The sequence below is a fragment of the Nannobrachium achirus genome (genome assembly GCF_963921795.1).
Source record: "Nannobrachium achirus genome assembly, chromosome: 5".
NCBI lineage: Eukaryota > Metazoa > Chordata > Actinopteri > Myctophiformes > Myctophidae > Nannobrachium > Nannobrachium achirus.
Genome location: NC_137814.1, coordinates 46,996,574 through 47,140,752, shown reverse-complemented (window position 1 = coordinate 47,140,752; position 144,179 = coordinate 46,996,574). Strand labels below are relative to the sequence as shown.

Below are 144,179 nucleotides of genomic sequence, written 5' to 3'. Positions count from 1 at the left end.
CGTCTGCGCTTGCAAGGGGGGGTCCCCTGAAATTTCAGGGGGACCCCGCCAGAGTCCAGTGTCACTTTCGCGGCGGCTTCCCACAGGCTTTGTGGGAGCTGGCCGGTATCCCGTGCCTGGGAGGGTGGCGGGATTGAGAGCGGGCCTGAGCCCCCGCTGCAGTGCGAGGGGGTCCCGCGGAGGAAGAAGAGGGGGTCCTAGGGGGATTGTTCTGTTTCCCCTGCTTGGAGGAAGAGCGCCCCCTGTCAGCCTGACCAGGGGCCTTGCTCCGTCCCTGTCTCTTTTCCTTTCTGGGTACCTGGGGGTCCGTCGTGGCTCCCAGGAGCTCCAGAGTGATCTTCTTATCCGCCACCTCCTGGCGGAGAAGCTCCAGTCCACCGCCCATGAGGAAGGTAGGGTGGCCGGGGAGGTCTTGCAGGATCTTCCCGGTCTCCTCTCCAGAACTGCCAGGACACTGTACCTTGTCTAGCCACCTGGCACGTTCCGCCTGGATGCAATAATCCATGCCATGTCCAAGCCACTCGATCGCGTGGACATTCAAGTCCATCAGCATGCGCAGCGACTTGTCCATTTCCTCCACCAACACGTCAGGCACCTCCCGCATCTCGCTGAGGAGGCGCCTGGTGGAGGAAAGCAGCAGCTGGGTGGCGTTCATCGTCCTGGCTGCCAGCGCGGACGATCTGTAAGAGTTCCTCACCCTTGAAGACTGCTTGTCGTCAAAGGGGATGGCAAACCCAGGAGGCTTCTTACCCACGGCCAGATTGAGGGGAGGCCGGCCTCCAGGACCGGTCCGCTCATGGTTGGGCTTGAGGCTCCCTACCAGGGACTGGGCCATCAGCTTGTCCATGGGAGGGCACAAGGGGATTCCCGCCTTCTCTGAGTCGCGGTAATCGACCAGGAAGGGGAGCTTGGGGGGGTCCTTGTGTGTAGTCCAGGTTGAATGCAGGGCCTCTGCAAAGCCTGGGACTAGTGGTAGCTTTTCCATCCGACGCGGGGGAGAGGACTCCAAATCCTGGCCCAGGAGAGGAATCCTAGCCCGTGGTCCGAGTGGCGCATCTCCGAGTGGCAGCTCCAGGCCACAACGGATGGCGGCGCGTTCCAGCACCGAGAGCTCGTCCATGGGGATGGAGTCTGGGTCTTGCGCCGCTGCCCCTCTCGCCCCAGCCGGCATGGAAGGGGGGAGAGAGGCAGAAGGGGCTTGGGAGGACGCGGCGGAGATGGAAGCCTCGGCATGAGGAACCACCCTGGCCGCGCCTCCGCCCTGTCCGGAGGGGAAAGAGGACTCGTCCTCCTCCGAGTACTCACCCTCCGTGTCCAACTCCTCCATGTCGTAGTCCTCTAGCTCCGGTTCGTCTCCGTCGCTAGCATGCCAGGAGACGGGGCTAGGTGGCCGCATAGCCCGTAGCTGGGGGACGGAGAAGGAGAGAGGAATGTCCCCGACGACTAGAGGGTGGAATTCCTTGGGGGGGACGATCCACGTTGTAGCTGGCGGAGAAACAACGTGGGCGGTCTTGCATGTTCTCTTCTTGGGCACGGCACCAGTCGAGCCCGTCGGAGAAACAGCAGTGGAAACAGGGGCCGCAGACCCGCTAGCAACGGGGCTACCAAAGCTAGCAGAGGGCGAGGCCGCTGGAGGCCTAACCACGTGGCGAGAAGCAGCGCTGTGGCGTACAGCGCTGTCCGGCACACGAGGAGAGGTGTCTGGGAGGGTTCCGGCGGAGACCGTGGTGTGAAGGCCGTAGCCTGCGGCAGCGATCTCGCATCGTGCCTCGAGGGCTGGAACATCGTACTGGAGGCATTCAGCACAGTTCACCCCCGTGGCCGGGGCCGGAGGGGACAGAGAGGCCAAGGCGTGTCCTACCCCCATGCAGACAATGCAGAACGGATGTGTATCTTCATTGGCGATGAGGCCTTTGCAGCTGGGAAGGCCGCACTTCTTCGGTACCCTAGCTAGCAGGCTGCTAACTGTAGGTCGACGAGCTGCCATCGTGAGCTAACCGAAGCTAAGCGAAGCTAAGCTAAGGCAGGGAGACACGTGGCAGAACGTACAGAGAAGAAGTAAAGACTCAAAGCGAAAGTGAAGAAAAGAGACCGAACTGTTAGGAAGAATAGAATTAGAACGTACAGGAGAATAATCTCTAAAGGCCAGTGGCCGACTTTCCTAGTCAACGCTTAGGCTAAACTTTAAAGAAAATTATACTTATATGGCTGAGTTCGCGACACTAGTTGCAGGTAAGCAGAGGTGCGGAAGAGGAAGTTATGATAGCCCGCAGGGCTTATATACACTCGGGGGCGGTGCCCTCGTTTGTGATTGACAGCCCTACCGACAAATGATATTTCTCGTACGGGAGCTTATGAGTTTTACTCTGTTGCAGCGCCAGATGGCGCTGATATCCCAATGGGGGACCTTGTCTGGAGGTATGACAATAAACCTTGTATCTCCAAGTTTCAAATGTGTACGTCTTTTCCCAAAGTAAAGCCCTGCTTCATCGTACAAGGCCGTCGCACAAAAGTAGTGAAAACAGCAGATCTACAAGCACACATAGATCGGCTGTTTTCACTAGTTTAAATCCTTTTCTAAAATGATAAACACAAAACGAACGGTTTTGGACATACAGTACAAGGTTTTCACCCGACAACAACGATATGGAAATAGATATGGACAAAATCTAAATCCTGCAACATCGATATTGTGATAATACTATTGTGATAATATTATTTTGATTTTTTTTAATCTATTTTCAAACAGATTTGAAAGGGTAAAATAGGGCATGAGTGTGTAGAATCTTACTGTATACCATATCACAATATTATTATGATATCCAAAATCCCAGACTGCCTAGTCCTTTAGTACTGTATTGAGGTTGCATTGCAATTGCCTTTACCCTCACTCTCCTCTGGAGCATTTCACTGCAGTGCAGAATGTATTTCAATATCGTGGGATATTGTTATCATATTTCAGACCATGCACAAACATTTGCCCCAGCGCTGAGGGCAAGAACCATTGCTCCTTCAAATTATCTCTCGATGGTTTTACGATAGTGATGGTGCCTGGAACACTAAGAACTAAATTATGATGTGTCATATTTATTTCCCTGTTGGCTTGCTGCATGTCTTTGTGTGTGTGTGTGTGTGTGTGTGTGTGTGTGTGTGTGTGTGTGTGTGTGTGTGTGTGTGTGTGTGTGTGTGTGTGTGTGTGTGTGTGTGTGTGTGTGTGCGCGCATGCGTGTCACTATCCACTGCAATCACCCGTAGCTAGGGCAAATAGGAAAGATAAAACCAATGAAGATGACTTATAGTACCTTTGGGTAAAAAGCAGAACTCATCATATACAGTACAATATATTATTTTTGTGTTTATTATATATTTATTGCTCTTCTGCCTTGCCTTAACAGACATGGTATGGTATGGTTTATTAGTTAGTCCCCGAGGGGACTAAGTGCAGTATGTAGCCATGTCATTTTGACAAAATATGCATACATTTGATACAAAAGTGTTGGAATTCTTATAAATGTGCAAAGGCTTTGGAGGGAAATATGTAAGAGCAAATAGTAATTGTGAATGTGTGTCTCACACAAGTAGCAGAAATAGCTTGTAGATTTGCTATTTCTGCTACAGTATGTTTGGAAAAGGGGAGAATGTTAAAGTGTCTTGTCTTGGCTAAATAAGTTCTACATTGGATCCATTGGAACACAGCAGTTCTCTCTTCCATTTCCTGAAAAGTATTAACTTCTTTTGAACATACACGGTTTCCATCCAACAGCAACCATATGATTAAAAACCCATTTAGAACGGGTACACATTATTGTGTATCATTATTTTATGCTTTAACTATTGAAAAATAGCAGATCTACAAGCTCACAGCGCGGCACCTAGTGCCGCGCTGCAAGCTTGTAGATCTGCTATTTTTGAAAAATTGTGAATATTTGAATTTTGACCCGATTCTATAAGTGTCTTTTGAATCCTTCTAAGGTTTTTTGAAAAACCTATGTTTCTATGTCAGCAGTCTGGCTAGTCATCGTCAAAGAAAAGGTCCTTTTCACTTAACTGGAGCTCAGTTAGTCTGTTCTTGAGAGACTAGTACTATGTCAGTGGTTCTCAAACCTTTTCATGTGAAGGACCTCCAAAAGGATCATGTATTTGGCCACGGACCGTCGGACCCCATCTCAAAATATTTAGTACCAGGGACCACCCTGAAGCAACGTTTGAGTTACAAACGTTCGCTTTGAAAATACATATATTCAAATATTTGCACAAATTTTCACAAAATAGCAGATCTCCAAGCTCGTGAGCTTGGAGATCTGCTATTTTTTACAGGTTAAAGCATTCAATAATTCTAGGCCTAAATGGGTTAAAGGCACTCTCTTTGAAATAAAGAAATAAAATCATTTGACTCTGGCTCTAGGTGGATGGAAGGAGAACTCATGCCCCCGTCTCCCCGGCTGGAGGTCTACAGATCAAGGAGCGTTCTTCACGCATCTACCTGACCACAGACTTTGGCCTGTCCGTAGAGTTTGATGGAAACAGCAGAGCAGGTAAAGACAAAGTTTAGATCAGCGAGGGGGGTTCCAGGGTCAATATGAACAATATGCAATATCAATGACATGATGATGGTATGTCGTACACACAGAGATCATTCTCCCACACACATATAAGAGGAAGGTGGGAGGCCTGTGTGGGAACTTTGACGGCAAAAAGAAGAACGACTGGATGAAACCAGACGGCAGCCAGGCCAGGAGTGTTAGTGAGTTTGGACAGAGCTGGAGAGTGACAGAGGACTCGGTGAACATCAGATGGAGGTATGGATCCAATGAAAGACTCAGGTTCATAAAACCATATTCACATATTAAAGCTGCAATCCATAAAATAAATTGTGAATAAAATATTTAAAGTTTAAACCAATCATGGTGCCTACAGTAGGTGCCTGGACCACTACCCTGTGGCCCAGGCCTAGATGGGTTATTTTTGCATGTCATCAGTGTATGTAAGTGGTTAATCAGCCTAATCGATTTTGTAAGTCGATTATAAAAATCTACTCAAATCTTTTCATGTTGATTCGTTGATGTATTAAAGGGATCCCTGGCTAATACGACAAATATGCCTTAATACATTATAATTGTCCTCAATAAATACAATGTAAAATTAAAAACACCTTCATTATTTTATTTCTTCTAGAAATAGCAAATCTTTCACTCAATAGGGGAATTCCATAGGGATAAATTCCATATCCCTATGGAATTTATGGCATGCATGTGCAAATAAAAACAAACGTAATACTTCCAATGGTTAATATGAGCATCAAATCAATATTTCAAATGTGTTGTGTTTTGGGTTTTTTCACATGCATGCCATAAAAATTACACATGACATTTATGACATCATCAACTTGCGACAGGCATTTCCCCTATTGAGTGAAAGATTATCTATTTCTAGAAGAAATAAAATGTGTTTTTAATTTTACATTGTAGTTATAGAGGACAATTATAATGTATTAAGGCATATTTGTCGTATTAGCCAGGGATCCTTTTAAGAAAATAAATCAAATGATCAAGAAATGTGATAGCAGCTTTAACTTGTCTGATCACACAATGACAGGATGACATGCATTTTTTATTCATGTAATGTGTGCTTGCTTCCGTAACCAAACACTAAGCCAGATCGACAGTAGACATTGCTTATTGTTTCACAGCCGAAGGCATGTGTCTACCTTGACAATGAAAATCTTCTTTTCAAGCTATATATAGAATATCAAACTGATGTGGGTGTTCTTTTTCCTTAGACGGTCATCTCCTCTGCGCACCTACGCTTGAGACCGGGTTACCAAAGACGACAAAGCACATATTTAGATTTCTTCCACTTTCTGTATTCGCAAAACACAATACACAATGGTAACAGCAAATAAAAGACAACGCTTTCCTACTATGACTTGCATAGTGAAAGCACATCCTACTGTATCTACTTGATGTCATCTCAAATATTTGATGTTCAAGGTTCATTTAAAAGCCAATAAGTTACATCATTTAATCTTCTACTGTAAATCCTCTTGTTTATTTCTGTAAATACTTCATCGTGCAGTATGAGAAATAATGAACAACATGTAGCACTTAAGTAAAACAATGTACTGTACTACCGTATGTGTCACCATACCAAATGTTTACTATTTATTCTGAGCTTATATTCTCTCATGAACACTGAATGTTTGAAAATGAACAATGTATTTTGTCAAATCTGCACCTCACTGAATGTATATGTATCTTTAATATCCGTGGAATGACATAAAGAAGAATAAATATCACTGTGCAGCCAGTCTGAGTGTCTGTGATGAATGGTCTAATAGAGTCCTTGGGGACTTTCAAATACAGTATTGTTTGTCTCTGAGGCTATGTGTGAGTTGTCATCAGGGACGTGCTGGCCATTGGGAAAAGCGGGACAACTCCCGAACGGCCGGTTCATTAAAAATAAAATGTCGGCCTTCGTTCCGTTTTGGGGACAGGGCAGTCAACAAAGTAAATCTTCACTGTCGGGCAGAAACCTTGTATCTCCAAGTTTCACATTTGTAATTTTTTTCGCAAAGCAAAGCCCTGCTTCACCATACAAGGCCGTCGCACAAAAGTAGTGAAAACGGCTGTTTTCACTAGTTTAAATCATTTTTAAAATGATAAATACAAAACAAACGGTTTTGGACATACAAGGTTTCCACCCGACAACAACGAAATATAACTCCTGTAATTGGCCCACTGGCTTGTCATGATCTGAAATGGCAAATCTTTGAGTAGCAGCAGCGCTATAGAGAGAGATCTCTCTCTATAGCACGCAATGAGGGCCTCTACAACTCTTTTTCCCGGGCTGAATCAGGGGCCCAGCACGTCCCTGGTTGTCATTGTGCTTTCTGTCTCTGTGGAGGAGACATCAGTGGCCTGTCTAGCCACCGTTGTCTTCATGGAAGGGATAGAAAACAGGTATGACAGCAGTTCAGGAACACGATGTTACGCAAAGTACATTTCCATCCCCGGCAGACAATAGTATTAGTCATTCTGTGTGTGTGTGTGTGTGTGTGTGTGTGTGTGTGTGTGTGTGTGTGTGTGTGTGTGTGTGTGTGTGTGTGTGTGTGTGTGTGTGGCCCATATAAGGGCTGTAAAGCGGGCCCGTGTTCAGGTGTCAGACTGAAACATGGGTGGATTTATAGTGCACCACGTTCTCATAATGATTTTGCTGTCGTATAACGGTGAGTGAAGTATTGTTTCGTTCATTTATTATTAATATGACAATGGTTATCTGTGTGTGTGTGTGTGTGTGTGTGTGTGTGTGTGTGTGTGTGTGTGTGTGTGTGTGTGTGTGTGTGTGTGTGTGTGTGTATATATATATATATATAGTGATATAGTGCATTATCTTTTCACATTCTTTAGAGGGTGTAAGCCTCTATTCAATCATAGTTTTAGAAGCAACATTTTTGAGTAAATCTTCACACAAGGATGTTGTTGGCATTCAGTGAACCTGATGACCATTCAAGTGTCAGGCTAATTGTTTTTGTTCTACCCGTCTGACAGGCTTCTGTCTAACGCTGATACTTTATACTACAACAAGATCACAACGCATGCCGATGTGAGCTTGTAGATCAGTTATTTTTTGGAGCGCAAGACTGGTATATGACAAAGTATAGATAGAGCATTAGGCTGTCGTTTTTCCCTTGCATTTACACGAGGCATCCATTATAATTGACACCGTCTCTTCTTCATTGTGCAGTGAAATTGGCCAATAAATGCCCGGAAGTATCAATATGAGATCTTCCATTTTCTCAATTAAACAAAGACATGCTGTGCAACAACTCTGACAGCATAGTGGATAGTCACTTCTTATTTAGCCTACGCAAACCCAATATGGTACAATCCAGAGTTTCAGTCTTATTTTCAGTTTCAGTACTTCATATTTTCAATTCATGGAAACGACAAGATATTTCTCATCAGGAACAGATATTTAGACTATCTATTGATGTTTTGCAATACTGAAAATATTTAGCCCCGCTATATCCCTGCTCCTCCGCTTAAAGTTCACCCAAGAAAATGACATTTTCTATCAATTACACACCTGTGAAGCTTTGAATTCGTGGAGATTTCTTTGTTTTTGTTCCATTCCTGAGCCAATGACTCAATATGACGGGTGGCTGCTCAGTAGGAGACTCCGGACTCAATTGAGTCTCCTCTGCCGATGTGACAAAAACAAAGAAATCTCCATGTAGTCAAGGCTTAATGGGATATGTAATTGATAAAAAAATAAAAAATGTTCTCCTCCGAGCACAGGTCTCCGCCAGGTCAGGTAGGTTCAGAATTGTTCAGCAATGTCTGGAATTCACCAATCAGGATGGAATCGGACAGATCGGTCTTGATCACTTGACTATAGAGATTGGGCTAAAAACGGCCAACAAAACTATGGTTTAGTGATGAGTCATCAATTTTCACAGTCTTTTGGGGTCCGTTTTTAGCCCAAGGAATGTTTTTCATGCAAAACAAATGCAATGGATTCAGAATAATTAAAAACCCCTAGTTTGACCCCTCACATCCCACTTAAAGCAGATTTCTTTGGGAGACATTTTTTCCTTTATAGTATAGTGTATAGTAAGTGAATGAGACTGAACATTACCCTAGCTGTCAAACATTTTGCCCAACATTTTTAAAAATACACCCCGGCCAAATTTGTTTAATAACCCTCCTAGATGACAAATCCATTGAGAAATGGACCTTCGCTCTCGTGGTCACGGAAGTATCGGATTCGCCCCAACTAATATTTATACACTGCATCTTTTGATTATGTAAATGGATAGGGTTCATAAAACCTTGGTTTCATGTGTGTCAGTCGGAGGATGGGGGTTGTATACCCCAATTTGTACTGTACTGTATTTGTACTATGAACGTCTGTAGTGGGCCTTTTATTGTGAAGCAGATTGGGGTTAGTATGACATGTGCGATTCACGTAAACAATCATGTTGTTGTCATGTGTGGTTGGGTACATCTGAAGTCATGTGGGAACCACACAGTCCACAGTTCAAAATAAGCTCATGTCATCTCCTGGGTTTCATCCGGTCCTCTAGCCGACGCGACGACTGACTCCGGTTTGGCAGACACTACCGTCAGCCAGACCGCCTCGTCTGCCTCGGTTCCTCCTCCCTCCTCCCCCGGCTCGGCCACAGACGCACCGCCAGAGACCTCACAAGACGTGTCAACTCCCACTACTTCACATCCAGACGCTTCGGAATCTACCTCTCCAAACACAACCACCCCGAGTAATGCCCCCTCCGCCTCCCATCTGCTGAACACAACAACATCTGCGTCCACTTCATCCACTTCCTCGCAGATCACCTCAGGACCTTCAAACATTACAACTGCTCCCGCCTCCCGACGACCTTTCCCCTTCAACATCTCCCTGGACGTCAACAGCTTTGCCAGGCAGCCGCCAAATTCCTCCCTGTTTCCTCCTACAGGAGGTGTTAGCATTGACACACCTCCTCCTCCTCCTGTGATACCTCCACAGGGTAAGGCCAGAGTATTCAAAACAGCAGATCTACAAGCTGATGTGTTATTTTGGGTGCACGACACCGGTGCACAACAAAGTATGTCAGGGCTTTATGTCTCTCAGAATGTTGAAAAGACTCAAATTTAACATTTATCATTGGTTCAGAATCAGATCACTTAAATTGATATGCTGCATGCAGACATATGTATTTGTGTTTAGCCTACGTGTCATATCTTCCAAAATATATAAAAAGAATAAAATCAGAAACTATATTGATAACCATATACTGTAAACATAAATGGGAAGAAAATATCTATTTTTAGAGAGAAAAAAATGTATTTAAAGCATTATTTAAAACAATTTGTATTTTCACGGTGCAATTATCTTCAAATAGACCTACTTTTCTGACCATTCTGGTAAGGAGCAAAAATAAACAAAGTGTGCGTGCATGTGTGTGTGTGTGTGTGTGTGTGTGTGTGTGTGTGTGCGCGCGCGCGCGCGTGTGCATGTGTATTACAGGTTGTGCAGGCCCTCCTGTGCTGTGCTGTTCTGGTTCAGACACTAGCTGTAGAAGAGGTTGTTTTTGTGATTCGTCCTGCAAGAAATTCAATGACTGTTGCGATGACTACGAGGCCACGTGCGCATGTATGTGAAGAATGATAAACGTATACATACACGAGTCATTGTACAAACAAAGCGTAACCTACATGTTAAAATATTTAGAGGATTAAACATAATAAAGTCTTAGTAATAATAGTCAGAGTCTTACTCATAGTAATAATCAAAATGGAAATAATTCATATTACTACTACATGGTCTATTATATTTATTATGTAAAGCTTCAACCACATTGTGTAAAAAGCTCAATCTGATGAACTCTGAACAATAATAAAACTTTTCAATTGTGATCCTCAACATCAGGTACATAAAATAACAGCAATGATTATAACAAAAGACATCACAAATAAAACCCTAAAACCTGTGTAATAATAGCCTACTCATATTATCATACTAGTAAGACGCCACAGGGCGACAAACGACCTAGGTCGTGCCATGTGATGTATATCGGACCAGTTACCCATATAGGGAGACCCCTGGCTGGTACCCATATGGAGATCCATGTATTGTATATGAAGATATGCTGTGCGAGCCCAAACGTGCTTACTCAGTTATTCGTTATATGAAAGTCCTATGACGTCTATGACATCTGACATCATACATAAATCCCTTTTATGTCCATACATGGAGAGATCCCTGTCTGTGAGGTCAGATGTAGAATTTTCATTCAGTCATTGCTAATTCATACCATTCTGATGAGTCTGAGTCACAGGGATGTGGCACAGATATGAGGATTCTGTTAGTGTGGTATGTGGCCGATGTGGGATTCTGTTAGTGACATCACAGTGATGTCAGAACGTGATGTCAGTGGCAAACCCATAGACTAAACTGCGACCTACGGTCACAATAGATATAGGCTAAGGCTATTAGTAATCTGTTATTAATATAATGTGCTACCCCAGTCATATATGATACATCCCTTCATTGAAAGTGTTATTGTGTGCTCTGTTGTGCAAACATCTCTTTCCTGTCTTCAACAGCACCTTCCACAGCTGACATGGCACAAGCAGCTGAACCACCAGTAGGTGGCAGCACAGCCTCACAATCCACAACTGCAGCCTCAGGTGAATAATCACATGGCTACTTATAATGCAAGATGTATTAGTGTGGTTGCCCTAACAGAGCAACCAGACTAATATTACTTGTCCGACTTTCTTCTTCCATACATCCATCTCCCATTGACTTAAATAGGGAAAATTCAAATGGTAAGACGAAATTAATTTGCAAGTGTGACCCCCGTCATGGCAACCACACTTGCAATTGCCTCTTGGGATTATGTTTCTTTCTCTTTTTTTTTTCTTTTTTTAAGGAAAAGTTAATTGTGAAGACTTTCCCGAAGCGCTTACATTTTAAAGAAATTCACTAGTTTTTAATCATTCCTTTCTCAGACTCTTTCTCAGCTGATTCCCTTCATTTTTATTGGACTTTATTACTTGTAAACGAACCGCAAAGAAAATTCACAATTTTACTCTCCGCAGAATAGGCAAATGTTGCATGATTCACTTGTATTTTCTAGTATCTGCACATTTTAAAGCCTCATAAATGGGTGCCCGCTGACCTAGCGGTCCAGGTGCATACCACATTGGCTCTGGTGCCTGACAGCATGTCACGGGTCCGATTCCCGACCTTTGCTGCATGTCTCTCCCCGTTTCCTGTCAGTCTACTGTCCTATCAATAAAGGCATAAAAGCCCCCCAAAGAATTATCTTTAAAGCCTCATAAATATGAAAATCAAACTCTGTAAATAGGTTGTTCGACATTAATTACCTACTGCATTTTATTTTTTTATTTTCCTTTTTTTCCTGACTATATCTACTGCATAGTACTGTGTTCTATCAGTCTGTCGTTCAGTGATACTTCAATGGTTTCCTGTAGAAATAAGCCAAGTGGTTTTCTAGGATCTCCTTTTAGTAGACCTTGTACCAGTGAACTGTGCCGTCATGAAACTGTACCTTTTCCTATATTTCCCTTCTAATAAAGAGTGACTGTGATGTCATGATATTGACCGTGATATCCCTGTGACAGGGATGTCAGGGCATGTTAAGCCGGCATCATAGTCGCCTGGGCGGTGGAAGGCTTTACACCGCGGTGTAGTCTTTTCGATTCTTTTTGAGTCATGAAACTACAACGTTACATCATTCCTCGCGGTGGAGAGCTTTACACCGTGAGTCCCAACACATCTCTCTGTTTTTACTATCAGACAGACAGGCTCTACACCCCGTTCACTGATTGGCCGATCTAGACCAGTCAGTCACGGTGTACAGGACTCCACCGTGAGTGACTATGATGTCCTGCACTTATTTTCTGATTTGAGGTGGAAAGCTTTCCACCTCAAATTTGCGGTGGATAGCTCTCCACCGTACACTCTGATACGGGCTTTACCGTGTCTGTGTCAGCATCATGGTCAGTAACCTGGTGTTAGTATCATGGTCAGTGTCTGTAGGATGGTGCATTCAGTCTCATGCCATAGTTCTTGTATAGCTTTCTATGACAACAAGGTCACTCTGGCCTGCGCTCTCAGACACAGTGGTAAACATGTTGGCTGACATAGGTAATTAATTTAAAGGGCCACTTCACCTCTGAGACAACCCTATCTTATTGTATTGTTGTTTGGGACACGATCAACACAATCCTGAGTTATTTTTTGTGTTCAATCTGCTTTTTGAGATATTTTAGTATTTCAGCATGTACTAGTGATGCATTTTGCATCATATGATGCAAAACGCATCACTGATGATGCAAAATGCATCACTGGTACATGCTGAATATCTAAAAACACAGATTGAACACAAAAAATAACTCAGGGTTGTGTTGATCGTGTCCCAAACAAGAATAAAATAAGATAGGGTTGTCCCAGAGGTGAAGTGGGCCTTTAATACTAGTCCTGTGCCCTGGGGTGCACACTGCACAGTAGCCTATCTGAGGGATTGAATGTAGTCAGATTTGGCAATCAATCTATGAATTGACTAATCATTATTTCCATACATTTTCAGAATACAAAATATGTATTTTCATCTCAAACACATTTCTCAGACTAGTATTTTGTTCTTGGCAATCTCTCCTGATGGCCATGGCTGTCAAGCATAGACTGTAGCATATACATTCCTTCATTCAAAGTGTTTGAATCATGTGATCAGTTCAAACATCTCTCTCAAGTTTCATGTCTTCAACAGCCACACAATCCAGTACAAGCACCCAACACAACACAACCAGCTGCACTCACAACAAACAGCAGTGCTTCATCTTCGCCAGTAGATGACAACACAGCCTCACAATCATAGATAATTAGATATGTAGCTATGCTCACAATCCACAGCCACAGGTGAGCAATCACAAGGCTTCTTTAGGTGTCGTGTCTTGTGTAGTAGTAGTAGCTATAGCCTACTTACCCAATACTTAATTCCTGATACTTGGGAGTCTGTCAGATATTGTCCTCTAGTTTAATATCCATTTGAGTTTGGGCAGAAAACGTGTATTTAGTAAAAGAGCTCCAGCTCTTAGTTGTCCACGAGCTCCACTCCACAAGGATAACATCTCTGTCGGCGACAGGGCCCGGAAATGATTGTTGTTGGACTGAACAAATGGAAACTTCCTTTGGGGAGCACGTATGGGGCACAACAACAGAGTTGCGATTGGGGTCAGGTAATTAATCACACCTGAGACGGTGTGAGACCTAAATTATAAAATAACCCCCCGAAATGTTTAAAAATAGTGTGCTCTGTTATGAAAACCTTTCATACCACAGCAGCAGCAGCAGCCAACACAACACAACCCGCTGAACTCACCAAAGTAAACACTTCATCTTCACCAGCAGATGGCAGCATAGTCTCACAATCCACTCTCTCCACAACAACAGCAGGTGAGCAATCACATTTACTCAAAAGTCAAGAATTATAATTTTTTCTCTAACTCTATTTCAACAAATGGTTGATTATAGCCGGTTTAAGAATGTAGGCCTACTGACTAAGTGGTGTGCAGAATAACTGGTGCGTGGTGCCAAATCTACTGTGTCAAATTTGTACTTTCAATAGTGTTTAGAGTGTTTCTTTCTATATTTCATAACTTGACATAGCCATATCTGTCACAACCATGGTAGGCCTAAAACTGAGTAGTATCATTTCTTGCCCAGAAACGTTTAATAATCATGTGTTTAAAACTCGTGCTTACCTTGATTTATTTTCTTTCTTTCTTATTTTTTATTTTTTTTTGTCTTCTTTTTTTTTATTGATTGAATACTTTTTATTAGTCAGAAATGAAATAGGCTAGCATGTGGTACAGTAAGGCATTAAAGCAAAAAAAAAAAAGTCCTGGGGACAACATGGCATGCAAAGTTTACACAAAAATACATATCATCAACAAATGCAAACACTTACTGAGGTTAGGGTTAAGACCTGTCCATACTAGTATCTCCGAAATGTTCGGTGAGTTGGACTTTCCGACGTGCACATTTCCGAACTCTAATTCGGTCTAATGCTTTTCAGAAGTTGCGAGGGACATCATTTTATGGTCGGTTAGATGGACCGAAATCTTCGGTTTCGGTCAAAGTATGGACAGGCCTTTAGGGTTTGGGTTAGTGGTTAACATTCACACGGTTAGCATTCATCAGCGTTGGCAGGTTAACATTTCACCAGGTTAACATTCATCCGCGTCGAACAAATGGAACGTCGAACAAATGTTACGTTGCAATTGACCGATCGCTATGCCCCTCCTAAAGCCGTGCTTGCCCAATGCCACGTTTAGCGACAGGTTACTAAGGCGGGTGCCTTGGCAAGCTGCCATGGCGGCGTGCAGCAATAGCACCCAGCTGCAGACTAACCTGCCACAAACAAACGCACGTCCAGGAAGAAAACAATAGCCTATACTAAAGTCAGATTAACATACAGTACACAAGTTTTACCAGTTATATTTTCTCATGAAGTGCTCCTAAATTATTCCCGTGGGTTTGTGTAGGTCAGTGCAATCCGTTCTGTTTTTGTTTCAGTGTTTGTGACACGGAAGCGAGTGGGTGGGACGTTCGCGAACGAATCGAGTCTGTTGAACGACTCTTTAAAATGAACGATATGATTCGGTTCACAGTAGGGAGCCGTTCCTTTCTAATGAACAGTGGTGGGAAAAGTACTACATGTCTTTACTTAGGTAAACATATCAATACTGCAATCAAGTTTGGAATGTTATTAATGTACTAGAGTAAAAGTAAAATAGTATTGGTTTCAAAATGTACTTAAAGTACCAATATTAGAACGTACTCATTATGCAGAATGTCCTGTTTCACAGGTTTTCCAATGAGTAAAATGTAGAAAAATCATTTGCAAATAGCCGATCTACAAGCTCACAATGCATCGCAACGTGACACATTGTGAGCTTGTAGATCACCTATTTTCAAATGCCAGAAATGTATCCAATGGCCAAAATGTATAGGCCTATATGGGTGGAAGTGATTTACAATCATAATCAAAATCTACAAAGTAACCAGTAACTAAAATGAGCCAGTCTTTTGAACGGCTCTTTGAAAGGAACGGATCTCAGAGATCCGGTTCACTTCAAAGAACCATAAATCCCATCTCTATCTAGCAGCCAGACACCGATGCGCGCCGCCATGGCAGCTTGCCAAGTCTGCTGCGTTAGTAACCTGTTGCTAACTTGGCATTGGACAAGGACGGCTTTAGGAGGGGCATAGCGATCGGTCAATTAGGGATGTCCCGATACCACTTTTTTGCTGACCGAGTACGAGTACAAGTACTTCATTGTGAGTACTCGCCGATACCGAGTACCGATACGAGTACAATTAATAATACAAAACAATGTGTTGTCATCCTCACAAATCTTAAAATTAGGGATGTTCCTAGCGACTAATTTCACTGACATGTACACGACAATTTTGAAACCTATTGGGATAACCGAAAATTAATTGATGAATTTATTTATTGACATTAACAAGCTGAAAATAGCCAAAATCTAGCACATTTCAATCTATTAGGCTAGACCTCATTTGAAAAAGATATCAAGAGTATATGAAAGCCTTTTAATAATGTTTATACTATTGGAATCTGCTCCAAAATAATTGATTACATCACCAGTGAAAGACGTAGTCTAAAACTAGGTCACCAATTAAGCGCACCGCAGCGCAGCTGGACTGACAGGACTCCTCTCGTTAAGCGACCTCTCTCATCTCGCTCATCTCTCATCACTGTTAGGCCTACTTTAAACCATTATTTATGGCATTCGCAGCCAACTTATGACTGAGACTACTTTCTCCATGTTCTCAAAATCTCACCTCAAAATGGATTATTCTTCAGATGAGCGGATCACACTGATGCAACAGGCTCGAGCCGAGCTGCCGAGGTAATGAGTGAGTGATTCACATCCAGTCGCCTTTTTTGGATTTGATTTCTCCATCAAAGGCAAAGCACTCAGACAAACTTTGCATCGTAGCAAGTTTTAAGATTAATGAATGATGAATGATGCTGCTAAATCACTCAATGTAGGCCTACTCATGTTGAAGCTGCAGAAAGACAGACAGCCTGCTGCCGCTGAATGCCAGCATTCACTCCGTTCAGCGTGCACCAAGGGTGTCGCACCAAATTCTGGGCCCTGGGTACAAGGATTCACTGCTGGCCCCCCATGAATGTTCTTCATGGGGTATTTAAAAAATAGCAGATCTGCAAGCTTGCAGTGCGGCACTGAGCTTGCATATCTGCTATTTTTCAATAGCAAAAGTAATAATTAAGGCCCTGGCTTTCACCTTGAGCCCCAGTAACCCAGTCCCACTTTTCTCCCCCTTGTGACGCCCCTGTTCGGTATCGGCCGCTGCCGTCAGAAGTATCGGGCGAGTACGAGTACAGCAAAATAGGGTTGTATCGGCGCGAGTACCGATACCGCGAGTACCGATACCGCATCCCTAGTTGCAATATCGACACGCTTCTAAATTTGGGTGGTACCAGATCATGGTTGGTCTCTTTGGTGTTGTGGGTGTCAGTGTGTCACTCACTTTGGAGAAGTAGTTAGAGAGAGTAGTATGAGGGTATTGAGGGCGCTGTTGACTATCTTAAGTAGCTGTCCCATTGATATTTGCTTAACCCTGTCTTCCACCCTGAGCCATCCCAAACTAGCAAAGTGTGATGGTATTTGGTGGGTCATGGGCTTAAGGTAGTTTGTTTGTTTTAGGAGGTCTGAAGCTCAGTTTTTAGTGACATAGCCAACTTTATGCTGACTTATTAGTGTGCTAGCAACTACAACCGCAGCGGGATGTACACCTTGTTCCAAATTAAAGCATTCGGCAGAACCTTCCTTTCTGCTGCTACAAACTCCTCAATGAGAACATTCCTTTCTGCTGCTACAAACTCCTCAATGAATGAGAACATTCCTTTCTACTTCTATCATACATGAGTAGTAACTGTGAGTACCAGTAAGACTCCCTAATCGTGAGATAAGCGACCATCAGGTCGCATACACGAAACTTTAGAAGGCAATGGTAGCCAATCAGGAGGGAATATGGGAAATGGGACAGATCCATGTTGATGACATGACTTTAGAGATGGGGAAATCTTGCTTTTTCGAACGCACATCATTTCGACAACGGAGCGTCGGCAGGTATCGCTACTCACCCCACGGAGGTTAGAGTTAGGTTTGGTTGTCGAAAAGATGACATGTAGAAATAACCTAACGGTCGCAATTACTACGAACTCCTCAATGAGAACATTCCTTTCTACTACTTATATCATGAATACTACGAACTCCTCAATGAGATCAAGTACTGTATGACTTGCATTTGTATATCATCATCATCATTTGCAGCAACAGGTGTTGAATCTAATTTGTCATGATATGTCATGCCATGTCTGCATCACCAGAAATGTCATCACCAAATTAGATTCAGCTGTTACCAGAGCTGCCAACCCTCACGCAATGAGTGTGAGACTTACGCAAATGAACATCTTCTCACGCTCTCACGCCACACATCGTATTTCTCACACCGTCATCACCAGCCATAACAAAGTGGAAAACTGCGTCAACTCAAGTGTCACTGAGACATCCACTTCGGCCGCGATTTGAGCAATTAAAGGGCTTACTGTATCTGATTCTGAAGTAATGATTAGATGCGTCGCTGTGTGTGCGTGAGCGCCTGGTGTGAGGAACGCTGCGTGCGCGTTCCCTGCGCACATCATTCTCTACAGTAAGATCGACAGGCGACAGGAGGATATAGGCTACTACAACATTAATTCAACACGTCCAAAATGCTCATTGCTTAGCAGGCAGTTTAAATGAGGATGGACTTTTGGATGGATGCGTGTGCAAAAAGAACAGATCTTCAAGCAAAAGACGTGTTACTTGCAGCTCAATGTAAACATTTATCCATAGTTTTCTCATCCTATAGCCTGATAAAAGTATCAAACTCCCTGTAAAATGCAACAGAATAACATCTACTCTTTTAAAATGTTTCTGGGGGGTTTCTGCCTCAAAATTACATATTCATTGAGGGTTAGATTTGTAGAATTAAATAACACCCACCGAGTGCAACATACTGTACCTGGTTGGTGTAATAGTGACTCCAAGGGTCGATAAAATTATAATAATAACAAAAATGATTGTCGGTTAACAGTGCAAAATGTCATGCTTGTATGACCATTTTAACTTTTCTTTAAAAAATCTGCCATTTCCCGACTATCAGTTTGTTGTTGGAAAGCCAAGAGCAGATTTTGTCGAGTTCAGCTAAATCCTTCCTGCAGTTGCATTTAGTCCTCGTCCGAAACCAGGGGTGCAGAGTCATCAGCGAACAAACACAAATGATAGTTACAGTTACAGTAATGGCCTTAGCTTCCTTGGGGACAGGGTTCCATTGACTTCAACCACTTGTGCTCTTCCCTCAACATAGCATTCCATCCAGTTTACAGATGTGCATGTGCTATCAAAACTATAGCAGAATAGCCGGTAGTCTGCTATATTGCCCAGCCTGGTATACTAAATCTTATCACACAGCAGAAGACAAAACAACATGTAGAATATACATGTCAGTTTATATTTGATACTAAACTTTATACTGGTGCGACCGTCAGGTCACATGGGACAGATCCATGTTGATGACATGAGAACAATGAGAACATTCCTTTCTACAACTTCTATCATACATGAGTACTAGTGATGCGCGGGCCGGCCCGCGCCCGCGGTCCTCCACGGTCAGCCCGCAGGCCGGGTTGAGCTGGGCCAAGAAATGTACACTTTATTGGCGGGGCGGGTTGAGGCGGTCTCGTTCAAATACTATAGGTCTATAATGCGCACCAAGTGTCCTTCCCTATGCTCGTCAGCCAAACTGGACTGTGTCATGTAATTCTAATTAAGTCCATTACTTCCTGTAAGTAGACTTGAAAATAAAACCAGTTGCCTAATCATATTACGGGAGTATACCTATCTTATTTTGAAATCCTCACCGCTTGAGAGGAACGAGGAAGTGCTTTGATTGATTGATTGATTGATTGAAGACTTTATTAGAAGTTTGCATAGGAAAAGGTAGTTTCATGACGGTACAGTTCACTGGTACAAGGTCTACTAAAAGGAGATCCTAGAAAAGACTAAGCTTATTTCCACAGGAAACCATTTAAGTATCTCATATAACATTGAATGACAGACGAATAGAACACAGTACTATGCAGTAGATATGTAAATAAAATAAAATGAAAGAACAAAAAAAGAAGAAAGTCTAAACAAACAGTAAGTATATACAAAGAAGGGGCAGGGGAGGGTAGGGCTGGGTTGGGTTTTGGGTTGGGTTTTTTTTTTTACCAGTTGCGAACGGCTGCTGCCTGTAAGTGGTTCTGCTTGTTAGTTATTGGCTACTTGCCACAGCCTATCTGCAGCTCAATGTAAACAGAACTCACAACTCACGTGTGGACCAGTGTGGATTGTACAAGCTTTTGACTAAACTAAAGTTCATATTATGATATGAAAACAATGCTCCTTTGACTTAAACAACGTACGCCCTTTGAACGTTTGATAAACTTTGCACCTCAGCAGCAGATTAGGTAACTAGCTAGTTAATTACCTTCTGCTGGTTGGATGCTGTCGTGCTGCGGTGAGAGCATAGATTGTAGAAAATAATATTTTCTCAACATATTAGGTTGAGAGGCGTAGAGCTGTTGCTTTGGTGTCTCGGCACGGTGCGCCAGTAGGCTTGTGACTCGATCCTCATCTCTCTGTGATACAGTAGTTGCGTTCCGTGTGTATAGTCATACAGGAGTGTTATCAATTAAAGTAAGCATGCACGTTGTCACTCGTCATGCCGTCATGTAGCCAATTAACGGTTCATTGCTTTTAAATGTTCGAACGATATTTTTGTATGGCTCTGTTGCACTGCACTGTTAGGCTATGTGCTCTAAATCAGTGCTGACAGTTTCTACTCCGTTCTGTTTTTGCACAGTTGAAATTGGCTGCCTTAAAAATCCACATTCAAAGACGTATTTGACATGTATTTAATGGCGGCGGGCCGGGCTGAGCTGGGCTGTGAAAATTGATGCGTTGTTGCGGGGCGGGCTGGGCTGGGTTAACTTAGATAATTAAAATTGCGGGGGCCCGCGGTCCATAAAAAACCCTAACCCGTGCATCACTAATGAGTACTACGAACTCCTCAATGAGATCAAGTAGGCCTACTGTATGACTTGCATATCATCATTTACAGCAACAGGTGTTGAATCTAATTTGTCTGCATCACCATAAATGTCATCATCAACAGCTGTTACTGCAATCTGATGCAATGTGCATGAATGGGGATTCATCTGCTGAGGTCCTTCCCCCAAGGGAAATGCACAGCTTAAATAGGCCTAGTAGTCAGGGAATTTTAGCAGAATACCTGTCAAAGCTGGGAATACATTTGTTACCAAACGATTTCTTCACCAATGTGTTCGTAAAGGTGTCTAGTAACATATCTAACAAAGATTGAAATTCAACATCCCTAGGAGAATCTTTGACAGCTAAGGTAATTCTGGGTCTCATTCACTTACTATACAATAAGGGGAAAAGTTACTCCCAAAAATATGCTTCAAGTGGGATGTTAGGGGTCTAACTAGGTGTTTTTAATTATTCTGAATCCATTGCAAGCATTTGTTTTACACAAAAAAAACATTAATTGGGACAAAAACAGCCCCAAAGAACGATGGTTAAGGGTCGATTCACACTAATAAGGAGCCTAACTAATTTCGGTTCGGCAATGTCCAGAGTCCAGACCCAAATATGGGTTTCCCCTCCCGGTTCGGGGGGGTGTCAACCGACTAAACTCGGCTCCAGGGTGCTGCCGAAATGTTGTGACCTCCCGACTTAATTTCGGTACTCAGCGGTGTCTTCTCATTCATTCAGCCCGGCTCCAAGTTCATATGCTCGGCTGTGAAGCCAAGGAAACAGCGGTCGTTTGGGAGGGAGACACGCCGACTTCCAATGGCCGTGTATTGAGCGTCGCAGAGCGGATACATTGTCAGCTGGTTCTCGCTCTGGCTGGAGACGAGAGTGTGGGAGGCGCGCGCGCGACACACACACACACACACACACACACACACACACACACACACACACACACACACACACACACACACACAGCTTTGCTGCGTGTATCGCTAGTCGCCGACTGTTTTAAAGAGAAAAGAAGAGCTTAAACACAACTTTACTAGTGTTCCGTGTTGTTGGTTTTCCACGACGAATTGTGACTGTGTGATGGCGGCACGTCTATAATGTGAGCTTGTAGATTAAATGTTTTTGACAGAGCTCGAGCGTTTGTGAGTGTGAGTGAGAGAGAGAGAAGAGACCCCGTAACTGGTGCTGCTGCCTGCTGGAGCTGCTACTCACTGGACCTCCAGTCATTCAGCTTGCATCGCGAGGGCCAGTCAGATATGTATCCGCCCTGCAACGCTCATTCTTAGGCCACACACGTTGTCATGCCATGGACCTCCAATATTTACAAGCGACTTCGGCACTAGCCGTTAATAAAGTATGATTGGACTCCCCCCGAACTTAAATAATTTCGGGTCGGGGAGCCCTCCCGAACCGAAATTAGTTAGGCTCCTTATTACAGTCTGAATCGACCCTTAGAGATGAGTCATCACTTTTCACAGTTGTATGGGGTCCATTTCTGGCCCAAGGAATGTTTTTTGTGCAAAACAAATGCTTGCAATGGATTCAGAATAAAAACACCTAGTTAGACCCCTCACATGCTATGTAAAGCAGACTTTTGGGAGTCAATTCTTTCCCTTATAGTATAGTGTAAAGTAAGTGAATGAGACCCAGAAGCTGTCAAAGATTCTCCTAGGGATGTTGAATTTCAATCTTTGTTATGTTAGTAGACATCCTTACAAACACATTGTTGAAGAAATCGTTTGGTAAAAAGTTTATTCACAGGGTTTTATTAAAATTCCCTGACTATAGGTAATGAGTGGAGGCATGCACCTGGGTGGACAAATGTTTTTTTTTTTTTTTTTTGCCAGTGCCAGAGCCACAATGCCATGTCTGAAGAACACGATTGTATGCACTTATTGGGAGAATTAAACCTGCAATCAAAACTTAAAGTTGCTTTATTCGGCTGGGACTAATTAATTACAGAAAATGTACATGATTTAAAAAAATTAAATAAACATTTTTAATCGTGCTTAGTTTTTGCACCATAGACACTTTCTCACTGGACACATTTCTGCCGTACTGATCGTACTGGTGCACCAACCAACAGACAACAAGCCGCCAATAAAACCGCTTATTTGCTCGGCCTAGACATTTTGATTTAAAAAACTCAATCGTATACCAAAATGTGTTTTAATTGAAATAGAATTGCTTGGTCAAATATTGATATGCAAGTCCCAGCCCTGATATCATGTTCCTCATTCAGACCGTTTAGAGCTAGAGTCTGCAAAGTGGGTATCCAAAACAGTCTTAAAACCATGTTGTTACTGTAATATCTCCCCCTCTGCGTGGAGTCTGTATCAGTTCAATGCCTGTGCATCTGAGCGTAGAGACAAATTGTGTCCAACTTTACAGAAATGTACAGCCACAGGACTAGTGATAACATTGTTGTTGCGAATGGTACTGCGATACTCAGCAATGCGTGTTTTTAAAGATTAGTTTTTTTTGGTGCTTTTACGCCTTCATCGACAGGAAGGGGTAGAGATGGGGAGCGACACGCAGCAAAGGTCGTCCGGATGGCATCTATGCCCAATTTGCCCATCTGGCAATGCCTTAGTGGTATGCACCTGGGCCAGTAGGCCAGCGGGCGCCCCAGCAATGCCTGTTTTTAATGGCCTTGGAAGTCTTCCCAATATATGACATTTCAACACGTAATATATCACATTAGCTGAAGAGACATGCTGTCTTAATGCCTCTGATATTGTATTTCTTCCATGCATGAGGGGGGGTTAAGCGTTGTCAACACTTGTTGGCACCGGTGTCAGGGGTAGATACTTAGAAAATGTGAGGGTGCTGGGGGAGGTAAGCCTGTGCTGATCAGCACATACCAAGTAAACTACATGTATCTTTGGGAGCAGCAACTTGGTGTGCATACTCTTTTCTCCTAAATGCAATGATTACACAAACAGGAAAGCCTTTTGAAGTTCAAAAAAGTTACAAAATAGCCTACAAATATCAGACAACTTAATGTTTAACCGATTTAGAGCATTTTTGGGTTCTATTGACTTTAACCGCTTGTGCTCTTCCGTCAAGATAGGATTGCATGCAATTTACAGAGGTGCATGTGCTAATGGTCTCGGAAGTCTTCCCAACATATGAGAGACAACATGGAGATTTCAACACACATATCACATTAGCCGTATAGCATGTGTTAATTCCTCTGATATCGTATTTCTTCCCTGTAGGCCTACTGTATGTGGGAAGTTAAACGTCAACGCTGTATGCACCGTCTACAGGGGTATTTACCATAATAGTACTGAGAAAATGTGAGGGTGCTGGGGGAGGTACAGTAGGTTCTTCTTAACCAGGTCTGCCCTTACCAGCACATACCGTAAACTCTATCTTTGGGAGCAGCAATTTGGTGTGCTGACTTCTTTTCTCTTATATATGCAATGACAACACAAACAGGAAAAGCATTTTGAAGTTCCAAATAAAAAGGATAAAATAGCCTACAAATATCAGACAACTCACTGTTTAATTGCATAGCACTGACAACAGAATCCACTGCTGCACAAAAGAGATGATAGAAGATGAGACTGGCCAGATGTAAAAGTCAAGTTTCTGAGCAGTGGAGTAAAGTAGCTAGGTACATTTACTTAAGTACTCTACTTAGGTACAATTTTGAGGTATTTGTACTTTACTTGAGTGTTTCCAATTTCCAATACTTTTACTTCTACTCCACTACATCTTGGAACCAAATATTGTACTTTTACTCCACTTCATTTATTTGAAAACTTTAGTTACTAGTTACTTTGCAGATATTATAATATTATAAAACGTACACAAACCACTTTAGCTCTAATTTATGCCGTGGCTATTTGAAAATATCCAATTTGCTAGATTGCTAGATCTGCTATTTTCAAACATTTTGTACTTTTATTTTTGGTACTTTAAGTGCATTTTGATGCCAACACTTTCATAGGCCTACATTTAGAATTCCAGTCTTTTACTTGTAAGGGTGCCCCACACACCAAAATACCCATGAGAGTGGACTCCGCATTCCGCCAATGCATTTCAGTGAGAAAGTAGCGGCTTCATGCCAGTAAAAAAAAGGCCCCACCCCATGAATATTGTTTTAATCCGAGCCACCCCTACATTATAATTTTCACTCCCAGCACCTTATATTTATAGCATATCGTCGTTATAGGGTGGAAACCTTGTATGTCCAAAACCGTTCGTTTTGTATTTATCATCTATAAAATGTACTAAACGTTTGTACTAAAAAGTTTTGTGCGACAGAGTTGTCTGCCTGACAGTGACGATATTTTAGAGATTATGTTGCGAAAAAACGTTGAGAGAATAGCCATTTTGGTTAGAACTGACTGAAAATGATACTAAATAAATTCCAAATATTATCAAATGATGTCACGGCACCCCTGGACTGCCGTCGCGGCACCCCAGGGTGCCCCGTCACCCACTTTAAAAAAAACCCTGCCCTAGTGTCCCTATTCTGGCCATTCCATAATGGGTAAACGTTTGGCGAAAGATCTGCAGTTCACAACGCAGTTCATCTATGCTTGTAGATTAAATGTTATTAAATGAATAAACAATGTTATTCATATGAAAATGCTAGTTTGACACATAACCTCAGAAATCCTCTATTGGTGCAGGGTAGCAAATCTTAGACAAACTGTCTATAGTTATTTAATTCAATATACTGTAAGCTTAAAACAGCATAAGTACCAGTAAGACTCCCTCGGGATCGGGGAGTTAAGCGACCGTCACGTCGCATACACAAACTTAGAAGGCAGTCGTAGCCAATCAGGAGGGAATATGGGAAATAGGACAGATCCATGTTGATGACATGACTTTAGAGATACTGCTTATCGCTTTGATTTTAGGCCAAAATCTGTAGGAGCAGTGTCCAAAAATGTGTTTGAAAAAAGTGGCCTGATGGTGGCGCTAAATGGGACAGATCCATGTTGATGACATGACTGTAGACATACTGTGTACCGCTTTGCGTGATTTTTGGGCAAAATCTGTAGGACCATTGTCCAAAAATGTGTTTTGCAAAAATCGCCCTGATGGTGGCGCTAAATGGTACAGATCCATGTTGATGACATGACTAGACATAATGTGTACCGCTTTGTGGCACTAGAAGAGGGCCATGTGAGAAATGAGAAATGGCAGCCAAGGAGTGTGTTATGCAAAGTTTGGCATTTATAGGGGCAACGGTGAAAGAGATATGAGTAGGGCAAAAGTGTGATGTGACGGACAGACTGACAGATAGACTGACAGACTGACTGACTGACTGACTGACTGACTGACTGACTGACTGACTGACTGACAGCCGGTGGAAGCTTCAAACAGCATAAGTAACAGTTTGTAAAAGTCAAAAGTGAAACCAACACTTACAGTCATACCTATATGATACATTACCCAGTTTGTAAAAGTCAAACCACTGACACTGACAGTCATACCTAAACCTATATGATACATCACCATTCATTGGAATCATGTGCTCTGTTGTGCAAATATCTCTATACTGTCTTCAACAGCACCTTCCACCGGCACCAACACAGCACCACCAGCTGAACTCACCACAATAAACAGCGGTACTTCATCTTCACCAGTAGATGGCAGCACAGCCTCACCATCCACACTCTCCACTGCTACAGGTGAGTAATCACAATTACTCAAAATTCAACACAATTAGATTTCTGTTACTATAGCCCATTTTCCACTGCAAGTTGGAACCAGAACTTTCAGGAACCTGAACCTATTTTTTTAGGTCCTGCTCCTGAGGTAGAACTAAACTTTAGTTCTGGGAACCTATGAGCGGGGCCAGCAGCGCTGCTGCTCTTTTTTTGGGACCTTCCCGGTTAGTTCTGGTTATATGGAAACGTAAGCAGAACGTTTTCCCGGAACTTCACGGGTTCTTGAAAGTTCTTGGTTCTGGAAAGTTCTGGGTCGGCCCTACAGTGGAAATGGGGCTTTAGGTTTCAGTAAATGGTACAATGGCCATTATAAGAACAAACTGCCCTTGAGTTGGTGCCCAAAACTACTAGCCAAGCATTCTGTGTGAGATCTATATTTTCAACACCTATTTATTTCTGAATGCTTCTTTAAACATTTCACACTTACATTATCACTTACTGCACACCTTTTCGAATGCCGCTGTCATTCATTCTTAATGTGTTAGATAGGCCTATGTCCGGTCCTGTCATCACAACCATGGTGAGACATACAACCCTCATTTGTCACCCAGAAACGTCATGATGTCACTAAGGTTTCGCTCAAGCTAAAATCAGTGTGCTAATCCACCCTGGTACTATAGTTACAGGCTAATAGTTATTCTCATCACACACAGGGGTTAAAGTTCTCAGTCCTGGGGACTGATTTCAGTCTTGAGGATTCCATAGGGGCCGTTTCTGAGATCAGTGCAGATCTGCAAAAATATATATATAAATAAGGGGGAGGTGTAGCGATGGCTGTGGTGAATGACAGTCGTCAAAACGCTTGTTAAGTGATCTCCAAACTAAAAAGCAGTTATAATTTCAAGATATGAGTATTTGAATTGTCCAGACTAGCAATAGAATACAACAGAACTTCAGAAGATACTTCTATAAAATGAAGCATGGATTGGCACACACATTCAGTGAAGGCAGTTCAGAACTTCAGGGAGACACCCCAAGTATTGGTGTGCCATGTTTCTAAAATCACATATTGGGACATGGTCTGAAAATACATTTCAGTCTTGGGATTTGTTTTGGCTTTAACCCATGCACACAACAATCTCAAGTTGTGTAAGTTGTGTCTATATATAACTTTCCTTGTTAGTAGCCTACTTTGTACTTTCCTAGTACCGAGTGCCATTCTTTAAGATATGTATATATAACTTTCCTTTTTAGTAGCCTACTTTGTACTTTCCTAGTACTGAGTGCCATTCTTTAAGATATGTATATATAACTTTCCTTGTTAGTAGCCTACTTTGTACTTTCCTAGTACCGAGTGCCATTCTTTAAGATATGTATATATAACTTTCCTTGTTAGTAGCCTACTTTGTACTTTCCTAGTACCGAGTGCCATTCTTTAAGCTCATACTGGTAGTTAATTATTCTTATCACATGGCTGTAGTGCAGACACAATGGCACCAGTGTCCCACTCACTCCACAGTATGTGACGATATGACTGCAATGACAACCCAAACAGGAAAGCCTTTGAAATTCCACTTTAGAGTCTTGAACAAATTCAAAGTTCAAAGTAAAAGAAAATGCATAAAATAAAAATCATCAGACAACTCAAAGTTTCATTGCATTCTTAAAGCTGCGTCAACAGAATCGACGACCGTACAAGATATCGTTCAATCCCCGCTTGAAGATGAGACCATACCCAATGCTTCTGAGCCTATATCAGACTCTGAGATCAGCCTGAGTTCCCCTAAAGGTATGGAAGAACATGACCCCAAACTTGAATCAGTCTCCTTTTGTTTTTAAATAATAATCCTTTATTCGTGATGTTTTCAGGAGCCCAAACTGCCATATTCCATTTAAGAGTTTTTCTCACTTCCTATGAAGAGCCAAGTACAGACGAGATTTCAGATGCCTTGCATATAGTAAGTACAATTTCCATCAGGGATTATGTTTTTTTTATTGCGACCGCAGTTCGCAGTTAACTATGAAAACCGGCACATCTTGTTGTGACCGCAGGTCGCAAGTATACTATGAAAACCGGCACATCTCTTTCACGCTTGACACTGTGGTTCTATGGGTTTGTCTGTGGTTCTATGGGTTTGTCGTTCTGACATCATGCTCTGATGTCACTGTGATGTCAGAGGAACTACTCTTAACAGAATGGGTTTGCCGCTCTGACATCACCCTCTGGCTTGATGTCCCTTTTATGCCCATATATGGAGATCGCTGATGTCATCACGAGTCACACTTGCAAATTAATTACGTCCTTGTCCGTTTTATGCCCATATATGGAGATCCCTGTCCTGATGTCATCAATATTAAGTGCATATCTGGGAATGCCCATATTTGGTAATGCCCATATATGTTCTGACATCACATTGTTGCCTATCATGCTTGTTGCCTCCATATATGGGTAACCGGTCCGATATACATCACTGGCCAGATGGCCAAGAATTGGCGTGACAAGGTCGCATGTCGCCCTGAGGCGTCTTACTAGTCCGTATCTCTGTCACGCCTGACACTGTGGTTCCCCTGACACATCACTGTGACATCACAGGTGATTTCACAGGTGACATCACCGTGACACATCCATATATGGGTATTCCCCGGAATCCCTTTTATGCCCATATATGGAGATCCCTGATGTCATCGATATACAGTACATCACTGGATCTCCATGTATGGGCATGAAAGGGATTGTATGTTGTGATGTCATGGGAACCACTCTAACAGAATCCCTGCTATGCCCATATATGGAGATCCCTGATGTCATCAATATTAAGCCCATATCTAACAGGACTTCATATGGGAATGCTCATATATGGAGGAAGACATCCCATATCTGTGTGGCTGGTTCAGACAGGGATCTCCATGTATGGGCATAAAAGGGATTGTATGTATGATGTCAGATGTGCTAGACGTCATAGGATTTTCACATAACGAATAACTGAGTAAGCATGTTTGGGGTCTCACAGCATATCTCCATATATGGGTACCAGGGGTCTCCATATATGGGTAACTGGTCTGATATACATCACTGGCCAGATGGCCAAGACATGGCTTGCGCCCTCAGGCGTCTTACTAGTTATAGACACAAGTAGATGTTAGTTAAAACAGACAGCAGTGCCATTCATTTTTTGTGGACACTATTGATATATTTGGCAAAATTTAACAAACAAATAGATTGCTAATAATCAATCTGCATGGAGGCAGCATGTTTTTATTGTACATTTTCATTTTCATTTTAACTTGTTCAAAGAAAATCTTTCTGTTTTCAGTTTATAGCCCAGATCCAAGCCAGACTGCAAGAAGAGGACTGTGACGCTTGCATCCTGAACATCAGAAGCATCACAGCCGTATGAGACAGCCGATGCGTGCATATGGGCCCTTAAGCTCGCATCGTATTGTTCATTTGAATACTCAAGAATCAAAGACACCAGAGAGGGACAGCACAGCTTTGGTGAAATTGGCATTGAATCCTTAAAGCTGCAATCATGTCTTACCGGGATTCGAACCCTGGTCTCCCACATGGGAGACCACATCACCGCTCTGCCGAGGGGAGATATTACGCTGCAGGCACTATGACAACCAGTAGGTGTCCTAAACAATACAATGGTCTGTCTGAACTTTATCAGTGGGAGAGTATAGGGAGAACAAAGCCAACTTAACCACTGCAGATGTGCTAGGTATTCTATTTAAATCTGCTTAAAGGGGAACTGTCACCTAAAGGGGTACTGTCACTTTAAAAAGTCATCTTAAAATATGAGTTAATATTTTTATGATGTCATTGTGGGAATGCGCAATTATAAGCCAATCAAATTAATTTGACTGTACTTAGACTACTTACTGCACTGGTCAGCTGTTGTTGGGGGAGCGAGGGGCAGATTACACTGTGACATGAGTTTCAGACTGTTTCAGACCATTTTCAGAGAGACCACGTGACCTACTGTATCATACTATTATAATTTCGGGGGGGGGGGGGGGGGGGGCAGCGGGCCTTAAAAATAAAATAACAATACAAATGTATTCATTGGAAGAAGTTCCGCATTGCACCAAAAAAGTGCCTGCACTTGTTTGTGTGAAACTGTTCTCGCCAAACCCAGCCACAGCGGGATATGCAGTCACCCAAAATAATGTATTTACAATGCAATAGTGCGAGGACAAGCTTTAAAAAAAAATCTTCACGTTCACGTGTTACAGGTTTTTTAAAGCCTAGAGAATGTGTAGCAATCACTTTATAAACAACTGTGATCATTGCGCTATGGCCTAATTGTCTAGGTTCAAGCTTTAAGCTTATGAAATTGAACCTTTTCTATGTTTTGGGGATTCTTTGATGTCCCTCCTATTAAAAAAGATTTACATTTTAACTAGTTAAAATTGTAAACTATTTCTTAAACTGTGTACTCGAACACCAATTTGCAGTCTAACAGTGATGTAACTGTTGGGCTTGTAATAATCCCACCCACCTGGGAGAGAACATTTTCACACCATGCTTTCACACAGCACATTAAAACCAGGAAGTACTTTTGCCATGAATTTTTCTTTTTTATTGTTTATCTCATAGTTACACCAGCATTGGCGTAACCCAACCAGCACCATTTTCAATGCAGTTTGTTTATGCTTTAATGATAAAACTAAGAAAGATTGCAGCAAACCAGAAGTTGCGGTAGTCGCCCGACGCCGGCAAAAGAACGCCGTATTTTCAATGAAGGCACAATGAAGCCAGGCACACATTGTGGGAAAAGCTTTGCCATTTTTGGGTAAAGCTTAGGGATGGGACGATATGAAAATGTCATATCATGATTAGTGTGACAAAAGAAATCGCAATTTACGATATTATCACGATAATCAAAATCCATTATCCTGGGGCGGAACATTTGCCAAAAAATAGCAGATCTACAAGCTCACAACGCTTTGCGACATGTTGTGAGCTTGTAGACCGGCTATTTTTTGGCAAAGGCATTTGATAGAGTGAATAAAATACTGTATCAAGTACGTATATTATAAGTAGTGTACCTTTTACCATTATAGAGGGTTTAAGTGGTACCGGATATGCAGCTCGGCAAATAAAGGCGAATTGACCCCAGTGCATGACAGAGGACGATATCACGATAAATACAATCTCCAGTGTTCGTGAGTGTTTTTTATCACGATAAACGAAAATATCGCTTATTGTCGTCCCATGTCGTCCCATTGCTAGTAAAGCTATCCCACAGTGTGGGGGAAAGCAAAACGAATAAAGGTGCCTTCATTGAAAATTCCCAAAGCAGAGCGCGCAGCAACAGAAAAGGTCTCAGAACATACAGTGAGAGAAAATCTGAGAGAATGTGTATTTATTTCTAGCTAAAGTTTTTAGAACACATTAAAAATACAATATATTTTTTGTAAAGCAGCACAAAATGTCCATTTTAAGAACAGTCTGGCAGCCGACAAACAGAGAATAGGCCTATAGGTGTTGTTTGCTCAGTTTTGCTGCCCCACACGTGGTGACCCCCGGACCTTCAAAGCGGGAGGATGACACGAAAATGTGATTAGGAGGAAAGAAGAGGAAACAGATTGAAGCGCCCGAGGGAGCAGCGCCAAGCGGATAGATCAAATTAGACCAGTGGGCCTGCCGTCATCTCTGACACACCTTTAACCCTGAAAATTACACTTTTTTTTTATCCACACAAAAATCTCAAACTACAACTTTATATTTTCTCACATCTGTGGACATACTTAGGATACATACATTTGAATCCTGCAAAGTAACAGTTTAGGACATATGAGGTTTCCATCCGACAGAGGAAGACACATTCTCTGTGCTGCTACAAAGCCCATTACCCTGGTTTTGTCGCGATGTGTCACACGGCAAAAATCGTCACAAATCTGCAAGTAAGCAGCATATTTGCGAGATTGGTGAACCATTGTCTGACAGAAGGTGAATTAAACGCTCCTTTTCTCCCAGCTTTCTGTTGTGTGTGTGGTGCAAATTATCAGCGTGTGTTTGCTTTAAACCCATCTACCCCGTTTCCAACTGAAGATAATTCTACGGCCCGATAAAGACCTGGGTTCACTTTTCGCCACAGTTTTGTAAACTCGGATCATATGGGGTCACAGAGAGGTTGAATCAAACCAGCCCTGTAGCCATGCATGCACAGAGCCAGGGGCGTCACAAGGGGTAGGAAAGTGGGACTGAGTTACCGGGGCCCAAGGTGGAGGGGCCCTAATAACTTTATCTATTGAAAAATAGCAGATATACAAGCTCACAGCGCGGCACCGAGTGCCGCGCTGCGAGCTTGTAGATCTGCTATTTTTGAAAAATTGTGAAAATGTGTGAAAATCTTTGAATATTTATGTATTTTTTAAGCGAACATTTCTAACTCAAATTTTGCTTCTGGGGGTCCCTGGAACTAAATATTTTGAGATCGGGGCCCGTGGCCAAATACACATCATCTTGGGGGTCCTCGACATATAGGTTTCTTGCACACATTTTCACGATTTTTCAAAAATAGCAGATCTACAAGCTCACAGCGCGGCACTCGGTGCCGCGCTGTGAGCTTGTATATCTGCTATTTTTCAATAGTTAACATTCATGGGGGGCCCACAGTGAATCCTTGTACCCGGGGCCCAGAATTTGGTGTGACGCCCGTGCACAGAGCCTCCAAAGATCAATTACAATGTAATGGCAAAGGAATGCCACTTACTCCTCGGCTCTTGAGTGGATATTGCATGGAACTTTAGCTCTAATTGCAAACAATCTGTGAGTGACAAGTCATTTTAAAAACGCAATTTTCAAAGGCAAAAAACTCAAGAACATTTTCGGAATTCTCAAAAGTAATTTTGACATTTTGTTAGAATGTTGATCAATGATGATTACGGTCAAGTTTGTTTTGTACAAACGGCAATCGAATAGGCCTAAGCACAATATGCACATTTATTTAGTTTATCTATACATCTTTAAAATCATATTATGTAAGCATTCAAATAAATGGATTTATACACAATAATGACTATATTCCTACTCCAAATCTTAAGTTGATTTATATCATTTTGAATACCATGGCAGATGAACAGATGCATGACCCCTCCCCCTCCCACACACACACACACAGACACACACATACATTAAACACACATGCACAGGCTGTGCTGTCCACACCATCAATCTGCCGAAGTATCGTTGATGTTCCCTGTGGTGTGTGCAATGTTGAAGGCCCCAGTGTTATTGATCCTGATTGGGCCTCACAGGAGGAGATTCCGGCCTGCAGATGACCCACACTTCTCCATGTTTCCACCCTCTCTCAGATCATCAGAGGCAGCCCTCGCCTCTCCTCGTGCCTGTCTGCTTGCGTGGGGTTTCTGATTGTCAGATTGAAGGGGGGGAAGTTGTGGGGGTGGGGATGGTCTTGGTAAAGGTTTTGCAAAATCACTAGCAGGTCTACGATGAGTGGTATGCATGGACGTTTTCCTGGCTTGGTGACTGTCAAAACATCCCCCAGTACTCAATCCCCCTCCCTGCCTCCCGTTCAGCCAGCCAGGGGCTCAGAGAATGCAGTCGTCTTCAAAGTCAAACCTCACCACGGGGCCTGCGTTGAATTTCTCTTCTGACTGTGTGTTCATGATCTCCTCAGAGAGCTTTCTGACGTTATCCCGACTTATGAAGCTCTTGAAGAGCAAAATGGACAGGAAGGAGTAGAAGAACATCACAACGAGGATGTAGAAGTAGGCGTTGTCGTAGCTACTCTTGGGTTTGGCTATGTTGGACTCCGGGCTGATCGTGGTGGAAGGAGGGCTCAGCGGGTCGCTGGATGCAGTGGTGCTGTTCTGGTGTCCACTGAGCTTGGCATTCATGTCATCCAGAACAATCTGCTGGCATCGGGAGAGCAGGGCAAGGAGAAGGGTCCGGTTCAGGTGGTTCATTCCAAACCGGAGCTGGACGTAGGTCGAGTAAGAGCCAAGGACAGGAGGTGGAAAGACGATCGAATGAAACCAACAGTAGAGAAAGAAATGGAAGAAGTAGAAAGGCTTTTGAGGAAGGGGGTACATGCACAACGAGGGAGACCAAGAGACTGCACCACGCCGTTTAGGAAAGGCACGCAGTGTGAGTCACCAGTCGCCACTTCAGCGGGCCTTGATAAGACAACGTTTCAAGAGATAAACCCCACTTACCAGCCCTCCCTATTGGCTACAACGTGATATCATGGAGAGCTTTCCATGACAGCACCGTGGCAGTGTTTGTCTCGCACAACTTGATGAATAGCAGCAAACACAGTTTACAGAATTCAGCGTTAACAATTCTCTGAGAATGTCTCGTCTAGAAGTATTTACTAAAACAGTGCCCCTTTCTAAAGCCTCCAAAAATATTTTTCCACCCTACCCCCGCCCGTCTTTCACGCTCCTTCCCTCACATTAATTTTTTTGGGTCGGAGTGGGGTGTGTGTGTGGGGAGGGGGGAGTTAGGAAGCTGGAGAGATGCTTGGTTTGTTGTCAGCTCCGGTCAAGTAGTCTACTCATTTCAAAGAGTGTTGGGTTCAAAGGTTAAGTTGTCTCCAGTGTGTTGCTGCTTGACTGACAATCCATTCCAAAGCAACCCCTTTGGCTTTTTCACTCATTGTGTCTTACAAGTTAAGCACTTGTAGAGAAAAGGGGGGGAAAAAGGTGGTTTAAAGAGCACTAAGAAAATACTGAAATGCGATCTTGCTTTGAGCTTATCGTTTACATTATCTCGGACGCAGAGTAACGAATACAATCAGACATGCAATCGCTAGCGCGCAAATATGTGCATGGGCGCACAAAACCACGCTAGCGGCAGACTTCGTGGAAGTACTGTTCTTCTCACACACATATTTATAGGAGCATCTATAGGTCACTGAAAGAAAGGGACAGCTGCCTGCGGGCACCTGATCCCCTCATCTTCCAAGTAAGTCAGAAATGAAAGAGAAGTGCTAAAACCTCATGATATCAGTAACTGGGCGACGTTTCTTTTTTCCTGTTGTGCGATGGGATCTGTGGTGCCAAAGGCCTCTGAACTCTGCAGAGGCATGGCAGTGAGTAATGTCCCTGTACGTCTGTGAGGCCTGTTGTGTTTATATCATTTACAAGGGCTCTGCTTTAGTCATTACAGGGGTGTGAAGAGGCCCCTGGGGAGCAGGAATTTGTGTGAAAAGGAGTGTTTATGAAAGGGGATATATTTATGATTTAGTGTTCTTGAAGTGGAGAGATTATAGTACAGTCACAGGCACACTGTCCCCATCGTCCCCATCTGGTCTCAGAGCCCAATAAATCACAATGCCTTTGAGCAATATGTGAAATACAGAGAGAGAGAGAGAGAAAGAAAGAAAAGTGTCTCTCTTGCAGTCAATTCCAAAGCTACATTATAAGTGTTTTAATTGTCTCTGCCGGGTCAAAGGCATTGCCGAGAGTCAGAGACTGTTTTCGCCCATGTCCGTCCGCCCGCACGAGCGTGTGTGTGCTTGTCCACCGTTGGCATGATGACAGCAAAACCTTACGCGCGCACTCCCTGGCTGCCAGAGCAGAACCTCTGCCCGCAATTGTTCACATGGGCCTATTAGAGCGCTACCAGGAGGTGGATTTGTGCAAAACACATTTTTTTCGACAGTACTCCTACAGATTTTGTCCAAAAACCACGCAAATCAGTACACAGTATCTCTGTAGTCATTAAACGAAACGGGTCTTTCAGATTTTTCATATTCCATCCTGATTGGATAAAAATTGGCTTCCAATGTTTGCAAGAGTGCTCACTTTTGAACAAAATGCCTCAAATCATGAACACAGAGTGTGATTTCTGTGAAATGTTGCACACACATTCCCACTAGTTAGAGGAAGATTTCAAATCAGCCTCATGGTGGCGCTATAACAGGCCGATTTGTCTTTTTACCTATAACTAAACCGATCAGTGTAAAAGTTGTATGCGCACTCCCTAGAGGCCAAGGAAAAACCTTCGCCCCAAATGTTTCACATCTGACTTTTATAGCGCCACCAGGAGGCCTACTTATGTAAGACACACTTTTGGATATTACTCCTTCAGATTATCCAAAAATCACACAAATCGGTACACCACTATAGTTGCGTGATCAAGACAGATCTGTCTGATATTTCATATTCCCTCCTAATAGAGGGTATGCGCGTGACATCATCACCGTACCATAAGTTATGCGGGAACGCCTACTGAGTGGCAAAAAAAAACTTTTTGGCCTTGAAAGCCCATACATCCAAAAAGTAAAGTCCTATCTGATTTATTTAAACAATGTTAAACAACGTTAATCTCACTTTGACACTCACTTTGCCACTCGATTTGCTACTCGATTTGCCACTCGATTTGCCATTCACTTTATGCATGCGCATACCCTCTATTGGCTAACATTGGCTTCCAAAGTTTGCAGGATTGGTCCGTTTTGAACAAAATGCCTCAAATCATGAACGCAGGGAGCAATTTCCGCGAAACTGCTAGGTCGAGAAACAAATCCCATCCTTTTCATATTGGTCTGTTATAGCGCCACCAGCAGGCCGACTTTTGCAACACATCATGAATGCAGTGTCAGATTACAATGAAAGGCAGAGGAAGACATGGCACCCTTTTTACATTGGACTATTATAGCACCACCAGGAGGCCACAATAACATACCTGACCTGGCGGAGACCTGTGCTCGGAAGAGGACTGCTTCTAGTTGTTTTTCATTTTGTTTATTGTGCAAACAACAGCCCTGTCTACTGTGTTTCTCTTGATTGATTTGCATGTATTGCAATGTCTATCATGATTCATTTGTCTACCATAGATGTACTGCGAGGAAGGAAGGAAACCAAATACTATAAGTATGTCCTTAATCCACCCAACATATAGCTGTAATACAGCTATTTACCACTTTTGAAAGACAAACTTCAACAAACTTCTGCTTTTTATAGTTTATTATAAATAGTAAATAGTGCTGCATTTTACAGACAACATATTACAACAAAATCATTTTATGCAGTTGTAAATGGAAATTATACAAAAGAAACAAGAAATGCATGAGTAATCTTTATCATGGTGTAAGACTATTGGAGCACCACAGAGTGGAGGAATACAGACAAGCGGGGGCACTTGAATGAAACTAAATAAATAAGAAATGAACATAATGCAAGTCCAGTTGAATTAAAAATGTACATACATAAAAATGTAACATTTACTGTCATACTGACTAATCCATTCAATAGCGGAGACAACGATGATGACTATTTTTTTGGCTTAACATCAGTATAGTTGTTTATTTTCATTGCTCGAGGAATCCTCTTTCTTGGTGACACTTGGTGACAGCAATTAGTAACCATATTACTAAATGTTATTTCAATGCTTAAGTAACAGATTAGATACTATTAGCTTAGTATTATTACATTGAGTACTTAATGTGTGTCATGGGAAGGGGATGCTTCATTAAGAGTATCTGAACTGCTTATTAACTCAAACCATTGTTTAGAAAATGGTTTCTAAAAAGTTAATTGAATTCAACGGACGGGATAATGGACAATACTGCTGTCAGTACATGTCAGTGTCTATTCACAGCTACAGCAATCTACAGACGATAAACAGCTTTTACTTTTGTTAATAGCTTTCTTTTTAGATTTTTCATATATTTACGCTGCATGTTCAAAGTCATTAAAAGGTTGCTGAACTTACTTGATTATACTAACCAGACATCATCATGGTTAATAAGTCATGGGTGTGTTTTATCTATTTTTGTCTAGACTTAATGTATTAAAACACAATGGATGATTTACATGTTGTGTCTCAATCTCAAACAGGTTTCAAGTCTTCGTCCACCATACTGAAATGAATGGAATCCAATGGCCTCCTCAAAAATCTAACTTGTATGTTTTGGAAAATAGTTGCCAGTATTGTCAAGTGTGTGAGTTGTAGACATGGACTAAATTATGGCAGACCACCCATATCGTCGTTGTCGGGTGGAAACCTTGTATGTCCAAAACCGTTTTCCAAAACCGTTTTATCATTTTAAAAAATGAACTAAACTAGTGAAAACAGCCGATCTACAAGCACAGTGTGCTTGTAGATCTGCTGTTTTCACTACTTTTGTGCGACGGCCTTGTCTGATGAAGCAGGGCTTTACTTTGCGAAAAAACATACACATTTGAAACTTGGAGATACGAGGTTTCTGCCCGACGATATGGTCCTTTAATAAAGTTTAATGTTCATTATGAATTTTAAAAGGGGATTTAAATGTTTTTTTTTATATTCTGTGTGAGTGAATTCAGCCACTAAGTTAAATTTGACAACTTCCAACACTACACAATTGCCAATTTGTGATAAAAGCCTAAAAATGCCAGAATAAAATAAAGAAAATAATAAAAAATGAAAGAGTGAACCATCAGCTGTTATCACTAACTGCCTGAATCATTAACCCTTCACTAAGCAATGGTTTGATTTGTTAGACAGCAGCACAGATACTAAACTTAAATAAATTAAAATGTATTAAATGAATAAATATTTATTTATTAAATAATGTATTTGTTGATTCATTATAATTCCATGAATTAATCATTACGTAATATACATAATAGTTCTTAACTAATCAGTTTGCTGTTACTTAAAGCCTTGAAATAATAATTAATAACACTGATTACTATGGTGACCCGCATTATACAGTGATACCTCTCCTTGTAAGAAATCAATGCACACAACCCAAAATTAAGAACTTAAAAAAGTATAATAATGAGAATCCATTTTGAGTACAGTATGTGATCATGGATGAAATGTGTATACGTCAATTCAAGTCATGTGAGGTATGAATGTATTGCACTTTCTTTGGGTTGCAGTGGTTTCCGCGTGACTGCATTACATCTGCCTTTGCGCCTTTCGGTTGGAATTCATGCACAAAACCTGTTCCCGTTATGAAATTCATAAACAAAGAATCAAGTTTAATGTACAGCAACTGTCATTCACCGATGAGACATTACGACAAAGCGCTCCCCAGAACAGTGCTTCTGGCCGAGAGCGGCACGACAATTACCCACCGCCATCTCAGCCACATGGAACTTCAACTTCCAATGCGCAAACTTGGCCCCAAAAGCACAGGGAGGGAATAAATGTTTACAAAGTCTGCTCCGGCTTGCTTCCCTGCCACTTATTAAAAAAAAAGAAAAAAAGGAAAAAAAAAGAAAATCAAACACAGAATCTTGAATTTGTTTAGCCCCAGCCAACCCTCAGCCCCGCCTTGGACGTCCTCTTTGTGTTCCTCCTCAAGCATGGAGAACGAGGCGTGCTCGGTCCTCGGAGCATGACGGCAGGCTCAAAGCAAAGCCAGCGCCAGGTAACTGGAGAGGCCACCCCTTTGGTCCCGATTATTCCAGCCAAACCCCCTCCGTGACCATCGCCGCCACCCTTCCATCCATCCCAGCTCTCTTCGTGTCCACAATGCATGCGGGGCACCTCGCTCTAACGCAACCCCCCTCCTCACTGTCACCGTCTCCTCAGGGCTTTGGGAGGACTGCATGGCATTGGGTCCCAGCGGGGTACATAGGGTGGGGCGGGGGAGGTTGGGTGCACTCTCTTGAGAAGAATATATAGTTGGCCAGAGGAAATCTTCTGCTCAGACCATGCTGGGGCTTCATATGATGAAAGGCACCTATAGACAAGAATGGAAAGAGGACACAATGGGTTTAAGAACTACTTGGACAATTTTTAGGATGCCTAGTGATAGTGAAAATATGTATTTATCACTCTTGTGTAGATATATATTTCATTTGTATGTGCTCCTTCATATTGGGTAGCCAGCCTAGTCTATGGAGTATCCATTTGGTTAAAATGTCTGTGCCTCTGAGGCTGTTATCAGCATTGTTTTGTTAGAATCTCTCACAGAAAGCCATAATATCAAGTTGACCCCGGAGTTGTTTAAAGTTTTGTTGTCACACCAACCCTAGTTGCCTAGGAAACGGAGCACCTTAATATATCGACTGATGGCTTGACGTAAAGACGTCATACGTAACCCCCAATGTGTATAAAACCTTTGTATCACTGTGTTAATGTATGAAGAACTGATCTGGAACCATGTCGTTCTGATGCTTGTGAGATCCCTTCCCTGGAATAAACCCAAATACTATTATAACTTATAAGATGTTTCCTCCGTTTATTGATGTCAATAATCAGGGACGTGCTGGGCCCCTGATTCAGCCCGGGAAAAAGAGTTGTAGAGGCCCTCATTGCGCGCTATAGAGAGAGATCTCTCTCTATAGCGCTGCTGCTACTACAAGCACACAACGCCTCGCACCGCGAGGCGTTGTGTGCTTGTAGATCTGCTGTTTTCACTACTTTTGTGCGACAGCCTTGTATGATGAAGCAGGGCTTTGCTTTACGAACTTGGAGATACAAGGTTTCTGCCCGACAGTGACGATTTACTTTGTTGGCCGCCCAGCCCCCAAAATGTAACGAAGGCCGACATTTTATTATTATTAAAAAATAAAATCTAATGGCCGGCCTGGACCGGCCGGGAATGAACCGTCAGTTCGGGAGTTGTCCCGCTTTTCCCAATGGCCAGCACGTCCCTGTCAATAATTATGTCACTGTCCGATAGTTATGGGGTACGAAAAACTAGGCTATAAAACTAGTCATAACAGTAGTCAGAGGAGTAGTACTTGACAGGTGTTTCTCAGTGAAGAGTGAGACATCAAGTGACATGATTTAGTATCAAGTATGTTGATGACAGATGCAATGAGGATATTAATGTGAGCAGGCATGGCGCGTGGAATCTCAGCTGCTTGTTGGATAACATCTTCATGAAACACTATATGAAAGGCCTTTTCAAACACTTATTTATCACTCATTTAACCTATAAGCTTTGAACCATGGCAGAGCTGAACCGAACGAAAATAAATATGAATAGAATAAATTAAATATTACATAACCAAAAATATGTTTATGACCCATTTGGCCGATCAATGTATATTTTCTTCCTTGCTGTGTATGTCTTTCTTAGAGAAATTATACATTTCTGTCCATTTCCTGTGTATTTTGAGGCATATGATATATATTTATCTTCTGTATGGGTTTTGCGTATAGCTCTCTGGCTCTGTTCTGACCTCCACTGGGACACATGGTTCTAATCCTGGCCTGCCAAGGGCCATAATCGCTCCCCGTTAAAGAGCACTTTCTACAACACACACTCTCTCTGTGTGTGTGTGTGTGTGTGTGTGTGTGTGTGTGTGTGTGTGTGTGTGTGTGTGTGTGTGTGTGTGTGTGTGTGCGCGGGTCCCTCTTAGGACTGGCCAAATTAATGACATCAAGATGTCCCCACTGATGGGCGAGTCAACATGTGGTAGCCTAGCCCCCCACCACTGCACCACCCCCAGCCCCAGACCCACGCGCTCTCCTCCCGCCTGTCAAACATGCTTTGGGGGAAGCGGCTCCTTTCATTTTTTTGGGCCGGGTATCTTCGTTACACAGGGGTCATTACATGGCTAGGTGAGCTAGCCCAGGGTTTTGATGGGCAAGCCTCATCACACAGGGTCATGAAAGGGCATAGTGAACAAAAAGTGCGTGTGTGAGTGTGTATTGGGCTGGCATAATGTCCTGACATTCCTCCGGATCAGACCTCATGGATACCCGCGCCGCGGTAATGTAAACATGCAGTAGTTTGGCCACTATAGTGCTAACATGCTACATGTAATCTCAGCATCCCCCCCCCCATTGGGTGATTTGAGAACCTCTCTCATCAGCATTGCCTTCGCAATTAACGCAGGCTATGAGTCAGAAAATCAAAACCAAACACCAGTCCCCAAAGACAGGGAGGAGGCTGCAGGGGGACGTGACCACTAATCAAATATATAACAGTGTTAGTCAGAAGTCAAGCTCGCATGCCGGGTCAAAAAAATCCACTAAACTCCCGACAAAATTTGGCACGGGTCACTGCGGGAGCAGCGGTTCTCTGTTTTCAGGTAAAGGGCAGAGAGTTGTTGTGTGGGCCGTACCTTGCTCTGACTGTACTGTCCATACTGGTAGGAGGGATGGTGGTCCACGGCGTACGCAGAGGAGCTGTAGGCGGACGGGCAGTAGGACTGGGAGCTGGGCAGGGCGGGCATGCTGGTGAGCCCCGGCAGCGCCTCCAAGCGCTGGGAACTGTGACAACTGGCAGCCATGCCACTGCTGGGCTCCAGGCCCCCGGTCAGGGGGGAGAGGGCAAAGTCACTCTGGGGCTGGTGGGGCACTCCTCCAGGGTTCAGTAGGCCCATCACCTGACGGGAGATAGAGAAGAACACTGGTTAGACAAATAGAATACAATGGACAAGACTAGACTAGACTAGGCTAGAATAGAATAGAATAGCGTTGTTGTCGGGTGGAAACCTTGTCCAAAATCGCTCTTTTTGTATTTATAAATTTAAAATGTATTTAAAATAGTTAAAATATATGATCTACAAGCACACGTGCGAGGCGTTGTGTGCTTGTAGATCTGCTATTTTCACTAGTTTTGTGCGACTGTCTCGTATGATGGAGAAGGGCTTTGCTTCACGAAAAAAATAAAATAAAATGAACCGCGGAGACACAAGGTTTCTGACCAACAGTGACGATAGAATAGAATAGAATAGAATAGAACAGAACAGAACAGAATAGAATAGATACAGATGCGTATCCAAACTGTCTGAGAAAGGATGGGTTTTCCAGCTGTGCCATGTTCGTGCAGTCAGGCCATACACTGCACGGTGATGAGGTATGATGTAGACTGGACGAGAGTCCCTTGGGTTTCATAATTTAAATAACGCAACACCGCCAAGACGAGTGAATGAGGAATTTGTCAGGGCAAAGAAATGAATAAATCGCACAACTGGTTCCATTCCCCGCTGTGCAACCGACGATGGATTTCCCACCCTTGGTACTGCTGACCACCGGTCAACCACCGTTCCCATTACGCTGAGGTCAGTTAAAGTGTAGATTCTCTCCTAGTCCGGAGCATCAGAAACACATTACTCTTGCCCCAGCCACACACGTGGTTCTCTTTAATCTGTTTCCTCGCTGACCGGCCGGAGACCAGACATTGTCTACAGGGAACACAGTTCAGTTTCCTCCTTCCCAGTTTGGCTTTGTTTGATTTCTGCAAGATTCATCTTGTGGAGCTGAGGAGAGTAGAGCTTTTATCACTGCATTAAGTGAACAGTATAGTCTATTTAACAGTAGTTTTACATTAGAATCTATATCCGAATCAAATTTAATGTTTCATAGTATGGAATTATGAGACGGTCCTTAAACCTACTGGAAAGGAAACATTAAATTAAAAATGCAATCACCTCTCTGTCTCTCTGTCTCTCCTCTCTCTCACACAAACACAGGCACACATGTGCACAAACATTATTCTGTCTTTTAGTTTAATGCCAACCAAATCGACCATATCCTTGCAGGGCCAAAGGGCAACATGTAACGTAAGTGTTTGTGTGTGCGTGTGCTCGTGTGGCGTGCGTGTGCACCAAGCATTTATGTTCTGATGTCAGGGGGTGATGTGATACATTGTGAACAGCTGCACAACAGTTTGCGTGAGAAGCGACGTCGTGAAAACAGCTGAAAAATGGATTGAGAGAAAGACAGAGTGCGAAGAGACAGGAGGACAGAGGGAAGAGGACAGAGGGAAGAGGAGAGGAGAGAAGAGAAGAGAGGAGAGAGGAATGAGGAGAGAGGAAGGAGGGAATGAGGGAGGAGAGGAGAGGAGCATTGAGGAAACCAACAACAAAGAAACCAAAATCTCAGAAACTATCAAAAACAACTTGGAACGACAAGTGGGAAGAGTGACATAATGTTATAGCTGGAAAAATAGGCCAGACACACACACACACGCGTGCACGCGCGCGCGCACGCGCGCGCACACACGCACACGCACACGCACACGCACACGCACACGCACGCACAGGCACAGGCACACAGGCACAGGCATGCACACGCACACTCAGAGTAAATATACTGTAAAAGACATATTTTGTACACAGAAATATAAAACACACACAGGCATTCGCACAGTGGCGTCAGTTCAGAAAAAGCTAAGGTATGGCAACATGACTGGTGTCTTGCACGCGCGCCTTCACCAGTCATGTTGCCATACCTTAGCAACAGGCATGATATATTTATTTTAAGAAGATATAATATATAATTATATATACCTATAATATAATTATAATACCTTGTTAAAGTGACCATTTTGTTAAACTTTGCATTTGTAGTTATTTTACTGTAATTTACCTACATAATAACCCGCACAGATAGTCAAAGAGACTAGAGGATTCATATTTAGAACTAACTTTTATCTTCCCCCCTGGACCCAGGCTATGGCAGCTGCATAACCCTGCCATACCCAATTGACGCCCCTGCATTCGCAGTTTCGCACCCTCAGGCGTGAGCGCATACATACACCATCCACACCATAAATATGCCAAAGCGTTGGTGCTCCGTGTGGTGTGTACATGTGGAAGGCCTCATATGTACAGAACCATAGCAGCAGGAGGATGTGGTCCAATACATATCACTGAGTAAGTGCAATGAACATCTCAGTGAACAAATACTAAACTTGAGTGAGTTAAGTCAGTGCTCGGCTTCAATCGGTAATGTAAAAAAAAACACAAACCAAGCTAGAGACACCTTGGTGAAGTATGGACTGAATTCAGACTTAAATTCAACAGCCACATTGATACAATTACAAAGCAACGTTATGAACCATGTAGAACTCTCCTGTCATCTGGGACTGGTCTGCTTTCTGTCCCCTGAGTCAACAGTATAAGGGCCCTATTTTACACCCGGCGCTGGGGGAAGTACAATTAGTTTACAACCAACGCAGTTTTGTGTGTCAAGTTATTCAGATTAAGATGGAGGTGGGTTCACAACACCACACACTCATGTCCAACATAGGTGACAATTCTGGGAGACTCAAGACTGAAAAACACAATATATTACTGCTATCCTATCTTTTACGTTCATGAAAAACACACCCATGGCACTCCCAAAACACACCCAAAACACTCCCATGACTAATTCACAGATTTAATACAGCGTCTTTGCGCCTAGCGCTGACCTTTGCACTCTGATAATGCACCGTTTAACAAGCGAAATTGGAGGCGGACACATTCCCTGCTACAACTGTCAGTTATTTAATATCAAAGTTGAGGACTATTATGTTTACCGCTGCCCTACCTATAGGCTTCGGATTAATTTCTTCTTATATTATGTTATGTTATTTTATACTTAGTACAAAACATTCATTACCCACTTCAGCCATATATTAAATAATAAATACATTTTGTCTATTTGAAACTAGACGATCCACAAGCTCACAATGTGTCACATCCGAGCTATTATACATTTGAAAACTAGTGAAATGGGATATTCTGCATGATGAGTACTTTCTACATTTTGTACTTTTACTCAATTAAATTTGAAATCTAGACATTTAACTTACTAGTACTTTTTCCACCACTGGTTTTGGTGAGCCAACGTCAGGTGTGTGAGCGTAGAGTAATTTACAGTAGTCTGTCAGAGGAGTTGAACCTCACACATTTAAAGAACACGGCGATGTGAGGCTACAAGCAAATGGAAAACACGTGGAGGTCAAACCGCACAATTCATCTCACAGCAGGGTGTGTGTGTGTGTGTGTGTGTGTGTGTGTGTGTGTGTGTGTGTGTGTGTGCGTGCGTGCGTGCGTGCGTGCGTGCGTGCGTGCGTGCGTGCGTGCGTGCGTGCGTGCGTGCGTGCGTGCGTGTGTGTGAGGGGAGGGAGGCTCAACACAGTTATCCTTACATTATTGTGTGTGTGAGCCGGGCAACTTGCACAAATACATTTAGAATATTGGGTTTTAAAGTCGCTAAAAATTATTCGAAATTCTATGTCGACATTCAAACGTTTAAACAACGACTGGAGATCTTTCCAACATCGAAGCTGCAACGTTATCAAATGGCAAATTAATTTAAGATATTGTCACTTTCGGGCAGAAACCTTGTATCTCCAAGTTTCAAATCTGTACGCTTATTCGAAAGTAAAGCCCTGCTTCATCAAACAAGACTGTCGCTCAAAACTAGTGAAAATAGATCTACAAGCGCACAGCGCCTTGTGATTGAAGGCATTTTTTACCATTTAGATTTTTTTTTAGAAATGTTCAAATAGCTGATCTACAAGCTCACACTGTGTCGATGTAGATTGAGTATTTGAAGTAGTTTAAAATGTTTTCAATATAGTAAAAAAAAAGGCAAAGAAGTTTAAGGACTTGGGGTAAGGCATGGACGAAAATATAGGCTACAGTACTGTATGTCCTCTCTCTCTCTCTCTCTCTCTCTCTCTCTCTCTCTCTCTCTCTCTCTCTCTCTCTCTCGGTCGCTCTGTGACTGAAACAGCGGCGGTTCCCGGAGGTGTGTCTGTTTCGAGGTTGTTCCGGGGATTAGGCCCCCATGGGGGGTGCAAAGCCTGGGCCGCTTGCTGTCTCAGTGAAAACGAATTCCTCTGGTATGCAGCAGATCAGCAGCCAGACGCCAGAGACTCCACCACCACCACCACCACGGGGGCACCACAAGCAGTCCACTGGCCCATGCAGTCCACTAGTGACTAGACAGAGCCACTGCCACTTCCACTGGCCCATGCAGACAGGCCTGACTGTCTAACTATCACCTATCCAAAGTAAACCGTATTCCTATCATGACTCCTCTAATCTGAACTCACCACATCTGGAACTGAGTGAGCCCCGTTTCCCAAACAGTGGGTCGGGACCCATGTGTGGGTAATGGAATGATTTTTATGGGTCACGAAAAGAAATATACATTTAAAAATATATATTTCAAAATATATATATTATTTTACAAAATATAACTAAAATAAAATGTGTACTGTACATTAAAAAAATCTAAGAAATTCCATAAATATCAAATAATGATAATGAAGAAGTAGTGAAAATAGATCTGCTAAGTTTGGGTCTAAGAAATTCCATAAATATCAAATAATGATAATGAAGAATAGTGAAAATAGATCTGCTAAGTTTGGGTCCCGGGCTGGGCAAAAGTCCAATCCCTCTTTTGGGTCTCGGCTTGAAAAGTTTGGGAACCACTGCTCTAGAGACACCTTTTTCCTCCTCCTCCTCCTTCTTCTTCTTCTACTCTTTCTTTCTTTCTTTCTTTCTTTCTTTCTTTCTGTCTTTCTTTCTTTCTTTCTTTTCTTTTCTTTATTTTCCACCACGATGGAGACTGAAGTGTGAGATATTTCAGTAGTATCATTTCTTGAGAAACAAATTATGGTTGGATCAAGTGGTTTAATAATCCCTCACTTGTAGCGGGTAACCCAAGAATATACTTTTAGGGCAACATGGAGAAAGCTCTGTGGCTTTGAAAAGAAAAAAGAAAACCGATCCTAAAAGTAAAGTTTTCTAATTGCTAGAAAAGAGCTCTTCATGTGGCTGGCTATCAATGTCATTGCATCTAATCGATTCTCATTTCCTCCCTTTTATCGAGTTAAAATAGGGAAATTAATTCCGTCCTAGACTGAAATGGAGATGAGCGCGCCGCCACATACATCCAACGTGGCGCCGACGAACACATAAATTAAAACAAATTAGCCGACAAAGTGAGTCATTTGCATAAATTACACAGTGTGTTACTAGGGGATAGATTACTCCATTCCAATCAATTAAGACGGTGGAACATTGCGTGATTGCAATTCCAGAGACAGAGCTGTGGAGCAAACATTCCAGGCGTGCGATGGCGTCCCCTGTGCATGGCGAGGTGGCTGCTCTGGGGCGCTAGCAGTCCGCTAGGGGCTAATGTGCAAACCATCCGCCGGCCCACGTCACCTTTGACCTCTTTATTAGACGTATAGCCACCGACTGACCCTGTGTGGGTGTGTGAACTGACAGCCACGGTCACACATGCCGAGGGTGGAGCGACTGACTGGTGTTGCCTGCGGGGGCCGATGACGTTAAATACCTACCGCCACTGTCGGACAAAAACCTTGTATCTCCAAGTTTCAAAATAGTATGTTCTTTCGTAACTTGAGGCCCTACTTCATCATACAAGAGTGTTGCACAAAAGTAGTGAAAATAGCAGATCTACAAGCACACAACGCCTCGCGTTGCGAGGCGTTGTGTGCTTGTAGATCGGCAATTTTCACTATTTTAAATCGCTTTAAAAAGAATTAAAAAAGGAAGGTTTTTGAGTGGACATAAAAGGTTTCCACCCAACAGCGACAATATCAGCTAAACAACCGTGCGTGGCTGAAAAACCCCGGGGAAAGAAGAAGCAGCGGCGTCTGGTACTCAACAATCACTCAAATATCAAAAGCAAGACAAATTATCGCTCCGAACCATACTGGTGCCTCACTGACTGTGTACCAAAGTGGATGAGCCAGATACGTTTTTTTCTTTTTATGTCAACATATACACATCCTGGGGCTTTTTTGTGTGTATGGGAGAGACAGAGTTGCCAGAGGCAGTTTCTTTCTTTCTCTCTTTCTTTTTATTTTTTATCTGTGCTCTGCAGAAGGCTGAGAATCTCTCTCGCGCGGGATACCGTACCCAGCATGCATTGCATGGGGGGCAGCCGCCCTTTGTGGCGGTTTAAAAGCTCGTTTTCCGCCTGTTAGTCCGTCTACCTCGCCGGTGGGAAGCCACTGATGGACACATGATGACTGTGTAATCGACCATAATTGTCTTTTCAGTTTTGATTTGTGTCATCACTCGACTTGCTCGTCCATCCTCGTCTCCCCTCTCTATTTCTCTGTATCTCTGTATCTCTCTCTCTCTCTCTCTCTCTCTCTCTCTGTCTGTCTCTTGAAAGAGTGACATGTGCCACATTTAAAATTCATCAGCGCAGATGAACTAAATGCGACGCGTTTCCCCCAGACTAACAAGGTTCTCATTGCAATGACACGTCCGAGGTCACACCTGGGATGCCCAGGGCGTTTGTGGCTGTCATGTGGTGTTTTGTTATGTTGTGTTGTGTTGTGTTGTGTTGTGTTGTGCTTGTATACTATACTGCGAGGTTAGTGTAGCAGTATAGTATTGCACAACACAGCACAGTTAAAATAACCATATTTTAACTGGGGACCTCCCCCCCTCCCCCACCCTCAAGAGTTGAGGCAGTTCTATTGCGAAAATAGCAGATCTACATGCTCACAACACCTCGCAACGCGAGGCGTTGTGAGTATGTAGATCGTCTATTTTCACAATTTCTGCCTCTAATATATGACAATTTGGCCAATGTCTAATTTGTTATTTTAGAGCTATTAAAAGTCCTTAAATTATCACTTTACAGTACAACACAATACAATACAATACAGGCCCCAGAAACACAAGTGTATAGAGTCTATACACTTAAACTTTATGTTGGTTTGTTTACTGTTGAGTGAGAAAACAACATTGCACATTAAACATCTGGGGACCCCCCAAAATGATTTGGGGACCCACAGGTTGAGAACCACTGCAGTATACTATAGTGCTACACTAACCTGTGGAGAGAGACTGTTGCTGATGGCTGGGTTGACCGCGTTGGAGTGTCCCGGCGGGGGCACGAAGCCGTCAGAGTACCCTGAGAAGCTGTGGCGTCCGGAGGACAGGCAGTAGGCCGAGCCTCCGTCCTGGGCCCCCGCTGACGGGCCAAGCCCACCCTGGTGCACCGACGTGGGGGGGAGAGGCTGCGGCCTGTGCACAGTGTTGGACGCTTCTGACACTGACGTTTGAGAGAGACAGGTGGGAAGATATGAGATGATTATTTAGACATTATAGATAAGATAAGATAATGCTTAAAAACACAACTAGAATAGACTAGGGGCCCCATTTTCGTCGGTGCCTCACCGCTTATCCCTAAACTTCTTTGCCTTTATTTTACTATTTTGAAAAACATTTTAAAATACTGTACTTCAAATAAATAGCCATACTATTTTTCAACATAGTAAATAAAGGCAAATAAGTTTAGGGATAATTGATAAAGGGGTAAGGCACCGGCGAAAATAGTACCTCATAAGTTACATTATAACAAATAAGTTAAAAGTTAAAACAGGGCACTTGCATAACATTGAGATCAAACAACAATACTGAATTAAATGACATGCATAACTAAAAAGCTCCAACATGTAATTGTATTGTAATTGTATAAGACTGATGTGCAGCGGTCATCAACATGCTGGCTTTTGGTGGACATTTTTGTCAAAATTCAATTTTTCCCACGGATATACAACATAAGTAGACAATAATATGACCAGAAATATCCCTGAATGACCATAACAGGTCTGTAACACATAATAATATGCCATATACAGTGGTGTAGTAGTAGTAAGTGTCACTCATATTCTGAAGAAAACCTGGAGACTGACATTCAGTTGGGTCTTATGATCATAATATGAACATTATAATGGTGTGTAAAAAAATAAAATCTATAATTTTCCACCACTGACATGACATATTTGTCTGAATGTCCGTGTGTACGGTCATGTTGATTAGCCTAGCACAGCCAGACAGTCCACCCATGTTAAAACACGGTGGGGATATACTGCAGTTAGTTAGCATATTCTGGCCAAGCCAGGCTACATGTTGATGGCCCCTGCTGGTGGTGTGCATTCTTCTTTCTGCACAGAGTGTGAATGTGTGTGGGCAAGCTGTGCCTACCCTGAGCTATGGAGGAGGGTGGGTAGGGGCTCTCTGACAGCTGATAAGGCTGCAGGCCTGACATGGCCGATGGAGGGAAACCGCCGGGAATCAGGTGGTTGAACGCCATCAACTGGTTAGCACCCGCCTGCTTCCTCCAACGAGCTCTCCTGTTGCTAAACCATACCTGAAAGACGAAAAAAAAACAAAGGAGAAAAGAAAAGTGAGCGTCAAAGCTTTTTGCTTATTCTACATAATACATTTGTTTGTATTGTGCGTGTGCGCGCTAGGGCATTCACCAAATATTCGAATATTCGAGTAAAAAGAATATATAGTTTAAAGCTTGGCTAGATAGGAAGTCATAAGAATGAGTTGTCAATGCTCCGGGTGGATGAATTTGTTAATGCTCTAGTCTATACCATGGGTTCTCAAACCTTTTTAGGCCGTGACCCCCAAAATAAACATTTGAACTGGGAACCCCCACCCTGTCAAGCACTTGGAATTGTAGGTATTACATTTAATGTGACTCGGTTTCCGAGGATAAATATTGCGAGGCGTTGTGAGCATGTAGATCTGCTATTTTCACAATGTTCGCCTCTTGCTTACTTAATATTTGATAGTTTGGCCTGTCGAATATTCGACTATTCGAATACTTTGAGGTCGAATAATTCGAATACTAAAAATCACTATGCCCTAGTGCGCGCTTGTGTGTGTGTGTGTGCGTGCGTGCGTGCGTGCGTGCGTGCGTGCGTGCGTGCGTGCGCTGCGGATGGGTGGGTGGCGGGGGTCGCTCTCATTCATAGCCCAGGGCTCATCAGATAGTGATCTAAACATCTGGAAAGTGCAGTGGAACTACAGTGACGTTTTTATTCATTCGCAGAGGAGAGCTCAGATCAGCTGCATCACGTAAATCAAGCCATGAAGCTATTACAGCTGTTTAACACCTCTGGTAATACATTATCTGAATGAAGCATCTCAGGGCTTTGATGGAATCTCTGCCCTTTTCTTTTTCTTTTTTTTTACAGGAAGTCTGCCAAATACAGGAAATGGAGGAAACCCTCTTCAGTGTATATGAGTGTAACCACCTGGACTCGAACTTGCGTCGTCTCCGGCATGGGAAACCGAACGTCTACCAATAAAGCCAACGGGGAATCCCCCATTGGCCAAATTTTAGACTTCTGGGCTTTGGGTAAGGCTACTCTTCTGGGTAACCAAAAGAGTAGGCATTGTGGCCAAGCACGTTTTTCTCCTACTGAATATACTGACCATTTTGTCAACGAAAAAAGACTACCGGTAAACTAAAAATGTCAGGGAGGGACTGGAGAAGAGATCCATGGCAGGAGAACTAAAATACAAGTCATTTTAAGTTTGGTTGAAACAACGCGTTGTGAGCTTGTAAATCAGATCCCTTTTTTCATGATAATTCTTTTATATTTTGGAAAAAGTCACCAATTTAACATGATGTTTAGTTGCCCACTCTTCCTGTATCCATGCAGACAGGGCAGACAGAGTGCACTGCGTGCGGTGACATATAGCACAGCGAGGGTTCCGTGTCTGTTATGTGTAAGGCATGTGCGTGGGGAGGGCACCACATATGTTTATCGGCTATAATAAAGTTCTCTAACAAGATGGGCATTTCCCTGACCAGCACCCATATGTTACACATCCTTGAGGATTAGCACCTGACCTGATGAGTGAGTACTGTAGCTTGTGTGTCAGTGTGGGTGTGAGTATCTACTTGCAAGCATGTGCACGCTATACTTTGAAGCCCTCTCGTATGATATACAGTGTATGCACTGTACTGTATGTGCTTGTCTGTGTATGCATCTCTCACGTGCACGATATACTTGGAAGCCCAAGTGTGCGTGTCTGCGTAGCCTATATGCGTCTCTCACCTGCACTCTGGCCTCTGTGAGCTTGGCCCGCTGAGCCAGCTCCTCTCGCGTGTAGATGTCGGGGTAGTGCGTGCGCTCGAAGGCCCTCTCCAGCTCCTCCAGCTGCTCCGTGGTGAAGGTGGTCCGACTGCGCCGCTGCTTCCGCTTCAGAGGCAGGCCCGGCTCCGAGTCCACGTCCGAACCCTCGTCCGAGTGACTGGCTGCAACGACAGATTAACCCACGTTAAGTCAGCTCAAATTCAGTAGAAATTCTGCCACAGCGGTGTTAGGTGTATGTATATACCATATACATATTATTGTCACTGTCAGGCAGAAACCTCGTATCTCCAAGTTTCAAATTTGGAAGTTGAAGTACTGTAGTAAGTAAAGTAAAGCACTAGTCTGCGTCATCATATGTCTGTCGCATATATATATATATATATATATATATATATATATATATATATATATATATATATATATATATATATATATATACCGGTATATATATACCTGTATATATATACCGGTATATATATATATTTAAAATAGAGAAAATAGCAGATTTTATGATTTTAAAATAGTGAAAATAGCAGATGCGAGGCATTGTACGCTTGTAGATCAGCTATTTTCACTATTTCAAATAATCTTTAAAATGATAAATACAAAACAAATTGTTGTGGAAATACAAGCTTTCCACCCGATATATATATATATATATCTATATATATATATATATATATATATATATATATATATATATGACCCGAGGTGAATCAGTTCAATGACATAAAATAGGCCAAGACAACAGTGTTTGAGGACAAGGTATGGTACTAGTAGGCCTCCTGGTCCTTTTTTAAACTCCTCCAGCAGTTCCTGAGGGGATCAAAAGCCCTCGTAGGCTGCTTGAACATGGATTAGAGAGGTGCAGATCCCTGCCCTCAGGGCATCTATCTATCCCTGGGCTCCCGGAGTGTCTCTGCTGGCCTTATCCATGCTGTGCGTTATTGAGATACGGTCCCACCACAGCCAGATCCAGGCAGGCGCCCATCCCGTTTTTTGCAGGTGCTTCTTTAATCTGTTTGTTCAGTTGAAGGGGCAGGACGGACCGAGAGACTGGAGGACTGGACGAGACAGCTTTTGGGAGCTAATTCAGCAGAAGGGAGTCAGTGAATGCTTTGGAGGCCAAGAGGTAGCGTGTGTGCTTGTGTGTGTGTGTGTGTGTGTGTGTGTGTGTGTGTGTGTGTGTGTGTGTGTGTGTGTGTGTGTGTGTGTGTGTGTGTGTGGTGGGGGTGGGGGTTACCCGTCTATTAAGTAATGATTAGGCTCCTCAAACTAGCGTGACAGCCTGCCATTGTCCACCATTACATGTCTGCAATACGCTTTCTCTCTTACGCGCGCACACACACACACACACACACACACACACACACACACACACACACACACACACACACACACACACACACACACACACACACACACACACACACACACAGAGAGAGAGGCCATAATCATGCATCTGCCACGTCTGGGCCGTGGGCTTTCAGTGGATATGCTCTGTGTGTCAGTGTGTGTATGACAATGTTTGAACCCCAGATGGTTACAGACAGAAGGAGTTGGAATCCATTGGCCTCCTCCTCCTACCCACCCCCAGGGACCTCTTAAAGCTCACTGCAGTCAGAGGAAGGTTCACTGCACCTTTTAGGCCCTCACAGACGGACAGACTACAAACACCTATATTGAGAGGGAGAGAATAAAGCCTAACTTATAGCCTATGCTTGGCCATACGTAAGGCGGTGTCCCTCGAAACAGCTGGCATCAGTTCAGAAAAAGCTACGGTATGGCAACATGACTGGTGTCGTGCAAGACACCAGTCATGTTGCCATACCTTAGCAACAGGCACAATGAAAAGTACATTTTATTATTTCCCCCTGTAGCCAAGGTATGGCAGCTGCCATAGCTTACCATACCTAATTGACGCCTCTGCCTCGAAAAAACAGGAAAAAAAACTAATTTGCAAATTTTTCACCAACCATGCGGCTTGCCAAAAATTGCTGATTTTAAAATTGGCGAGCCATGGATTCACTACTTTAACCCCATCGTCACTGTTGGGCAGAAACCTTGTATCTCCAAGTTTCAAATTTGTAAGTTTTTTTGTAAATGAAAGCCCTGCCTCATCATACCAGACTGTCGCACAAAACAAGTGAAAATAGCTGATAGCTCGCACCGCGAGGCGTTGTGTGCTTGTAGATCGGCTATTTTCACTATTTTAAATCATTTTTTAAATGATAAATACAAAATACTTGATCATTTTGTACATTCTTTGCCTTATTTTGGCCAAATGTTCACCTATGACATGCCCAACAGGGATGCTAGGATTCGTGTGGTTGAAAGAAGAGAGAAAGAGAAAGTAACTCAAAGTGGAGACAGGTGTAAGAGCAGAAAGAGTCTCCGTCAGAGGGGCCCATCTGCAGTGGTGTAAAGTAACTAAGTACATTTGTATTTCCATTTCCCAGTACTTTTACTTCTACTCCACCACATCTCAGATCCAAATATTGTCTTTTATACTCCACTACATTTATTTGAAAACTTTACTATAGTTACTTTGTAGATTTTGATTATTATTATTACAAAAGATACATTAACCACTTCAACCCAGCCATTTTAAAATAGCCGATCTACAAGCTCACAATGCAACGCGTTGCGACACATTGTGAGCTTGTATCTGCTTTTTTCAAAAGATTTTCATACATTTGAAAACTTGAAATTTGACATCCTGCTTAATTTGAACATTTACTTTTGGAACTCTAAGTACACTTTTATACCAATACTTTTGTACATTTTGAAAGCCGGACTTTCACTTGTAACATTGGAGTACTTTTTCCACCACTGCCCGTCTGCAGGCTCCATCTTGGAGCTGCAGACTGCAGTTCATTCTTCCTCTAGCCCAGATTTAAAGCTTTTTAATTAAAAAAGTGCCAAGTCAGATACATGGGGGAGCGGGGGTCTCTCTCTCTCTCAAACCCCCCCTCCTCCACCATCTCACCCCAAATGCCCCGAGCCCCTGGAGCCAAGCAGGAAATGCTTGTGCCGGTTGCCAGTGTGATTCCGACCGGGCATTACATGAGGATTTGGACCCCGGGAGTTCTGCGCTAGGCTAGCGCTCCGGACCGCCGCCACGGAGGATTGTGATGCTGGGAACAGAGCTCTTTATATTACAGGCTGACCAGGGAGGGAGTGCCATGCAGGGGCGTCACAAGGGGAGGGGGGGGGAGTGGGACTGAGTTACTAGGGCCCAAGGTGGAGGGGCCTTACTTATTTTATACTTTAGCTATTGTAAAATAGCAGATCCACAAGCTCACAGATCTAGATAGATCTGCTATTTCTGAAAAGTCGTGAAAACGTGTGCAAATCTTTGAATATGTGTATGTTTAATTTCCCCCTTGGGATAATAAAGGTAAAGGTAACTATCTTTTAAGCGCACATTTGTAACTAAAATTTTGCTTCTGGGGGAGGGGGGGGGGGGGGGGGTCCCTGGAACTAAATATTTTGAGATGGAGGGTCCGTGGCCAAATACATATCATTTTGGGGGTCCTTCACATGAAAAAGGTTGAGCACCACTGACATTGAAACATAGATTTTCTGTTTTTTCAAAAAACCTTAGAAGGATTTGAAATATTCAAAGACCACACATTTTCAAGATTTTTTTCCAAAATAGAAGATCTACTACAAGCTCGCAGCACTGTGGCACTGTGAGCTTGTACCGGTATATCTGCTATTTAATTTTTCAATAGTCAAAGCACAAAATAACGCAGTGAATCCATGTACCCAGGGCCCAGAATTTGGTGCGACACCCCCGGTGCCATGCATGCTGCCAATGACGCTCACAGCAGATTGGCTGGACTGATGGATGTTAAGATACTCGTGGAAAGTCTGTTCCGCGCTGAGGAACAGACTTTTTGGGGGGGGGATGTGGTTTGTTTAGATTGGAGGGATGTGGCCTGAAACCAGTTGAAATGTATTCACACAACGGGCTTGAGCAGAAGGCCACACAGTAAGGGCCCAAAACTTGATAACTTTTCTATAAACACGCCTTTGAACAGCATTTTTCAGCGAATCCTGTTTTTTTTTTATAGAAAACGCAGCATGAATTCATTCCGAAGATGTCACATAACAAACAGTTTTGTGCCCTAAGGGGAACTGTTAACAATGTACGCCGTGAAAGCCAAACTGCTAAGACGAGTTAATTGACGGATAAACAAGAGAAAGGGACTAAACAAACCAACAAGTCAGGGAACATACGGTGCCATTTGAGCCAAGGAAAAGAGGAAGAAAGAGGAAAAAAGGAAAGGAGCCAAAATGACAAGAGCTGCCGACTACCCAGAGATTCCTAAGGGAGGGAACGAAACTCATAAAGCTCCTCAGAGGAGAGGAGAAAGCTCCCCAGTGACACTGTATCATGTTAACTGCAGGGTGGGGGGGGGGGTGGGGGGGGGGTGCCCCACTCCTTTCTTTTTTTTTTTACTCCCTTTATTTCTCCCGCTATCTCCCTCTCTTCTCCCCCCTCCCTCCCTGTTTTTATTATTAGTAACTGCGAGAGAAAACACTCCATCACGGACTCTCCCTTAATGGCAAATGACAGTGGTGCTTTTGTCATCCTCTCTGGCTCTCTCTTTTTCTCTCTCTTTTTTCCCCTCTCTCGTTCTGTCTCTTCTTCTTCTTTTTTCTTTTTTTTTGTTTTTTTTTTGGAAGTGTTGCAGGCCAGGGCTTTTGTATGCCAGGAGGGAGAGGCCTGTGGCAGGGCTCTCTATTGGGCCGATTACCACGCTCCATCTGTAGGAGCCATCAGGGGCCGGCCGGGCCCGCATTCAGGGGCCTGTCACCTGCCCAGCAGGGGAGTGGGGGTTGCTGTAGGGGTTGGATGGGGGCAGGAGGGCCAGGGGATGAGTGGGGGGAAGGAAGGGTGAGTGGGAGGGAGGGAGGGAGGGAGGGAGGGGGCACAAAGGGGTCCGGAGAAGGGCCACTGGGGCTCGCTGCGGAGGGGCACAGCAGGGGAGCCACAGCCCCAGAGAGCCCTCCCTTCCTTCCCTCAGAGCAGAGGCCCTGGGGGGGTTGGGGAGGCTGGAGGCACCTGGACAAGATGATGCTGCTGGGTGAGCCAGCCAACGAGCATCAGCCACACTTCAGCTGAGAAATATAGCTTATTGATGTACTGGGTACAAAACATAAAGAATTGACAACATATATCCACGAAATGACCTGGGTTCACATTATGTTTAAAAACTTTTGATATATATACACAGTATGTGTGTGTATATATATATATGTTACAGTTAGATTGGGTAACTCAGTTAGATTGTGGTAAGAGCACTCTTTTTGTCGTTCACCACACACCCCTACCACCACCGGGATCAATTCACCTTGATAGTCTCTTATCAGCGCACTTGTGTAATTCTGCGCATTCACCATGAGATGGCGACAACAGCCATTCACTTGTGTAGTCGTCACTCGTTTGCGACACCTCTTTCGTTGTTTATCTACTAGCCTAGCTCGGCTGTGTTTAGCCATTAGCTTACTATGCCTAACTCTAACCCTAACCTCCGTGGGGTGAGGCGCTATCATTCCTGCCTCGTTGTTGTGGATCAAAGCGACCGCTTGTTCCGCCCCAGGCCGCACAACGAGCGCTCCTGTTCTCAATTTCACTGAAACTCCAAATAACTGTGACATATATATATAGGCTATATATATATACACACACACACACACACACACACACACACACACACACACACACACACACAGTGTATATATATATCTATATATATAGATATATATATGGGAGAATGGATGAGTGTTATGCGTGCACCAAGGGCATTGCTAAAAGCAGGACCTGTCATTTTCATTTCCTTCAATCACGTCTCTTTCTCCACTTTGCACACAGACAACACAACCCCTCCCCTCCCCCACCCCCCGCGACGCAACCGCGTCTTCTTGGCGTTGGACATGCTCAGACGAGCTTCCAGCGCTGTACGGTGCATTGAGGTTTTTTCGGGGGGTTGAGGGACGCCAAAGCGCAGGAGCTTGAGAGCCGAAGCGGGCCTGCTCCCAGTTCCCACACATTCCCCATCTACGACGGGAGAAGAGGATACTAAACACACAAAGGGAGGCCTCGACCTCCTTAACTTAAACACCCAAATCAAATTTTACGCTGCAGCTCAAGCACCAGGGAGCTGAAAATACTCCGCGGCCGCTCGCAGTTTGGCAGAGGCTCCCCCTGACAAGAATCTTAAAAGATAGATTAAGGGGGTTGTCGCAAAATGATCCACGAAACAGACTTTTCAAACAAAGTGAAGGTTTGCGGGTTAACAAACCAATAACGGGGCGGCAGGCGGAGGTGATAGCGTGTTCAGATAGCGTTCCCGTATTCAACAGGTCATGTCAACAGGTTCCCTTCACACATCAGAGGCCCATTACATAAACGTAAATACACAGAAGAGTGCGTACGCACACTCCACGGTCCGCCATATCGGCGAGGGGGGCAGACAAGCGCTGTAGGCTCACCACCCAAGCTAAAACAGAACCGTTTATTGAGGAGACTGACAGGCAGGAAAGGTAAACTCCAGAGGGCTACAGATGTGAACCTCAGGAGTGTCTACTCCTATTAGCGTCACCTGCAGCCGCACTGCCCCTACAACAAGCCAGGAAAACCGGCGAGGAGTCCAACTTTGGGATAAAGGCTGCTCTTGTTTTTACCCCACTCCCACGCCCCACGCCTCCCACAGATGCTAACGTAGGCAGCAAAAGGCCTGCATCCACGCGAATGTGCTTGAGCAAGCAACAGTGTTTATTTGTTGTCCTATATGGCGGCAACGGAATGCAAAAAATCACACCCGTGTGAACTGAGCGGTGGTCGTGGTGTGTGTGTGTGGGGGTGTGTGTGTGTGTGTGTGTGTGTGTGTGTGTGTGTGTGTGTGTGTGTGTGTGTGTGTGTGTGTGTGTGTGTGTGCGTGCGTGTGTGTGCACTTGTGTGTGTGAAGAAAACACAGCCTGTGTGTGACCGCCCCCTCCCCTCCCCCTGTGTGTGTGTGTGTGTGTGTGTGTGTGTGTGTGTGTGTGTGTGTGTGTGTGTGTGTGTGTGTGTGTGTGTGTGTGTGTGTGTGTGTGTGTGTGTGTGCACGCGCGCGTGCGTGTGTGAGAGAGAGAGAGAGAGTATTGCAGTTGATGCTCAGACTAGACTCAACAGCACCCTCTCTGGTCACTGAGTGGTAGTTCAGGCTACATACACACATACATACACGGATACACGGATACACGGATACACACACGGCCATGCTATGGAGCGGTCTACCACCGCTCAAAAATGGAAACAGAAGCTGTGCAGATGGGAAGAAGCAGTTGGAAAGTGTACGTGTATGTGCTGGCGCGTGCGTGTGTGTGTGTGTGTGTGTGTGAGAGAGAGAGAGAGAGCAATGATAGTGATGCATGTTGAAAAGACTAAACTGGGACAGAAAGAACAAGAAGGAGAGAAAGAGTGATATCGGAGAGATAAAGACAGAGACAGAGAGAGAGAGAGAGAGAGAGAGAGAGAGAGAGAGAGAGGAGCATATGGGACAGTTTATGGCTGTGCCTTGGTTAGGGGCTTGGTTAGGGGCTGACTGGCCCTTCCTCCAGGGGCTGTTAATAGTGAAGGTAATTGAGCTGGTGACATGTGTTCACCGCACAAAACAAAGGGCAGAAGAGACAAATGAACTAGTTATTTGCCCAGGGAAGTAGATCTGCTCCTTTCAGGGCGGGCAGGGCCCAGTGTGAGCGGCCCACTGAATAAAACAGTGGAGCACACACAGCACAGAACAGCGCGGCGAGCCAAGCAGCCGAGCAGATGCCCCGGAGAAGCTGAATGGTTAACTGACAGCTCACAGGCCCAGCTGGGGTTAACAGTTAGGAGCAAGAGAACGGGAATGAGCGAGCCACTCACTTGACTTGCTAAGGAGCCCCCAGGAACCCGCAGCTGCCTGGGGGAAGGGGTGAGGGGGTGAGGTGGGGGGGGGGGGGGGGGGGGGGGCATAGAAAGAGAGAGCAGAGAGAGAGAGAGAGCGCGAGAGAAAGAGAGAGAATGGTGATGATGGATAGAAAGTGAAACGGAGAGAGCGCGCACAGGAGGTAGGCCCCCGTGCGGGACAAAGCGGCATGCTAGTGATATGACATTGAGAGATGTATCACTGTCTAATATCGCTGAGCTGACAAAAAGCCACAAATGGTCCCGCTCGGGCATTATGTGGCCCCAGTATGGGGTGGTTATTATTTAGTTCCACTGTAATGCAGTTAGCTGACAGTTTCACGGTGGCATTTCCACCCCCGGAGCACGGACAAAGCCGCGGCACAGGACCCATGCGGGGACGCATCGCTGGGCCAGGCTGCCACACGTTCCAGCCCAGCAGAGACCAAATTCTCCACAGACATGACCTCACTCTGGAGCCCAGTACGACCCAACCAGACACACCATACTCCACTCCCCAGGTTCAGAACCAACCAACCCCCCCCCCCCCCTTCTAAAGTAGAAGTATCAATACTTCAATGTAGAAATACTCCGTTAGGGTGGCCCTCACACCAAAATACCCATGAGAGTGGAATCCGCGTTCCACCAATGCATTTCAATGAGAAGGGAGCGTTTTTGCAGAAATCCTCTACTGGCATGAAACCGCTCCATTCTCATTGAAATGCATTGGCGGAACGCAGATTCCACTCTCATAGGTATTTTGGTGTGAGGGCACCCTTACAAGTAAAAGTCTGGAATTCAAAATGTACTTGACTAAAAAGTATGAAAGTGTTGGCATCAAAATGTACTTAAAGTTACCAAAAGTAAAAGTACAAAATGTTTGAAAATAGCAGATCTACAAGCTCACAACGCGTCGCGATGTGATGCGTTGTGAGGTTGTAGATCGGCTATTTTCAAACAGCCTTGGTATAAAATAGGGCTAAAGCAGTTAAAGTATGTTATATAATATTATAATTTATATCTGCAAAGTAACTCGTAACTAAAGTTTTCAAATAAATGTAGTGGAGTAAAAGTACAATATTTGGATGCGAGATGTGGTGGAGTAGAAGTAAAAGTATCGGAAATTGGAAATACTCAAGTAAAGTACAAATACCTTAAAATTTTACTTAAGTACAGTACTTAAGTAAATGTACTTAGTTACTTTACACCGCTGCATTCTACTTTACAGCAGTGGGTTTCAACCCTTTTCATATCAAGGTCCATTATTTTATTCAACATTTGAGACACAGACCACCATTTGATGAAATCTAGCCTCTGAGACCCGATTTTGTTGTCTTGGGATACGATTTTGTCCACAATTCCATGCCGTATTGTTGTGGTGCCAGTAGGAGAGATGACAGGCAAACGTTGACCAAAATAACAATTCTTCTAAATTCTCTAATTGTGTATCATGATACAGGTAGACTTGGAACCCCCTCAAGGACCACTGGTGGTCCCCGGACCACTGGTTGAAAACCATTGCTTCACAGCATTATTAAACTATCCAGCATGTGGTCTTTCCTATTGGCTCGACTTGCATTGTTAATGCTTTAGATAGATATATCATATTTGATATAACTCATATGTACATCATAGCAAGAAACCGGTGTTATAATTAGTACGGGGGTGACTAGCGGGACCCCGGAGTCCATTAGCTGTCATCTTGACCCAAACATTATTGTAACCCTCTCCTTTCTGGAGGCTGATGGTTTTAACAGTCAAGTGACCCAAGGTTAGCCTCTGACCTTTTGACAGCCTTGGCCCTGTGCGGGGCTGCTGCCGTTGAGAGGGTCTTCACCGCTGACCCCCTCACAGCCTCACAACGGCCCCCAACAAAACTTCACTACTGAACTGAGACTGGGAGAGAGCAGGGAGAGAGAGAGAGAGAGAGAGAGAGAGAGAGAGATCGTTGCATTCCATACTTTCTTCTCATCGTCGTTGTCGGGCGGAAACCTCGTATCTCCCAAGTTTCACATTTGTACGTTCTTTCGCAAAGTAAAGCCCTGCTTCATCATACAAGGCCGTCGCACAAAAGTAGTGAAAACAGCAGATCTACAAGCACACAACGCCTCGCGCCGCGAGGCGTTGTGTGCTTGTAGATCGGCTGTTTTCACTAGTTTGGATAGTTTTTTAAGTGATAAATGCAAAACGAACGGTTTTGGACATACAAGGTTTTCATCGGACAACAACGTCATGCTCTCCAATCACTAGCTTCTTTTCCATTGTGGAGCTGCACTGCCTCCCCCTCCTCCCCCTCCTTCCCCTTGCTCCTGCACAGTAAAACTCTCCATGTTCATTTAACTCTTGAGTGGAAAAAATGGGTCCATTTTGGGTCCATTTCATTCTGGGCTGCATGGTGGGTTTAAACTCTGAACAAATGTTCAACTGTTGTTTTCTCTTTGGTTTTCTTCTTTCTTGTTTTAAGGGACCATTTTTAGGAACTTTTAAAATTGAGGAACATTATTCTGCTGCAACATAAAATCCAATTCTTTCAAAAAAAAAGATTTTTTTTACTTCTCAAAGATGGAAGAAGGACATTAATCAAACAAGTTGTCTCTGGCGTCTACGCAAGGCGCATGAAGCACCTCATACGCAACAACAGCAAAAAAAAAAAAAAAAAAAAAATCTGGGGCTAAACAAAGTTAAGTGATTGACAACGCTGTCTGGCTTTACTCAATTAACTATCCTATTGTGTTCCTTTTTGCTGGAGTTCCCTCACCCCTCAGCCCCCCGAGCCCTTTTCTCCTCGCCCTCCTTTATCCTCCCCATCACAGAGTTTTGCTCAGCTAATACTCTCAAGGAAATAGAGAGCTCCTTTTCTGCCGGGGTTCCTTTCCCTGACCTTCCATTGCTCATTGCTTCTCTTTCAGTCACTTCACAGTGTCTCTGGGGTTATTGGGGAGAATGCCGGGAGAGTACATCAGCGCCGAGGGGCCGGCTCGGGGCAGGACCCCAGCCCCTTACTTCAAAGTTGGCCTGCATTCATTAATTGTCCTTTGAATTAATATTGGAGGATCACAATGCGGGTGCCAACAGAGAAAGAGGCTTTAATGAAGCATAGAGCTCGCATTCAGTTGCAGATCAGCCAGTGTGGATTTTTTTCTTTCTTTTTTTGAGAGAGAGAGAGATAGATAAAGAGAGAGAGAGAACGTGAAAGAGAATGATGCCAGTGTAGCAAGTAAATGTGGTGTGTATTTATGTGAGAGAAGAGAGAAAGAGAAAGGTTGTTAACTTCTTTATATTTATCATCCTTGCCATCACATGATGGATGCACAGAATTCTGAATTTGAAATGATCCAGCCGACGTGAATCTCCCCGAAAATGCCACTATAGTTCAGCTTTTCTATGTGGATCAAATGTTATAGTGGTCCAGTAGTCTGGAGCAGGGGCTTTCAAACTGTTTTGACCGCAGGGCACCCCTGTAAAATAACCTTTTCATCCACGGCACCCCTGAATTACACTGTTAACTTTTTAGAATCTTACATCCTATTGGAGAAATATCCGTTTCCAACCGAACTGACTGTAAATAACGTTAAACTTGACGTTTAACCACTTGAACCCCAGCATGCCTAAGGCTCACCAAAAATAGCCGATCTACAAGCTCGTAGATCTGCTATTTTTGGTGAAGAGAGTTGCCATAGATAGAAAAAAGTACTCATCAAGTACAGTGCAAATCAGGTCTGTTTTACTAAGCATAGTGAAGTGACATTGATGTAGTGATATTGAATTCCAAATATTATCAAATTGTCTCGCGGCACCCTTGGACTGGCATCACGGCACCCCAGGGTGCACCCACTTTGAAAACCCCTGGTCTGGAGTACTACCCACACATAAGCCAGGTAGAGTCAACAGATGGAGTCTGAGGCCCAGATTTAGAGCAAAAAACACTGATCTATAGTTGCAATGTCTGTTGTGACATGAGAAGGTCCCACACTCACTAGCAGCTCTGTGAGGCACCGTGAAAATGCACAAAATACTGACCAATACACAAGTTATAGAATTGCAGCCTCTATCTCTGTTTCTGTCTTCTTGGGGCTGCTCCCTAGCTGTCTGACAGGATATTGGTCCCTTGCCAAGGGCTGCTATATTCCCGCCCTCTGTGTGAGAGAGACCCACAGTTGTTTGTGTGCACTGCATGCCCCTTGAGAGTAAAAGTTATGAAACTTGATAATTGGTTTAGATGGCTCAGATGTGAGGGCCTACACGTGGAAGTTCGTTGCCCGATTTCCCCCTCAGGACACGCTTGGACTCGGTGTTTGCCGACTTTGCATATTCTCTGTGCTTTTATAAAAACATCCATTACTCAGGCTCTCCCGAACACAGTCTCTCTCTCTCTCTCTCTCTCTCTCTCTCTCTCTCTCTGCTTCCAAGTCTTGCTATCTTTCCCCATGCACCTAGAATCCATGCCAAAGTCACAGGGAGCCAGTAACCCACTTTATTTACACAAACAAAGTCCCACTCAGTTTCTTTGACAAAAGCAGCTAAATCTTTCATGTTTTGTCAGCACTTGATTCCTCCTGTCCCCCTGGCTATTTGCCTGCCTCTGGACAATGGGGGCAGGAGAATGGCAGCAGATTGTCGGAATGCACCTCAATGAAACCAATTATTACATGTTGACTGCGTTCACCATGGCAGATTTGAAAGCACTGGGCTCATTCAATTTGGCACCACAGGACTCCCTTTCAAGGGAAGTTATCCCTTTGACTGTTTGTATTTCTGAGCTTTCTTTTTTTTCTTCCTCCTCTTCTTTCTCCCCCTCCATCGTAAAAAAAAAAGAACCTGCAAGAGTGGGCTACTCCTCTTTCATGACTTTGGTTACTTTTAATTAGCTAAATGAGGCTAAAAAGAGCTGTCAGTGGATGTAAAAGTAATAAACGCAGGAAGGACTGTGGTTATCTGTTAATTAAATGACACTTAATGTGTCAATTCTTTATCAAACGACAATAAGCAATTCCCTAGTACATGTTTTTGTTATGGATATCATATGGACACTTTGCAGACAATGCTTAATAATTCAACAAGAGAAATGAAATGCTGGGGTTCCTCTGTTTATTTATTTTTCAGTCTGCTCTAACTAGCGACTAGTTGAGCTGTGTGTACTGTGCCCTCTCTCTTTTACGGGAAAACCAAATTTGTATTTGTTATTACAAAGTCACTTTGCAATCATGGCATTCATTCATACAGATATGGGGAACTGAATCAACAACTGAGGCAATATGGCCAACTCTCTCTCTCTCTCTCTCTCTCTCTCTCTCTCTCTCTCTCTCTCTCTCTCTCTTTCTCTCTCTCTCTCTCTCTCTCTCTCTTTCTCTCTCTCTCTCTCTCTCTCTCTCCCTCTCTCTCTCTCTCTCTCTCTGGACCATACTTGAACTGAATTTATGCTATAACTACATCATACAACTTCACTGCCTATAGGAGATTGTTTTACTGTTACCTTTACTCTGCACTAACTGAGCCTGCATCACGTTTACCATAGCCAGACATTTTATGTTTGTGGAATCATTGTGGTCTTTCGTTGCTTTTATAGTATTATTGAAATGTCTTAAATTATTATTGTGTATAATACCAATTTTTGTTGCGCATTGACCTGGGAGTTGCACGCCTAAATATCGATACACCTGTCAATGATAATAGAAGTTGAATTGAACCGAATGAAAAAAATCTCGAATGGGAAGTACACCATTTAGTTATCTAATTCATTCCAGAACACGTTACTATTAGCTCCAGGGTATCCTTTTTGCTCACAATGGCAGGCACTTGTTAATGCCATGCAGACCTGAGGCCGTGCAGTATAGAGTTTATCCCACAAACCTTTGCTTCCAATGTCCCCTTTTTCCCAGACAAATAAATCTAAATGAGCCAGCTTTGATCTTAGCACTTAAGGAAAGACAACAATGGTGGTGCAGGAGAAAGGACCAAGGGAGCAACAGGCTTCTCCCCTCCATGACAATAGCCTCTACAAACACCTACTTAATCAATATTTGGTCAGAAGACACTCTCTTAAGTGTCCCCAAAAAAGCACTCCTTTCACATTCTAATGAAGAGCTGTATAAAAGAAGGAAAAACAACAACCACTTCCACAAAGAGACAGAAGAATGAGTTATTGCTGTCCTGTAGATCAATATTGTCACTGGAGCTCTTTCATGTACTGCTGGAGCAACTATTGATGAGGTGCTGCCCGCCTTTGTTGTTTTATCATTTTTAAATAAATAAATACATAAATAAATAAATAAATAAATAAATAAATAGAAAAATAGATAAATAGGACGATTATATCAATTGAACTTGTAGGATATACAACTATGTATTTTCTATTCTATGTACAAGCTATGAAGGGAAAAAACTACTACTGGGCTTGAATAATAATAAAAAAAAGTAGGCCTAAAGACACTTCACACCTCACACTAATTTAATGTTTCCGATTAGTATTTCACACTCTCCGACTGACCATTTCCATGTGAAGTGAAAGGGCTTGGGGACTGTCGGAGGGAACTAACTAATAAACAGTGTTTTAAAAAGTTGCAGAAGTCAAGTGGCTGATCTGTATTCTGGAAGAGGGAGAGGGAAGTGCATGAATGCGCGCCCTAGGCGGAGAGGAAAGGGGCGGGCTTTGTCTCAGATGAAAGTGGGGAGAAATAAAGGGTTTGGATTTAATCTACTAGAAAAGGTTTTCCCTGAGATCACTGACTGAGCATCAAAACCCACTGCGCAAGAAAGCCGGAACAATAGTGCGCAAAAGACAGCGAGGGACACATTAATATAATCGCACAATACATGGCTATTTTTGGAGCTCCAATAGGCCTACTCGTTTATTTTTTAATTGTTTGTATATTGTTTCTGAAAAAATACCATGATTCTTGTTGTTATATACTTATACCTATTATTAATTATAAATATTTAACATACACTTTCGGGCAATTATCTGAAGATGATAGGCCTATTAATCACGGAATTGTGGTCATTAAATGCACATATATGCATGGCAATGCAATACGAGAAAACAATTATGTTTTTAGACCATATTATTTGTCGCTTAACTGGTGTTTCCAACTCAGCCACGCTTGTGAAAACATTCCTGAGATCCCCCAACAACAGGTCGTAAATCAACAGGTGTATGCATGAAGTCTACAACAGACTCCATCTTTCTCAAAGGGAAAACTCTCTAAACATTAGCAAAAAAAGCCCACAAATTAACATTTTGTAGGTGAAAAACAGGCTCTTTTGCCTCTCAGTAAGCAGTCTATAAAACGGCTCGAACTGAGCCTATAGTGTTCCCTGAATAATTCATCGCTCATTGCGGGCCCATAATGTCTTCTCCCAGGCCTTTGTCAGCGCATTTTTTCTTCTATTCTCTCCACATTTTGAAAAGGTTTTTTGGCGTCTTTTTGTGCGCCACTGAGCCGCTCACTGGCCCGCAGGCCTTTGTGCCGGCGAGGCCGAAGTGTGAGTCTCAATGGACTCTCGCGTCTTTGTCTCCAAGTTCATCCTCAAGTGTTCAATTGTGCGCGAGAGGGAGAAAAAAAGTTTCTTATGTGGACGGAACTGTTGGGCAAATGTTTGATCACCTTCATAGCAACGCTTGTCCACCGCTAAGTTTGTTAAGTCTATCGCATAAAAAAAAGCTATAATACCCACATGCGTGCATGCGTAAAAGCTTGAAAAACGTTCAATAATTGCTTTGGGGGATTTGATAAAAGTGTAATGACAAAAATAAAAGAAACATTTCTCCATCGATAATTGCATATTCAATTGTCAACTTCATGGGTCGTAATAAGTGTGGTCTAATTCTGGCTAAACAGTTTCAAGCTAAGCCATGCCATTAGTGACAAATTGATATTTATTTATGCATTTATTTTTCAATACTTTTCGATTCCTCTGTGGAATAAACACAAATCTACAACATCATCCTGAAACTATAGACACCTGCTGCTGATTATTATTGTTATTATTTTTATTATGATTTAATATTTTTTTAATAATTATTATTTTTGTTTGTTTGTTTGTTGCAGAACCACATGTAACATCCAAATTAGACAAACAAAACAAAGCGGTTCAATGGGCCGCTATATTTTATAATAATCACGAACGCCGGACAGTTTGAAAAAGCGGGGATAAAAGAACTGTTGAACAATTTAGAGTTGTGATTTTTATTTTTTTCCAGCCAAGTCTGTAACTCTGGTTCGGGTCTATTTGGTTCCATTTGTACACTATAGTGTCAGACAGAGAGTTAAGGGGAAACCTCGAAATTATGTGAAAGTTTGAAAACACAGCTCTGAAATGATAAGCCTGCACTTACATCTGTCTCCCAGGATGCCGTCTATGCTGTGCTTGGCTCTTCGCTCGTTCTCCTCCAGTTCTCTCTTCTCTATCTCATCATCATCCTCCTCATCCTCACCGACTCCCCCGAACTTACAGCGCATGATGCGACTGATGGCGCTCACTTTGAGAAATTAAAAAAAAAACAACGAAAGAATTGTTACAACAGAATTAGAGGTACTGGTGAATGTAGCAGGCTTTACTGAATAATTATTGTAATTTCTCCAATTAACAACAAAGAAATTCATTTTTTTTTTACAGTAGCACCATTTACGATTTCCTCAAACCTAGTTAAATGTATTTTTAAATAGCCAATTGGCAACACATTTCATTTTATTTGGAAAAACAGTAACTATTATACTTCTCTGGCCTTTCTTTAGACCTATATAACAGTTGTTAATGCTAGAGAATAAACGCGTCATGCGGCCTATACAGCTGTACCTGATGGAACGTTGTTCCTGTCGCAGATGCCATCCTTCAGCAACTTGTCCCTGATCTCCCAGCTGAACATGCCTGGGTTATCTCTCTTGTACTCCTCGATCTTTTTGTCCACGTCCGGGGATGTCGTTTGCTAAAAAAAAAAAAAAGAAAGAAAAGAAAACAATGATTTAATTGATTGAATGCGTACTTTATTAGAAGTTCGCATATAGCCTACATTAATAGCTCGAAAGATAATCGTGGCTCACGATTATCTTTCGAGCTATGTATTTTATGATTCGTGGTTTTAGTAACCGTGCAAAGCTACTTTAGGATGATGCATAATACATATAAGCCTATTATTTGGCTTAAGAACATTCAAATAAGACCCATGCAAGACCTCTACTACTGGTCCTATATATTTGTTCGGTGACGTTTGAACATGCTTGTCCCCTCCAACTGTATTTATGTTCCCCATTTTTTCCAACTGTATTTATTATATTATTCTGACATTGCTTTGGCAATGTAAACGTAAATGTTTTCGCATGCCTTTGAATTGAAATGAAGTTCATATCAAAAAGTCTAATCTCTCTACAGAAATGCAGGTTGTGATCTGATCCCTCACCTTCGGCTTGCTGCCTCCGATGGCCCCGGGCCTGATGGAGCCTGTCTCCTGGTACCGGCACAGGATCTTGGACACGCAGCCGTGGGACACGCGGAGCTGCCGGGAGATGACGCACGGCCGCACGCCGTGGTGGGCCATCTCCACGATCTTGTGGCGGATGTGGTTGGGCAGGGGTCTGCCGTTTATGAAGACCCCGCCGAGCTGGTTGACACGGCCCTGTCCAAGCGGAGTGGACACTGCGTGGATGGGACAGGGGATTGCATGCCATTTAATGCAAATGTTTAGACCTATATTGTCCTATAATAGCCTCGGTATATAAGCCAGGCCTTTACGTAGGCTATAAGCACTAATACATCTCTATAAGCCAATAGAGCAACTTTTCTTAGACAATATTAAAATTGTTTCGGCAGTAGCCTATAGTGTTTCTCAAAGTGTTTTTTCTGTGGGTCTAAATTGACCCATAAGTCTGTACAAATGGAACCAAATGGAACCATAAGCCATAACGGGTCCATTTGGTTCCATATACTGTCAGAGTTAAGGGGAGACCCTTGGCCTCTTGGCTATATACAATACATTCTTTAGTGTCATTTACAAACTGTCGACTTTTTTGAACTCTTGAATCACCACATTGTCCACATACATAGTACATAAATACATACATAGTAGGGCAGGAGAGAGGGGTCTACCAGCACCCCAATGACATGTTTTCGAAACCTGTTTTTTTTGGACCGTTATGATGTCTAGTTATGATTTCTGCTTGTTGCCGTCGCCAACTAATGTCCCATGGGGTTCATTTTTAACCTTTTCTCACAACTATTCCCAATCTGAACCATACAATGGTCATAACAGAAAATGCCATAACGCTTGATGTAAACAACCTACAGGGACAAATGAACACACTTTTCTATATGATTTTGACCCAGGGAATTCATTAAAGTGGTTATTTTTTACATTTAAGCACATCTTGACCCTATTTCAGGACAGAAACGGCGAATAATAACCCAAAAATGTTCAAAACACGTCTATACTTCTCTTTGTACAGATGAATTAAGGTGTATTCTTTTGATACCACAGGTTTTTTAGGACCCTTATGATGTCTAGTTATGATTTCTGCTTGTTGCCGTGGTCAACTAATGTCCCATGGGGTTAATTTTTAACCTTTTCTCACATATCCACAATTAGTGTGGGGATTTAGGGGAGCAAATGCTAAATTCGTGCAATTTTGACTTAAAGCGCGAAATTTTGCACAGATGTAGCCCAGGGCTTGCTCTAATGATTTAGCTTGGCCGCCCGAGTCTGCGACCTTCGGGGTCTCCACAGCGGTCAAATCAAGTTGGGCTTCCATTGACTTTCTATACAGGAGGAAAATACCCAGAAAAAGATTTTTTTTCTGGGTATTTAAGGAGGATCTGAGGGGTCTAACTAGGGGTTTGTCATGATGCTGAATCCATTGCAGGCATTTGTTTTACACAAAAAACATTCAGTGGGCTAGAAATGGCCTTAGAAAACAATACACGTATGGGTGAGTATTAATGTTAGTCGGAGGCCTTAGGGTTTTTTTTTCTCGTGCTAATCAGTCTAAAAGTTCAAGATTTTGCACAGATGTAGCTCAGGGCATGCTCTAATGATTTAACTAGGGCGCCCGAGTCTGCGACATTCGGGGTTGCCACAGCGGCCAAATCAAGTTGGGCTCCCATCGACTTTAGTGATGAAAAGTGATGAGTCATCACTTTTCAGAGTTGTGTGGGTGCTGTGGCGACCCCGAAGGTCGCAGACTCGGGCGCCCTAGCTAAATCATTAGAACATGCCCTGAGCTACATCTGTGCAAAATTTTGAACTTTTAGACTGATTAGCACAAGAAAAAAAAACCCTAAGGCCTCCGACTAACATGAATACTCACCCATACGTGTATTGTTTTCTGAGGCCATTTCTAGCCCACAGAATGTTTTTTGTGCAAAACAAATGCCTGCAATGGATTCAGCATCATGACAAACCCCTAGTTAGACCCCTCAGATCCTCCTTAAATACCCAGAAAAAAAATCTTTTTCTGGGTATTTTCCTCCTGTATAGAAAGTCAATGGAAGCCCAACTTGATTTGACCGCTGTGGAGACCCCGAAGGTCGCAGACTCGGGCGCCCTAGCTAAATCATTAGAGCAAGCCCTGGGCTACATCTGTGCAAAATTTTGCGCTTTAAGTCAAAATTGCACGAAATTAGCATTTGCTCCCCTAAATCCCCACACTAATTGGGGATATGTGAGAAAAGGTTAAAAATGAACCCCATGGGACATTAGTTGACCACGGCAACAAGCAGAAATCATAACTAGACATCATAAGGGTCCTAAAAAACCTGTGGTATCAAAAGAATACACCTTAATTTATCTGTACAAAGAGAAGTATAGACGTGTTTTGAACATTTTTGGGTTATTTTTCACCGTTTCTGTCCTGAAATAGGGTCAAGATGTGCATAAATGTTAAAAATAACCACTTTAATGAATTCCCTGGGTCAAAATCATATAGAAAAGTGTGTTCATTTGTCCCTGTAGGTTGTTTACATCAAGCGTTATGGCATTTTCTGTTATGACCATTGTATGGTTCAGATCGGGAATAGTTGTGAGAAAAGGTTAAAAATGAACCCATGGGACATTAGTTGGCGACGGCAACAAGCAGAAATCATAACTAGACATCATAACGGTCCAAAAAAAACAGGTTTCGAAAACATGTCACTGGGGTGCTGGTAGACCCCTCTCTCCTGCCCTACTAACACATTTACTGTACACGTTCCACTCTGCAATATTACATTACACTGTCCAACAAGTGATGTCAAATACCACTACCTTCTAAAGAGTAGCCTCCCCGCATGGGGTAGTTCTGGTGTGGATTGGGTCGCATCATCCTTGGTATGCCCCCCGCTAGCGCTGTCATGACTCCTGACCCTCCGTCAGGCAGCAGGGACTCCAACAACCGACTGTTGTCAACAGTTTGTGATTCTCGAAAGCTTTATTTTAAAAGATGTATTTCTGAGACAAATAGGCCTACGTGAGGTGGCCTCCAGGTCCTTTTAGCCAGAATGTTGCGTCGGTCGGTCGGTCGGTTGACAAACAACAACAACAAAAAGTTAAATCCCTCGGAAATGTTGAGGACGAGTATTATCCAAATTAGCCCGATATGAAAGATAGAAGCTAATGGGTGATTTATAACCAAAAAAGTACTGCGCCGTGTTTTAAATGGTTTACATGCGTCTCTCTCTCTCTCTCTAGATGTTGGTGACAGTCCTGTGGGAGGATTTGGAAGAATAGATAGAAGTCAAAACATTTTATCTGTTTGTTGCTCTCCCCTCTGACTCCGCGGTCTGCCCGCTGATTGGTCCACGGCCGGACCGTCCAGGGGTTGCAGGAGCTCCCTGATTGGACGAGAGGATTCTCTCTCTCTCTCTCTCTCTCTCTCTCTCTCTCTCTCTCTCTCTCTCTCTCTCTCTCTCTCTCTCTCTCTCTCTCTCTCTCTCTCTCTCTCTCTCTCTCTCTCTCTCTCTCTCTCTGGATTGACCTCACCATTCAAACTTTTGCTGCGATCTAAACTTTTTCACCGAGATAACGGAGACGAGTCAGATTGTGAATATAAACCACAATTGAACAAATGCGTAACTTGCGTAAAATGCGTAAAATGTGATATGTTAAAGGAAATCAATAAAAACATATGCCCATAGGCATGGGATTTTCATAACTGATTTTCCAGCCTATAACTGCACAAAAAATAGGATGTTGGAGATGAGGAATTTATTGTACACCTATTTAGTCAGCCTATAATGTTAACGCGCTAATTACAATAAAGGAACACGATGGACGCAGCGGGAAACGACGCCGGCAGCGCTGTAAAAGTTGTCTGCAGACAGACAGACAGACAGACAGACAGACAGACAGACAGACAGACAGTGCAATGCAATGGTGTCCACACAATATTTATAACTGCACAAATGCAAAAAAAAAAAACTCTCACAGTTAAAAGTAACGATATCTAATATAAAAGCTTTATTTGTACAGCAAAGGCAAGGATTTGTTTATTATTGTATTAGCCTATTAGTATTATTATTGTTGTTGTTGTTGTCATCATCATCATCATCATCATCATCGTTGTTGTTCATATTAACATAGCTATTAACATATCATTTATAATTACAGTTTGGCTTAACGTTGATACAATTATTTAATTTAAGAACAATTGGAAATATTGAAAACACATAGGCTACAATGTCATCATAGGTTTATAATCATAAGGCTATATACTTTATAACATAGATTATAGATAGATAGCCTGCCTATGATTGATTAGGACCTATAAACAAACTTTCCTCTGAAGGTCAAGTCATTTTTCAGTTCAAAAATATTATCAGAGAGAATGCACACACATGCACTGTCAGTCTGTCACACGCCAATGAGCGTTTATTTTGTGCAATCAGGTCCCAGGTGCGCGCTAACCGGATTAAAATGTGTGCAGGGCCGCAATCCACAGTAGGCCACGAGGCACGCCGAGCAGCGAGTACAACGGTAATCAAGACTTATTATGGGTGTAAAAATTCTCACTTGTCCGACCTTGTTGGATTGACTGATGGATATGCAAAATAGTTTCAAGTAGTCTATATCCTATTATATAGCTTGCAAAAGGTGATTTGTTTAATTTATAACTTGCTCAAAACTTATTTTTGTATGAATTATTAAATTCGTTTTATTGGCCGGGTAATTGCTGGTTCAACCTATTATTTAGTTTAATTATAATTAAATCCACACAAAACCATAATGATTTGATAGAGTAACCGGGGTTCATTAAGAACTTCCCAAACAAATTGCGCTCTTTCTAACTTCAGTGTTAAATGAAAAGACAAAAGGAGCAGAGAGACACAGAGAGAGAGAGTGTTGTTGAGCTATAGCCTGTTTGGGAACGTTTCCTCTGCTCTGGAACGCGCGGACAATGGGACGCACGCAGGAGGCAAATGTGTGCTGGATGCGGGAGATCCAGAAGCGTGTAAAGGGAGAAATTGCTCTTTTTGCCCCAGTTCCATGATTCCATCACCCTGGTCTCACAGGCTCCACGGTCGCCCAATGGTAGGACTAATTCAACAATAGGCGCTACCAGGACCCGTGGTTCAGCCACACGTTAGTGTAACACACCCGTGCAAATGGACGATTATTGACACGCAACCACATGAGGGATCACTTGACTTTTCTGAAGCCTTGTTGAGTTGAGATAATTAGCCGTGTTTAATGGGCAAATGTGGTATTTTTCCAGAGATAGCCTCGTATATATATGGGTCTCTGATTCGTTAGGCCTATATCCGCGAACTGTTATGTCCGTAGATGCGGCTCTAAGCTGCTGCTAGACTATTTAATTCACTTGAAAACTTGATTCGTCCCCGAGGGGCAATTATAGGCTATGTCAAACAAGACAACAGCGTGTGCAACACTGCATAATATAACATGTGCATCACAATATAGCCTATACCATACAAGTTGTTTTACGCAATAATCTGTCTATAACTTCAACAACACAGACTACAATACAATTTAACTGTATATAAAGTAAATTAAGTGCAAGCGTGCAAAAGGTGATAAATTGCGCGTGGGCAGAAATGTGTGATCTAAAAAAAACACATTCAAATCTACAGGTTGCATGCATTAGTTCTGTCAAATAACCTCTGATCAGCCACAGACCAATATGCTTTACTAAAAAGAAATATTTATTTAAATCAATGTACTCTAAAGTGAAAACTTTGTATAACTTTAAATTAAGCCAAATTCAGTTGAATCCTTATTTTTCTCACTTTATATTTTAGACTATATTTTTAGATGTATTTAATCTAAAATGTAGGCTATAACCCAAATACCTTTTATTCATAGCCTTTTATTAGCATTGCTTGATGTCAAAAGTTTGAAGGAAAGAAAGAAAGAAAGAAAGAAAGAAAGAAAGAAAGAAAGAAAGAAAGAAAGAAAGAAAGAAAATAAAAACTTGTTCTCCCTTTTACGTTTTTTTTTTCCTTTCTTCTTTTTTCCTTCTTTTTTATTGCGGCGAGCCACAGCATGCGGCCTGGTAATATATTTTTCCTCTTAGGACTAAGGTGAGATCTTTTCCCATTAGAAAAATAGATTTAGTGGACACAGAAACCTCGAGGAAACTTTATATGTCCATAAAAGACGGAATGGGAGAAAAACAAAGTTATCATACGAAGTTGGGCTATCATGAAAAGGATATTGGATCTACCATGTCAAATCAATTAGGGGAGGGAAATCCAAGTCAGAGAACTGGGCTCTGTTGGTGCACAAAATGCACCGAAAATAAAAAGACCCAAAAATGCCTGAGAAAAGTGTGTATAACAAGATGTAGACCCAAAATAACTCGGGGCACTTTCAACCAGTAGTATTTCTGAACTCTTTTAACGAAGAAACCAGATGAATAACTAAAAATAATAGAGTCTATAATAACACCTCACAACTGGGCTTAATAACAAAGAAGTGTATAAGAGTACAAGCACAGCCTGCAGGCCTATATGCCTATAGCCTTATATTAACTAAAATGTGTCATACAAAAACACAATAAATGTTGATACAAAGTTTCACTTATATGCTTCAGTGATAAAGTGTCTCCAAAGCACAGCTGTCTTAAGTTTTCAATGACTTTCTATTAGCAACAAGGAATATGCTATAACTATCTGTCATTTAAAAATCTATATAAGCACAAAACCCATTTATTAGCCAATAAAGAGTCTCAAAGGGGCATTTAAAACAATGCACTGCTAAATATGTGGGGATAGCTGTCACACTTCGTTTGAGATCTTGACTTAAAGTACAATTACAATTACTACATGCCTATCTTTATTAATATGTACAACCATATTATTACTAAAGATTAGGCGATATTTGTCTGGTTAATTTGATAGGGACAGATACAGTCAGTGTACACAACTGAGGGCATCTGATGAAAGCATATACAGTATATTGATTGGTTGATGAATGTATTAGAAGGTTGCATAATAGGAAAAAGTACTGATTCATGATAGTACAAATCCCTGGTAAAAGGTCAACTAAAAGGAGATCCTAGTGAGCTTTTTGGCTCATTCACAGGAACCACTTTATGTATCTCATTATAACATTGAAAGACATAAAAAAAAACATCAAAAAGAAGAAAAAGGGAAAAGAAAAGAAAAAGAAGTGTAAGATATTTACAGTGGAAAAGGGAAGGTAAGTATGGGTTTAGTCTATTACAAGGTTCGAGTAGCAGCCGTCTATATAAGCAGGAGGAGTTCCACTCATCCCCACCCAGAACATGCACATACCGAAAATGAACCAAATGGACCCTCGTCCATTGAGTCAATTTTTACATTCTCAGAGTGTTTATACTCTTGCACACCATCAGATGCATCACATTTTTCTCAACTCTCAAAGTGTTTACTCCTGCTCTTTTACTGTGCACCATGATGCATCATCATCACTGTTTATGTTTTAAATACTTTTTTGTCAGCTATGATCACTGGAACAAAGCCTGCCTTGAAATGTCTCCCTTAAATAGTTGCAGTCAACCCAATCTGTTAAGATAATGTTTTGTTGTGTGTGCCTCCATTAACCTGTAACCTGCATGTCAGTGATAACTCACAAGCGGTGAGCCTACTGTGCATCACAAAGACTACAGAAGCTTGCCTTGGGACGGAGAAAGACATTAGAATGACATACATACATGCATAGGCTACATTTAGATAAACATCTCAAACACATCGCATCTCTTTGGAAGAAGGAAATCTATGCACTAATTAGAAGCCCTTACTTCTGTCTTTATAAACTTACAAAACACATAGCATTTTGTGGTGCGTTTGATGTTGGCAAGAAAACGTGTGACCCACAACACATGAATGGGAACTCAAACCGAGCACTCCTTACCATTACAAGGGAAAAGACAGAGAGATGCGGTGCATTTGTTAACCATACAGCCTCGGGGCATGCAAGGTTATTTCAACAGGTCTCTTAGATGCAGAGCGAATTATGAGTTTATTGCCCCCATAATGAACTCCTAGTGTGACACTGGGTGTTACCCACACAGTCAAATCCTGAGTTAATGAACTAATGAACTTAATATTGAATATTGAAAACGTCTCATGCCAATAAAGCTGAATTTAATGAAACCCATAATGTAAAAACTGACTCATACATTCAATTGATGCTCAATAGCAGATGAATAGACTGATGGTGGTGGTTTGTGTGTGTGTGTGTGTGTGTGTGTGTGTGTGTGTGTGTGTGTGTGTGTGTGTGTGTGCGTGCGTGCGTGCGTGCGTGCATGCGTGCGTGTGCGTGTGCGCGAGTGCATCCATGTATTTTAAGGGTGAAGGGTGTTTATAGTGCAACCATCCTGATCTCCTAAATATGTCATCTGATATCATGCCTCACAGTTGGATTTCCTACTTCACCAGGAACCACAGTCTGAGGAGCACAGCTGATAAAATCCAGCAACGTGTTGGTTCTAGAAGGCTCCAACATATAAATTATATGAAAGTCATTTATTACAGTGTGCCAACCTGATTTTGACAGGGCCTGGGGTTCCCACCATGACAGACGATATACAAGTCTATATGGACGTTTCTGCAGGAAAGTGATAGATCAATATCATGTGAGCATTTTCCCATTTTGATCTCAAGTCACAAAATATGCATGTCACAATGCTCCCACAATTTCCAGACGTGGCTGAAAATGGTAACAATGTCCCAACTTTTTAAATGATACCTTTTTCATGGAAGCACAGTCATGTGTAAATGTGAGTGTAGAATGAGGAATATTTGGTTTTATGCATGGATTGTAAAATACTAAGCATCCTTTAAGAAATATTGATAACTATTGATTTTTGTTTTGCGCTTTTTTGTGTCAGACATTCAGATTGTCCACAGTCACCCATTTTAAAATATTCTGTCCGAGAAACCCTCATGAGAAAAGCTGTTTTGGTTTAAAGTAAATTATCTAAATGTATCACTTCTTGTCACCTGGTAGATGCAAGGTGCATGTACCATGCAGATGTTGGTTACTTGTTCATGTTCACATATGTTGTGTTATTTAGATAGACAAGTATTGTTTTCTTGACCACAAATGCTACAGATGTTATTTAGATAGCATGTTGTTTAGACAGATCCTAGTTTTGATGCTTGTGGTATCCTAGTTATACTTCATTGTTTTCTTCCTATTTACCCTTTCATTTGTTGATTGGTTCATGCCATTCTACTCTGATCTTGCACATTGAAAGTCACTCTGGATATGAAAGTGTCAACGTCATAAGAGAAAATGTTTTATAGTGATGATATGTAACACATCGTTAAAACAGCCACTGATGCAGATTTTGTATTGTAAGCATTTGTAATCATCTTCAGTCTCATCAAGGAGCCCTGGGAATCCGCAGACCCCACTTTGAAAACCTCAGTAACACACTGTACTGTAACATGAATACAGGAACTATAACGGGCATAAGCCCCTTTTCCACTGCAAGGTGGAAACAGCACTTTCAGGAACCTGGTTTTGTTTCCATTGGGAACGGCCTGGTTCCAGACGAGGTTCCTGGAACCTTTTTTAAGTCCTGCTCCTGAGGAAGAACTAAACTTTAGTTCTGGGAACCTAATGGGAGGGGCCAGCAGCGCTGCTGCTCTTCTTTTGGGACCTTCCCGGTTAGTTCTGGTTATATAACGTAAGCAGAGTTTTCCTGGAACTTCACAGGTTCTTGAAAGTTCTTGGTTCTGGAAAGTTCTGGTTCTAGTTCTGGGTCGGCCCTACAGTGGAAATGGGGCTTAAATTAAACTGGTTCTTTTATGATTGGCAGAATCTGCTGTGTTCCTCTTGTAATTCTAGTTGCTCAATCACAGAGCAGAAGCAAATATTGACAATATTATTTTACTTATACCATGTCAGGTAGCTATACAACCCAATGTTGTACTAAACTAATAACTATTTGAATATTATTGCTATTTATTTTTCAAATACTTATAAATAGTAATAATAAACTTTTTACCATAGTCAATTTGATTAAGTAATCAGCTTGGAAAACAGACTATTCACATGCTGTTCCAATACTTTGTTTTGTTTTAAAGGTTTGTGACACCTTTTAATCAACAAACATCATTCCAGATCTAGAAATGCACACTATGGTTAGAGATGGCTAGATGACTAAAAAAACATTAATATGTACAACCACAAGAGGGCATGTGTGAGCTTACTTTGCATGGTTTCATACACAGAAAGTAACTGATACAGTAGTCACATTTTATATTTTCAGGTTCAACTTGAGTGTTTTATTGTCACATGCATGATGCACTTTGGTTGTAGCAAACAACATTGCAGCAGCCCATACCGAGGTAGAGAGATACATTCTCTCACATATACTAAGAAAAAGCTTCATTCTGTTTAAAGGAAAATTCATCTGGACTTAATGACTTAGTGCATAACTGAACTAAAGTATGTTTATTTTTAAAACTTTCCATTGAATTAGTTTCAACAATGTCGCATCAACAATGATCCATGCTAAAAATACAAAATAAAATAAATGTTTTGGGACAATTGATAGAAATGATTGGTGTAACATTAACCTTTTTGTGTAAGCCTTAGGGAAGCCAAAAAAGCTCTACCTTGTGTTCTCAAACATTTGCATGTGAAGGACCCCCAAATATGTATTTGGCTAAATATTTTGTGCCAGGGAAACCCATAGAAGATGTGTGCTGTTTTTAAAATAGCAGACCTGCAAGGTCACAATCTGTTGCGAATCCCGCGATGCAACACAACACATTGTGTGTGAGCTTGTACATCAGCTATTTTAAATAGTCTATGAGAAGTTGAAGTGGTTGTAAACAGAATGTGCTGGTATATTAACCCATTTTGCTGGAGAGGTGACTCCATGGAACCCAGTTTGAGAGCCACTATCCCAAGGGAGCCATGGGGCGTACAATTATCTCACAACACAAGCCCACACAATGTGTCATGTATCCACTTCCATGGACATTCATGAGGTGGTCTGTACTGCTGTAGATATTGTATAAGTACGGTAAGTCACAGGTGAGACATCAACAAAGTATTACTGAAATTGTCTCCCTTTCTCTTTGTTGCTTACCACAGTGTTTCTCAACCACTGTGCCTGGGGACCTTTGGTGTGTCCCTGAGAAGGCTCAAGTGTGCCCCTTGAAACTGCTTGAAAGCCAGTATTGTATTTATCATTTTAAAAATGATTTAAACTAGTGAAAACAGCCGATCTACAAGTGCACAACGCCTCGCGGTGCGAGGCGTTGTGTGCTTGTAGATCTGCTGTTTTCACTATTGTGCGACAGCCTTGTATGATGAAGCAGGGCTTTACTTTGCGAAGAAACGTACAAATTTGAAACTTGGAGATACAAGGTTTCTTCCCAACAGTGATGATATTTACACCCCCGTATTATGTTGGTGTGCCCATGGATTCTTGGGACATGAAAAATGTGCCCATGCAGAAAAAAGGTTGAGAAACATGTGTTAGTCACCACCAGTAGCTGCGTACTTTAAAAAGCAATATTTTCCTAAATAAATTTGGACAGGCTAAATAATTGTAAGACAATTATCAGTCAAATGATGCCAACACAATGATCTTTGGTAACTCTGTATAACAGTGGCAGTCCTGAGTCTCATGGTGGTGCTATGTTACCAGCCTGCTTTATCATTTGGCCAATTGAACCATATGGTTGTACAATAAGAATAAAACCTGGATTAGGCCATGCCATTTTATTTTACAATCTTCACCAAATTAGGAAGACAGGTAGACCCAGGGGTCATTTGAGTGTGTCAAATAGCTTTTTGATATTTCACATTTTTCTGTAATTGTGGATCTGGGACTTCATGTGGCCAGCCTGTGTGTGAGCTCATCATCAGAGTATGACACATCTATTATATTATTATTACAAGTCCTGTACCCGGGGGTGTGCACAATGTGAGTGCACAGTAGGCCTATATGAAGGATTGAATAGGAGTCTCAGAACAGTCAGAAGTAATGTTGGAGAACCCAGACCAGTGCCTGGGCAGAATAGTAGTGTAGTGTGTCTGTCTGTGTCACACTGTTTAATATCAGTAATGTAAAGTAATGAATAATGTAATGTCAGTCATGTAACTCCAACTGTGGGCAAGGTCAGCACAATAATCATTGTCCCATTGACTTCCATTATATTAAATACGTTGAACCATAATGTAAAAGGCCACTATACACATCATTGTGCAATTTTGCCTCATCAACAAATAGACCCTGACTTGTGTCATTGATTATACACAAGAAAGCCTGTCTGTGTAACCAATAGGGATTGTTCTTATCCTGAGCGACTTAAAAGGGTGTGTTTGTCATAACGTGTTGTCCACATGCTTCCATGCCCTTCACGCAGCTATAGGTGGGTTAAGGAAGGCCTGTGACCGTCTGTTCACCCACCATGCTAGATAAATTGAGACAATGGCGAGTACACTACCCACTGATAAACAAATGGGACCTGCAGGAGACTCGTTGTAATTCTGTACAAGAAAGATGCCCACAAATAAAAACATTAGCATGAAAATGAAAGAGACGATGGCGCACACATAACCCATAGTTAGAGTGTTTTTTTCCCTTTGGTAAGTAGAGCTTGCGTTCCCTGGAAGTCCGGCAGCATCAAATGGATGGTGTTGTAGTGTATCCGTGTAATAAATTGTATATATGACCGCTATATCATGAGATGACAGGCTGTCCGTCTCTCCCGTCAGCGGCAAGGCTCTGGTCAGCTCGGTGTTATTGGGGAGGTTCTGGACGCAGTACGGTACCGGGGTGTGGTGACGACAGACAGGGCAGGTGATCCTCTGCCTTTGACCCTCATCATCATGGAGGTGGAGTTTACCCAGGCAGTCTTCGCAGAATGTGTGCAAACATCCCAACATTTTGGGAATGCGACGGCCCAAGTCGAAGTTGTTGTAACATATCTTGCACTCATATTCTTTGTTCGAGTCAACGCTGCCGCGCGCAGTTCCAGCATAAGGTGCATTTTCTGCCTCATCTGTCATTGTTTTCATTCCGAACTTTAGACGATCATCCCTTCCTGTTCCTGTGGGTCTGAGCAGCGGGCAGGACAGGATCGAGGACGGTCCGACTCCGAGTCTCCGAGTCCGACTCCAGTCCCAAGGAAGTATTTCACGTGGTAGTAGTTCCTATAAGTAAATAAATGAATGTTGGGAATTAAGCCATAATCGAGAAGATGATCGATTCATATAGCAGTCTCGTCTTTTCGCCATAACTGTCCCCCTGGTTAAAATAGCGCTATCGTTCAATTCTTACGTCGTTGATTTTAGCTGTTGTGTTGACAACTGTCTCAGTCTAGTCCAGGCAAACTAGCGTTTTACGAGAAAGTAATTGTAAAATAATTTTTTTCTTCACAGACCTTTTCTATAAGGTCTCCAGAACAACATACTAAAAGTCCTAAGAAATCCCAGTTGCGGAAATATGTTTAATTGACATTAATCCAAGACTTACTATACACTACACTATAAAGGCAAAAATGACTCCCAAAAAATCTGCTTTAAGTGGGATTTGAGGGGTCAAACTAGGGGTTATTAATTATTCTGAATCCATTGCAAGCATTTGTTTTGCATGAAAAACATTCCTTGGGCTAAAAACGGACCCCAAAAGGCTGTGAAAATTGATGACTCATCACTAAACCATCGTATTGTGGGGTCATTTCTTGCCCAAGGAATGTTTTTCATGCCAAACAAATGCTTGCAATGGATTCAGAATAATTAATAACCCCTAGTTTGACCCCTCACATCCCACTTAAAGCAGATTTTTTGGGAGTCATTTTTGCCTTTATAGTGTAGTCGTGTATAGTAAGTCTTGGATTAATGTCAATTAAACATATTTCCGCAACTGGGATTTCTTAGGACTTTTAGTATGTTGTTCTGGAGACCTTATAGAAAAGGTCTGTGAAGAAAAAAATTCTTTTACAATTACTTTCTGTTTTGGGTCCAAAATGAGCTAGTTTGCCTGGACTAGTCTGCCTGTAGTCCTTATTCCAAACATTGTAACGAGGACTACTGCCGACCGCCTGCAGGTGCTAATGAATCTTTCATTACAGGAAAGGTGAGCGAAAGAAAGGTTCTGTTACAAGTTAACTGTGAGTGACTGCAACCCGCAGCACTGCGGAGCAGTACCCAATGTCAACCACTAGGGAAGAATGCCTGCTTTTTTAATAGAAATCCAACCTACTCCCAGAACCTGCCACCACCATCAGTCCACAGAGAAGTCAAACTCAAGAAGTTTTTCTTGAGTCTTTTAAATATGGGGGTTTGCTTTGTTTTGTTTAGTGTTTTATGTTGTAATCCCTGATTGTTGCTTCAGTGCTCGCTTGTAAAAAAAAAAAGAAAAAAAAAGAAAACAATCATCTCAGTGTTCCCTTGAAAAAGAGTCAACCATCTCAACTCACCTCTTTTTTAAAGTAGGAAGAGAGACAGAGTGACAGGTCATAGTTAAGCAATAAATAACTTCTTGTCACGTTGAGTTGGCAATAACAAATACAATTGTTGTTTTTGTTCCCGCACTTCTGGTTTCAGCACCACTTGTGGTGGACAGCGCCAACACAACAATATGACAATCACTGAGTTGTCTATAGTCTGCAGCTTGTGGTAGGCATATTAACTCCCCAAATCAACATACACATAATGTCCTATACTATAGGCTATATAGCAAGATCTCTCTGAACATGCAACAAATAAATAGTAACCTAACAGCTTTCATCTTTGTCATGGAATTCCAACGACTAATTCATGACCTGAATAGACTATAATAATACGTTTTATGGCCATTTAAACGTAAACATTATGATTTAATGTGCAATGCTGTATAACCTTATAGGTCCATTTAATGTTACTATTCACTATTGCCGTGGTGATGTCTCTGATTAGTTGCCTTGATGATGACCCTGGCCTGAGCCCCTATAAGAGCAACATGTCTGTCCGTGATTCATTACTGCACGAAGGTGAAGATGAAGGTCCTATAACAATAGCTGCATCCTTTCACTTTGAGCACAGAGCACTTTGAGCATGATCCAATATAAAGAAAACACAGCATAAAGGATGCGACCTAAGTAGGTCATTTCGTTTTTTCGTGTTATTACATTGTCACCCACTTTGATTGTAAAGTTATCGACCTTGCTCATTTGATCCAAAGAGGAATGATTCTTAGTTGTCATTGAGCCAGGTTAGTTCAGAGCTAAGGGCTTTTCATCCTGCAAGCTATCCATCCCTGTCTGAGACAAGGAGACGCAAACAGGTTGCAGTCGCAAGCAGATGCCATGTCGAATATCAGGAACAACAGCGGCCCCAGCGTCTGTATGCTTCACTGATGATCAATGAACTCTGAGGAACCCTGAGGAACACCACTGATAAAACCACTGATAAACAAATGCCCACGGATAAACAAATGGGACATGCAGGAAAAGTAGACTCGTAGTATTTCTCGCAAAGAACGACGCCCGCAAATGAAAGCACTAGCGCGGAAAGGAAAGAGACGATGGCGCACACATAACACATAGTTAAAGCGCATTTTCTTCTTTGGTAAGTAGCGTTTGCGTTGTGGTCCCGGTTCCCTGGAAGTCCAGCATCATCTGATTCTGTAGAATGTGTTGAAATTGTATATATGACCGATAGATGATGAGAGGACAGACTGTCCGTCTCTCCCGTCAGTGGCAAGGTTCTGGTCAGCTCTGTGTTATTGGGGAGGTTCTGGACGCAGTACTCCGGTACCGGGGTGTGGTGACGACAGACAGGGCAGGTGATCCTCCGTCTTTGACCCTCGTGGAGGTGGAGTTTACACAGGCAGTCTTCGCAGAATGTGTGCAAACATTCCAATATTTTGGGAATGCGACGACCCAAGTTGAAGTTGTTGTAACATATCTTGCACTCATTGTCGTCGTTAGAGTCAACGCTGCAGCGCGCAGTTCCAGCATCAGGTGAATTCTCTGCTGTCGTCATTGTTTTCCTTCCGAACTTTTGACAGGCATCCCTTCCAGTGGGTCTGGTCTGGGCAGGGGCAAGAGAACGGTCCGACTCAGACTCCCAAGGATGTCAACAAGTAGTTCACCTATAAGTTATAACTAAATGAATGTTGGGAATCAAGCCATAATCGAGAACATGATCGATTCATATGCACTATAGCAGTCTTGTCTGTTCGCCACACGTATCCCCCTGGTTAAAATACCACTATCGTTCAATTCTTACGTCGTTGGTTTTAGCTGTTGACAACATAGGCATGCTGTAGGGCTAATGTAACGAGTAAACGAGGACTATACTGCCCACCACGTGATGCTAATGAATCTTTCATTACGTGAAAAGGGGCGAAAGAAAGGTTCTGTTACAACTGTGAGAAAAACGCAGCAACTAAACACTGAGCAGTGCCCAATGTCAACCACTAGGGAACAATGCCTGCCTTTTAAATTGGAAATCTAACCTCCACACCAGAACCTGCCACCGCCACGTCCTCAGTCCACAGAATCTGGGAAGATGTATAGCTCCATCCTGGAATCAGCTCCAGATTATTAATTAAACATAATATATGGGGGTTTGTTAAATATGGGGGTTTGCTTTGTTTTGTTTTTTGTTTTATGTTGTTATGTATGCTGAGTGTTGCTTCCTTGGCCAGGGCTCGCTTGTAAAAAAAGAAAAGAAAAATAAACTATATGCGTCTTATTGAGAAACCCATCTCAACTCACTTGTTTTTTTTTAAAGGAGAAAAAAGATACAGTGACAGACAGGTCATATGCAATAAATAGCTTTTTGTCACGTTGATAGGCAATTGTTGTTTTTGTTCCCGCACCTCTGGTTTCAGCACCACTGGCGGTGGACAGCGCCAACATAACAATATGACAATCACAGAGTTGCTGTCTGTAGTAGTCTGCACCTTGTGGTAAAGGGCCAATATAACACATGTGCAGACTGATACAGACAGCAACTCTGTGATTGTCATTATTGTTATGTTGGCGCTGTCCACCACCAGTGGTGCTGAAACCAGAGGTACGGGAGTTCGCCTATCCAAGAATCAATCAGCATATTGATGTAATTGTCCTATATATCAAGATCTATTAGGCTAATCCTCTCAGTCTGAACAATATGCAAAGAAATAAAGCTGGTATGTTCATTATCAACATGAAATAAGATGGAACAGCTCCATGCATCAATTGAAGGTATGTTTTAGCCTAAAGCTTTCATCTTTGTCATTGAATTCCAACAATTCATGACCTGAATATATTTCATATACATTTTATGGCCATTTAAACGTAAACATTATGATGTAATATGCAATGCTGTATATGACCTTATAGCTTATATGTCCATTTGTAATGTTACTATTGCACTATTGCCGTGGTGATGTCTCTGATTAGTTGCTTTGATGATGACCCTGATCCTCACCACCTGAGCCCCTCAGGCCTATAGAGCAACATGTCTGTCCGTGATTCATTCATACAGCATGATGAAGGTATAACCATAACGTTTGCTGCTGCAGTCTTGCACCTTTCACTTTGAGCACAGAGCACTTATGATCAAATAAAAATAAAAAATAATATTTGCAGTGCGAGTCTTTCTCAGTTTTCCTTTAAGCGTAAACGAGGTTTTCCCCACCCTTTTCACATCTTGAAATAAAATATGTAAAATGCCAAGACATGAGCATTTAAAGCCGGTGCATCGGTTTGTAGGCTAAGAGGTAACGTTTTTGTTTCGTTTTGGATGTAGTAGGACTATAGAGGCATTGAAATTATGTACAAAACTAACAAAAGTCAGTATGAACACAAATGTAATATTTGTGATATACTATCAAAGGAACGAGTACTGCACACACACAACACAGAATGAAAGCCATCCACGCGTATAAAGGTATGTTATTGCATAGTTGGGCTAAATAGTCATTATTAGAGTTTCTGTTGGAGTCCTCCTCTGGAAGTGACCGAGCGTCAGAAAGTCGGTGTGTATATATGACCGCTAGATGAGAGGACAGGCTGTCAGTCTCTCCCGTGTCGCTCAGTGGCAAGGCTCTGGTCAGCTTGGTGTTGTTGGGGAGGTTCTGGACGCAGTACTCCGGCACCGAGGTGCGGTGACGGCAGACCGGGCAGGGGATGCCGACCCTCCATGCCCGACCCGGACTGAGGTGGAGTCTCCTCAGGCAGTCTGCGCAGAATGTGTGCGAACACTCCAACATTTTGGGCATGCGACGACCCAGGTCGAAGTCGTTGTAACATATTTTGCATTCATATTCCTCCATGGTCAGCGCCTGGTTAGAGTTAACACAGGGCGTCGTTCCAGCAGGTGTAGCCAGTCCTATTAGGCTACGTCCTTGTGCCTTCTGCCATGCTTTCCTCCCGCACGTCGTAGCCTACCGCGCGAACAACTTTAGACACCCATTCCTTATTCCCTTCCATATCTGACTGAGCAGGGCGGTCCTATACGCGAAGTATAGGCTTAATTCACATAATTCTGCACATAGAGCGGAGCCTCTCTGGCAGTCTCTGATCTCGACGGTCGGCGAAGCAGCGAGCGAGGTGGACGGTTCATTGCTGTTGAAAAGAAGTGTGGACTTCACTTGAGTAACTTGAGTAACTTGAGGTCACTTTACACTGTTTAACATCAGTGAAATGTATAGGATAATGTTACCCTCTGGTGATCTTTATCTTATATCTTATAAGGGGACAATTGAACTTTTTTTTTCTTTTTAGCTTTATTTTGATAAATAGAAATGAACGAAAACAAAAATATGAATATGTCACACACAAATATTTCCTATATTGCACTTTTATTTCTACATGCATGTATTCCTTTATTTATTTATAAATATGGCAGATTGATTCAGGTGAAGGTGATCTGCCTATAACGTGTGTTACTCGATAAACATTTGTCAAACACATGTTGTTGCCCCAAACATAATGCTTCCATTCTCTGTGGGGGGATTACGCTGTCATTCATCAGCTGACATTTGAGTCGGACGGCTCGGACGGCTCAGATTCATGCGGGGACTTGAGCCAGCAACTTACCCACGCGAGAACGGCCGAGACCATGGCGAGCACACTGCCCACTGATAAACAAATGGGACCGGCAGGATAAGTAGACTCGTTGAAATTATGCACAAAGATCATGCCCACAAATAACAACACTAGCGTGGCGAGGGGCGAGACTATAGCGAACACACAGCACATAGTTATAGCAACGTTTTTGCACATGGGATCGCTTTCGTGGATATTATTATTAGAGTTTGCACTGTTGGAGTCCTGTGGAAGTGGCCGAGCATCATCAGCATGTCGATGTGTTGTACATATGACCGCTAGATGAGATGACAGGCTGTCAGTCAAGGCTCCGGTCAGCTCGGTGTTATTGGGGAGGTTCGGGACGCAGTGCTCCGGTACCGGGGTGTGCTGACGACAGACAGGGCAGGGGATCCTCCATCCTCGACCCTCACGCAGGTGGAGGGTACTCAGGCAGTCTTCGCAGAAGGTGTGCGAACACTGCAGTATTTTGGGAACGCGACGGCCCAAGTCATAGTTGTTGTAACATATCTTGCACTCATATTCCTCCGTGGGCAGCGGCAGTGCCTGGTTAGAGTAAACACAGGGCTCCGTTCCAGCAACAGGTATACCATGTCCCGGTGCTTCTGCCATGTTTTCCTTCTTCACGACGTATCCACAAGTTTCCGGCGTCTCATTTCAAACCAGCATAATTTTGATCACTCTCTTTCCTCCCATTTGTCATCGTCGTCTTAGAAGTTAGAAACATTGTTTACGATGATGGCTACCAGCGACCATGTGATGTGGATGAATTCTTCATTGAAAGGACAGGCAGGGAGCGAATGAAACGTGAACAAAACACAGCAGTGCCCCTGCTGTTGTGCTTGGCAGTTAGCACCAGTAGACCAGAGAGGGAGAGCGAGGAATAACTGTAATCCTCTTTATTACATCCAACATAGCCTTATAATCTAGTCAGATGGATTAATAACTGTAAGTAGCCTAGTTTATTATTGTAAATATTAAGTTAAGTTAAAAGTCATGGGAGTAGGTCTACACAGTGACAACAAGTTATAGTCATATATTTTATAAGCACAACCTTTAGGGTTTTCTGAGTTTCAGCACCTCTGGTGGTGGACAGCGCCAAAAGACGTCACACTTTAAAGTCGCTGATAATTAAGGGTAATAATTGTTAGCCTCGTGACTCTGAACTCCTTAGAGAGCCAGCAATGTTGTTGGATTATAATTGTTTGGTGCTGATATCCATTGAACTGATTATATACATTGAGTATGCGTGGTAGGCGCATGAAATGCAGGTCAACGCCCCAAACCAACATGCCGTATCACACTATAAGTATATCATACTTCTCTCTGAACATTAATATAAAACGAAAACGTGATTATGCTTTTTTTTTGGCAACAAATGAAACACTGATAAACAAATGTTTAGTAGACTCGTTGAAATTATGCACAAAGATCATTCAAAAAAGAGATCTAATAACACTACTAATAACAACACTAGCGTGGCGAGGGGCGTGAATATGGCGCACACACAGCACATAGTTTTAGCAACCTTTTTGCACATGGGAGGATTGCTTTCGTGGATATTAGAGTTTGCACTGTTGGAGTCCTGTGGAAGTGGCCGAGCATCATCAACATCAACATGTCGATGTGTTGTACACATGCCCGCTAGATGAGATGTCAGGCTGTCAGTCTCTCCCGTGCTCAGTGGCAAGGCTCCGGTCAGCTCGGTGTTTTTGGGGAGGTTCGGGACGCAGTGCTCCGGTACCGGGGTGTGCTGACGACAGAGAGGGCAGGAGATCCATCCTCGACCCTCATGCAGGTGGAGGGTACTCAGGCAGTCTTCGCAGAAGGTGTGCGAACATTGTAGTGTTTTAGGAACGCGACGGCCCAAGTCATAGTTGTTGTAACATATCTTGCACTCATATTCCTCCGTGGGCAGCGGCAGTGCTTGGTTAGAGTCAACACAGGGCTCGGTTCCAGCAGCAGCTGTACCATGTCCCAGTGCTTCTGCCATGTTTTCCGCACAACGTCAAGGACAACTTTAGACAACCATCCCTTCCATATCTGAGCAGGACGGACCTTTCCTTCCTATCTAATATTCACATATTCTTCATGTAGGCTACTGTATAGCATTAGCCTGTCGTCTCTCGTCCCGGTTCAACTTCCACCCGCCGTTTCTCTCTATACGTCTCATTTCAAACCAGCATTATTTAGATCACTCTCTCTCGCCCATTTGTCAACGTCGTCTTAGAAGAAACATTGTTTACGATGATGGCTACCACCAGCGACCATGTGATGTCATGTGAATGAATTCTTCATTGAAAGGACAGGGAGAGATTGAAATGTGAACAAAACACAGCAGTGCCCCTCCCTACTGTTGTGCTTGGCACGAGCCAGACCAGAGGGAGAGCGAGGAATAACCTGTAATCCTCTTTATTACATCCAACATAGCCTTATAATCTAGTCAGATGGATTAATAACTGTAAGGAGCCTAGTTTATTAATGTCACTATTAAGTTAAGTTAAAGGTCGTGGGAGTAGCTCTACACAGTGACAACAAGTTAGAGTCATAATTTTATAAACACAACTTTTGGTTTTTCGCTTCTCTGAGTTTCAGCACCTCTGGTGGTGGACAGCGCCAAAAGACGTCACACTTTAAAGTCGCTGAAAATTAAGCATAACAATTGTTGCTGACTCTGAACTGCTTAGAGAGACAGCAATGTTGTTGGACTATAAGTTGTATGTTGCTCATATTCATTGAGCTGATATGCGTGGTAGGCATGAAATGCAGGTCAAACAAACACCCCAACCCAACATACCATATTACACTATATAAGTATTATACTCCTCTCTGAACAAAACGAAAGCGTCATTATGCAATTTTGTTGGCAACAAATGAAACAAGAAACAGCTCCATGCATTGATGTTTCTTTTCTTTTTTATATAGCTTTGACATACAGTAGCTCTTACAAGTCAAGGACCTAACAAGGATCTAAGCTAAAGCATATTGTACATCCAGAAGTCTACTCTTCAATAACATCTATTTCAAACATTTTCAAAAAATCACACCCAATGTGAAGTGAGCGGTGGTCGTGCTTGCATAACGTCTTCAGACTAGGATTTGAGTCTAGGATGTACGGGCTATGCTACACACACACGTTTTGCTATGGCAAAACGCTGAGGAAAAAGGCTACAGACATACGACATATGACATCACTAGACAAACATGATGCTACGTACACACATTTTGCTATGGCAAAAGGCTGAGGAAAAAGGCTACAGACATACGACATATGACATCACTAGACAAACATGATGCTACGTACACACATTTTGCTATGGCAAAACGCTGAGGAAAAAGGCTACAGACACACGCACACTCGCACAGCCACTCTTAGGAGCGGTTTACCACCGGTCAAAAATAGCGGAAATAGCCGATCTACAAGCTCACATGGTGTCTCAGCATGACTGGTGAGCTTGTAGATCTGCTATTTCCAGAGTACTTTCTTTAGTTATTTGTCATATCTGCCCTGAGGATGTTTTGTTTACAAAGTCTAAAAGCCAGAAATGCAAGTTGCATGCAAAACTTGATGCTCGATGCAATCTGGAACTTTTACTTAGCATCTCCAGTGAGATGTTTTCCATCCAGCTGGTTACAATGCAGTACATAAAGCGTCAGACTAATGCTCAGTTGTTCTGACGTATGTGAATGATGTTGTCAATTAACACATCCACTGCTTTATCAATTTTCTAACCGTGCAGTGTATAGTGCATAGTTTGCGACCGTCAGGGAGCAGTTTACTATGAAAACCTCCACCGGCCGTCCGTCCGTCGGTCGGTCACACGTCACACCTTTGCCCTGCTCATATCTCCGCATCAGTATATAGGGCTTGTTTGTTTATTGTATGACATCACGCCACATCATCAGCTGTGGACTCTGTGATGTCATCGTATCGCATCAGTATATAGGGCTTGTTTGTTTATTGTATGACATCACGCCACATCATCAGCTGTGGACTCTGTGATGTCATCGTATCTCCATATATGGCCATCTCCGTATATGGAGATATAAGTCGTCCATGCCCAAGTATGGGCTGGTGAGGTCAGACTTTGTGTGATGCGGAGGTTATCTCCATATATGGAGATTCAACATTCCAGGCAATGCTCTCTTCCCTGGTGAGAATTGCCCCTTTATATAGGGCTTGTTTGTGTATTGTATGACATCACGCCACATCATCAGCTGTGGACTCTGTGATGTCATCGTATCTCCATATATGGCCATCTCCGTATATGGAGATATAAGTCGTCCATGCCCAAGTATGGGCTGGTGAGGTCAGACTTTGTGTGATGCGTAGGTTATCTCCATATATGGAGATTCAACATTCCAGGTGTAACTATGGCTACCCGTATGACGTGAGAGGTGGAGGTTGTGATATTTGTGGAGATAAGCGACCAACGGTCGCTTATCTCCCGATTAGGGAGTCTTACTGGTGCATAGTGCATATAGTGCATATATTGCATAGTGTATGTATAGTGTAGTGCTATGCGGTCCTCAGCTGTCCGATACAAGTTGAAATAATTACCACTGGATGAATATACAACCATGACAGTGGAGGATAGACTCAATGGAAAGGCACCCGAGGACAGGCAAATTGTCACCAGAAGATGAGCCTCCTGCAAAGAGTGCCCACTGTCCTACACTTTTAATAACTCAAATGAACAACCCTAAATCCTATCCTACCACTTCTGTGGCCCACTGCAGACCCTCATGACTATATCAGTGTAATTCCATTGGCTCTCCATGGGGAGGTTAGATCTGCAGGGGCCATTGGCCCCCGAGGGGACATGAGCCTGAGTCTACAAGATGAGAGAAATAACTTTGGGGTAGGGGGCCAAAAATAAGCAGTGTAATAAAGCAGTAAGATAATGGAGGTGCAAAGAACCTCCTATGGATTTTAAATCATCTGATGGACTTATTTCTGCTCTCCTGATTCATAAACAACAAGGATCTGTGTGGGAAAGTAGTCATGGGTGTGGCAGATTAGTCAGTCATGCACTAATGAATCGGCCTTCCGAATGATTTCAGAATGTTTTAAGGTGACAGTGAAGTTTGCATTCAGCCATGGCTATAGTAGCAGTTACCCATCTGGCTGTAACCCAAACACCTAAATGCATAACACTGACATCTAATGGCTTCAGTGTGCATTGTCACGCAGTGAAGCTAAAGCTATAAACACAACTCCATCCTTTTCCTTTTTTTAAGCACTATATGTTTCACTTAACTGAGGTAGCAAAATACTCATCAAAGTTATACTCTTGTTAAGGATAGACCCCCTTCCCTCAAAATAATGTGTTAATTTGTTTTTGTACAAATATACCAAATAATGTACTGTCCCAAATGGACTCTTATAGGGGACATTAGCGACCCTTAAGGATCCATTTCAATATAGTACAATAAAAGAGTATTAAAGGGAGTTAGATCCTTGGCTTTACCTTATCTGTTACCTTTCACAGCCCAGCCAAGCACCTTACATTGATGTGTGTATAGTCATTAGCTCTGTTTTTTATGTGTCCCACGGATTCAAATATGTATGAATGAATCCCAACAACAAAGTGGGTATTTGTCTCCAGTTGTTTTAAGAGGAGACTCTGAGACTCTCTGGAGTTAAAGTCCGCCTCTTTCAGGTCTCTCAAAGGGTCTCCTTCACTTGGTCATCCAGCCGGTGAATAATGCCACTTAAACGCCACCGTGACAAAAGCCCGAGAAGAAAGAAGGGGCGGCAGGCTTCTACTGGGAGCCCATAGAAAACTCTGTGTCTGGGACAGAGGGCTTCATTTCAGAGGGGCTGTGGGGCTTAAAGTTAAAGATTACTTTGAAATCGGCAACCCCCTCCCTTTCCTCCCCACCGCCAAACTCTCCCCACTCCACACAGCCCTCCCTCTCTCAAAAACTAAAGAACCTGCCGCCAGAGAACAGCGGATGAGTTGGGAGAAGATCCTCTTTGATGACAGAGAAGGATCCTTTTGTTCCCTAATCCCCCTCACACCCCCGTGACCCCCCCCCCCCCCCCACCACCACCACCAATCCCCTTCCCCTCCTCAGGCATATTTTAAGCACAATTTGACATACAGGCAAGGCTCACTGGTTATCATTATTCTGCTTATTCCGTTCACAAAATAATGAAATGCATTAATCGTGCTGAATCATCTCTCTCTTGTTGTTAAAGGGAACGCTCAAGTTGTCCAATCTTCAACCAAACCCAAATGTATACTTTGATGTGTGACATTGTAGCTTCTGTTTTAGTTGAAAACAAGTTTTTCGCAAGCAAAGCTGTTGCATGACAATATTTAAATTATGCTTGTTATGATGGCCTATTAAAAATAACAAGCAGTAAAAAGTGGGCCAGTAACATTGGCAATATAGTGGCATTATAATCTAGTTTGTATTCAAATACATTTTGTTTCTAGCTTTTACTTATAACGTAGCTAACTCAGTGCCCATTACTTTTCAGGAATTTTGTCTTTCCAATATTTGTAATACAAGGATGTCAAGGACAAGATAGGGCTGCCACGATCATGACATTTTACCTAATCCATGAATTGAATACCAAGGACTTCCAACGTAAAAAAGACTGTAAAAGGACTTATTTGGGATGTTCCTTTTAGGCAGGGTGTTTAACTGTACTTGTACTGTACTACCTTTATATTGTATTGACTTGTACTGTTCTCCATTTTTGTCTAATAAAATAATCAAACAAACCTGACAATTAATTGTCACACAAATAATTGTGATTAACAATTTCATTGTGTTTTTTGCTCGCAACATATTGCATTGTGCCTCATTGTGAGCTTACAGATCTGCTGTTCGAAAATCTTTCAACATGGAAAGGATTATGACAAAATAATTGTGATTATCTCAAATAATTGCGACCAGGCGATTATGTATCAGTTGTGACAGAAAAGATAGACTTGTCATTCACCATCAAGCAAAACCGGATGACACTAGTCAAGTGCTTGTCAGGTTGTCTGCCATGCAGGGGACACTCCAGTGGTCATTCTGCACGCTGTCAGGAAGCTATAGAGGTCAGTCACCCTTTCTCAGAGACAGTCTGTCCCAGGATATAGCACATATTTCCTCTCTTTATTCCTGGGTCACCCGCCCCCCACCTTCTGAGGTTATCCCTAAGTGTGCACAGCATGTGTCCCTATGTCATCATCGGATTGGACATACATAATTGACAGAGAAGATGAAAGTCTTCCCGTTGCTTGTAACATCTGCCCTCTCATGGCTTGTGTCCAATCAAGATGACCTCACAGACATAGCCCTAGGCTGGCTATTATGAGCACCCTGTGTGTACACACACACTGACATGACTCATGTCATCATGTGGTTGTGTATGTGTGTTTGGGGGTGGGGGTGTATTAAAGACAAAGTGTTCGCGCATGGTCATGTGTGTTCGCCAGCAGCCTACATCTGGTCTGTACACACACATATGGCCTTACAAGCGTGCAAACACCCTGAGGATCAGGGAGTGTATAGGGGTGATTGGCCAGGGTCAGTGTGTCAAAAGGGGCCTTACCTGGCCATTATGCGAGTTGTGCTTCAGAAGATTTCCCGGAGGGGAAACACAGAAGCACAGGAATCTTACACAGTGGCACAATGACGCCCACAGAGGTCGGAGGGGAAAATACCACCGTCTATATGGGAAGAGGGGTATACAGTAGAGGGTAGATGGAGACAATAATAACATTGTTATTAGCATGAATGACTCAAAAGGTTAAATAGCACATATGTGTATCTCTTATAAGCATACATATTATGAGGTTTTGGTTTCCCATTAAAGCAATGGATTCTGTGTTTTCTCTCACTTTGTGTCATAGGCCCATCTCCTCAGGAGGTTCTGGGGAGAGAATAGCCTTTCAATGATAAACTTGTATTACTTCCTCGCACTCCCTCTGGTGTGTGACAGTGGAAGTGCAGCAAGGAAAAGGGGAATAATTCATATAAATGCATGTTTTTTATACTTTAGTTTATGTAAGAAATCATATATCAGCATTATGTGCGTAGCATACAGCTTAAAATGTACGCACTGTATAACACACCAACTCTCCAGCCTTGTATTGACTATTCAGCTAAACGTTTAGTCCTACTAAAAGTAAAACAAAAAAAAAGAAAAGATAAGATGCATGCTGTACATACGGCCTAACTCTACTCCAGGGTATAGGGATTATGGGAATGACATTTAATAAAACATAGGCTACTCATTAATTATTTTTTTTTTGCACCTCTCCAACACCAGCAGTCCAGTGCAGCCTCTGCAAAGAAGAAAAATTAAACTGGTCAAAATATAAACACACTTGAAGACAACTTTTAGGAATAACACCGTCCTAAACAGACAAAAAGCAGTAGCTAGCATATCCTTACTGCAGTGGGCCCTGGCAGCTCTCACTCAAGCTGATCCCTGTGTATCAATTGAGCCTTATCGTCACCTGCAGGCTCCTTTTTATAAGGAGTGAGACATAGGCTACCAAAACACATAGCACACATTGGCAATTCAATTAACTCACAATAAGCTACCACCAGGCCTACAAGTTAACTTATACTAAGGGATACTGAAGGTTTTACAATTGCTGGAGGTTTTACCGTCAACTTGGGCGCCCATTCATACAAACTATTTTCAAATAAGAATAAGATTAACCATGAGATTAACACCCCTCCTCTTCTACAGTGGTCTACTTAAATTGGCACCTTCCCAATCAATCAGTTGTTCTCAAGAAGGTACAAGTTACCAACAGGGGGCGCCGTTTTTTCACTTTTGACCCTCTCTCATACCTAGTCTATGGTTGGTGATGCTTCGGTTCGGTGGCTCTGAAGCGGGTACTGTCCAAACTCGACGACGATGCGTCTCGATGTCGAACTCCGAAACGAAACCAGCAGTTGTACAACAACCAACCACACAGCTCACAGTGGTGTAAAGTAACTAAATAGCCTAGGCTACATTTACTCAAAATAAATACTGTACTTAAGTACAATGTTGAGGTATTTGTACTTTATTTTAGTATTTCCATTAATTTTGTAGAATTTTTACTTCTACTAGTCTCCACTACATTTCAGTGGCCAGTAGCCTATTGTACTTTACTCTACTTCTGAAAACGTACTAGTTACTTTGTCGATTTGTATTATTATTACAAAATATACATTACAACTCGTTTTGCATTGTGGGCTTGTAGATCTGCTATTTTCAAAATATTTTTTTATACATTTAAAAACTTGAAATGGGACATTCGGCTCAATGAGTTATTTTACTTTTGGTACTTTAAGTGTATTTTGATGCCAATAGGCCTACTTTTACACTTTTACTCAAGATAAGTAGGCTACATTTTTTAATACGGGACTTCTACTTGTAACGGAGTATTTCTAGGTATTTTTACTCGAGTAAAACATTTGAGTATACTTTCTTCTTCCACCACAGCCTGCCTTCAACTGTGTCTGTGACCGAAAGTAACCCCCGCTGACGTCACGCGGCCGCCTCAAGCACGCGCCACCTCCAGTCGACCAATCGAATCGCAGACGTAACCGTCTCGACGTCGACGTCGTCACTTCCGGCATGATAAACACGCACGGAAGGGCCCGGTGGTTGCTGGTGATGCTCTCAGATTCTTTTTCTTTCGTTTTTCTTTTTCTTTTTTTAAATACTATTGTCATACAATTCCATTCTATTTTTTAATTGCAACAGGTCAGAATTTATAGGTTTTCTTTCAAAACAGGATACGCCATTATTATAAATGGCTTATTATAATGTCATACAATAAATATGACAAATACACTTTGTTTCGCTCTCCTCCATGCAGCGGATCTGAAGTAGCGGTTGGTTGATAAAGAGGTGAGGAGGATGCCTAGGGGTATTGTTGAAAATAGCCGATCTACAAGCTCACAATGCGGCGCGATCGCGCCGCATTGTGAGCTTGTAGATCGGCTATTTTAATAAAGAGGCGAGGAGGATGGGATGTTTTGTTGTGCCTGTGTTGTCTGCCGCCGCCGCTGCTGCTGCTGCAGATGTTTGACTATAATAAATGTGATATTATTATGACGCGCTGTATCAACAAAACCTAATAACAACACGCCGATCGTCCACGTTTAATAGGACGCCGACCTCCGGCTGATGCTGTCGGAAAACGTAATTTCACACGATTTATTATGATTTTGCATTGAATCAACAGCTGTATGGTATGGGGTGGGTTAGCCTGCTCGTGGGCTAGCTCACATTTAGCTTTCCCATTTGCTTGCTAGTGCGTGTTGCTTTCTGCTGCTGATGGTGATGCTTTTTAGTCCTAATAGCAGCCTCAATATGTCGTGGAGGAAGAAAATGGCTTCTTGAGTTCTTTAAGAAACTGATCGCTTGCAAATGCTATGATGATGATATTACATTAAATACAGACACCACAAGCTATGTGTAAATATAACTGCCCTTAGTCAATCAGTCAGAATGTGTTACCTATAACGTCTATTGATTATTCATTCATCTGCTCATCTATTGTTGAGTAGCCTTTAGCCTAAGCCAAGGCATTGGTTCTCAAAGTGGGGTCCGGGGACCCCAGGTTTCCTTGAGGGGGTTCCAAGGGGTCCCCAGCTAAATGATAGTTAGTAACCAAAAGGACCCTTATGGGTCTGTAACTCAGAGAGTGTATAAATGGAACCAAATGGACCCGTAATTAACATAGATTTTACAATATAAATTGGGGTCTCAGAGATAGAAATACCATTATGATGAGGGTCTGTAGCCTATCTCATGTCAAACTTGGGGTCCTTGAAATTAAAATGGAATCACTGCTAGAGCTGTAAAAATCTTCTCTAATAGGGGTCCCTGGCATATCTCTTCAAATGGGGGGTCCGTGGGCTAATAAGTGTCAATTTGGGGGTCCTTGACATGAAAAAGTTTGAGAACCGCCGGCCTAAGGAAGTTTCTGGAAAAGAAAGACAGTTCGCATCATGTTGTTGCCTCGCTCCTTTCGGATGTTTTGGATACATTATTGATCGATTATACTGTAGATTGATAGGCCTGTGTGTGGCCATTGTGGGATTGAACATTAATATAGGCTGCTTCTGTGAAGTATGACGTCTAATCAGAGAAAGCCATGAGTGTTGATCTTTAAAGCCGGTCATGAGGGTGAATCAATGAATGTTGACACGAGTATGTATAACACAACGGTCCTATAGGATCCATACTAGTCTGTACTCCAACCACCACATGAGTTATTATCACTAAGCAGTGCTATTATTTACCACAGCTAGTCTGATCTGGCCTCCACTGTTCACTACATTCTTATATGTATATAAACGCATAGTTTTTACTGCATTGTAACACGACTATGAGAACAAAGCCATTGTCTTGTAGTAACTGTTCTGTTGCAGCCTCAAGTGCTATAAAATGAAAACCGGTTTCACTCAGACATATCTTTGTAGAGGGATGTGTTCAACTTGTTACTACTACCAGTGTACACTAGACACAGTACAGTTAAGCAAGTGGACCTTCCTGTGGAACAGGTCTCGGGTGGCAAGGTGAGAGTGAGACTATACACTATGAGAAGGTGGTAGTAGAGCTGATGTACTCAACTCATAAAATGTATTCATTCCCAACATCGATTCCAATACTGACAACTTGTGTATCGGTGGATACTGACTGACTGTGAGTACCGATCCAATACCAGTGTGTAACTTAAAATCATATAGGACAGCGGTTCTCAAAGTGGGGTCCGGGCGATGAGAGGGTTCCAAATGGACCCTTACAGATCTGTAGCTCTGGAGAGAACAAATGGAACCAAGTGGATGCTATGGTTCCATTTGGTTCCATTTGTACATTCTCAGAGTTATGGGGACATTGGGGGGTCCTTGAAATGTAAAAAGTTTGAGAACCAATGATCTAGGAATCATTATTAATACTCGTTAAAATGCAGCTAAAGTTAGTAAATAATCTAAATATATACAGCAAATCATCTGAAGTATTCAAAATATAACTGTAAATGACATATCATCATGTGATAAGTTACGTGGTATCTGAATGGCATTGACTGTCATACTCGCTGATACCGATACCATGATTGGTAGTGGTACTATTAATCAAGGGCAGTTTCAAAAGTGACACAACCGCATTTCTGGCTCTGAATTGTCTTTTGTGTGGACTTGATTACAGGCCTCTAGTTGGTTATCCTGCCTGCCTTCATGTGCCAAATGTGATCGTGTGTGCGCATGCGCATATGGCCATGTGTGAGACTGTCTTAGCAGCCTCCTTCCCCAGGAGGGGAGTCTAATTGCTGTAGTATTTGAAGACCTTTTTTTCCCCTCCGTTGTCATAACATACTTTCCAAAATCATCTTAACCTACTTGCAAGTTCTGGCCCCCACGAGAACATCTACATGTCATAGCATAGAAGTGAGATCTGCTCATGGTTAAAGAAGGAAGGCTCTGCCATGCATGCTACCTGCTTCTATTATTTTTATGTCCAGCACCTAGTTGTTGTAGAAGCACATGTTTTTTTTACAAGAATCTTGAGGAAAGCCTATTAGGTATTAGTGCTGCATGATTATGCCTAAAATGATAATCCCAATTAGCTGTTTGTTTTGCTTAATGTCATAATCATAATTGTTTATAATGATTACTTCTTGTGGGACAATATGTTTTGATCATTTTCATTGCTCATTGTGCTTCCCGGCACCATCATGTTTTTGGGAAAATGGTCTCAGTGATTTCACTGTGCCTCTGTGAGCCGGATGGTACACCCATGGGTGTAACTGTAACCGTGATAACATGAGGGCAAGGTGCAACAGGTGATCAAATAAGATAAGAATAGTTGCTGAGATCCATACAATTAAGAATGGTAAAATCAGGGGGCACGGTGGCGCAGTGGTTAGCGCTTCGCCTCACAGCTAGAAGATCCTGGGTTCGATTCCTGCCGGGGGACGCTGTGGGCACTGGAGGCGTGTTCCTCCCTCCGCGTCATCAGCACCCACACCCTAGGTGGGGTTGGCGATAGGGCCTTTCTGTGTGGACGTGGAGCAGTAGTCCTGGTTTCTATACTACCTCCCCCTAGCCAGCCAGGTGCTCCCCAATTCCCCTGGCGCAGCAGGGGGAGAGTGGAAACCAGGACTACAGGTTAGGTAGTTGGCAAATTATACAAGAAAAAACGAATGGTAAAATCAAACCTTTTGACTACTTTCAATGAATTGTGCCACTCTACTTGGCGATGTGTGTGTATGTCTTGTGAAGATGCGCTTCCAAGTCTTGAAGATAAGATTCTTGGGGGCGTCGCTGCACTGTTAGGTGGCATACCACAGGCTCTGATGCCTGACAGTGATTCCCGGGTCCGATTTCCAAGCTTGGCAGACCTTTGCTGCATGTCGTTCCTTGACTCTTTTCTCCCTTTCTCTAGAAAATAGAAAATAAACATAAGATTCAATCGTAAGTGTTCGGCACTGTAGAGCTGTTAGACTCAATGCTAACACTAGGTAGAATTATTTGCTTCGACACTGGGAAGTATCATATTTGATGTGATGAAGGTACAAGAAACCCATTTTAATGTTGCAAATATTGGACACACAAGACAGACGTAGGATCATGTTTTGCTCACATGACCCCTAGTGCACAAGGCAGACTGTGTTTAGGTTGCTATGAGAATACATTTTTGTTATATTTCCACTTACTCAGTGTTCTGTGTCTCACTTTATACCCCCTCCTCCATAGGGATACCTCCTCTAATAATCAATAATATAATCAAAATGTAGAAATCATCACAAGCTATCAGTTATCGTAACATGAAGGCTAAACAGACTGTTCTGTGTCAGACAGACACTGACACTTGTAGACAACATTTGATGTATCATGCTGTGAATAGAGGAAGTATCTACCATGTAAAGTTGAAGTTGTGGCGATGTCTGTGGCCGGTGTGCAGTCGCATTGTTAGAATCTCAGATTGCTGTAGTTAGGTAACGGTTTCCGTCATGCGACTTGAAAGTGAGACCAGAGCTCGATCTGTGAGAGAGGGAGGGTTCACCCCCGCTATTACCCGACCAATGTTTGGTCTGAAAACTGATTGCGCCGATTGACGTGTCACAAAGTAGCAACTTAAGCAACATCTGTCGCAAGATTCAGGTAACTGATGCTGTGAGGAAACAACTGGTTGCGAAGTGCTACTGGTCGTTGTGGTGTTTCTATACAGCAGAAAGGGGGTTGGATAAGTGTATGTAGGGCTGTCACGATTAAGCAATTTACATGACGATTAATTGTCACTCAAATAATTGCGATTAATGATTTAATTGTGTTTTTGTCATTGACAATTACATGTCTGTTTGGCTTGTAGGCTTTGAAGTTGCACATGGCGGATATGACACATAAAATATACAAAGAAATGACTGACATATTTGCCAACTTTATACTTTAAAAAGAACATTGATAGTGGAAATGGCCAATCTACAAGCTCACAACCCGTCGCGATGCGACGCGTTGTGAGCTTGTAGATCTGCTTTTTCCACTTTTTATGAACATTTTTGAATATAGGCCTGTATGAACATTTTTCAACATGGAAACGATTGACAAAATAATTGCGATTAGACGATTATGTAATAATTGTGACAGGCCTAAGTGTATGTATGTTTTCTCATGCCAATAAAGCTCCTTTGAATTGGATAAGCAGGGAGTGGGGCAGTGCAGGTGAACGGTATCAGTTAACCTGTTGGCACTCACAATCTCTGGGCAATTAGTCTAACAACAGTTCATTTTTAGCATAGCCCTCTATATACCAAAGATATTAATTTATAACATAATGGTCGAAGTTAACCACATTCAACCTGGGATTCCTATTTTGGGCATGTCACATATAGGTGGAAATGGACAAAAAGAGTGAAAATAGAAGATCTACAATCTCACCACGTCACTTCGAGACACGTTGTGAGCTTGTAGGTCGGCTAATTTCGCAGCGAGACACCATCGCACAATAAGTGGTTAAATTACTACTTTAATCACAATTGAAACATGTTTGTGTTATCCTGGCCCCTTTACAGTTAATTTGTTAAAACGCCTACAGTGGGTGTGTTTTAATGACTTAAAATGATTGTAATATAATCAATAAGTCTACCGCTCTAGCCAATGGATACCCAAAGGGTTCATTATCATAACTGAGGTGCAATGCAGCTTCAAGGCTAGTCGAGGCTAGTAGAAGGTTTAGGCGTAGCTCTCCTCTCAGTCTCATCAGTCAGTGTTAGATTCCTTAAGGGGGAAGGGTCACTTATAGCACTGTCACGATTGGTCGCTGGTTTACTACTCTCCTGACCTGCAGACCTCCCCCATTCAGCTGTGGAATGTATCGCTGCTACTTGCTCAGGTTCACTGTCTAGTGGGGATACACCTAGTTACACCCCCCGACTCGCATCGATAGCCCAGAAATGGCTTCCTAAGCCAGCTGGCTGAAACACTGTCAGGCGACTCAGACCTCACTCAAAGGCACAGTTACAGCAGTACATCCCGAGAGTATGACTCAGGAGCAACAGCGAGTCAAACCCAAATGGTGTTGATGCTGCGACGGCACATTTTTCTCCTAGGCAAGGCAAGGCAATCTCATTTGTATGGCACATTACAACAAGGAAATGAGAGTGGCGGCAGACCTGCAGTTTTCTGAGAGTTTGTTCCAGATTGTGTGGTGCATTAAAAACTAAACGCTGCTTCCCCATGTTTGTTTTGTGGTTGTAAGAACAGAAAGTAGATATTTCCCAGATGACCTGAGCTGTCTGGATGGTTCATGATATCGTACAAGATCAGAAATATGTTTTGGCCATAAACTTTTTAAAGCTTTATAGGATTTTGAAATCAATTCCTTTGACACACAGGGAGCCAGTGTAAGGATTTAAGAACTGGAGCGATATGCTCCACTTTCTTTGTAGTAAGGCATCGAGAAGCAGCGTTCTGTTACAACTGCAGTCTTCTGATGTATTTTTTAGGGAGACCTCTATAGACACCGTAACAGTGGTCGAGTCTGCTGAAGGTGGTAAAAGAGTATTATGGTACACTTGCTAACCCAGGGTTCCCCAATAGGCGGCCCGCGGGCCTCAGGGGCTACTGTCCGGCCCCCACCAACCCCAGTAATAATGGTGGTATAAGAGCAGCAACAACACTAGTATATCGTCATTGTTGGGTGGAAACCTTGTATATCAAAATGTTAACGTTTTTTCACAAAGTAAAGCCCTGCTTCATCATACGAGGCCGTCGCACAAATGTAGTGAAAACAGCAGATCTACAAGCACACAACGCCTCTCACCGCGAGGCGTTGTGTGCTTGTAGATCGGCTGTTTTCACTAGTTTAAATCGTTTTTAAAATGTTAAATGCAAAACGAACGGTTTTGGACATACAAGATTTTCACCCGACAACGACGATATCTGAACGGTCACTGGTGTAGCGGGAACACCACCGTCGCCCCCTGTAATGTTTTGGCCCTCGGCTTGGTACCCTAGACATAATTCGGCCCTTGGGGAAAACTAATCGGGGAACCCTGTGCTAACCTGTGGTGGAACGGAAGGATTTGGGGAAAAATAAGTATCGGGTCAGTGTTTTGATAACAGTCAGATAAAAGAAGGTGTCATTTAGTGCCGTTCTTCCTCCGCAACACTGAATCTCTTAATTACAATCCCCACTACCCCAAGGCTGGTATCTCTGTGTTTGTACCCTTGGGCCTGAGGGACTGGAGAGAGACAAATAGTGCTGATTAAGGAACAAGCTAAGGATAGGCCTTGTCGCCAAGCAAGCATTGATTTATCTGTGTGTGTGTGTGTGTGTGTGTGTGTGTGTGTGTGTGTGTGTGTGTGTGTGTGTGTGTGTGTGTGTGTGTGTGTGTGTGTGTGTGTGTGTGTGTGTGTGTGTGTGTGTGTGTGTGTGTGTGTGTGTGTGTGTGTGTGTGTGTGTGTGTGTGTGTGCGTGCGTGCGTGTACAATCTGTGCATGTGTGTGTGTGCGCGTCAAGGCTCACATCAGCTGTCATGACTCTACTCTCGGTAAAGAGAAATAAATAAACGCTCGAACACAGAGGGCTCCAATGCGATAAGTGCTTTATTATCGCAACAAACAAAGTGTGTGACGTTTCCCAAGCTCTTCCTCAGACTAAAAACCACTCTACTCTCAAACATGCTGAAAACAAAAGCTTCAATTCAGGTGGTATTTCTAACGAGCGTGCCGTTGTGTCTCCAGATCGCAGGGCTGCTGCTCCACAAAGACCAGCGACCAGCGACCGCCTCCCGGGCCTCAGGATAAAGCAGAGAGTCCTCGCTCTACCCGGCGAGCGGCGAGCAGCGGGCGGGCTGTTTCGCGGGAACACTCACTCCCCCCCCCCGGACCCCTGTCCCTCCGCCTCTACCGCCTCCGACCCCTCCTCCTGCTGTGTAGAGATGAAGCTGAAGGAGGACATGAACCCTCTGCTGCTGCAGGTGTTCCGCTCCGTGGTGTGGGTGTACTCCGTCATCACCTTCCTGCCGTGGTACTTCTTCACGGGCGCCGGTGCCAACCTGGAGCGCTCGCGGCGGCTCAAGGCGCGCTCCATCAGCAGGCTCCCGGCGGGGCCCTACAGGGCCGTCAACAGCCAGCAGAAGCTGGCGGCGTGGATGCACCCCGGGGTGGACTCCCTGGACAAGGTGTTCGAGTACGCCTCCCGCAGGTTCCCCGAGAGGGACTGCCTGGGGACCAGGCAGGTGCTGAGCGAGGAGGACGAGCCACAGCCCAACGGCAAGATCTTCAAGAAGGTGAGAAGACGACACCTCAGCGGAGGACAATTTATGGCGTCGACTGTCGCCGGTGCACACTTCATACTTAAGCCCCATTTCGTTGTTGTCGGGTGGAAATCTCGTATCTCCAAGTTTCAAATTTGTATGTTCTCTCGCAAAGTAAAGCCCTGCTTCATCGTACAAGGCTGTCGCACAAAAGTAGTGAAAACAGCAGATCTACAAGCACACAACGCCTCGCACCGCGAGGCGTTGTGTGCTTTTAGATCGGCTGTTTTCACTAGTTTAAATCATTTTTAAAAGGAAACATGCAAAGCGAACGGTTTTGGACATACAAGGATTCCACCCGACAACGACGATATGTTAGTCTGGAAATGTTTGGGGAAATGTTTGGGGGAATATAATGACTTTCAACTATAATGACCTTACCAAAATCTAGACACCAGGTTGAAAGGTTGCGAAGTGAGCACTGCTCACAGTATCAAACAAGACACGCGTGCATATCTCCTTGTATGGGCCCTTCTGTCCATGCCGTTGGTTATCTCCATACATGGAGTTCTCCTTCATTTCCGTGCTCCTGCACACAAAGCCAGACGTAGCACCGCTCAAAGACAAGGATTTACATGCCAGTTTTGTTTAGTAAGACATTTTACTTTTAAAAAGGACAATTGTGTGGCTACAACACCGATGCACACGCCCAATCTGTGTCCCTCACACTGCCCGTTGCCCAGTCAGCCTTGATAATGTCAGTCAGTGGAATTGCAGGAAGTGGGGTTAGTGTCTGAGAGGTTGTGGTTAGTGTGAGGAATGTGGGTGGCGGGGGAGCAAACTCAAGAGTGCAGTTTTACTGCTCTTTTGTCCCCCCACTGCAAGCCTCTTCAACTCAGCCTGCAGTGTCAGCAGAGGTTCCACAGAGGGCGCTGGCTGACTGGATATTAGCAGTGTTATTATTGTTTGAATGGTAATTATAACACCAGACATCTTTCAAATTCAACATGTAGAGCTACCGTGGCTTATAATTAATTCCTGCGCTGCCAGCAACAGTCAAGGGCTATGCGTCACGCGGTGTTGTATTAAATGGCCTTAATCTTCTTCCGCCTCTTTTCATATTCTAGTGCAGAAATATGGTCTGGTCTGGCTTCGAATATTCCCAGTTATGATGACGCCATTTGAAGGTTATTCTAGGCTAGCAACTGTGGTGAAGGGATGGGGGGAAAATGCACTGCAGCCCTATGATCACCAGACACAATTGTCCTAATAACTGCGTCCCTATTTTTGGCATGACATTAGAGGAAAGTTCTCAAAAATAGCCTAGGCCTATTGTGCTTATTTTATACACATTGTATGCTGTTGTTGCAAGGCAAAAAATAGCAGCTACAAGCTCGGCTTGTAGAGCTGCTATTTTAACAGTATCGGACATTAAGTGGTGATGTTCAGTGGCTGATAGAAGAGTTGCGCTTGAACACAGCAGTCTATTTTAAAACCTGACTTTAATGTGTGTGTGTGTGTGTTTAGGTAATTCTGGGGCAATATAACTGGCTGTCGTACGAGGACGCCTACCAGGCAGCCATGTGCTTTGGCAGTGGACTGGCAGCTCTCGGACAGAAAGCCCAGTGCAACATCGCGATCTTCTGTGAAACCAGGGCAGAGTGGATGATAACAGCGCAGGCCTGCTTCATGTACAACTTCCCACGTGAGTGGTGGTCAAAAGTGTATACACACACACACACACACTGCATCAGCCGTGACCCTGGATCCAGAACCGCACATGCTTAATCCATTCAGGCCTAGAATTATTGAATGCTTTAACCAGTGAAAAATAGCAGATATACAAGCTCACAAGCTTGTAAATCTGCTATTTTTGAAAAAATCGTGAAAATGTGTGCAAATCTTTGAATATATGTATTTTCAAAGCGAACGTTTGTAACTCAAATGTTGCTTCTGGGTGGTCCCTGGAACTAAATATGTTGAATGGGGGTCCGTGGCCAAATACATATCATTTTGGGGGTCCTTCACATGAAAAGGTCTGAGAACCGCTGACATAGTAGTCTCTCAAAGAACAGACTAACTGAGCTCCAGTTAAGTGAAAAGGACCTTTTCTTTGACGATGGCTAAGCCAGATTGCTGACATAGAAACATGGGTTTTTAAAAAAAACCTTAGAAGGATTCAAAAGACACTTATAGAACCGGGTCAAAATTCAAATTTTCACGATTTTTCAAAAATAGCAGATCTACAAGCTCGCAGCGCGGCACCGAAGCTTGTATATCTGCTATTTTTCAATAGTTAAAGCATAAAATAATGATACACTATAATGTGTACCCGTTCTGAATGGGTACACTGCTATGTAACGTGACCGTGACTGACTCTCCCAACTCCAACTGTGTCTGTGTCGTGCTTGGTGACAGTGGTGACGCTGTACTCCACCCTGGGACCGGCGGCCATCGAACACGGCCTGAACGAGACGGAGGTCACACACATCATCACCAGTAAAGACCTGCTGCAGAGCCGACTCAAGGTACGCGGCCAGGCACGCGACCATCTGTGCACACACTGCACACCCCTACGCTCCCTACGGGCCTCCGCCGACTGTTTAGCATGCCATGTCAATACCGCTAGACAATCTAGCCATGTTGCGCAAACCTCCACCAGTTTGATTTCTAATACAAATGGATTTAATTAAATTCAGTGGCGCTACACTAATTCTTTTGTGTGTGCGTGCGTGCGTGCGTGTGTGAGAGATTAGCACTTGATGAAGAGCTCACCGCTGTTTGCATTTAATAATTATACCCCGCCCAATCTTATCTCCCAGGCAGGCACGTGCACACATAGACATCAAAGGGGGCTTGAGCCCCTGCCATTTTATCCGTCTGTAAAAAGTGCGCTCTCCCCAGACCATGAATGCAGTTTTTACTATGGTGAAAGAAATGCAAATGCCCTCTTCTCATGCCATACCCGAATGCAGAATTCAAGAGAATTGCCGTGTCCAAACTCCTGAACTTGAAAGCAGCATCTTATGTTGAAAGAAGTGCCCTCACTGTGTAGAAAATCATGATGTACACCACATCTCCAGTATTGCCTTTTTTTTTTGCTTGGTATCAAGTACTGAAAATAGCCGACCTCCAAGTTCACAACGCGTCGCAGCAGCGACGCGTTGTGAGCTTGGAGGTCTGCTATTTTCACCAAAAGGCCCTTTTTAAAATCGTCAGCCCCTGCCTCTCTTAACATTCTCTGCATGTTCCTGCCCCCAGGCGATCCTAGCCAAGGTGCCCAGGCTGCAGCACATCATCGTGGTGGACAGGAAGCCCACCAGCTGGCCAGACATGCCCCGGGGCATCATGGTCTACAACATGGACACTGTGCAGGAGATGGGAGCGCAGCCTGAACACAGTAAGCAACGTCTGCCTCATTCGTTGCGCTCTGCTTACATTTTCGAGTAGCGCCTCTAGGATTCCGTAGCACACACTAACGGTTAGCGGTAGATGTCGAACAGTACGGGAGTCTATAGCAAGTAGGACAGAATTTCGCAAACAATGGGCCCAAGCCCATTTTTCTAAAGAATTTCATAAATGTTCCCAAAAAAACGTTTCCATGAATTAAAACAACTTTCTATTATTTTAAATACCAGACCTACGAGCTCACAACAGGGGATGGAGATCACTATAAAGATGGAGATCATACATGTTTTATTAATAATGAACACCTTATCGATCTTGCTTATTGAGCCGGGCTTTTATAGAGCCCACTATTGAGCGTTTTCTAATATTTTGTGGAAAGATGTGAGACAACAAATTCGGAACAAAACTGGTATCTTTTTTATTGGCCGGTAGTTGTGACTGTGAGTTTGTGGCTGACCACCATCTATGAAGATGACAATTGATAAAAGTAAAAAGTATTATTTTTAAATATCATTAAATATCATAAAACAACCATTCATCATTAGTGTGCAATAAGTGTTAAATGGTTTTATACTATGAATAGTACTGTAATCATTTCTTGATCGGCTCTTGTCTTGATTGTTTAAACATGATGTCATGGGCCGCTATGCTCCATAACAAGCTTGGCCCCCTTGTTTCGAGCTCTATCCCTACTCTTTAGTGTCAGTGTATCTAACCTCCTGTCCTTGTCATCCTCTGTAGTGGCAGTATCTCGCAGACATCCAGCGCCCTCTGACATCGCGGTCATCATGTACACCAGCGGCTCTACGGGCGTCCCCAAGGGCGTCATGATCTCCCACAGCAATATCATCGCTGGCATCACCGGCATGGCTGAGCGCATCCCCAATCTTAAGTACGCCGATGCCATATGAATTATTGTCTCAGACCACTCGCCTCCCTTATTCCCCTCTCTCTCCTTGCCTTCAGCTGTTTGTTTTCGCCTTTTCTACCTATTCAGTCTCTCGCTCATGCTTAAACAGAATTCCAAACTAAAATTATTACATGTTATATATTTCACATACGGTATATATATTATCTTTTTTACATCACAAGAACCACCATTGGCCATGAAAGTCTGGTTATGTGAAAGTTGGGGCATAGTTTTGATCTAATCTCTGTTCAGCACCACACTAGGACATTCACACACATAACGTATATACTGTATACACAGTAGTGCAGTGGCTTCATTCACAAAGTGGGCACGTTCTAACTAAGTATCAATATCTAAAGATTGGACATGCTGTATTTAGACGAAGTGTTTAGTCGTGACCTGCGAACTCAAATCTGCATACCGCACAAGTTGTCATCTTTGTGCTTGCAACACTGCTGTAAAGATTCTCCAACCAATCAGTAGTCTCAAACTTTACACATCACCATTCGGTTCTGGTTCACCACCAAAAGAACCTCGGCACACAAAATTGGCGCACTTTTTGGCACCTGTTTGGCCTCAAAAGGCCCGGAACCTTCTATATGGAAAACGACCGCAAATGCAAATGTGGCGCCCGGTGCGGTGCAGGTGGTGCCATATGGAAACCTGCCATTATTGTCCTACTGGCTGCACATTTGGTACTTTAGCTCCTCGGTATCCATTATGGCTATTAACCAGTCATTATTTCTGTTTCCCGGCAGTGAAACGGACACCTACATTGGCTACCTGCCCCTGGCTCATGTTCTGGAGCTCAGTGCCGAACTGGTGTGTATCTCTCATGGGTGCCGGATTGGCTACTCCTCACCACAAACACTAGCCGACCAGGTGAGTGTTGCTGCCATGCACGCAAACACACACACATTAGGGATGGGACGATATGAAAATGTCATATCACGATTTTTGTGACAAAAGAAATCATGATTTACGATATTATCGCAATAATCAAAATCCATTATCCTGGGGAGGAACATATGCCAAAAAATTGCCGATCTACAAGCTCAACGCGTCGCGAGTATATTATAAGTAACTTCTAATTATAGAGGGTTAAAATTGTACCGGAGATGCAGCTCGGCAAATAAAAGGTGAATTCGCCCCAGTACATGACGGAGGGCGATATCACGATAAATTAAATCTCCACGATAGGATTATCGCGTTTTTTATCGCTTATCGTCCCATCCCTAACACACACGTCACACGCCCAACTTATCACGTATCCAATTAATTATCTGTTGAAGTAATGTAGTTAAAGCTCTCTCTCCTGGTTGCATTACGATCAGAGATCATCTATTATTGAGGTTGACACCTTGGTGCATGAAGCCAGGTCTCTGTACTCCAGTATCTGGCTTAAAGTCCTGTTCGCAATTTGGTGTTAGGGGAGTTTCTCACCTGAACTGAGTCAGTGGGTCCCTAGACATGAAAAATCACTGAGGTGCTCGTCCGCCATAGTGCCAGGAATGGCGCAATGGCCAAATCAAATATGGCTGCCATCGGCTATGATGAAAATCCAACTTTTCTGTATATGCACATGTAATACCTCCATTTGGACTAATTGGGGTATGGGGAATTCATTTCTGATATTGTTTTGACCATTTTGGTTGATTTGGACCTCAAAAGGTCATGGTCAAGGTCATTTTGCTATTCCGAAGACCGTGGGCCATAACTTGGCCATTGTTAGGAGTAAAAACAGGTGCAGTAGGTCTAAATCAACTAATGCTGACATGTATAATTCATTTCTGACATTGTTTTGACCATTAAGGATCATCTTGTCTTTGAAATATCAATGTCAATGCCATTTTCCAAAAACTATTTTGTTCATTACTTGCACTTTTATAGTATTTTTTGTAAGTTTGTTACTATTTTATAGTAAGTTTGTTTTGTTTATAACAAAATACATACTAGTGAGAAATACAACAAGTAAACATCCACATTTAACTTTAAAGGGGGGTTTTAAATGGGTGTTTAAATGAGCAGATAAGACTATTTACGAATAAAAGTGACAAATAAAATTACACAACAAAATCACACACAACATTAAATAACAATTTACCTCAAAGTGCACCATATTGTGATTGTGTGCATGCAAGTTAGTATGAGGTGTTTTTACAGGATGGATTTGTCATTGTTCCATGGCAAAATATGATGCACAGAACTCCATCAGTGTCGAGTGTCTTGCTTCAGACATGGCAGGAGTGTACAAAAGTCAAAGTGCTCCTTCCATCCATCAGAGCTTGACATTGACTTTTTGAGGCAGTTGTCCTTTGGACAAGTATATTTCCCATTCACTTGTCCGGGGACAAAAGTCACTTGTCCGGATAAAAATGTCATACATTGAAATAATAACAAAAGGACGGCTAATGACCCCCTTGCTCCCTCCACTCCATAGTATGGGCACTTGTCCTGGACAACAGGATAAGCCTTTATGTCATGCCATGTTCCATGTTCCATTGGTTCTAGTCTTTCCTCAGGTTCCTTGGCTGTTGCAAGCAGGTGGCAAGAAACACGCTAGAAAGGTGCCTTGTTGGTATCAGCAGTTGTACTTCTCTGCTACCAATACTGTGTCTTGTTCTGTCAAGGTCTTTGCCTCTCCAAAGTTTGTTAGATATTGTCAGAAGCCATAACTACATGTTTAATCCTCACCTGGCCCATGCAGTCATCTCCTGTCTCCAAGGCATATGTGCCTTGATCACTGTCTTGGCTAGTGGTGCTCCAAGATCAGACTGCTTGATGCAGTAGAAGTGAGTCTCACCAGAGCCATACTGCTGCCAGATCTCCTTCATCCCCAGTGCTTGGAAATATGGGGTGTAATATAGCAGTAATGTGAAGGAGACAACAACTCTCTGGGGTCCGCTCATATTTCCGACATCTCATTATTCTGACCATTAGGTTAGTGAAGGTTAGGGACAGGCTTAGTTATAATGGAGGCTGAACATGCACCAGGTGTCAGCCTCCTCAATCCTATTCAAAATGTCTGGGATCTCTTCTCCACTAGCGAAATCATCAACAGAGACAACAGAGCTGATAATGGTAAATGGACTGCATTTACAGTATATAGCGCTCTTCTCCAAAGCACTGTACAATGTATTTCACATTTGCCCATTAACACACACATTCACACATACATTCACACCATGAAACCATGCAAGGTGCTCACCGGGAGCAGTTAGGGGTTCAGTGTCTTGCTTAAGGACACTTCGACAAATAAGCAGGAGGAGCCAGAAATCGACCCTGGAACCTCCAGATTCCAAGGCAGCCGTTCTACCTACATCGCCACAAGCTTGAATGGACACCATATTCCGAACACACAGCTGGAGAGCTGTGTGTTCTCCTCAGACACCCAGAATTTGTAAAGTTGATGAGGGATGGGTGCGTCTGTTATCTCTGATGATGATGAGTGGCTCCCTGCAAAAAGGGCTGGAGGTGAAGAGATCCCAAAGATTGAACTAGATTGAGGAGGCTGTCACCAAGCTGCTGGTACATGTGGATTGTGGAGTCAACTGGCCCTATTATAACTAAACCTACCCATAACCGTAACCTAATGGAGGGAATAATGGGTCGCCAGGATTATGAGTGGACCCCAGAGAGTTGTCGTAGTGATACTTCCAAGCACTGGGGATTAAGTAGATCTGGTAGCAGTATGGCACTAGGTGTGCAGCGGCACATGCTTCTACAGCATCAAGCAGTCTCTCATCTTGGAGCACCACTAGCCAAGACAGTGATCAGGGGACATATGCCTTGGAAACTGGAGATGACTGCATGGGCCAGGTGGGCACTAAGCATGCAGCTATGGCTTCTGACCAAATACAATATCTAACACACTTTGGAGAGGCAAAGACCTTGACAGAACAAGACACAGCATTGGTAGCAGAGAAGTACAACTGCTGATACCAACAAGGCACCTTTCTAGTGCATGTCTTGCCACCTGCTTGCAACAGCCAAGGAACCTGAGGAAAGACTAGAACCAATGGAACATGGATGGATGCAAGGAACACTTCGACTCTCGAGGATATGGCTGCCTTGCTGATGGATATCGGTGCATCATATTTTGCCATGGAACAATGGCAAATCCATCCTGTAAAAACACATCATACTAACTTGGATGCACACAATCACAATATGGTGCACTTTGAGGGAAATTGTTATTTAATTTTGTGTGTGCTTTTGTTGTGTGATTTTATTTGTCACTTTTATTCGTAAATAGTCTTATTTGCTCATTTAAACACCCATTTAAAACCCCCCTTTAAAGTTAAATGTGAATGTTTACTTGTTGTATTTCTCACTAGTATGTCTTTTGTTATAAACAAAACAAACTTACTATAAAATAGTGACAAACTTACAAAAAATACTATAAAAGTGCAAGTAATGAACAAAATCGTTTTTGAAAAATGGCATTGACATTGATATTTCAAAGACAAGATGATCCTTAATGGTCAAAACAATGTCAGAAATGAATTATACATGTCAGCATTAGTTGATTTAGACCTACTGCACCTGTATTTACTCCTAACAATGGCCAAGTTATGGCCCACGGTCTTCGGAATAGCAAAATGACCTTGACCATAACCTTTTGAGGTCCAAATCACCCAAAATGGTCAAAACAATATCAGAAATGAATTCCCCACACCACAATTAGTCCAAATAGAGGTATTACATGTGCATATACACCCAGAAACAGAAAAGTTGGATTTTCATCATAGCCGATGGCAGCCATATTTGATTTGGCCATTGCGCCATTCCTGGCACTATGGCGGACGAGCACCTCAGTGATTTTTCATGTCTAGGGACCCACTGACTCAGGTGAGAAACTCCCCTAACACCAAATTGCGAACAGGACTTTAAGCCAGATACTGTATTACTGAGCGCCCACATTCTTTTCTCTGTCTTATCTTCTTTTTTATTCATCAGTCAACCAAGATAAAGAAAGGCAGTAAAGGAGATACCAGCGTGCTGAAACCTACACTCATGGCTGCCGTACCGGTATGTTTCTTATCACACAAGCCCCACTTACTGATGTACATTTACTTTTGTCTCTAGAGATCAAGCCTTTTAAGGGCTATGAAGGGACTAAGGGCTGTCCGTATCAAGAATGATAACTACAAATAAAGATAACTAAAGATATTGATGTGTGCATCTATGTTGAACGATGATGAACGATAACATTCTGTAAACATGACGAACGTGAGTGTTGACCGTGACGTCTATCATTCATCAAACCACTCTGAAAGGGATCCAAATGATGTCATATGTGCGTGGACTCTGCCATCCACAATTTAAATTACCGGTACATATTTATTGCTATCTTTTAGCTATCATTCTTGTTGTCAGCCCTTAACAGGTGGGATTTAGCTATGTAGTTAATTCTAGGACCGAACTTAAGTGTCCGTTGTCCCTGTTAAATATTAAAATAAATGAACTTAAAATTGCAAAATGGTTTCCTAAGCTCCAAACACAGTTTACGTAACTTATTTCCTTTGGGCCGACCTGCCCTGTGTAGGAGATCATGGACCGTATCTATAAGAATGTGATGACCAAGGTGGAGGAGATGAGCAGCTTCCAGAGGACACTCTTTGTGTTGGCCTACAACTACAAGATGGAGCAGATCTCCAAAGGTTACAGCACGCCACTCTGTGACAGGTAACAGTACCGTACAGATCACATGCCTTAAACAAGGGTCCTTTTTTAATCCACAACCCCTGTCTGTAAGATTTGACAATTTTGTTAATTTACGTTTTTACATGCATTCATTAAGACCATTTTATAACTCTGCTCTGAACATACACGTATGTACCTACCAGAGGTCGCGCTAGGATTTTTAACAGCCGGTCACCGTGACCGGCATGATTAAAATTTATCGGACATCTGATAAAAATACCGGACATAATAATTGTAATGCATGGATGACAAGCAGGTGCAAAAACATAGCCAATAACAACAGTTTAAGTCCTGTTGTATAGTTGGGACTGAACGGATTGAATGTAAAGGAGTAGTAGGCTGTACAAAAATCTTCATCTTCATCTTGCATAAGGGAATTAATTTATATTGGACTATTCTCGCGCAGGCTCAGGCTGTGTGTTTGCACGCATACTGCATGGTTTCATAACAAGTCGTTTCTGTTGCATCGAGGCCAACAACACATGTACAGAATAATGAGAAATAGTCTGAAAGTGCATGGGGTCTGCGCAAATGTTTCATGGGTTGATAGATTCATCTGTCCAGAAATTCATCTGTCCAGAAATTAATCAATTATAGACTACTCACTGGTATGGTCGAGTGGTCACGAATCACGATGTCCATGCATCTATGTTATGCAACTTTGGGAAGGTTGTAAAGGCTTTGGTGGTGATCTTGTACAGTTTCCATAACATCTCCTCATAAAGAACTTCAATCGAGTGCACAATGTTTGTTTTATATGGGTTGTTAGTTGTCCTGCGTGTATTCCATAATTCCCATGGGTAAACAGCTGCACTTTGCAACATGACGCTGAAATGGACTGCTGTCTTCTCTCTCCCCCCAGCGCCCCCGTTCGCAAATTAATGTAGGCTAAACTGTTCTGACAATACAACTTATTTTGGCTGTCATTCATCATGTATAACTTAAACTGCGCGCTCATAGTCAGTCCAAACCAATGCAGCTCAGTTTAGCGACAACATAACAAACCGACAACTAGGGCCAACCTAGCAACAACTATCGTTTCCTGTCTTACCTTCACAATAAAGTGTCTCCCCTTTACCTCCCAATGCAACTTATTTCACACAGGTTATTATTAACAGGAAAAAGTGTAGCTTAACCCGTGTGTTTTTGTGCAACCAAACGTACATGTGAGAGAGAGTGATGAGGGAGAGAGAGAGAGAGAGAGAGAGAGACATTGAGAAAAAGCGAGAGAGGGATTTGCGGTGATATTAATGAACTGCCGTGTCATTTTCAATCGGTCCTTATGTCCGATGAGGTTTATATTTTCCGGTCTTTGTCATAAAAAATCGGTCAAATCCGGCAATTCCCGGTCTAACGCAATCTCTGGTACCTACATTCATTTGTATATGTTCAAATATTTAAGTTGAGTATCAGTTGGTTATTGACCATTTTATGAAAAGCTATGGCTGATATACTGTATCTGCCAGACTCTAATATCCGCTTTTCTCATTGTTTTTTCATTTTCCATTGCAGGCTGGTGTTTAAACGTGTGCGTTCTCTGTTGGGAGGGAAGACGCGCGTGCTGCTTTCTGGAGGCGCTCCTCTCTCTGCCGCCACGCAGCGCTTCATGAACATCTGCCTGTGCTGCCCCGTGGGCCAGGGTTACGGCCTCACCGAGACCTGTGGAGCAGGCTCCATCAGCGAGAGTAAGATAAACACATTGCTCTAGCAGAGGGAAGGGGGAAGGACATTTTAAATACTTGATTGTCTAGATTGAACAGTTGTTCTCATTCTTTTTCATGTCAAGTACACCCCAAATTGATATGTATTTGGCTGCAAACGCCCCCAGAAGAGAAGATTTATGTTATAAAGTGATCGTGATAAGTTCACAAACTACACAAATGGATAGCTAAAGAACGGACAGGGAGGCCAGGCCACTACATACTGTTATTATAATGTGTCTTAGTTTTGGGGGGTTAGTGCGTGAACAGTGGTTTTCTGATGAATGCGTAGGATATTTAATCCTTAGTTAAACATGCTAATGGTATGTGTTTGTGTGTTTTCAGTGTCGGACTACAGCACAGGACGTGTGGGGGCTCCTCTCGTCTGCTCGGAAATCACACTCAAGGACTGGGAAGAGGGTGAGTTGGACTTGAGAGCATGGAACAGCCGAGTGGACAAATAACAAGACAATATACTGTATACTTTTGCCTTCTTTGCTCAGCTCTTATTGATACAAAGCCTGCTGTTCCCTCCAGGAGGCTACTACAGTACAGATAAGCCCAACCCGCGGGGGGAGATTCTGATTGGCGGGCCCAACGTGACCATGGGTTATTACAAGAACGACGCCAAGAACCGAGAAGACTTCTTCGTGGACGAGAATGGCCAGCGGTGGTTCTGCACGGGAGACATCGGCGAGGTCCACCCCGACGGCTGCGTCAAGATCATTGGTAAGGGCTCTGTAAAAAAAATCAAAATAAAGCAGTGTTTTGTCTCTGTATCTTTTTACTTTTTTCCGTAAATTAACGGCATACTTGATCATACTAGAGCATCACACAAAAGCATCAAAAGTAGCAGATCCGCAAATTCGAAAAGCAACTTAAAGCGATGCGTTTTGAGCTTGTAGATCTGCTACTTTTGCTATTTTTGAATTTGAATCCTGAAAAGTAACAGTTACTCGACATGGTTTCCACTTGTGTTCTCCCCCTGTAGATCGTAAGAAGGACCTGGTGAAATTGCAGGCAGGAGAATACGTCTCTTTGGGAAAGGTGGAGGCTGTGCTGAAGAACTGCTCGCTTATAGACAACATCTGTGCCTATGCCAACAGGTAACAGACCGATGTTCCCTGTTCTATCGCTACTTCACCCCTCATTCACACAACATCAGTTTCACTTTTTAGCTGTACGTACTGTACTGTAAGCCGTTGGTCCTAAATGCTACCACAATACAAAATAACTGCAGGAAATCCCTGTGGCTGTTTAGCTGAGAGGCCACATAACATATTAACATGGTAAGTTTGGCCTCGGGCCAAACTTTTTCAAAGACATTAGCGGTGGGCCTGGAAAAACTACTTTTTATAAAATAATAATAACTACCTTACTTTGTTATACAAGGTAATATGTGTGTGGTATAACAATTGATAGAAAAGCATGTGGAATCAGGTGCACACAGAATACTAATGTAATCGTTTTTGTGCGGGCCTCATCCTTGAATGTGGCACTTTAATTACAAAGTTTGATATACAAAGTAATTACAGGGTCCCTTAGAACGGAGAGAAACAATGTATTATTTAAGGCATTTGAAACACAGCTTTGGTTTGTGAAGTTGACAGTGACATCATAGCATTCAAAGCATGGAAATGGAACCATTTGTTCATCCTACCCGGTTGTCAATTCAAAGATATTGCCGTCCATATCCTATGATTTAAATAATTTGTCGGGACAGATATTATCGCTGGCGGGACAGTTCTGGCCCACGGGCCACCTGTTGCCTACCGCTGATCTAGAGGCATTAAAAAAGTCATTACTCTGTAACTGTTTCAGATCATTTGCATTATGACTGTACATTCATCCTAATTCAGTTATGCTGGGCGCTGCTCATCACCGATTACATGCTAGTTTGTGTCACTGTGTGTGTGACGTTTCCAGCACAGTGCCGCGTTCTATTTCTCAATGTCTTTTCTCCCAGAGGCTAATGAAGCGGAAACCCTTTTTACTCCAACCAGCACTAAATGTCTTTGCACACTGCTGCGTTTTTCCGGCCGGATATCGGAGCGAATTTCGGAACACGCAAATAAAAAGAATCTACCTCACGTTATGTCAATCACGTTTGCACACTGCCGCCTGTTTCGTATCTATTTTCGGACCAGGGTCGATTTCTTTCTTCTTTAACTGTCGCCACTGGGTCCCTTGCTCTCTCTCTCTCTCTCTCTCTCTCTCTCTCTCCTTGGCCTGAAAAACGTTTATTCCAAAACGCAACGAAAAAACACAGCAGTGTTAAGTCATTGATCATCATTCTTTCTATTTTCCAGTGACCAGTCGTACGTGATAAGCTTCGTGGTGCCAAACCACAAGCAGCTGATGGCCCTGGCGGACCAGAAACATGTTCAGGGCTCCATGGAGGAGATCTGCAACAACCCCGAGATGGAGAGGGAGGTCCTCCGCATCGTCACGGAGGCCGCCGTGTCAGGTAGGAAATGAGAACAACACTGGTTCCCAAGCACTGGGTCGGGACCCATTGGTGGTTCGCAGACACATTTTTATGGGTCCCTTAATTTTTGGTATCCTACATTTTGTTTAGTTCTTTATTATTATTTCATAAGATTTTCAAAAAACATTTCCAAATTTCATGAAGAAATCAAAGAAAAAGTAAAGAAATCCCATAAATTAGAAAACAAATTTTTAAGAAGTAGTGGAAAATATTTTGATATTAAAACAATTTCAGAAGACTTCAGAAGACAGGACTAAGACTAAATGGTGTGTTATTCAAAAGACTAGGACTAAATCAAAATTTGCTGAAAAAAATAACACCGCTCTAATGTGTGCCACACTGTACCGCCCCCTGCAGGTCAACTGGAGCGCTTTGAGATCCCCAAGAAGATCCGTCTGAGTGCCGAGGCCTGGACCCCGGAGACCGGCCTGGTCACCGACGCCTTCAAACTGAAACGCAAGGAGCTCAAGTCGCACTACCAGGAGGACATTGAGAGGATGTATGGTGGCAAATAGCACGCAAACACACGCCGACATACCTACACACAGATATATCGTCGTCGTTGGCGGGTGGAAACCTTGTATGTCCAAAACCGTTCGTTTTGGTTTAAACAGCCAATCTACAAGCACACAACGCCTCGCACCGCGAGGCGTTGTGTGCTTGTAGATCGGCTGTTTTCACTACTATTGTGCGACGGCCTTGTATGACGAAGCAGGGCTTTACTTTGCGAAAAAAACATACAAATGTGAAACTTGGAGATGCGAGGTTTCTGCCTGACAGTGACGATATACATATATATATTTATATATATACATATACGTATATGCTGTATATAAACGTATATATAAATATGTATATACATATACTGACAGAAGCCACTACCAGAATCTCTCACTTGAGAGGGTTTCATAGATACAGGTAATAATACGCGTACGTACGTACGTACGTACGTACGTACGTACGTACGTACGTATGTACGTACATACACACACACATACTGACATACAGAGTACAGACAGACACCAAACCAAACCCAAGCACCTCGCCCTCTGGGCTGCCCTGCCACAACATTCGATCGGAGAGAGAAAAGGGGGGAGGGGGGGGGGGTCAGTTAAACACTTGAATCCATTTTGAGATCTGTCGATCCAGATCCAAAAGCAGAAGGAGCTCGATAACCCGAGCCGATCCATACGGACGCAGTACGCGGGGCCGCTCTCCTCTTCGACGGTTTTCTCTTTTAAGCTGTTTCAGTTGCTATGACGACCGCTGGCGTCCGAGGTTCTGGATGTCTGCGTGACTCGAGGCGGAAAGAAAGAAAGAAAGAAATGACACATTTTGCACAACCAGACCTGCTTGGGACTGACATCCGTGTGCCCTAACCTCCTCCTGTCTCTTCAGCCCGGCTCCTTTATGGACTTTGCTTGTAGTGCAGATATCCTGGTAGGGGGACGGCTCGAGCCTCGGTGCCGTGCGCCTAAAATAGGCTGAACTACCGGCTTGCGTTTGTGAGCGTGTAGATCTCCTATTTACGGCGCACGGCCAGGTATAAATTACGCATCAGTGTGACTGTGATCTCAAAGAGGGATGCCCTCTGGGAGTTTTTGGGTCAAAATTCAGGTTTGATTCTATGCAGGGATCTCTTTTTATTTCATGATTATTTGTTGGTGAGTACTTTTTTTTGTATCTTTTTGTTGTTTTCTTCTTGTTTGAGTCGGTTTGTCGTTTTTTCAAACCCATTTTGTCGTCAGTGTCCTTGAGGAAATCGGTGTCGCAAAAGCCATGAGAGATTGAACCCAAAACACCTTTTCTTTTGTTTAATTGCTTTTCTTACTTTTCTGTTATCGTGTTATTCTGAGGATTCTGATTACTGTCCTGTTTTTGAGGGTTTGTTTGTTTGTTTGTTTTTGCCTTTTAATATTTCTCTGCCTATAGGATGTTTTTTTTATACATATATAAGCTTTTGTTATGAGCTCCTCTCCATTACCCTGTGTTCCCAAAGTTTGTACATCTTGACTTGAGTATATGTTTGTTTACAGACTTGAGAAGGCGAAGGTTCAGTTTGTTACTTTAGATTCCCTACTGCCCCTGGACCCGCCCCTCTGCCCCTCTGTCTGCCACGCATCAGGATGCCTTTCATTCCTCGTTCCATCTGTTACTTCTTTCTGTTGATTCCAGAGGGTTCATTTGGTCCATCGATACAGACCACATCTGCCAACGTATTCCTCCTTTCATGAACAATGCACCGTACTGACGTCTCCAAGGGAACCGAGCCTAGCCCTGATATTTAGTAACAAAAGATAGCATTTCTTTTTTTTTCTTCTTTTTTTTATTAAATACAGTTGTTGTTGTTTTTGTTTTTTCAAGAAACATTTACAGTATTCATTCAGTGGTTGTTTGCCCAAGTCCTTTTTGGTACATTGTATCCTTTTTTTTTTTTGGTCATAGATCTAGCTACTGTTATTCTTAACATATGAATATGAACTACAAATTGAATGTGCAATATTTATACAAAAAAAAGGTTCAAACTAAAGTATGTAAAGGAAAAACGCACAGATAGCCCCCCTTCCACAAGTGTATGAATGTGTGGGCCTGTTGCTTTCCACGCCAATGTACAGTAGAAAGGAAAACTCTGTGTGAATACAGAGAGGATAGGTAGGGAGGGAGGATTAGAATGTTTAGCTGTAGCCCATTTTTAAAAGGTTTTGAACGTACTGTGGTCAATTTAATTTCTTTTCAGACCTGTAAAGTGAAAATAAATATTTGGCATTGTAAAAAAGATGACGAAAAAAGAGGATGCATGATGGAGACCAGGTGCAACTTTACCAATGCACTTGGATATTATGTCATTTATATGGAAAAGAATTTGTATGGCACTCCATTTGAACTATTGACTATAAAATCATTACACTCCTCGTATGATTGTAAGAATATGTAGCCGAAATGTAATTGTAAATGGAAATGAGGTTGCTTTTATGCATATGAGTCCAAGAATGTTAAAGGATATTTTATCTTCAGATCAGTTTATGTATATGACACTTAAAAAGAAAGAAAAGCCTGGAAACCTATACAACCATTTTTAATTAACTGCAGAGTATTTGAAAACATAAAATGAAAACTTTCTTGACATCCAGAATCAGTGCTGATATTCTCTAAAAGTCATCAAGGAGAGTGAACTCCTATTTTATAACCGGACCCTCAACTGTGTCTCTCTATGCTTAGTATCTAATTCTCTCATCGCTTATTAGGCCTGCGAACGGTAGATGAAGTGACATTTGGTCCGGGGGTTTCTTATGTACGGGCAGTACAAGCCTCAGAAAAGAGGCCAGAAAATGGTCTCTTGGTAATGCCAGTCCTGCCTTGCTTATTATACAGAAGACTGATTGCAATACAAAAGGTACAAGCCGTTTCTTTTCTTAATCGGAGGTCTCATGGCGTTGACTGAGAATATACTATTTTAGCATGTAAATGAAATTACACTGACAAACTACGAAACCATTCACTGCTGTGTTACTTTCTCCTGACATTTCATTAGAAAGCCTATACTCTTAACAGCCCCCATGTTTGCTGCTCTTCTTTGCCTGACTGAAGGTGGTTATAGTTGCCTTTTAACACACACTGAGCTGCCCTCGCTCGCAGGTCATAGGAAAATGAAGTATCTTGTCTCTAGTGAAATCCTTCTGAATGACTACCGATTATAACAGTGGTCCTCAACCTTTTCAGGCCGCGACCCCCAAAATAATCATATTTTAACTGGGGACCCCCCCACCCTGACGAGTTGAGGAATTACATTTTGTATATCACGGTTCTATTGCTCACAAGCATGTAGATCGGCTATTTTCACAATTTCTGACTCTAATATTTGACACTTTGGCCAATGTTTAATTAAAAATTTTAGAGGTATTAAAAAGTCCTTAAATTATCACTTTAGAAATGTGCTTATACCCTCTATACACTTTATGTTGGTTTGTTTACTGTTGAATGAGAAAACATTGTTTCACATTAAGCTAATCATCTGCGGACCCCCCAAAATAATTCGAGGACCCCCCTGTTGGTCCCGACCCACAGGTTGAGAACCACTGGATTATAAGAGGAGATGAGAGACGGTCCACGCCCGGTTGTTTTAACTCTTTGTAAATAGATATAGGCTGGAGGGAGTGACGGATCAAAGTGAATCGATGCATCCAGTTGTACAGTTGTAAAACCTCTTTTAAACCTTGTTATCGACCAGTTTTTGGGGTCTTTTTTTCTCCTTTGTTTTATGTGGGTAAGTCCCCCCACACAAGGCGGGGGCTATCGCAAGTGTCTCCTTCCTTATTTATTTATAATTTGGCCTTGATAAGTATGTAATAAGAATAAAGGTTTGTGTTCTAATCTGCCCTTTGTTTTGGTATCAGCAAACTGGTAAAGGCATGTGAATAGCACTCATATGAGGCTTTGTAATTACTGTTTTAGGCAGTAATTACTTTGTGTGTGTGTGTGTGTGTGTGTGTGTGTGTGTGCATGTTGAACACCTGGCTGTGCATTCCATCCGCTTAGAATAATATGATCGGCGACTTCATTAAAATCATAGCCTGAAAGCGCGAGTTTCTATGGCAACGAAGGCCTGCCTATGACAGTGTTTGGACTGTGATGTGTTATATTAATTGACGCAAATAGAAGAGGCAGTTCTTCTGCAAGAGAACATAAGCCCTCGTAAACATGCAGCTCCTTTCAGGCTGAAGTCGGTGTTTTCACTTAAAGGGACTACACCATGAATTTCAGATTTTTCAATTTCTAGTTTTTTGGTCTTCCTATTGTCTCTTCCAGCCCCAAAAAAAACAATTCATTAACTCTAAGCCTTGCCTACTGAAATGAATGAAAGTTTCATTTCAGCGATTTTCTGAATGGGTGTGTCTGAACGGTACTCTTTTGAAATCTGCCCAAGTCTAGGTAGGCTTTCGATTGGGCCCCCTCGAGAAGGGGGCGGTACTTTTTGGGAGGCTATATTCTATTGAGACTATGAGGTGGGCGGGGTAAAGTGGTGGTAAAATTGGAACAATACAGAGAAGATTATCAGGTGCCTGTGCCATGGTACCATGCTAAACTTCTCTGTATCGTTCCAATTTTAGCCCATAGACAGCTCCCCTTATGCCAAAAAATGGCATTTTGGTATTGCAGCTGAAATGGCTTGGAATTAGACAGACACAACATGACATTTAAATATCTGAGTGGTTGTTTAGGCTAAAACCTGTCTAAAACCGTATTATGGGCCAATATTTATATAAAATATATGTTTTTAAAAGCATGGTGTGGCCTCTTTAAAGGACCACTTCAATCAGTTTCAACATATCGTCACTGTTGGGCAGAAACGTGGTATCTCCAAGTTTCAGATTTTTATGTTTCTTAGTAAAGTAAAGCCCTGCTTCATCATACAAGACGTTGCTCAAAACGAGTGAAAATAGTTCTACAACGTCACTACAACATTTCTATTAGCTTGGAATCGTCATTGATGATGTCATTGCTCATTGGTCTCTCTCTCTCTACATTGTCCTCAGACGAGCCATCCATCGACGCCAGCTCATTGACCTTCTTGCGCACCAGCATCTTTCTTTAGCACACCCACGTCCATAGCACTCAAATGAGACACAAGGCTATTTTATAATGAGCTTTGGTGAGTCTTCTACAACATAGATATAGCCTTTCTTACTGTAGGCTATATATATCTATGTTCTACATAGCCTTCTACTGGCAAATGGTGACAAAGCGCTGGACCGAATGTTTACAGAATGCATTGGAGTCTATGAGCGTTTGTCACTATTTCAGGTTACATGAACCACGTGACCTGCACTGTTTTCTGCCCCGGCTTGGCGTAACGCTCTAATACAAGGCTCTGGAGTGGTCCTTAGATATAGTCATTCTGTTGATGTCAGGCAGATGGTCATCTAGTATTAATGCCCTTCAGTATACTCTACCCTATGTATATTACTTAGCCATGGCATGTACCTGGCATGTACCCCAAAGAGGCACAAAGAAATTCTTCCACACAAAAGAGGAGAAATCTGAACTCAAAGGCCTCTTGGGAACCAAACTCTGATCCTAAAATGTAGAACTTTGGTAGAACCTTGGGTTGTAATAGTTACCTTGCCATAATAGGCCAGTGGCTCTCAAACATGCCAACTTAAAGGAGTAGTTCACCCCCAAAATGACTTTTTTTCTATTGATTACTCATGCCATGGAGAGTAGAGTTCAATAATATTTTTGGGTTTTTGTCGCATTCCTAAGACAAAAATGTGATAACAATAAATTTACCCCCATTGATTCCGGATGGCATCCGGAATCAATGGGGGTAAATTTACTCGAATCAAATTTTTGTCTTAGGAATGCGACAAAAAATATTATTGAACTCTACTCTCCATGGCATGAGTAATCAATAGAAAAAAAGTCATTTTGGGGGTGAACTACTCCTTTAAAGGAGCTATAGTCAACTTTTTTATTGTAGGGCCAACACTTTGTTTACATCCTAGTCTATTGACTAGAATGTAAACAAAGTGTCGGTCTGACAATGGCCAAAATTATTATTGTATCATTATTTTACGATTTTTGTGGTCATTTTTGAATAGAAACACATATATGAAGCTTATGTTTTTATAAAATATTTTCGAAACATTATTTTTATTTTAGCATCCGTTTTTCAAGAAAAAGTTGACTATAGCTCCTTTAACTAAGGACCCCCAAATTGATATGTACTAAAGAAAAGCACCCTTTAAGTCATTCCTATGTGAAAGCCCCTGTACACAAACACTGCTCCATCCCAACTGTAGCCGTCATCTTTGTGTGTTATATATATATATATATATATATATATATATATATATATACAGTATATGACTATGTTGTATATCCTACATGTAGTGTTGTTTCTGAAAAGCAGAAGTGCTTAGAGAACAGGGTTATTCTGACCATGTGAATTACAGCAGACAGACTCATGGTCGGTGGCATGTCAGAATCATGGTAATCTTTCAAGAAGGATAGGAGAAGGTTATGAAAAATATATAATTGAAGATATTCTTCAATGAATGTTTCATTAGTGTAGCGGATGTATTTATTTATTTATTCCTCCACTCCAATTGGAGAAAGATGAATGACGCCCTCACATGCACAATTGCTAGTCAGTCAGTCAGTCAAGTACACGTGACTGGAAAGGCAGTAAGGCCTTGCCAAACTGTGACTAGAAGTAAGCAATTCCTCAATACCCTCTCTCAGAGCACACAGCACAGAAGTAACAATGATGGTTGCAAATATTCAGACTTACATTATACGTAGAATGGTCAGGTAGCTACAGGTTCTAACTCAAGGTTCTACCATGCAAAGTTCATCACTTTCAAGTTTTCCTATTTTGAGCATGTCATAGGCACAAACGGATAAAACACATTGTAAAAATAGGAAATAAATCTATGATGGGATTTGAGCATTTGATAGAACACTATTTTAACATTTATCTTTGGAAGATCATGCTTTATTTCAGACAGTGAACAGAGACTGGAAAGGCAGGGGAGAGATGGGGGATGGCATGCAGTAAAGTGCCTTAAGATGGGATTTGAAGCCAGGCCAGCTATTGGAAGGACTACAGCCATATTTATGTGGTAAGTACTCTTAACAGGTGAGCCACAGGGGTGCCCAAACTAATACTTTTAATACCAGCAGCAGCCGAATGTGTTGTGATTCTGAAATAGTTTTTTGTTTACAAATTATGTTTGTGATACAAAGAAAAAGACCAGTATATTGAATTGCAATAGCTAATAAAATATGAAAACACCTTATTTCCCAAAAGAAACATATTCATATGGTCAAAACATCATTTGACTCCAGGCTTTAAAGTTTCCAGTTTAATAAAACACCCAACCCACATTCTTCATAATCTTCACAGAGAGAAGCAAACCAATTACAATATTCTTCCCTCACTCACTTACAAGTGATTCCCTCTGATCACGTTAATGAAAAGGTGATCAGGGGGGAATAGGATTAGTGATAGCGGTGATTGCACATCATCACCAAAAGAGGAGGCGAGAGATACGAAACACACATGGAGAATACTGAGAGAGTCGAGTCAAGTGCTTCTTCTCGGCTCCTCGCTCTGTCGCTCCAATCCCCGTGAGACCTGCTGCGTGTGAGTCAGAGGAGTAACGTGCACGAGCCTGTGCTGACGCACATTCATACATCTGAGTCGTGGCTCCGCCCCGCTGTGACAATAACAGCAGCAGCAAGCAACCAGCAGGCACATAGGAACGACAGCTTCCACATTGTCATGAGTGTCATTGTTTGTCTTGTGAGTTGTTTTCTGCTGCATGCTCTCCAACTTTTCCTCCACCTCCCTCTGCCCCTCACCTTCCCTCCTCTGTCTTCATGAGTCATGACTCAGTCCGAACAGTTTCTCTTCTGTTTGTGCGTGCATACACACAATCCAGTGTGATCCAATAAGCCAGTGTTTCTCAAACTCTCACATTTCAAGGTCTCCCCTTAACTCTGACAGTTTACAAATGGAACCAAATGAACCCGTTAGGGTTCATTTGGTTCCATTTGTATACTGTCAGAGTTACAGACTCGTATGGGCCGAAGGAACCCACCGAGTCCCTGGAATTCACTTTGAGAACCACTGCAATAAGCCCCAAAGCATGAGACGCACCATCCTATAGAGGTTCTGGGCGGGAGAAACCTTGGACTGAATGGTCCAGGCAGGGGACTGGGTTTGTTATGTGGCCATGGAGCCTTGATGCAACGTAAGATGAATAGAAGAGATGAGGCTAACTGAAATACAGAAACTCAGAGGCACAAAGGAGGTGTATTCAGAGCCTGATTCGACCACCTGGCAATCTGGCATAGTGCTGGAGTGCCCTTGAGAAAGTCACTAATAGACTGCTCCCAATGAGCAATGTCTGTGTGTGAATGTGAGGCATACTTTGCAAAGAATACCAGAAGAGTCGCAGGAAAGAAACTCGCCTGGGCTGATGGTTTATACCTTTTGATTGATTGATTGATTGATTGAGGTATGTATTAGAAGTTTTGGATAGGAAAAGGTACAGTTTCATGACAGTACAGTTCACTGATACAATGTCAACTAAAAGGAAACTTGTAAGGCAAGGCTTATATTTGTTATTGTGGGCTCGCCTGAAAATAAGACTTGCCTTAGGCGAGAACACTATGAACACTATGCATTATTTATTTACCAAGTTCCGCCACAGACAGTACAAAGGCAGGGCCCTTAGCCAATGAGGTGCAATTGGCGGGAAAACATCTGGGAGTGGTGTTAGCTGGAGCTTCACATGACAGTTAGCACGCTGCAGAATATAGTCACGTTGGCAAACATAAGAAATGAGGGAACAACAAAGAGTTTTTATTTTAGTCATTTTTTAAAATTATTTCTTTACGAGCGAGCCCACACTGTTTCGTAGGAACAGTACTTCTAGTTTTCCATTGAGATCCTGTAAACTATGCCTAAACGGTTAAACCTAACCTTATTCCTAACCTTAACCTCAGTAAAACAGTGCCAAACCCTAACCCTATTCCTAATCTTAACCTCAGAAAGGTATGCGTAATCCTAATGTTATATCTAACCTTATTCTCAGTAACACAAATACAAGAATAAAAATCACACCCAATGTGAAGTGAGCGGTGGTCGTGCTTGCATAACGTCTTCAGACTAGGATTTGAGTCTAGGATGTACAGGGTATGCTACACACACACGTTTTGCTATGGCAAAACGCTGAGGAAAAAGGCTACAGACATACAACATATGACATCACTAGACAAACATGATGCTACGTACACATATTTTACTATGGCAAAACGCTGAGGAAAAAGGCTACAGACACACGCACAGCCACATATAGGAGCGGTTAGCACCACTCAAAAATCGCAGCAAGTTTCAGTCCGGCGACTTTACCGGTTACCCTTTGCAAAGCCTTTAATTTATTGGCAGTGTAAGAGCACTAAAATACATTTACCTTAACATACAGAGATATATGAGAGGGAAAACAAGTCATCTATCTATAAATGCGAGAAGTCTCTGTCTGTCTGTGTGTGTGTCTGTCTGTAATCCGCGTATCTCGAGAACCGTTCGTCCCACCGGCTTCAGATTCGGCACGCACGTTCCCCGCCGCGGCACGGAGTGCAGTGCCGGGTCTCGACCCGACCCGACGCGCGGTTTTCCCGAACCGGCGCGAAACATTCGGAATCTCCTTATGCGGGGTTGATTGTTGACATCAGGCTGTTCCGGAGGAAATCGGCGAAAGCTCTGACTCATTGTGACATCACTTCATAAAAGGCTCTGACATCACGTACGCCACATGAGTCAACAAAAAATCTCTGTGAGTGTGTATGTATGTATGTAATCCGCGTATCTCGAGAACCGTTCGTCCCACGGGCACGCGCGTTCTCCATATATGGGCATAAAATGAATGCCCCCATATATGGGCATAAAATGGATTGCAGACAGACAGATACAGATATCTCCATATATGGACATAAATGGACAGAGGCAAACAGATGTTCAAAACGGGTCCTATGACAACAGGTGTGAGGTTTGCATTAAAGGGGGAACCGGCACTGTGTCTGCAACACAGTTGGAGGCACAGACAGATACTCCATATGCATATATGGGCATAAAATGGACGCAGATAGACAGATATCTCCATATCTGGGCATAAAATGGACCCAGAACTATAACTGCAGTGATCTCCATATATGGACATAAAATGGACGCCGACAGACAGACAGACAGATACAGATATCTCCATATATGGGCATAAATGGACACAGGCAGACAGATGGTCAAAACGGGTCCTAAAGGGCGGGGCATTCATTCCCTATTTACAAGGCAAACAGATGGTCAAAGATCTCCATATATGGGCATAAAATGGACGCAGACAGACAGATACAGATATCTCCATATATGGGCATAAATGGACACAGGCAAACAGATGTTCAAAACGGGTCCTATGACAACAGGTGTGAGGTTTGCATTAAAGGGGGAACCGGCACTGTGTCTGCAACACAGTTGGAGGCACAGACAGATACTCCATATATGGGCATAAAATGGACGCAGATAGACAGATATCTCCATATCTGGGCATAAAATGGACCCAGAACTATAACTGCAGTGATCTCCATATATGGACATAAAATGGACGCCGACAGACAGACAGACAGATACAGATATCTCCATATATGGGCATAAATGGACACAGGCAGACAGATGGTCAAAACGGGTCCTAAAGGGCGGGGCATTCATTCCCTATTTACATTGTTCCGAGTTGGCCAGGTCGCCGACTGCGTATATGGGCATAAAATGAATGTCCCCATATATGGGCATAAAATGGATTGCAGACAGACAGATACAGATATCTCCATATATGGACATAAATGGACAGAGGCAAACAGATGGTCAAAGATCTCCATATATGGGCATAAAATGGACGCAGACAGACAGATACAGATATCTCCATATATGGGCATAAATGGACACAGGCAAACAGATGTTCAAAACGGGTCCTATGACAACAGGTATAATGAGGTTTGCATTAAAGGGGGAACCGGCACTGTGTCTGCAACACAGTTGGAGGCACAGACAGATACTCCATATATGGGCATAAAATGGACGCAGATAGACAGATATCTCCATATATGGGCATAAAATGGACCCAGAACTATAACTGCAGTGATCTCCATATATGGACATAAAATGGACGCCGACAGACAGACAGACAGATACAGATATCTCCATATATGGGCATAAATGGACACAGATGGTCAAAACGGGTCCTATGAAAACAGGTATAATGGGGTTTGCATTAAAGGGCGGGGCATTCATTCCCTATTTACATTGTTCCGAGTTGGCCAGGTCGCCGACTAGACGCTGGGCCGCCCGAAGGGCGGCCCAGCTTCTAGTGTTACTAAAAGAAGGGCATTCCGCACCCTCCCTAGCTCTTTAAAACCATAATTAATAGACTTGTGCCCGCCGTCCTGCTGTCTTCATTATTGGTCGAACCAAACTGTGCAAGCTGACCCTTGGCAGTGCTTGGCCGACGGCGCACCGTGACGGGCGCTTGGCTCAGCTCGCCCGGGTCATCCTGAAGCGCGTGGCGACCAGGGCCGAGGAAGGTGGGCAGCATGTGTGAGATCTGCTAATGATGCTACGTACACATATTTTACTATGGCAAAACGCTGAGGAAAAAGGCTACAGACACACGCACAGCCACGTATAGGAGCGGTTAGCACCACTCAAAAATCGCAGCAAGTTTCAGTCCGGCGACTTTACCGGTTACCCTTTGCAAAGCCTTTAATTTATTGGCAGTGTAAGAGCACTAAAATACATTTACCTTAACATACAGAGATATATGAGAGGGAAAACAAGTCATCTATCTATAAATGCGAGAAGTCTCTGTCTGTCTGTGTGTGTGTCTGTCTGTAATCCGCGTATCTCGAGAACCGTTCGTCCCACCGGCTTCAGATTCGGCACGCACGTTCCCCGCCGCGGCACGGAGTGCAGTGCCGGGTCTCGACCCGACCCGACGCGCGGTTTTCCCGAACCGGCGCGAAACGTTCGGAATCTCCTTATGCGGGGTTGATTGTTGACATCAGGCTGTTCCGGAGGAAATCGGCGAAAGCTCTGACTCATTGTGACATCACTTCATAAAAGGCTCTGACATCACGTACGCCACATGAGTCAACAAAAAATCTCTGTGAGTGTGTATGTATGTATGTAATCCGCGTATCTCGAGAACCGTTCGTCCCACGGGCACGCGCGTTCTCCATATATGGGCATAAAATGAATGCCCCCATATATGGGCATAAAATGGATTGCAGACAGACAGATACAGATATCTCCATATATGGACATAAATGGACAGAGGCAAACAGATGTTCAAAACGGGTCCTATGACAACAGGTGTGAGGTTTGCATTAAAGGGGGAACCGGCACTGTGTCTGCAACACAGTTGGAGGCACAGACAGATACTCCATATGCATATATGGGCATAAAATGGACGCAGATAGACAGATATCTCCATATCTGGGCATAAAATGGACCCAGAACTATAACTGCATCTGTGTCCATAAATGGACACAGATGGTCAAAACGGGTCCTATGAAAACAGGTATAATGGGGTTTGCATTAAAGGGCGGGGCATTCATTCCCTATTTACATTGTTCCGAGTTGGCCAGGTCGCCGACTAGACGCTGGGCCGCCCGAAGGGCGGCCCAGCTTCTAGTGTTACTAAAAGAAGGGCATTCCGCACCCTAATAGACTTGTGCCCGCCGTCCTGCTGTCTTCATTATTGGTCGAACCAAACTGTGCCAAGCTGACCCTTGGCAGTGCTTGGCCGACGGCGCACCGTGACGGGCGCTTGGCTCAGCTCGCCCGGGTCATCCTGAAGCGCGTGGCGACCAGGGCCGAGGAAGGTGGGCAGCATGTGTGAGATCTGCTAATGAGCCTGAGATGGAGCCAGGCAGGAGAGCACAGGAGGAGGAGGAGGAGCAGGGGCGTCACAAGGGGGGGAAAAGTGGGACTGAGTTACCAGGGCCCAAGGTGGAGGGGCCTTAAATATTTTATACTTTAGCTATTGAAAAATAGCAGATATACAAGCTCACAGCGCGGCACCGAGTGCAGCGCTGCGAGCTTGTAGATCTGCTATTTTTGAAAAGTCGTGAAAATGTGTGCAAGTCTTTGAATATATGTATTTTTTAAGCAAACCTTTGTAACTAAAATTTTGATTCTGGGGGGTCCATGGAACTAAATATTTTGAGATGGGGGTCCGTGGCCCAATACATGTCATTTTGGGGTCCTTCACATGAAAAGGTTTGAGCGCCACTGACATAGAAACATCAAAAAGAAGAAGGATTTGAAATATTTTTCAAACATAGCAGATCTACAAGCTCGCACGCAGCGCAGCACTCGGTCCGCGCTGCGAGCTTGTATCATCTTCTATTTTTCAATAGTTAAAGCACAAAATAACGCGTAACAAATAATGCGTTCCCAGTCTAAATGGGTTAAACCCCCTCCCCCTATGAAGAAGAACATTCATGGGGGGCCCCCAGTGAATCCTTGTACCCAGGGTACGACGTGCGACGCCCCTGAGGAGGAGGGAGGGGTGGTGGTGCAGGGGAGAGGAGGAGGGAGGGGGGGGGGGGTAGCCACTGATACGTCTAGGCGATGACTCACCGGCACTGGGTATTTATAGCACCGAGATGGGGGGGGAATGAGGGGGGGTGGGGTGGCAGAGGAGCGTGGCGGGCGAGAGGTACCAGGGCAAGCGGTTTGGGAAGGATGCCAGCCAGGGGCAACGTCATTGCGCTGCCTGCTGCTGGGGGAGTGGAGGACGAGACGGCATCAAAGTTAAAGTAACAGAGAAAAGGAAAGAAATGAAAGAAAGTGAAGAGGAGAAAAGAAACTGGAGGCGGAAGAGGAAAGGGAGGAGGAGGAGGGGAGAGCAGAAGCGAGACAGAGTGCATTTTTAGATAGGTGTGGAGAATGGTAAAGATGAATGGCACTGACTAGTGTAAGGCATGGATAGTAGGGAGACAAAGCATAAAGAGCAGAAGAGATGAGGAGGCAGCAATTGTAATCCCCTCTAGATCCCCTATATAGAATCTAACAAGCTTGCAGATCAGCATGTTTTTGCTGTTTTTGAAATTGTTTGAGATACTGACGTGCCGAAATCGAAAGTGGTTATAAATAAAAACAAACGATTGCCCAAATGATAGCAGGGCGTGGCAGTGGCACCCTGCAGAGCTGTTCGTGAGTGTGATGAGCCAATGTGCCACTTACAATGCATTTTAGGAACGGTTCGTTTTTCAGTTAATGAGCTATCCCTTTAGCACAGCTATCTAACACTCTGATTTTTTGTTTTTTTTTACACACACGCACATAAGCATCACATGTGTCATAAACCTCTCAATCAAAGAGGGACGCGTCCCCCAAGATTGCAAACTAGCGAGAGTTTGAAATCGCCTCGTACAAAAAAGGTATAGCAAATTAGACCCTGGCAACTGCCGCTCTATTTCTATTCTTAGTTCCATCTTGAGAGTTAAAAATAGTCTATGAACAGGTTTGAAAGTACTATATCTTGATGAAAAGAAACATTTACGAATTCCAATCTGGCTTCAGAAGTGACACTGACATGCCTTCTCTATTTAAACGAACTCATCAAACATGAGGTGGACCTGGGCAAATACTGCTGCATGGTCAAGCTGGACCTCCAAAGGGCATTCAACATAAATTGTAAATCACCCCATTTTGATTGATAAGCTAAAAGCAATCGGTTTTGATCAGGGACATGCTGGGCTGATTCAGCCCAGGAAAAAGAGTTGAAGAGGCCCTCATTGCACGCTATAGAGAGATATCTCTATAGCGCTGCTGCTACTCAAAGATTTGTGACAAGCCAGTGGGCCAAATACACGAGTTATATTTTGTCGTTGTCGGGTGGAAACCTTCTATGTCCAAAACCGTTGATTTAAACTAGTGAAAACAGCCTATCTACAAGCACACAACGCCTTGTGTGCTTGTAGATCTGCTGTTTTCACTACTTTTGTGCGACGGCCTTGTATGATGAAGCAGGGCTTTGCTTTGCGAAAAAATTTACAAAGGTTTTCTGCCCGACAGTGACGATTTACTTTGTTGGCCGCCCAGCCCCCAAAATGGAACGAACGCTGACATTTTATTTTTATTTTTTTCCTAATGGCCGGCCTAGACCGGCCGGGAATGAACCGGCCGTTCGGGAGTTGTCCCGCTTTTCCCAATGGCCAGCACCTCCCTGGTTTGATCACTCAGTCAACAGTGAGCTGGATGCAATTGCAATCTTGCCTGGAGGGGAGAGAACAGCTGGTGGAGGTAAACAGAACCACAATCACAACAACAGAGGCAGCTCCACTAATCATGTTCAGCCCAGATTTAGCACAAAGTATTACATTCATTCTCCTGCTATGCCTCAAAAATGTGGAACGCCCTACCAACGGCCTTAAAGGAAAGTAAATCCCTACTCTCCTTTAAAACCGCTCTGAAAGAACACCTACAGCTGCAACTCGAAACAGGCCCCTGTAAAAAGTCCAAGTTCTCAGACTCAGTGAATTGCCCAATGTAAACAAGCCATAGTACTTTCTTGGGTTTAAATCTTATTAGAAGACTGTGTATCTGAACTGTACTGTCATGTGCTTTTCCTTTGTGAACTGCTAATAAAGTATTCAATCAATCAATCAATCAATCAATCAATCAATCAATCAATCAATCTCACATCTTCACACTGTGACAGAGATGGATTTGGAAGAGAAGTGGAAGACATGAATCACCCTGTAGCCATGACTACTCAATAGCAGGAGTGTTAATTAGTCTCCCTTGTGGGGTGACCACTTTACAGTCATATGGAGTAAAATTAACATTCAAGACTTTCCAGTGTACCATTCAGAAGAGCTTTCCCTCTCTTCTGTGATCACACCAAACCAGAGAGAGGTGTGACCACGCTATGACTTGTTTTCTAAAATATAAACGCATATAGAGAACGGCTATTCATAACCAGAGGATAAGCCCCTTGAGATGCAGCATTTGTTTTTCTATAATTTTTATCCCACGATTTTGCAACCCATTTTCACCCAGTGCAATTGCCTATGTAATCCTGGGCTCTGCTCTCCCTCTGCCGCGCCTGGGGAGACAACGGACTGACCTCATGCTTCCTTCAATGCATGAGGAGTCCAAGTTGTTTCTTTTCACCTGACACGGGTTAGGGTTAGGGATTTCCCCGGGATGGACGTAGCGTGTGGAAGGAACACGTTATTCCAACCAGTTCCTTTCCCCTCCATCAAGCGCCCCGGCTGGCCAGGGGGAGGCATTATTGAGACGAGGATTACTGCATGTGGGCGCTGATGACGCGGAGGGAGAAACACGCCCCCAGCACACACAGCGTCCCCCGGCGGGAATCAAACCCAGGACCTTCTAGCTACTGTGCCACCGTGCCCCCCCCCCCCCCCCCCAGCAGGTAAACATAATGCCTGTCCTTTTAGGAAGTGGTTCTAAAAGTGGGGTCCACTCCGGGGAACCCCAGGGGTCCTTCTGGCGGTTCCAGGGGGTCCCCAGCAAATGCAACGCGTTGTGAGCTTGTATATATGCTATTTTCAAAGAAATCTTAAAGAAATGTTGAATCTTCTTTTTTAAACCTTCCAAAACCTTTTTTTTAAACACAAATCTTTTATGGGGGTCCTTGGCACAAAATATCTTCAAATGGGGTTCCGCAGTCAGATACATATTTATTTGGGGGTCCTATAGACATGAAAAGGTTTTATAGAACCACCGTTTTCAGGAACATTAGCATCATTATGTACAGCAGGTGTTAGACACATTATGGTCAACTCAGAGGTGACATGTAATTGCCCCCCTGTTGTGACAAGGCTGTCTTGTAGCTGTGGTGGAAGCAGTATCCCTGGCAGGACCTCATTAGGCGGCACACTTCTCCCCCCGGCTGCTTGGCTCTGTGACGTGAGCCAGTGCGTCACACCGACTGCCCTATCACAGAGCAGCACACCAACATTATGCACAAGAGCACACACACAAGCATGCACGTGTACAGACGCGAACGCACGGGCGCGCGCGCACACACACACACACACACACACACACACACACACACACACACACACACACACACACACACACACACACACACACACACACACACACACACAAGAGAGCCATACAAACACAAAAGGAGTACTTCTGACAGGGATGATTCAGACACTAACCAAAGTGAAACATATGTGCTCTCTAGCTATGCACTCTCCTACAGACACACAGACAGACAGACAGATAGATGGTCTCAATTTAACTCTCAAATGTTAAAAATGGACCCAGTAGAGACACTCCAGATTTAACTGTGTAATGAGTGACAGAGCGGGTAAAAAGAAAGCACGACTGTCCATCTCAAGTCTCATTAATGCAGGCCAGGGATGCTTAGCCCAATGGAGCATGGCTTTCTGTTGGATTTCGCTGGCGCTACATGGACAAGTGCCCTTTTGAGAAAGGCTACGAGTGCGTCTAAATGAGTCAGTGTCGATAATGAACACACTTTCTGTCCTCATCTCCTCTCATTTCTCTCTCTATCCCTACAACCTGGACTTCCATTACCTACACTTACACAGTCTATTCCAGCCCCAACTTTATCATAATCAAACCCACCTTGCTGCCGTATAGGAAAACCCTTTATCCATATAGAGATGCCTTTACCACCATACAACTGGCAATACTGTACATAGGGAGGGATGTCTCAGCCCTCTGTGTGCGTGTGTGCATGCATGTTGGGGTGCGTGCATGTGTGAAGGGGCCATTGTTGATAGGTGAAAAGGGAGGGGGCCCCTCTCCCATTTGTGAGGCAGCGTCGCCATGGAGATACCAGTTCAAAAGGAGGTGAGCCTTGAGAACGGGCGTACATTCATCCCACCATGTGTGTGTGTGTGTGTGTGTGTGTGTGTGTGTGTGTGTGTGTGTGTGTGTGTGTGTGTGTGTGTGTGTGTGTGTGTGTGTTGAGGGGATCATGAGACAAAGCAATACATGAAAACAAACAGACTGGGTGAGATGGAGAAAAAGAGAGACAGAGAATGAGTCCCTTACGTGTGACGAAGACGATGCTACTGCCACACACGTCCCACACTTCCTCCCCTCCCAAACCGGTTTCCTTCGTCTTACAGCCAATGTGATGGTCTTAACTCTACCGCTGTCTCCTGCAATTACCATTGGGACCATGACATTAAGATAATATCTTAATGTCCATTAAATCATATTATGATTGAATGGAACAACCTTCACGAAGGAATCCGAAGGCCCACGAATATTCAGCTGAAGCGCACCTTTGACTGCTCGGTGTAATTAAAGTCAACATTCATGCCTTGTATTGAACACTCATAAAATGAATAAGACGCTCTGAAATAGAACTTCACGAGTGTGTGAGTGTGAGCCATCCGATGTGAGACTCGCCCCCAGTCTTCCTTCCATATAACTTTGATTGACATGAACGTAAACAGAGACGGTGTCTCTCAATATACTGCGGTAGCTTTAGAGATGAGAGGGAGAATGTTATGACAGGATCAAGGAGAAGCAATTAGGAGTAGAGGGCTGTGGGATGCAAGAGAGAGGGAGAGAAAGCAGTAAACAAAGAAACGTGAGCCAGGAAGCAGAGGAATCAACAGTCAATGTTTTGTTCTACAGGCACCAGACACATCAAATCTGTAAACATCTGAGTTGCTGTGAGCCACATCCAAAACACATACCAGCTTCTTATCTGTTTCCACTGAGGAGACAGTAAAATAGTCTTTCTGCTCAAACGGATAATTGGCAACAAAAAGGAAAGCACAAGTGATATACTGAGTCAACTTGTGATGAGTAAATGTTTACCATGAGCAAACAATGCAATAATCCAAACGCAATCATGAAGATGCTCAGTTTGATCTGCGAGGAGATGAGGATAGATTGAGCCAACACCTCAACATTGATTGATTAATTGAATACTTTATTAGCCGTTTGCAGGAAAAAGCACAGGAAAGTACAGTTCAATACAAGGTCTGCTAAGAGGATTTAAACCCGAGAAAGCGCTATATGGCTTGTTTACCTCGGGGTCCTTAGTGCTCAATTCATTGAAAAGGAACAACATACAACAACATAGGAACAACCCACATGAATAATGGCGTAGTGTGTATGGATCCACATTGATGCACACATGACAAAGCCAGGAGGAGACTGTAAGCACAGTAGGCCTTCTGTCCCTGGGCTTTCATCTACAATACTATGGTCAGTTTGCTTTGAGGGGTAGGAGGGGTGTGTGTGTGTGGGTGGGAGCCTGGGGGGAGATATCACAAACCAGTGAACAGATAAGACAGATAGGCCAGTTATCAGACAAAAGCGATCGTGTGTCAACGCATACAAATTCACCCAGTGCAATGCAAAAATGCGAATTAAATGTTGAGATACACAGAATGTATTTGCGTAATACTGTACATACATTTTGCCAAACAGACAGGTCTTCCTCAGAGGAAATGGACATGCAGTCAGAGTCACCAGATAATCCACAATTATTCCATACAGTTATTGTCCAACTGAATCTTATCGTTTTGGCAACTAGATACTTTGATATTGTGGGTGGCCATCAATGTCAACTTCCTATATCTACCCACTGTTTTGTTGTGTCAGAGGTAATGAGGGGTACATTATTCTCACTATAACTGCATGTTCCCTCTGATCCACGATGCGATCTCATCGCCATCTATTTTTAAGCAGCGTCAGGGACGTGCTGGCCATTGGGAAAAGCGGGACAACTCCCGAACGGCCGGTTCATTCCCGGCCATTCCAATTGTCACTGTCGGGCAGAAACCTCGTATCTCCAAGTTTCAAATTTGTACGTTTTTTTCGCGAAGCAAAGACCTGCTTCATCATAGAAGGCTGTTGCACAAAAGTAGTGAAAACAGCAGATCTACAAGCACACAACGCCTCGCACCGCGAGGCGTTGTGTGCTTGTAGATCGGCTGTTTTCACTAGTTTAAATCATTTTTTAAATGATGAATACAAAACAAACGGTTTTGGACATACAAGGTTTTCACCAGACAACGACAAAATATAACTCATGTAATTGGCCAACTGGCTTGTCACTTGTCATGATCTGAAATGGCAAGCAGCGCTATAGAGAGAGATCTCTCTCTATAGCGCGCAATGAGGGCCTCTCCAACTCTTTTTCCCAGGCTGAATCAGGGGCCCAGCACGTCCCTGAGCAGCGTCCTCTCTCTGCAACTGAAGCAGAAAGAACAACTCCCCGCTGAAATCTTCCTACAAGTATTTGCACGGCTGCACGCACACACAAACACGTCACAGCATCCACAGCAGCCTATTTTTAGCAAACTGTGAAAACCTACCATTTCAGTCAACAGTTTCCCTGTTCATATACAGACTATAAAAAGGGTGTCTGTGGGTGTGTTGTGAAAGTGTCAACAACAATAGGTTTAATGAAAACTTTTGATTGGTCAGTAGAGAATATTGTTCTATTGACCAATCCACAAGCTGTGCACTGGACAAACTTACCAACACACACAGAATAGAAATGCATCAACAGACTGATCATGCTGAGGACCGTTATCATTTTTCTTACCAGTTATTCTGAGAAGAATGTAATAGCCTAGGCCAGGGGTCTTCAACAGGGGGTCCGCGACCCCCAGGGGGTCCGCGGAGGTACTGCAGGGGTCCGCGGAGGTACTGCAGGGGGTCCGCGAAATTATTGCTTAAAAAAAAAAAAAAAAATCAAAATGTTTTTTTCTTCTTTTTTTTCACATTTATGTTAAAAAATAAATCATGATTCTATCCATTTTGAATTAGTCCGGGAAAAAAACGGTGATTTTTGGCTGAACGTGGTTTCGTCGGTAAAAGTTTTTTTCTCAACTGATTCTTGTAGCTTGGGGTCACCTCTTAAGGATTCAAGAGGATGACCAGTGATATCCATTGAGCATTTCTTATTATTAACCCCTTAATGCCTGAAACATGGGCTCCCATTGACTTTCTATACAGGAGGAAAATACCCAGAAAAAGATTATTTTTCGGGGTATTTAAGGAGGATCTGAGGGGTCTAACTAGGGGTTTGTCATGATGCTGAATCCATTGCAGGCATTTGTTTTGCACAAAAAACATTCCGTGGGCTAGAAATAGCCTCAGAAAACAATACACGTATGGGTGAGTATTCATGTTAGTCGGAGGCCTTAGGGTTTTTTTTCTCGTGCTAATCAGTCTAAAAGTGCAAAATTTTGCACAGATGTAGCTCAGGGCTTGCTCTAATGATTTAGCTAGGGCGCCCGAGTCTGCGACATTCGGGGTCGCCACAGCGGCCAAATCAAGTTGGGCTCCCATCGACTTTAGTGATGAAAAGTGATGAGTCATCACTTTTCAGAGTTTTGTGGGTGTTGTGGTGACCCCGAAGGTCGCCGACCTAGCTAAATCATTAGAGCATGCCCTGAGCTACATCTGTGCAAAATTTTGCACTTTTAGACTGATTAGCACGAGAAAAAAAACCCTAAGGCCTCCGACTAACATGAATACTCACCCATACGTGTATTGTTTTCTGAGGCTATTTCTAGCCCACGGAATGTTTTTTGTGCAAAACAAATGCCTGCAATGGATTCAGCATCATGACAAACCCCTAGTTAGACCCCTCAGATCCTCCTTAAATACCATGAAAAATAATATTTTTCTGTGTATTTTCCTCCTGTATAGAAAGTCAATGGGAGCCCATGTTTCAGGCATTAAGGGGTTAATAATAAAAAATGCTCAATGGATATCACTGGTCATCCTCTTGAATCCTTAAGAGGTGACCCCAAGCTACAAGAATCAGTTGAGAAAAAAACTTTTACAGGCGAATCCACGTTCACCCCCATTTTTCCCGGACTAAATAGCTTGAATACATGATTACTATGCAATTGACAGATTGTTGATATTATTGACATTGGTTCTCAGTTAATAAGTAGTATGTTTAGAAATGGTAGTGGTACGGCCCATCCTGCTCGCTGTAACTTGTACATGTTTAAAATAAAAATATATGTCGTAGCCCCGACCCCCCCACCCAAGGGGTGGTAGGGGGTCCCTGTTCCATCTCCCCATCAGTTTGGGGGTCCCCGGCCTGAAAACGTTGAAGACCCCTGGCCTAGGCTATTTCTTCACTTCAAGTCAGGCTGTTTGTTTCAGGATTTCTCTGCAGAGATGGCCAGGCGAGAATCCTGCGACTATAAGCTATTGTCTGACTTGGTCAAACCAATCGTGTCCAGAGCCATTCTTTTAACCCACCCCTTGGAAATGAAAATTCTGCCCGGGTGTCCAGACTAATATTCGATATGCAGTGAGGAATTAGTATGAGCAATGCCAGGCTAAGCCTGACAGTGTGTTGCAGGTTCA

General features: G+C 43.0%; 2 protein-coding genes across 3 annotated transcripts; one reads left to right on the top strand and one right to left on the bottom strand.

The window, feature by feature from the left end:
• Positions 1 to 40,008: 40,008 nt before the first annotated feature.
• pax3a (paired box 3a) lies at positions 40,009 to 73,176 on the bottom strand (the record flags this gene model as incomplete). The annotated part of the gene is made up of 9 exons (XM_080726403.1): positions 40,009 to 40,026; positions 42,365 to 42,628; positions 49,849 to 50,069; positions 51,005 to 51,170; positions 52,879 to 53,078; positions 69,192 to 69,335; positions 69,653 to 69,782; positions 70,254 to 70,489; positions 73,089 to 73,176. The coding sequence occupies 9 exons, from the start codon at positions 73,174 to 73,176 to the stop codon at positions 40,009 to 40,011; spliced, it is 1,467 nt and encodes a 488-aa protein (XP_080582529.1).
• A 25,788-nt stretch (positions 73,177 to 98,964) lies between these two features.
• acsl3b (acyl-CoA synthetase long chain family member 3b) lies at positions 98,965 to 121,957 on the top strand. Of its 2 annotated transcripts, none has more exons than XM_080725438.1 (15): positions 98,965 to 99,176; positions 106,520 to 107,067; positions 108,562 to 108,739; positions 109,453 to 109,562; positions 110,296 to 110,434; positions 111,184 to 111,334; positions 112,111 to 112,234; positions 116,312 to 116,383; positions 116,901 to 117,040; positions 118,571 to 118,743; positions 119,104 to 119,178; positions 119,296 to 119,487; positions 119,750 to 119,864; positions 121,068 to 121,225; positions 121,604 to 121,957. In XM_080725438.1, the coding sequence occupies exons 2-15, from the start codon at positions 106,717 to 106,719 to the stop codon at positions 121,759 to 121,761; spliced, it is 2,136 nt and encodes a 711-aa protein (XP_080581564.1). In that variant the 5' UTR covers positions 98,965 to 99,176; positions 106,520 to 106,716; the 3' UTR covers positions 121,762 to 121,957. The 2 variants fall into 2 exon arrangements, with proteins under 2 accessions (XP_080581564.1, XP_080581565.1); XM_080725439.1 differs by lacking the exon at positions 98,965 to 99,176 and adding an exon at positions 99,376 to 99,470.
• Positions 121,958 to 144,179: the final 22,222 nt, after the last annotated feature.

Bases quoted from the DNA above. Each gene is read 5' to 3' on its own strand.
- acsl3b (XM_080725438.1), top strand. From the start codon at position 106,717: ATGAAGCTGAAGGAGGACATGAACCCTCTGCTGCTGCAGGTGTTCCGC. The intron at 110,435-111,183 runs GTAAGCAACGTC...CATCCTCTGTAG, and splicing joins GGGAGCGCAGCCTGAACACA to TGGCAGTATCTCGCAGACAT. The intron at 119,488-119,749 runs GTAAGGGCTCTG...CTCCCCCTGTAG, and splicing joins CGGCTGCGTCAAGATCATTG to ATCGTAAGAAGGACCTGGTG.